At 42.1% G+C, this 142,270-nt stretch overlaps 7 protein-coding genes and 1 long non-coding RNA gene across 18 annotated transcripts; 2 read left to right on the forward strand and 6 right to left on the reverse strand.

The window, feature by feature from the left end:
- Window positions 1–1,783: 1,783 nt before the first annotated feature.
- LOC310840618 (glutathione S-transferase-like) lies at window positions 1,784–9,295 on the reverse strand. Its single transcript, XM_083730867.1, has 7 exons — window positions 9,142–9,295; window positions 7,093–7,199; window positions 6,218–6,269; window positions 5,391–5,523; window positions 3,830–3,971; window positions 3,260–3,391; window positions 1,784–2,071 (listed from the first exon to the last, which is right to left on the reverse strand). The coding sequence occupies exons 2-7, from the start codon at window positions 7,177–7,179 to the stop codon at window positions 1,949–1,951; spliced, it is 669 nt and encodes a 222-aa protein (XP_083586993.1). The 5' UTR covers window positions 7,180–7,199; window positions 9,142–9,295; the 3' UTR covers window positions 1,784–1,948.
- A 2,653-nt stretch (window positions 9,296–11,948) lies between these two features.
- On the reverse strand, window positions 11,949–24,400 carry LOC310840615 (glutathione S-transferase 3-like). Of its 3 annotated transcripts, none has more exons than XM_083730864.1 (7): window positions 24,298–24,400; window positions 18,145–18,251; window positions 17,878–17,929; window positions 15,404–15,536; window positions 14,094–14,235; window positions 13,189–13,320; window positions 11,949–12,252 (listed from the first exon to the last, which is right to left on the reverse strand). In XM_083730864.1, exons 2-7 carry the CDS (start codon window positions 18,229–18,231, stop codon window positions 12,127–12,129), a joined length of 672 nt encoding a protein of 223 aa, XP_083586990.1. In that variant the 5' UTR covers window positions 18,232–18,251; window positions 24,298–24,400; the 3' UTR covers window positions 11,949–12,126. The 3 variants fall into 3 exon arrangements, with proteins under 3 accessions (XP_083586990.1, XP_083586988.1, XP_083586989.1); XM_083730862.1 differs by having other exon boundaries at window positions 24,224–24,369; XM_083730863.1 differs by lacking the exon at window positions 24,298–24,400 and adding an exon at window positions 20,614–22,126.
- Window positions 24,401–26,658: 2,258 nt separating this feature from the next.
- On the reverse strand, window positions 26,659–35,936 carry LOC310840603 (glutathione S-transferase A4-like). The gene is made up of 7 exons (XM_083730843.1): window positions 35,812–35,936; window positions 33,899–34,006; window positions 32,529–32,580; window positions 32,067–32,199; window positions 29,035–29,176; window positions 28,208–28,339; window positions 26,659–27,064 (listed from the first exon to the last, which is right to left on the reverse strand). Exons 1-7 carry the CDS (start codon window positions 35,857–35,859, stop codon window positions 26,939–26,941), a joined length of 741 nt encoding a protein of 246 aa, XP_083586969.1. The 5' UTR covers window positions 35,860–35,936; the 3' UTR covers window positions 26,659–26,938.
- Window positions 35,937–39,871: 3,935 nt separating this feature from the next.
- On the reverse strand, window positions 39,872–52,179 carry LOC310840608 (glutathione S-transferase 3-like). Its single transcript, XM_083730849.1, has 7 exons — window positions 52,098–52,179; window positions 46,227–46,333; window positions 44,203–44,254; window positions 43,266–43,398; window positions 41,928–42,069; window positions 41,594–41,725; window positions 39,872–40,085 (listed from the first exon to the last, which is right to left on the reverse strand). Exons 2-7 carry the CDS (start codon window positions 46,311–46,313, stop codon window positions 39,939–39,941), a joined length of 693 nt encoding a protein of 230 aa, XP_083586975.1. The 5' UTR covers window positions 46,314–46,333; window positions 52,098–52,179; the 3' UTR covers window positions 39,872–39,938.
- A 1,956-nt stretch (window positions 52,180–54,135) lies between these two features.
- Window positions 54,136–81,018, reverse strand: CILK1 (ciliogenesis associated kinase 1). 4 transcript variants are annotated; one of them, XR_014561918.1, is made up of 15 exons: window positions 80,744–80,975; window positions 74,487–74,753; window positions 71,824–71,878; window positions 71,351–71,472; window positions 70,262–70,341; window positions 68,234–68,366; window positions 66,714–66,885; window positions 65,674–65,841; window positions 63,924–64,226; window positions 62,801–62,988; window positions 62,532–62,674; window positions 61,670–61,798; window positions 60,296–60,421; window positions 55,107–58,470; window positions 54,136–55,018 (listed from the first exon to the last, which is right to left on the reverse strand). XR_014561918.1 is itself a non-coding variant. In XM_083730352.1 (14 exons), exons 2-14 carry the CDS (start codon window positions 74,585–74,587, stop codon window positions 58,316–58,318), a joined length of 1,875 nt encoding a protein of 624 aa, XP_083586478.1. In that variant the 5' UTR covers window positions 74,588–74,753; window positions 80,744–81,018; the 3' UTR covers window positions 54,136–58,315. The 4 variants fall into 4 exon arrangements, 2 of the variants coding, with proteins under 2 accessions (XP_083586478.1, XP_083586477.1); XR_014561919.1 differs by lacking the exon at window positions 80,744–80,975 and adding an exon at window positions 78,761–79,522; XM_083730352.1 differs by having other exon boundaries at window positions 54,136–58,470; window positions 80,744–81,018.
- A 141-nt stretch (window positions 81,019–81,159) lies between these two features.
- FBXO9 (F-box protein 9) lies at window positions 81,160–104,587 on the forward strand. Of its 6 annotated transcripts, none has more exons than XM_083730577.1 (13): window positions 81,160–81,642; window positions 83,797–83,874; window positions 85,015–85,173; window positions 86,423–86,480; window positions 94,016–94,115; window positions 96,427–96,557; window positions 97,392–97,506; window positions 99,320–99,438; window positions 99,891–99,981; window positions 100,698–100,793; window positions 101,070–101,163; window positions 102,396–102,550; window positions 103,448–104,587. In XM_083730577.1, exons 1-13 carry the CDS (start codon window positions 81,640–81,642, stop codon window positions 103,554–103,556), a joined length of 1,308 nt encoding a protein of 435 aa, XP_083586703.1. In that variant the 5' UTR covers window positions 81,160–81,639; the 3' UTR covers window positions 103,557–104,587. The 6 variants fall into 6 exon arrangements, 5 of the variants coding, with proteins under 5 accessions (XP_083586703.1, XP_083586707.1, XP_083586704.1 ...); XM_083730578.1 differs by having other exon boundaries at window positions 81,219–81,616; XM_083730579.1 differs by lacking the exon at window positions 81,160–81,642 and adding an exon at window positions 83,090–83,144.
- On the forward strand, window positions 88,735–90,798 carry LOC310840705. The gene is made up of 2 exons (XR_014562020.1): window positions 88,735–89,631; window positions 90,452–90,798. It is a non-coding gene; the product is annotated as an uncharacterized lncRNA (long non-coding RNA).
- A 22,214-nt stretch (window positions 104,588–126,801) lies between the features above and the next one.
- GCM1 (glial cells missing transcription factor 1) lies at window positions 126,802–141,215 on the reverse strand. Its single transcript, XM_083730576.1, has 5 exons — window positions 140,614–141,215; window positions 136,234–136,486; window positions 134,538–134,650; window positions 132,607–132,726; window positions 126,802–127,632 (listed from the first exon to the last, which is right to left on the reverse strand). The coding sequence occupies exons 1-5, from the start codon at window positions 140,713–140,715 to the stop codon at window positions 126,898–126,900; spliced, it is 1,323 nt and encodes a 440-aa protein (XP_083586702.1). The 5' UTR covers window positions 140,716–141,215; the 3' UTR covers window positions 126,802–126,897.
- Between the last annotated feature and the right edge of the window lie 1,055 nt (window positions 141,216–142,270).

Raw genomic sequence — 142,270 nt, forward strand, 5'->3', positions numbered from 1 at the left:
AAGTTTGGCCTCATTGAGGGGCAGTATTTCAAGATGAGTAGGAAAATGAGAATACGCCTAAACATTTTTTTTGGGGGGGGGGAGCACTGCTTAAGGCCACCAGAAACCTATCAAAACCATGAATTTATAGAGAAGTGTGTAAAAATAGTTTTTCCCATGGCTGTCATCTTATAACCCTTGTCATGGAGTACTATCCATTTTTTATTGTTGCTATTATAATAATTGATTCCCCCACAATCTTCTAAACAGCCATCTCAAGGCAATTTACACATAAGATTATTATAAATAGTTAAAAACACATATACAGTACCTCAAATGCATTTAGGACTAAAAAAAAGGTAAATGCTCACGGTTAGAAAAAAAAGAGGCCTGTTTATCCAGATGGGAAATCCTGTCAGTAAAAAGAAATGCGCAGATAGAGAGCACTTGTCTGGTTTTGACAGGAATGCTATTTCACAGCACAGAGACAGCCACACTCAAAACCCCACTCCAAGTTATTGTAGAGGCAGCTTATGAGATCCTTGCAAGAGAAACTGCCCCGTGGACTGCAGTGATCTCTTGGGTGTACAGTGGTACCTCGGGTTAAGTACTTGATTCATTCCGGAGGTCCGTTCTTAACCTGAAACTGTTTTTAACCTGAAGCACCACTTTAGCTAATGGGACCTCCTGCTGCCACTGCACCACCACTGCCACACGATTTCTGTTCTTATCCTGAAGCAAAGTTTTTAACCCGAGGTAATATTTCTGGGTTAGCGGCGTCTGTAACCTGAAGCGTATGTAACCTGAAGCGTATGTAACCCGAGGTACCACTGTATAAGCAATAAGGCAGTCTCTCAAGTCACCTGGTCTTGAACTGCATAGGGCCTTATATGCTCTGAAGGACATTCCCTTCCGCTGGGGGATTTCAAATTTATTTTTTAGGGCAAGAGGGGGAAATGGCAGGTCTGCTTGCCCTTCTCAGTGGCTCCTTCTGTGTTGCTGAGGAGAGGGAAACTTCCAGAAACAGTGGGTGCTCCCCATGGCAGTGGAGTCCCTTATGTCCATTAGCAAGCAATCCCTGCCACTTGCCCCCTCCAGTGTCTCCTCTTTTGCCTCTTGGTTGCCAACTCTCTCCCTGCCCCCCACCCAAATCATTGTTTTTGTGGCTTCAATAGATGTTTGATCAGGCAAAGCTGCCTCACAACTGCACAATCCAATGTATGGGAGAAGGAAGCCCAACCGTATTAAATGTGGGAAAAGGGTGGCAGCCTCTTTGGGTAGGGGTCACTTCGTTAATTCCTGCTTGTTACGTATTCATTTGGGTTAGTGTTTAGCTGCCAAATTGTCAAATTTGGTTTCGTTTATGCAAAGCACCAGGGACGCGGGTGGCACAGTGGGTTAAACCGCAGAGCCTAGGACTAGAAGGTCGGTGGTTCAAATCCCCGTTACGGGGTGAGCTTCCTTTGCTCGGTCCCTGCTCCTTCAAACCTAGCAGTTCGAAAGCACGTCAAAGTGCAAGTAGATAAATAGGTACCGCTCCGGTGGGAAGGTAAACGGCGTTTCCGTGCGCTGCTCTGGTTCACCAGAAGCAGCTTAGTCATGCTGGCCACATGACCCGGAAGCTGTACGCCAGCTCCCTCAGCCAGTAAAGCGAGATGAGCGTTGCAACCCCAGAGTCGGCCACGACTGGACCTAATGGTCAGGGGTCCCTTTACCTTTACCTTTATGCAAAGCACCAGCAGGAACTAGTGGTGCTTGGACAGACATGTTATTGGCTACTCAAGAAAACCATTGCACAGAAGTATAAAAGCTGTAGAATGTTTTATTACATTTCAGTGTTGCGCCACACAATATTACCATCTTTTACTCTTGTTGTTCTCACTGTAGCTTCATGAATTTACACCCCAGTTTGTGCCCGGTGTAGTTGTAGCTACCTTCCATGAGGTGAAATTATTTTGCTTTCTTTAGTTTATCCGTAGAAAATCTTCATGATCCCTGGCACATCCTTAACTTCCATTGGTGGTTTTCTTGGACTCCCGGGCTGCAGAAATTTCTTAACTGTAGGGATGCTGCTGATTCTTACTTTAAAAGCCTGAAAAGAGAAACAGCAAAACATTTAGGAGATAAAAGGAGAAGTCTTATAGCAAAAATGGAGATGATTCCTGAAGAATCATCTCGCACCGTAATGGTAGTACAACTTGATTATCAATACTGAAAATATTTATGAGAAACTTTATTATCTACAAAACACAGTTATTTCAAGGTTGCTCCTTTGAAGATGGAAGCCACTATTTGCAGGCTTGTGGGTTGCTTTTAAGAGTCCACAGTTAATTCACAAATGGCTTATCCATGAATATGGGGCCTTATTTGTGTGATGGAAACCCAAGTCACGTTTCAGAGACGATGGTGTTTTAGATATGCAAAGGGGGATAAAAGCTCTATACTAGAGCTCGGCTTATGCTTCAGTAAGCATACTGAGCTCTCATCTGTGTGGCCTGCCACTTTCCTTTATATGGAAGCTGAAGATATCCAGAAAGGGGTGCAAGTATAGATCTACTAGTTCGGTTGAATTAATGGCACCATACTTATGCGCTCCAGAGCTGCTCTTCCCATCAAACTACTAGTTTAGGATGTGTGCCTGTTGCCATGTGATGCTACATGCTCAATCACCAAAACACATGTGCACACATATACACTATATGCGTACAGACATTTTTAAATCCTGGGAACCTGAACAATCTATCTGCTGTATACCAGCAAAGGTCCCCAGAGAATTACAGTGCTGTACTAAGTATACCTTGGAAAATGGAATATGGATTCTCACTTTGGGGTGGTTTGATTCGAATGGCAATTGCAATTAGCAGACATATTGTTCCCTATGGTGTGTCGCTGCTTCCAACCCCCTAGCTATTCTGCTACTCTTGTATGGATAGTGTGCTCTAGCACAGAGGTGGGGAAGCTATGACCTTTCCCTTATGGACGGCCTACATTTCCCATCAGTCCCAGCCAGCATGGCCAGTGATCGGGGTGGATGGGAGCTGCAGTGCAGCAAGATCCGGAGGGTTTCACAGCTAATGAGAACTTGCAAGAGCCAGGGAACCTGTACCGACTTAGGCAAGTTTTTAATGTTTGATGTTTTATCATTTTTTAATGTTCTGTTGGGAGCCAGCCAGATGGGCGGGGTCTGTATAAATCAATCAATCAATCAATCAATCAATACAACAACAACACCTGTTCATCCTCTGTCTTTTATAATAAGTTGTGAAATTGTGTTGCTTACCTTTAAAAGAGGGAATTGGGAGAGAATATCAGCCTTCAGCTCTTCTGCCATTAAAATGGCTTCAAGCAGTTGAATATCTGCTTTGCTGAGCTGATTTCCAACCAGGAAATTTTGCCTGTGATCTTTGAGGACCTACAGAGTGGGAAATGTTTTAAGAGTACTTCAGGTACATAAACAAAATGGAGAATATATTTGGGCAACTTTTGAAAACCACTCACCCAGATAATATTGCATCATGACATGAAGAGGATTTGGATCGGTACTGAGGTAAGGAGTGCCAAAAAACCCCCACTTCATCTGAAAAGCCACTGCACCAAAAATGAGAAGCTGGGGTATTAACACTCTGTGTGCTATGCTTACTCTTCTCTCACACCACTAAAATATTTCCTTTTAGCTCAGGACATGGTCTAAAATGTACTGTTGCCGTTTGGAAAAATGAAGAATTAAGAAAACGATTTCTGGCAGACCAGACAGTCCTGTCAACATTGCCAGCTGCCAACTACAGTTGAGCATAGGTGACTCTGTTCTCTCAAAAGGGGTTGTAAGTTCCGTTCCTTCTTTGCCTCATACCTTTTCAAAGACTGGGAAGTATCTGGTGGTGGCTTTTTCGACAATGTTTGCAAACTCCTTCTCCCTCGTGTCAGCTGGCTTGATGGGAAGCATCAGCATCAGTTCATACAGATCCATAGTACCTTCACAATACATATCAATCCTGAGGGAAAGAAAATGTTGCTGTGACTGGATCGCCAGGGACCATGAGATTTGGTGTGGTACATTGAAAATCGCGGACACCAATAAAGCTCGTGCGTCAATAGTGGGAAAGTGTTTCTCCCTCTCAGATAATAATAACATCAGGAATAATATTTTTGGATATAGAAAGACGGCAGCGAGGAACTTGAACCTCAATTTGCTTATTTCCTCCTCATACCTGATTCATGTTTCTTTCATGTCATTTCTTTTCAGATGAGAAGCTTGAGGTGTGTGTGGGGGGGGGGGTCTTTTCAAAGTGATTTTTAAGCTGCTCCAGGAATGTTTTTTGGCTGAAGGGTGTGCTTTAAAAAACAACTCAAATACAGTAACTCAATAATAAAATCATACAGATATCCCTGTGTGCTAGACCTGTTGCCCCTCTGTAGCAGGGATAGAGAAGGTGTTTACCTCCAGAAGTTTTCTTTGGTCCCTACTTCCATCACCCCTGACCTTAGCCATGCTGGCTGGGGCTAATGGAAGCAGGAGTAAAACCACAAATGTAGGACAGAGTGGGATTGTGAAAATTAGCCGCACAGATCTAGAGTCTTGTGGCAACTAATTCCTATTTGTATGGGGCTTTCCATGCCAAAGCCTCTTTTACCTTGCTCTCTGAGGAAAGCCCTTTAAACTATACTCTTTTCAGAAAACAACACACATGGGCACTGGACAAATGGAAATAATAATAATAATAATAATAATAATAATAATAATAATAATATAACTGTAAGACAAACAGAACCAACACAAGAAGGAGAGTGGGAAATTGTGTCATCTCAGTAGAAAAACAGGGACAATGCTTCTATATTTTGGAGAAGGTATATTTCTTCTTTTGAAAGAGCCCTTTTCACTCTCAATGTCTCTCAGTCTCAGCCTCTCTTACACCTTAATAAAAGTGCTTTCTGGGTAATACCATTTGTCTGATAGAAAAAACACATTGGCAGGAAGTGCCCCTATTTTCATGGGAATAAATATGCACAATGAACAAAAAACTGTATGATTTGCTGATCAATCATAGAGACCTTCTTCAGTTACACTTTTTTTTAAGCAAATAATATTAAAAATCAGAATTATATAAGTGGAAAGGGGGGGGAGGTGTATTGACATCCAGTGATCCAATCTATTGAGATTAAATGAATGTCTAGGGAATGAACTTTGGAGAAACCACCTTGATTTCAAATGAACCAGTCCACGTGAACTAGTTGGGAAACTGAGAGGTGATATTAGCTCACATTGCTCAATCTTGAACTTTTTTTGTTTTAGTTGGCAGTCACAGGGAGTTGAAATGTGCTGACTCATAGCTTGTCAGCAGATTATATCACAGACTAGAGATTTCTTCTTGGATCATGCATTAATAACAAAACTTATAGAAATGTTACAGTACAATGCTCGCTGCTTCACATCCTTCCCATAGAGATTGTATTTGGTTGCAATGTAGTTGAGAATAGCTCGCGTCTGCACCATCTTCATCCCATCAATTTCCACCATGGGCACTTGCTGAAAGAGCAGGACTCCATCTTTTCAAAGGAAGATGAAAAGTGTCAGTTCATTCTCCCACTTAATTACAAGGACATGTGAATTTTCAGGAACATCTGACATGCTTTGAATCTGAGTATTTAGGTACTTCTCCATTGTTCCTTTCTGATCATAAAGTTTGCCTCTGCTTTTTTTTTGTATAGTGAAGAATGCTTTTGCAGAAATGTGCTAAACCTGTACAGCAAACACGCAATGGAAAACTAGTTTTGTGTGTATATGCTAAATCTGCTCTCTAGCTAAAAACAAGCAAACTGCCCTGCAAAATGCAGTGTTGAATATCATGTGTTGAAGGTTGCTGTCTATTGCTAGGAAACACTCTTCTCTTTCAAAGGACAGAGTTAAAGGCAATACAACCAGATAACAACTGTGAATTCACACATATTCTTGCCGAAAATCGTGCACAGGTAACTGAGATTAAGGGCACAATGAAGAACTGGAGAACTTTCAAAACACCTATGATTAAGACTAGAAGATAGTCCCACTGAACTCTATGTGGCCCACATGTGAGGAGGCACATGTAGAATTGCAGTGACTCTTCAGAGTAGCTTGTCTATTCTTCATATTGTACAGGGAATCCCTCTAGACTATAAACTTGCTCTTTTAACTTCCGTGTAATCTTGGTGTCTGTGTGATTATCCTCTAAAGTATCCTGAGATATTCAGATGTCATACTCACTCTTCCTTAACTTTTCCAGATCTTCGTTTGACTCAATAAATTGTTCTTCAAACTAGAAAATAAAAGAGGCAGAAGATTTCAAGGGTCTCATGAAATAATTTCAGCTGCCATAAATGGCCCAGAGTTTTTCAAGCACTGGAGGAAATTTCATGGAAACCCCCTAAGTAATCTCCTCTTCTGTTGTCAATTTTTTGGGAAAGCAATACAAGACAGGAAAGTGCCACAAAGCAAGGGAGGGGATTATAAGGGCTGGGACAATATTAATTCCACTGCTAATGTCATTGATGGTTGAAGTGGGGATATGATATTAAAAGTGGTGTGAGTCTGAAAGCAGTTCATGCCCTGAAGCAGGGAAGTCACAAAAGTGGATGTCTTGGTGTGAAAGCAAGGCCAGCCCAGGACTTTTCTCTGTCTGAGACAGAACAGCAAATGGTTCCCCAATTTGTTTTGTCACATGATGCAGAAAATCCCTGTCCCTGACAAGAAAGGTGCAACAATAGTAAATGAAAACACTGTAAATGCGACAATTTGCTACCCTTCCAGGATAATTAAAATCAGTCACCTGAGGCAGGTGCCTCACTCTGCCATATGGTAGGACTGGACCCAACTGCCTGAAATGGATTCCTAGTCTGCATACCTTCAAAGCACTTTGAAAGCACATGACTTCTCCCAAGGAATCCTGGGAGATCTGGTTTATCCCCACAGAGCTACCATTCCCAGCACCCTCATTTATGTATGCACATAACAGCCTTGAACAAGCTACATTTCCCCACATTCTTTTTCTTGTGGGGCCAGAGAGGGATGTCCTTCAAATATGCAGTTATATTTACAGCCTTAAATAAATGGTGGGTTTTAGATAAATTCTGAAGACAAACCTCGACCCCAGCTGCAGCCAACAGCCACCTTATGGTTTCCATCCGGCCTCTTCCATTGATGTAGTAAAGCTTTGGTTTCCCAGCCATTTTTCTAAGTGCTTACTTTTCTGTTGTGATAACAGAGAGATAGAGAGATGGTGTTTAGTAGAGAAACAACCACCGCTAGAGAAGGACAACTTTTCAAAATGCTGGTTGGTGATTGCTTGTAGCAGGATTTCAGATTAAAGAAGAAGATGATGAAGAGGAGGAGGAGGAGGAGTTTGGATTTGATATCCCACTTTATCACTACCCGAAGAGTCTCAAAGCGGCTAACACTCTCCTTTCCCTTCCTCCCCCACAACAAACCCTCTGTGAGGTGAGTGGGGCTGAGAGACTTCAGAGAAGTGTGACTGGCCCAAGGTCACCCAGCAGCTGCATGTGGAGGAGCGGAGACCCGAACCCGGTTCACCAGATTACGAGTCTATCGCTCTTAACCACTACACCACACTGGCTCTCTTGTCTAACGGCTTCTTGTCTGTTTTTTTTTTTAAAAAAAAAAACAAACCAGTTTCATAATCATGATGCACAAGCAGATATGGCATATCATAGTACAGATAAAATTGAAAATGAGTTTTTAAAAATAATGAATGTTTAACCCTCATTAGATGGCCATGGTCCTTGTTCACAAAGGCACGAAATAGTAAATTCCCCACTCATTCCTGTGCTGTTGCCATTGTCACTATCTTCCTTGTATCTCCTAAAACAGCTCTGGAAACCTGCCTCTCCAGCATGGCTAGCTATCGGGGATGATGGGATTTTATAGTGATGGATCACATCTGGAGCCCACCTCCATCCTAAAACTATTTCAGATTTCCTCACAGAGACACTCCCTTCTCTCAGCCAATTTGCCCCAGTCTCCACCATCTGTAAATTGCCAATTTAACGAAAAGCAAAAGATTTGGCTTGCCTTCCTTGTCCCCTCTTCTTGAGGTTCTGAATCTTGTTTGGCCCTTGCCTTTGTATCCACTTCACGGCACCATTTGGACAACAGCAGGTGCTGAGGAATGGACCCATAAAACTCACCCTTTAGCTACTTAGGTGGCAATTCACGCTAGAACTTTGCAAAGCAATAAGCCAAAGTCAGCCTTCCCTGTTGGAGAGCTGAATTCACAGGGTGCTGGCATAGGAACCTCGCTCCCCAAAATTTAATGGATCTATTTCTCTGGAAAACTACATGGTACATTGTTTTCACTAATATATGCATTTATATGCACACTTTGTGCATTTTTATGCACTATTTGTCTGGAGGTATTTGTCAAGTATTTGCAAATCTCAAATGAGAGCTATGTTTCAGGTGGCATATTATTTCAGAAAATGCAAATTTGGCATGTTAAAATGCAAACTGAACCAAATTTCTCTCCATTTCCTGAAATCAAGAATAAGAAATCAAGATAACAAACTTTTTATAAAAGAATGGAAATGGTTTATTGAATATTTGCAGATAAATTGCAAACAGATATAAACACTGGCAGGATTATTGTAATAACCTGCAGTTTCATAAGAGTACAGTATATATTTAAAGTAGATAATTAAATGAGCAAATTAAATGAATTTGGATATGCAGAAGATATTAAAAAATAAATTTAAGGAACTGCAGAAAGAGGGGAAAGGAAGACAGACTTTGAAATGTTAAAATGATTGTAAAATTAATGAATATTTGAAAAGTATAATTTTTTTAAAAAAAGAATCAAATTTCTCTCCCATCTCTACCCAACACTCCCTTGAGGTGCCACCAAGACCCTCAACCCACCGCTATTTGATTTTTAGAGTTCTGCCACTGTCCAGCTCCTGCCTTTGGTCTATCCAGACAGAAAAGCTTCTTTCACAAGATTACAGATCTCCAGAAAATCCTACCACCACATTTTAATGTTCTGTTGGGAGCCACCCACAGTGGCTGGGTAAAAGCAGAACATCTTTGGGCAGAGGTGAGGTCTTTGGGAATTGTCCCTGCACCACTCCTCTGTCAAGGGTGTCACTCTTGAGCTATGACTCTCCAAAGGAATTGCCTACCTTTGACTACTAACCTGCTGGAAGTCCTGCTGGGCAAGTGATACTTCTTATGAGACAGAGCAAAGGCTGAACTTGTGTGCATCAAGTTTATAAAAAGCTCAGAAGCTCCACCTTCCAGCTCTGCCTTTTGTGAGACTTTTCACCTAGGGTCAAATCACTTGCACAAAGTTAATCCACAATGGGAAAGGTTCTCTCGCAGGTACATAACATGATGCAACTCAGTTTAGTGTAAATCTGTGCAGCTGCATTGAGGGCAAACGTTAATGTCCTTATCACTGGGCAGGAGGCCACCGCAATCTTTGGCTGCAGCTGCTGGCTAGGAAACATGGACAAAGGTCATCTACAAAGGACTTCCCTGCTGGTGGCACTCACCTTTTGAGGGGTTTGGGGTATTTAGATGGCTGTGATTAATTTACACTGGTGTGCAAAACAGTGAGAACTGCTTTTGGTCAAGGAGTCTGTACACCTTTGTCAGCTGCTTCTCTTTGAAGAGTAAATTCTTATTGAAAGGCTTTTTTTCCATAAGGTGAAATACATTCCATATCACAATATCCACAAAACCAAACATTGGTACTAGAGTGAAGGGAATATGAAATATCATAGCCTGATAGGAGTCTGGTAGAATAAGCAAGTTTCACATAGCGTGAACTTCTTTTGACATATAGGATAGGGTTTTAGAGTAAAACACCAAGGTCCAGCTCCGAGGGCCTTCTAGCAGTTCCCTCACTGCAAGAAGTGAGGTTACAGGGAACCAGGCAGAGGGCCTTCTCGGTAGTGGTGCCTGCCCTGTGGAATGCCCTCCCATCAGATGTCAAGGAAATAAACAACTATCTGACTTTTAGAAGACATCTGAAGGCACCCCTGTTTAGGGAAGCTTTTAATGTTTGATGGTTTATCGTGTTTTTAATATTCTGTTGGGAGCTGCCCAGAGTGTCTGGGGAAACCCAGCCAGATGGGTGGGGAATGAATGAATGAATAAATAAATAAATAAATAAATATTATTATTCAGAAGCCAGAAATGTTTCTACATGATATTAGACCAGAGTAGATTATTCCCATCTAATACAGTGGTACCTCAAGTTACAAATGCCTCAGGTTACAAACGCTTCAGGTTACAAATTCTGCTAACCTGGAAGAGTTACCTCGAGTTGAGAACTTTGTCCCAGGATGAGAACGGAACTCATGTGCCGGCGGCACAGTGGCAGCAAGAGGCCTCATTAGTGAAAGCACGCCTCTAGTTAAGAACAGTTTCAGGTTAAGAACGGACCTCCAGAACTAATTAAGTTCATAACTAGAGGTACCACTGTACTGGGATTTATCCATCTAACCCATTTCAAAAATTCTGAAGACTCACTTACTTCCTCCTCCATTATCCACTCTTCTATATATCTATATGGACATGTGACTACTTTTTATCTACAGCTTTCTCTAAAACAAAAAAGGTGCTATACTCACTTGTGATGGAGAGCTAGTAGAATAGTAGAAACCTATAAAACATCTCTTAAAGTGAGATTAATATCATTAGTAGTGAAAAGGGAACTGTCGTCTGTCACAATATGACAGGGTGCCATGCCAACTTGAATAAAATATGGGGGGGAGTAGGTAAGCCCCACCCCGCATAATTGATCACAATATGTGGCACATGCACACCATCTGAATGGCAATGCTCATAAGCTTTGTGGGGGCCCGGTCCCCTCAAATATTTTAGGGGGGGCAAAGGGACCTGGGACCCTAGGAATTGGCCTATATGGTTTTGTTCCTTCTGGACCTTAAAAGCTCTCGCTATCATTTTAGAGCATTTCTTTCCAAGCTCATAATGTACACTGTTACTTTTTGCATGGAGGTGCTTATATATTCAGCATCTAGTGCTTAGAAGCTCACTGTGCTTACACAATAAATTGGCATAAAGTTTTCAGTTCAGTCCTTGTGTCTGCTGAGGCCAATATGTCTTTTACCATCTCAGTTTGTAATGTTGATTTCTGCTTCTTCAAAATGATGGACTTTAGGCAATGTCTTCTCAATACTGCTTTCATAGCATCCCAGATTATGGCCTGTTCCTAATTTCTGTATGTGTTAAGAGAGTTATTGGGAGGCACCAAAAGAAGTGTCTTGATGCTCCCTCTCACAGTGTTGAAATCAACGATGACTGAAGCATGGTCTGATTCATGTATGTGGATTATCAGATTGTTATTTTATCAGACAGGGATTTGAAAGAACTACACGATCTATTCCGAAATATTGTGGCTCAAGGATTAGAAAGAATAATCTCTTAGGGTCAGATTATAGAGCCACCATGCATCTAATAAACCATTGCCACAGAGTACTGCTGGTAGGAATGTTGAAGACCGCTGTTTACTGGGACCAAACATACTACTATCCACTTGAGGGTACATAACTTCATTGACGTTCCCTCTCTTGATGAGACAACCCACCTTAAATTTGTCCAACTCTTTAAACTCCTTTTGGCCATTGTTTGGAAACTATATTGAACCCAGCGTGTGACTCTGTCCTTCTGTTGAGCCTTGGATAAAAAATATAGTGTCCTTACATCATATGTTACAAAAATAAGCATTTTTTAGCTAACCATACTGCCTGTTCCATTAGCTTTGGAGGAGCCATGTGAACAGTGTTGTTTTACAGTCCATTACGTGTGTGTGTTTGATTATGGATTGTGGGTTTTTTTAAAAAAATATTATTATTGTAAGTCACTCTGGTTAATAAGAATGCATTAGATGGGAGGTTATAAATATGTGAATGAAAGAATGCATAAATAGCCTTGTCATTTTGCAGTATGAAAGAAAATACACTCTTGTTGAATATTTTAATGCAAGCACTTTACACACTTTAAATCAACATCTGCTCAACATCCCATGTTGCCACTTTTGCTTTTCATGGCAGGTAACAATCATTTCATTTAAAGATCCCTTGGTTTTCAGCATTCATGGTGACTCTGGCAAGCAGCCTTAAAATCTGATGCAATGTTTTTTAGTCACTTGTGAGAATCTTCAGCACAGTTGCGACATATGCATCGTCAGGGGGTGGTTTCCTTTGGCTTCCAGGCTGCAGGAACCTCTTTATGGTGGGAAGATTGCTCACCTTTGCTTTGAAAGCCTAGGGCAAAAATCAAACAAACAAAAATCAAAACAAAACGAAGAAGTGTTTATATATATATATAGCATCAGAATAGCTCGTAGTGTATAGACTAACATCCTTCTAAAGGATATTTGACAATACAACCTGAAGTAAGGAATTATGCCAATATACGTTAACCAACCACCAGAGAGACTTGTCCTGCACATAAAAAGCTAATATCTGATCCACACAGTCTGATTGCTGCTTCCCCCTGAATGGATCCCACTTTGTGGCGCTAACATTTAAATGTGGCAAACAGGTTCACTCCTATTATATGGAAAACAGATGCTGGAATCAGCTGCATAGGTGGAAGCCTCTGGGCATTGCTGGAGCTATGTGGGGATTTCCCTAGGGTATATCTTTTTGAGTAGCTGTTTTTCCTCAATCCCCAACTTCCCGTTTATTGTAAGGATGGGGGAGAAATTTGGTTCGATTTGCATTTTACGAAGAAAGTGTATGATTCACATTTCGTGAAACAGGAAACTGAAACACAGCTATCCTTCAACATTTGCACTTCCCTGCATTTTGTTCTCCAGTTAACCTTTTCCACAAAAATGTATATTAGGAGAAAGGGCACAAAAATATCCTATAAGTGAAAATGACTTCCCCCAAACGATTCATATTAGGGGAAATTACTTGCAAAGGTTAGGCTAAATTGGATACAATAATTGGTTCCCCTGTCTGAAATCATAGAGAAATGGCCATTCAGTGTAGAGAATACTGAGCTGGGTGTACCTGACTTCCTATAAGGCAGCTTTTTGGAATCAATTGCCCAGAAAGGGAATCATTATAGTCCCTTAACTATAGCTTAACCTTAACTGAATTCTATGCACCTCAATCCAGAGGTCTGAACAAACACATTCTGAAACATAACGAGAGCAGAATTCTGCACGATGAACTCTACCAACAGTTTACCTGCAGTTGAGGGAAGGATTCAAGAACCTCCGCTTTCTTCTCCTCTACCATTAAGATTGCCTCAAGCAGCTGTACGTCTGCCCAGCTGAGGCAATTGCCAACGAGAAACTCTTTTCCAGCCTGTTTCAGGGCCTAGAAAACAACAATAAAGAATGTGCTGGTTTGGGTAAAATGTACTCTCTTACCTTAAAATGTACTTTTAACTCTGCTGAGAAATGTTGGGACAGTGTGAGACATTTTGGGGACTTAAATTTAAATGTCATATAAGCCACATAAGATGATAACCACTCTGATCACTTTTAATAAACTAACACTGAGAGGGCCCAGCACACATTGTGTGTGTGTGACATTGTGCGTGCAATGCATGTTGTTCATGACATCACAACGTCTGGAGGAGGCCGAATGCTCCGGAGGAGCTGGCCGCTGAAGCTACGATGCATGCTGGGTCCCCTCAACATCGGCCCCTTTCCAAAAAATATTGAGGGGGCTCAAAACTCATCAGCCCCCTAGAGTTGGTCACCTGGCCCCCAGGAATCTTTGGGAGAAGGCATGACTGTTTAAAGTTGCACAATGCTGCCTTAATTGCATAGCACAGATGAAGCCTCACTCTATATTCAAAGAAGTCTCAGGACATAGTAAAACCTGTCTGATATCTTCAAAGAGCTACAAAAAATATGACCTGTGCCATTAGTCCAAGTCATCATTCCCCAATGAAGAACCTTCCAGATATTGTTTGGCTACAGCTCCCAACATCTTTGACCATTGGTGATGATGGCAGAGGCTGATGGGAATTGTAGTCCAAAGTTTCTGGAGGACACTGAGATGGCGCAGGATGATCCCAAGTAGCTCATCTTTGGGTTCCCAATCCCTGATGTAGCTACAAATAGGAATCTTTGGTGCCATACCTTTTCATAGACTGGAAAGTACCTGGTAGTGGCCTTCTCAAGGATGGAAGCAAGCTGCTTCTCCTTTTGCTCAGGTGGAGAAAAGGGATACATCAGAATCATCCCCATCAGGTCCATGGTTCCTTCCACATACATGTCAATGCTGTGAGGACAAGGCAGGCATGGGTAAAGAAAATTCATCTGTTAAATTGAACTTATTGGGAAAATAGGAACATAAAAATGGGAGGTGGGTCTAGCTCATGTGGCCTGTCGATCTATCCTCATGTATTATTTCAATGCTTAGGGGTTATCTGAACCACCTTAGAGAGAACTGGATGTTTCTAGGCAGAATTACCGTATTTTTCACTCTATAAGATGCACTTTCCCCCTCCTAAAAAGTAAGGGGAAATGTGTGTGCGTCTTATGGAGCGAATGCAGGCTGCGCAGCTGCCGCTGCACTCAGGAGGCTTTGTGTTGCTTTTGCTGAAGCCAGGAGAGCAAGAGGGATCACTGCTTTCGCTGTGCAGCGATCCCTCTTGCTGTTCTGACTTTGCTTCGCTGGAGAGGCGCTGCGCAGCTTTCCCTCTCTGTTTCTGTTTCTCCTCCCGCTTTGTTGGAGAGGCACTGTGCAGAGAGGGAGAGAATATATTTTTTCTTGTTCTCTTCCTCTAAAACTAGGTACGTCTTATGGTCGGGCGCATCTTATAGAGCGAAAAACACGGTAGCTGAGCCTGGGAGTGCTACTTTAGGAGGAGGAGAACTGCACAAATAGCTGCCTAGGGACTTGTTACCAGCTGATGAAAAGACTCTTCGCTTCCTGTGTGTATGTAGATATGTAAATAATGCCATTATTTACAAAGGCACCATCAGTCTCCAGGGTTCTCCCTCTGTCATCTAAAAGGAAGCCAAAACTCTAAATACTACTCGTTGACATGCTAAAGTAAAATCACATAATTGTAGGTTGTTTGGGTTGTTGAAGAAGAAGAAGAAGAAGAAGAAGAAGAAGAAGAAGAAGAAGAAGAAGAAGAAGAAGTGCCCTTTTGCCCATTGATTTCAGTGGATCTATCCTGAGTGTGATCAACATTGGACATCACCCATAATATGTAACATGCAGGACAAACACATGCACACATATATGGGTTGGGCATTAGAACAAGTGAGACACCAAACCAGCAGCCCAAATCTTCAATAATATCTTTTCCCTGGCCTTTCACAGATTTTATTCTCTTTCCTAGGCAATGCAAATTTGTGAGCATGTGTAAATACTGTTAATACCACTAGAGTCTTTTAATGCAGCTATCAAGTACAGTATGATGAATCATGATAAATACTATGCTCTTTCTTTCAGGTCCTTCCCATGGAGGTTATATTTCCCCGCGATGTAGTTGAGGATGGCCTTGGTCTGGACCAGCTTCAGCCCATCCATCTCGACCAGAGGGACTTGATCAAACAGCAAGTATCCATCTTTAGGAAAACAAAGAAAAAAGCCAAAACAAAGTAATTGATCGGTCCAAAATGGTTATTCTGTGAGATTAAAGAAATGTGGCAAGATTCTGCCACAGTAAAGCACTTTCAGAGCTAGCATTTGGCCTCACTTTCTGCCAGAATGCAAACAGCCAAGCGAAATTTTGATCAAGTAGCCAATCTACTATCATTTTGCAACACGTCTCATACTCTGAATGCGTGGGCACCTTCCAAATAGACTGGAGGGTCTTTCGGTGTCAGAGCAGAAAAGCTAGCTTCTCCCTGCTATTATGACCAATGAGTCCAACATTTGACACATTGAATAAGCTCTCCTATCTTTCCCAGGTGCCATCAAGCTCACAACTTAGATAGAAAACCACAACAAATTCTTTACATGGTTTGCAAGGATGGGAAAAATCAGCTCGGCATAGACACAAAGTGCTGTGCAAGGACCACAGCATTAGTTCTGCAGAGAAACCAACCCCTTTTGGCTCCTCCTTTCCCTGATGTGTTTCTCCCTCCCTCAAGCTGGCTTCTATAAGTAACGCAATGGTGTTTGTTTTTGCTTATTTTCCTTTTCTCTGCCCAACACCTTTTCCTTTTGAGTCATGTCTTTTAGACTGTTAGCCTGAGAGCAGGAACTGTCTTGTTTCTGGGAAGCTTTTTGGCTAAAAAGCAGGGTAACAATGCTTAAAATAATTAAAAGTCTTAGGTAAAAATAAATAAAGGTAAAGGAGCCCTGAATGATCAAGTCCAGTCAAAAGTAACTATGGGGTGGCAGTGTTCACCTTGCTTTCAGGCCAACGGAGCCGGCGTTTGTCCACAGACAGCTTTCCAGGTCATGTGGCCAGCAGGACTAAACTGTTTCTGGTGCAACGGAACACCGTGACAGAAACCAGAGCGCACAGAAACGCTGTTTACCTTCCTGTTGCAGAGGTACCTATTTATCTACTTGCACTGGTGTGCTTTAAAACTGCTAGGTTGGCCGGAGCTTGAACAGAGCAATGGGAGCTCACCCTGTCACGGGGATTCGAATTGCCGACCTTCTGATCGGCAAGCCCAAGAAAACATTGCTGAGTAGTAAACTTTATATCCCAGGTCCTATTTTAAATATGATTCAAACCTCCAGCCTCCCATGGGTTCTGAGAATCTGGACAGATTTCTACATGCTCAGGTCATTTTAATGTCAGACCCTGGGGCCATTTTATAATCTCCCACCCCCATAGAATACACCACGCAAAATAAAAGGAAATAAATAAACTAATTGTTCGAAGGATAGCCTGTCCTATAACCCAGGTACTCAAGCCCATCTATAATTGACTTCAAGGAGGAAATTGTATGTTGTAGCCTATATTATATAACATGCAATAAAATGAGAAAGATATTTTGCACTGAGGAATGTTACACATTTGGGGGAAAATATGAATTATGTTTTTCCCCATTCAGATCTCCAATAATGCATGTTGTATTTGCCATCTACATGACACACTCATGGCACACATTTGGGCATCTTTTGTTTTATTGTGTGGGGCAGAAAGGCAGGATAGAAATATTTTAAAATATATTCCTATCAATATAGATTTTACATTTACATTTTATATGTGGGAAATTCAGAGGGTGAAGGGGCAAAAGCATGATTTGTGCTTTATGTGCCAAAACACCCTTGGCTGGAGCAAAAGAGATTTTACTTCTTTTGCTGCGTATTGCATGCAGGCCTTCCACTTTTGTCTCTGGTAAACATTTTATGGTTTCAGAAATATCCATGGGTAGAAAAAAGGCTGCTCACTCGTCTGGGCTTACACCCCATTGAATTTAGTGGGGTTCCCCTCTTAATAGGCATACCGTATTTTTCGCCCTATAGGACGCACTTTTTCCCCTCCAAAAATGAAGGGGAAATCTGTGTGCGTCCTATGGGGCAAATGCAGGCTTTCGCTGAAGCCTCGAGAGCGAGAGGGGTTGTGCGCACCGACCCCTCTCGCTCTCCAGGCTTCAGGAAGCTATCAGCAAGCCTGGGGAGCCTGTGAGAGTTCCCGCAGGGCTCCCTAGGCTGCGGATAGCAGCCTGCTGCCCGGAGTGCGGGGCGCGCTGAAGCAGAGCGCTCCACGCTTCAGGCAGATATCCACAGCCTAGGGAGCCTGCTGCCCTTGTTTTTCTCCTCTAAAAACTACAGTAGGTGTGTTTTTAAAAGCTCAGGCTTCCCCTGCCCCAGCCCCATGGCTGGGGGGGGAATATTTTTTTTTCTTTATTCCCCCCCCCAAAAAAAAACCCTAGGTGCGTCCTCTGGGCCGGTGCGTCCTATAGGGCGAAAAATACGGTATATAGGTTTGTACCATGAGTTTACCTTTGATTAACTTCAAATACTGTTCTCTTGTTTTCAAAAACGTTTCTTCAAACTGGAAAAAAAGACAGGAAAACAGATCCAGTTATTTCCATTCCTGTATCATGCCAATTCTTTTTATTGCATAAAGTGACTACGTGGCTCTTCTGTAGAGACAGAAATAGCTAAGAGTGAGAGCTGTGAATTGGGAAATCTCCCGTTCAAAGCTCTGAGCACACAATTGTGCAAATTTGTGGTGCAAGGGGAGTTTTCCAAACAGAAGCAACCAACCTCCACTCCAGCTGCTGCTAAGAGCCACCTGATGGATTCCATTCTTCCTCTGCCTTCAAAGTACGTCAGTTTTGGTTTCCCAGACATATTTCTAAGCTGGTGGTTTCCTGATGAGTGCCATTTAATGGGGAGAAGAAAAGGTTTAATTAAATATAAACCAGCAATTGTGTACGCAACCATTCAGTTACAATTTTGCAGAACAGCTCAATTAGGTGGAGCAAAATGAAGAGAATATGTATTATGAATTATATTAAATGTTACCAAAAAATGAAGAGAATATGTATTATGAAAGGCTGAGCATTATTGTGGTTACAACAGGAAAAGGATCTAGAAGGATTGTCTGATTTCCAAAGACTGCAGTCCCAAGCATGCTTAAGGGGCGAACAAGCTCTCCAGTGAACACAGTTGAACTCACACCTGAGTTAAAACATGCTTAGGCTCGTGCTGATTTCCAGGCATACGGAATGATACAATTCCTGGATGTCAGCCTGGAGGCAAAAGTCAGTGTCTACACAATTTCTAGTTTTCTCATCCCCTTCAGCACATAAACATGCTGTGCGTGCCTCCCATTATTCCCACCCAGCCTTCCCCCTCTACTCAGTCAAGGCACATGAGCAAGCTCTTGTTCGTTAGCAGGGTGGATTGGATTATAATAGGCATGCTGAGGCCTCCAGTTCCTCAATGGTGTGGCTTACTGAGTGCATAGAAAGGTAAAAGGAGCACTGACCATTAGGTCCAGTCATGACCGACTCTGGGGTTGCGGCTCTCATCTCACTTTATTGGCCGAGGGAGCCGGCATACAGCTTCCAGGTCATGTGGCCAGCATGCCTAAGCCACTTCTGGCAAACCAGAGCAACGCACAGAAACGCCGTTTACCTTCCTGCCGGAGCGGTACCTATTTATCTACTTGCACTTTGACGTGCTTTTGAACTGCTAGGTTGGCAGGAGCAGGGACTGAGCAACGGGAGCTCACCCCGTCACAGGGATTGGAACTGCCAACCTTCTGATCGGCAAGTCCTAGGCTCTGTGGTTTAACCCACAGTGCCACTCGCATCCCTTACTGAGTGCATAGCTACCCACAAAACTCACCACAATATAATAGGTACGTTAGGATGGAACTTGGGCTCCATTCAAGCAGCTCTTTCTTCCATTGTCCCAACATTTCCTTACCTGATAATGTCCATGTTTTATGTGATCTTCCATAGGGTGTAAAAGCCACTTCTTAAAAACTAGCATAATCTAGCTGATGATCAGTGCTCATTTCCATGTCAATTACTTCCAGGGAAAAAACAGCAACCCAAAATTTCGCATGATGAAATTTGGGGCAGCATTCTAGCATACATTTTCCCTCCACCATTTAAAATTTAGCACACATGGTGATATATCAATCAAAACGCCACAGTTACACAATGCAACAGGTAATGCAGTAAAAAGGGAACCTTAGAATCTAGGATAGCAGTGCTAGCATTATAGTCAGGAAAACAAATGCAGTAATCCCGCAATCTGAATGTGCCCCTGCTTGAGTCTCCATCCTCCTAAATCCAGTTCATTGAAGAATGGTTCAACAAGCCATTGTTTACTGGCTCAATAATGAGCAATGTGCATGTTCAATGTGCATTCACTCCTCTTTTCACATGTCCAGCTTCAGTGCTTACATCCTAGCTAGTTAAACCACATTTGCCATGAGGTCTGAACTGGGAAACTGCTTTAATTTCTGTTTGCAAAACACAATATGAAACCAGGATAGTTTCTCAGCTCAAGATCATTATGTCTGACTGAGCCAGGTCATCCAGCTTTTCGTGGCAATACCTGACACCAAGGGGGTGCAGGAAGGTAGAGAAGCAGTGTTGTAGTTGCTATGAAGTAACTCAACCCAAGCCGAGTTATGGGTATTAGTGTTCAAAGGTTTAAAGCAAACACTCAAATTTCAATTGTTGTCAAAAAATGGATGGATTGGACGGTGCTATAAGATCAGTGTTCTGTAAACAATGCATAGCTCAAAAGCTCTTTTTCAGCCTTGGCAGCGTATATTTTAAGACTGGGATGAAATCCACAGCACATCAGAGATGTTGAATATAATCGCAAGGGGGGGGGGAGTAAATAACTTTCTGGAAACTTGGGACTTGTTAAGATCCAGATCCTGTATGCTGGCTGCAAAAATTGCACATGTAAATATGTAAAGTATTTGTTTCATTCTAATTAATAAGGTGATCTAATTATTTCACCTGAAATAAATACCTCCCCTTTAGCTGTTTTCACAAGCTGATGCCTTCATGGCAGATTATGAGATGCAGAGGTTAGCAATTGGACCAGGATGGGTGATGGGAGGACAATTAAATTTTCCAGCTGGAGACAACTGAAAGGGGGAAAGGGTATTGCCTTGAGGGTTATTATCAGGGATCATTCGCCTACAGCAGGAAAGTGCTGGTCCACATTTTAAAAATTCCAAAATCCATCTTAGTACAATACCTTTATTAGGCCAACCAAAATGTCACAAAATAGCGTGCAAAAATTCTTGTTCTCTGGAACCCTTTATCTGCCTAGTTGGCCAACTAAGTAGGGCGAAGTGAAGAAAGAACAATTGCCCAATAGTTTGGCTCTGCATGCCTGCATCTGTTAAGGAGCCTTCAGATGGAAGGTGGGAGAAGGTAACAGATATTCAAGTGATGCTCTGTCAGGAGCCATGCAGGTTCCAGGTTTGCACAAGACCTATCGGGACGGAGAAACACACAGGGCTCATCCACACTTCTGCTTCTCCTGTGCCTAGAAAAGATGGGTCGGAGCGGTTTTCTCCTCCTTTCCCAGGGAAAACCCTCTCTTTGGCTCTAAACTGGGAAAAATGGGAGTCTACAGAAAACCAAAAGTGCCATTTGCTTACATTGAGCTCTGAAGAGCAGTTTTCCCTATGGGAGGAGCAGGGAGCAGCAGGAGGGACAAATACGCTCCACTTCCCAGTGGGGAAGAGTTGCGGTGGACCGCATGGCCACCCACTGCCCACCGGGGACGGGGGACTTTGTCCCCCATTGCCTGGGGGATTCCGGCCACATCAAAGCCCGGCCAGCCAACCTGCTGTCCAGGGGGGGCATGGTAGGGGCTGTTTAAACGGAGGGGTGAGCCAGAGGACTTCCTCTTTGGCTCACTTCCTCAATCACCCGCCCTCCCTCCCTATTTTGCAGGTTACGCAATGGCCTTGCTATGGACTTTGGTTGGTCGCCTTGGTTGTCTGAGGGGCCTGGTAGGGATTTTTCCACTTGGCAAATTGGCACTGGCCACTTGGTTTTCACCTACTTCGTAGCAATCATCACAACTTTGTTAGGGTTGCAGTTAGGCATTGTTTGACCTTGTGTGGGGGAGGGGGTGTGTGGCCATCACCTGCCCCTCCATGCTTAAGGGTACTCTGTTAATGGAACCCAGGGGGTGTTGATCTAGTCTGAAGCCCGGCTGGGGGCTAGGGCCTTGACACAACCCCGACGGAAATACCAGGGGGAGCTTGAGTGGGTTAGCATCGACAGGGCTCCCCCTACTGGTGGCTTACCCTTACTGGACTTCCTGCACAATGGGCAGGAGTCAGGTATGGTCAGGTCCAATCAATGCCTAAGCCAATACTGCTCACATTCTGTAATTTCAATAAAGTTGTGGCCCAAAATTTGCCCAATACATAAACCTAATATCCGTGTCCTTGTGTGAGTTATTTCCAATGATGGGGTGGCTGCGGGGTCTCGACACGCAAGGGGAAATGCGGATAAGTTGAACTCCCATCTCTGGAAATGCAAAACCCAAGCATCTCCCTCCAGGTCTGACTCTCTCCCATGCCCAATGGAGGTTCCCTGGTAGGTGAGAAAGAGGAATAAAGAGAAACGGGGAAGACTTTAGACCAGGGGTGTCAAACTCAAATTCATCGGGGGCCACATCAGCAGTTTGGCGCCGCTAGAGGGCAGATGTTCTCTGGCTTGTAGGCTGCCGCACATGCGCTGAAGAGGCGGCTTTCTTGTGTCAAAAAAAAAGCGAGAATAAAAGGTGAAGGCTGGTGGCCGCCGGCGGCTACACGAGCCACATGACGAGGTCTGGCGGGCCTTGTGTTTGACACCCGTGCTTTAGACCAGTGTTTTTCAACCACTGTTCCACGGCACACTAGTGTGCCGCAAGAGGTTGCCTGGTGTGCCGTGGGAAAAATTAAAAAATTCGAAAGATTTTTTTAAAAAGACAAATTTTCGCCCACTAGGCGGGCGCCGGACTGTGTCGACCCTATTTTCCATCCGTCCTGGGTGGGGATCAGATCGGATGAGAGCGGACAGGTGGTCAGCTCTCATCCGATTCCCCATAGAGAGCAGTGGGGCTCTGACATCTCCCTCTCCGCACACAGTGCGGAGACAGAGCTGTCATCCGCCGGCTCAGCGGGGGTCAGCGGATCGATCCCCGCTGAGCAGAGAACGGTCTGCAACATTTTTGTTTGCCATTAAAGAAAAAAAATATTAAACATTTTCTAATGGTGGTGTGCCTCGTGATTTTTTTCATGAAACAAGTGTGCCTTTGCCCAAAAAAGGTTGAAAAACACTGCTTTAGACTAACAAAGGTGGGGTTTGAGTAATTCTTCCAAAGAAATGAGAAGATGAGGCGTTTTGCATTGGTGTGGTTCAGTGGTGGCAGTTTCTCAATATAGAAACAGGAAAGTGATGCCATCACCACTTCATTTCACGCACACAGATTCTGCAGTCTACACTATTCAAGTTATTTGGTGTGTACAAGTTGTTTTGGTGTGAGGCAGATACCAGCAGCAAAGCACCTTGTTCATATTTTCATGCAAAAACAACCCTGCTAAAGAGGCACTCTTCTGGGTACACTGCCTATCAGGAATCATCTGTACTGTCGGATAGGCTATCATTTTAACTGCACATGTTCCACTCTTATATTATCTGCACTCAAGTTCAGGCAAAGCTTGTCTGAGACCCAAGGCAGGAGTCTTGTTAGAATGTACAGTAATGAACACAAAGAGAAAAGCAGCTGGTCCCTGGTGCTCCCTGCCCCAGCCATAGCCCCCCAATACCTGGGACATGTGTACCTTGCTGCTCTGTCCAGGCCTCTCTGTACCGAAGAGTATGCAGAAGAAAAGCAACATATTCTGGTTTGGGGGTTTTGTGTTTTGTTTTTTGCAATTTATATGGCCGTCAAATCAACAGGTGCTGTTGTATGCCTAAGCCAATCCTTAGCTTGAGGGATGTTTTGCAACAGATTAAAAGAAAAAATATGCATAATAAATAATATTTAAATGCAGTGTGTGCGCGCGCACACACACACACACACAATTTTTGTTAAAAAATGTTGTCTTGGAAGTAAGTGTCACTGGTATTTACTTCCAGGAAAGTGTGCTTAGGGAATCCCATTACAGAAATAAGCGCCCTTGAATAAGTGCCATTACAGAAATAAGTGCCAGGGCAGTATGCTCAGAGATTACAGGCTTTGCTTTGCCCCTTCAGATGATGGTCGTTCATTCCTCACTGGCTACCCCCCCCCCCCCCAAAATGTATTTGCTCTATTAAAACAAGAGGCCCAACAATCTTCCCCTTCCCTGCAGCAACATAGTATGCAGCAAATCCATGTGAAATCCCCATTTCTCACAGCAAGAGGGAACGCTCTTCAACCTGTTGCTGTGCTTCAAAGCAAAACATAGAATCATAGAACTGTAGAGTTCGAAGGGACCACGAGGGTCATCTAGTCCAACCCTCTGCAGTGCAGGAATCTTTTGCCGAACATGGGGGTCGAACCCATCATGACTCTGAGATTGCTTTCATCTAACTGAACATCAGCCACTCTTTATTATAGTATCCTTTAACCAACCCCACACTTTCACTTTTTGCCCTGGCTAATCCACCCCATGCTATATTCCCACTTTCCTTGCTTTCATCAATTAAAATACAGTTATTTATCCCCTCCTTCCTCATGCCAAAGGCAAAGTAAAATATTGCTGCACGCAGCTTTCTGGGGTGAATATTTAACCCAATATCCACACAGCAGCTAATTTAAAGCCTCTTAGACCCCGCTTAGCCTGTGAGCAAGTTCAACTGAACTCAATGGGGCTTACCTTTGGGTAGAACTGTATAGGACTGCACCTGTTAAGGCTGAAAAAGTTGCTTATTTCCAACTTCCAGTACTAACCTTTCGCAAAGCCGAACTTAGCTGATCTCTTTTTCCACACGCAGATAAATTGTGCCTTCAAAAGTCCTGCAGTCCAGGAAACTCCACCTACTTTGGGGGAGTCTCTTCCTCTCGTCTTACCACTCAGTTAAAAAACAAAACAAAAAACAGAAACTTGGGCTTGGTTAACATTACTAAAGTTTTGTGGGCATGCACGAATAAACGATGTTCTATCTGAAACTGCTGTATTTATTGTTTTTTAAAGGTAGATCAAAATGTACAGTTTCACGCATTCAAAGCAGGTGAGAAAGGGCCCATTATGCTTTGCATTTGAGAGAATCCTGTGTACAGAGCTGCACATTTTTCATGGATTTACAATGCATGATATCTGCATTCATCACATGATGATCAAAGGCTTCACACCTACCTGGGAGAAAAGCTGTAAAATGCATTGGGGCTTGCTTCATTCTGAGCAAACAGTCCTTGGGATTGGAGTCCACATGACCTCACTGAGCAAAACGGGTCTTAATGGGTCCATTAAGGTATGAATCTGCTACAATTCCAAAGGTACTGCACCACCACAACCACCAAACAGAATTAAACCCAGAGCAAAATAGGTATTTCCACCTCTGGTGAGTCAGGACCTAATGCAACTCCCTACCACACCATAGCTGCTCCCTACCATAGCTGCTCTATGCATCTCAGACTGACAGGGCCAGTGGCTTCCTGTCAGGTGTAAAAATGGTGCCATACACTTCCTGTCACGTCATGCATGAGGCAACCTTAATTTTCCATTTGCTTGAATTCCTGATAAGAGAATAGGAGGACCAGCTCCAGGTCTGAGGTGGACCAATGTAGGACGTGGGTGGCGCTGTGGTCCGAGCCTCTGAGCCTCTTGGGCTTGCCAATCCAAAGGTTGGCAGTTTGAATCCCTGCGACGGGGTGAGCTCCTGATGCTCTGTCCCAGCTCTTGCCAACCTAGCAGGTCAAAAGCATGTGAGTGCAAGTACAGTGGTACCTTGTTTTGCGACCGGGATCCGTTCCGGAGCCCCGGTCGCTAGCAGAAAAGGACGCAGGGTAAAGTGCTTGTCTACTCATGTACGCGGAGCGGTTTGTGCTTCTGAGCGAGTGACAAACCCAGAAGTAACCCATTCCAGTACTTCCGGGTTTGCTGTGGATGTTCACTGGAACAGACGCTAGACGAGGCAGATGTTCACAGAGGTATTACTGTAGATAAATAAGTACTACTATGGCGGGAAGGTAAACAACGTTTCTGTGCGCTCTGGCTTCAGTCACGGTGTTCCGTTGTGCCAGAAGTGGTTTAGTCATGCTGGCCACATGAGCTGGAAAGCATGTCCATGGGAAAACGCTGGCTCCCTCAACCTGAAAGTGAGATGAGCGCCACAACCCCATAGTTGCCTTTGACTGGACTTAACCATCCAGGGGTCCTTTACCTTTACCTATCATCAAGTCCTGGAGACGTTTCCAACAGCTGACAACTCTGGTTAATGCAGTCATCTGAACAGCCATTTTTAGTCTGCATTTTCAAGAGGATCAGCTTTACCTATGTGTGTGTATACAGTGGTACCTCGGGTTACAGACTATTCAGGTTACAGATGCTTCAGGTTACAGACTCGGCTAATCCAGAAATAATACCTTGGGTTAAGAACTTTGCTGCAGGATGAGAACAGAAATTGTGCGGCGGCGGTGCAACAGCAGCAGGAGGCCCCACTAGCTAAAGTGGTGCTTCAGGTTAAGAACAGTTTCAGGTTAAGAATGAACCTCCAGAACGAATTAAGTTCTTAACCCAAGGTACCACTGTACATAGTCTTTCTGGCAAGCCATGCTTGCTATCTCTCCTGATTCCTGCGGTACCTCACTTTCTGCCCTCTGGCTACTCCCACTGGAAAAGTAGATAGAGCTGAAGGAGGAAGTTGGGAGAGAAGTCCCCTTTCCCACTTCCTCTTTCAGCTCTATGTTCTTCTCAGGGTTTGGGTTGGCACGTGAGCAGCTGACCAGAAACTGGAGTGACCAAGAGAGTGGAAGGGAAAAGGAAGTGGATGACGGGGAGCAGAAAGTGGGGTGCTACAGAAATAAGGAGAAAGACTGCCAGTCATTCTATTCCCCTCTCCCCAAGGTGCCAATCTAAAATTTGAAAAGCACATATAGCTGAAAGAGGAAATGCCAAAGAACACCACTCTTCCAATATCCCCCTTCAGCTCTGTGTACTTGTTCAAGAGAGGGAAAGATAACTATCTCATGACAAAGAGGACCTGAGTATAATAGGTTTCATGAGCACCAGGGGAAATATTCAAGGGTGCCATTTTATACATCATGTTTGTGACCCCAGCCTAAATATTTAAACTGGATAAAAACACAGCATTTCTTATTATAACATCATTTTTATTGTTTTATTGTCAAATGCTATCTATCTTAATATATTGCCCCAATCTAGGTTTGTAATCGCACACCCCTACACCCAAATGCGGCCCGCTAAAGAGTTTTAGATTAGCATTTATCTCAAAACTTTATTTGTTAGCCAGAAGCCAACTGGATTATTATTTAAAAGCAGCCCACTAGCTTTAAGAAGCATTTGCAAAGCATTGTTAAAGACAGCTGCTTCCCAGATAGGAGTTAACACAGTGCAACATATGCCCAGTTTTCATTTCCTGTTGAAAACCCTGTTTGCTGTTGTTACAAATTTTTCATCGGGGGGAGGCTTCCTTGGGCTTCCAGGCTGAAGGAACTTCTTAATCGTAGGGACATCACACATTCTTGCTTTAAAAGCCTAAAATTGCAAATGTTGCAAATCATTCAGAGCAAGTAAATTAGGTCTGCAATCTAAAAATTACAGCGCTGAACAAATTTGAAGCCAGTGTAAGTGTCAGGCCTGAATCCTGTGAGTTTGCTGACTGCAGCCCCAATCAATGACTGTCAGTTCCTGAAGTCTCTTGGGGAAAACCACAACAGTAAAACCAATAATTCATACTTTCCAAACCAAAATGCTAACCGAAACACAGCTACCCCTTGGAAATAGGCCCTTCTCTGAATTTTGCAATGCAGTTCTGCAATGAAAAATATATATACAAAAATGTGTATATTAGGGGGAAATGTGCATAAAATGGGTAGCTCAAATGGAAAGCAAGAGATAAAGGTTTAGGATACAGTGGTACCTCAGGTTACATACGCTTCAGGTTTCATACGCTTCAGGTTACACACTCCGCTAACCCAGAAATAGTGCTTCAGGTTAAGAACTTTGCTTCAGGATGAGAACAGAAATTGTGCTCCGGCAGCATGACAGCAGCAGGAGGCCCCATTAGCTAAAGTGGTGCTTCAGGTTAAGAACAGTTTCAGGTTAAGAACGGACCTCCGGAACGAATTAAGTACTTAACCCGAGGTATCACTGTACTATGCTGCTGGGACTTGGGCCATCAACATAATATGAGATAGAAACTAGGGTTGCCATACGTCCAGAATTTTCCAGACATATCCGGGATATTGCTATCTCTAGCAGTGTCCAGGCAGAAATCAGCAAAAAATGTCTGGACAATCTGGACATATGGCTGCTCATGCAGGCAGTGCAATTTTTGGCTATTTTCCTTAAAAATAGCCCCCAAACAGCATTTATTTACTTTTATTTATTTTTTTGTGATTTTGCCATAAAAAGCTCAACAACTTTGGCCCGCCAAAATGATTTTTGTCTGGATTTTCACTGTTTGAAATATGGCAATCCTATGGAAACTCTAGCTTTCATTAGAATGGTGTTGTGTTGTATAACATACTTCCTTGTTCTCAGGAGTATCAGCATCTGACTAGCTATACGTGAGTTTGGAAAATGTCGAGGACACAATCAGTCAAATGCCTGTTCACTTCAGCTGAAGGTTTATATTACTGAGTACACGGTCATTGTTAATTCAGCTACTTCTTTTACCTGCAACAAAGGAAACTGTGAGAGAATGGTGGACTCCTTCTCTTCTGCCATTAATAGGGTCTCAATCAGTTGGACATCAGCCCAGGTCCACTGGTTGCCAAGAAGGAAAGGTTGCCCGTTCTCTTTTAAAACCTACGGGAGAAAAGTTCATTGCATGCATGTACATGGCAGTACGAAGCGAGGAGGTAGCTACAAGGCAAGAGGGCCTTTTCAGGGTGCCACTCATATCTAGAATGTTCTTCACACAGAGGGTCATCTAGTGGCCATGAATTGGTCATTAAGGCACCAGGCAAAGACCATTTTGTTCTTCCAGGACTTTTAGGGTTTATGCATTTACACCCCACTTTTTACTAAAGCACATGCTTCTGCCAAAACCTAACTAGCACCAAAATCTATGGCCTTTCACTTTCAACAAAATATGACATACCAGAACGTGGTGCCAGCATGTTACGTACAGTAAAGGTAAAGGTAAAGGGACCCCTGACCATTAGGTCCAGTCGTGACCGACTCTGGGGTTGTGGTGCTCATCTCGCTTTATTGGTCAAGGGAGCTGGCATACAGCTTCTGGGTCATGTGGCCAGCATGACTAAGCCGCTTCTGGCGAACCAGATCAGTGCACGGAAATGCCGTTTACCTTCCCACCAGAGCGATACCTATTTATCTACTTAAACTTTGATGTGCTTTCGAACTGCTAGGTTGGCAGAAGCAGGAACCGAGCAACGGGGGCTCACCCCATTAAGGGATTTGAACTGCTGACCTTCTGATCGGCAAGTCCTAGGCTCTGTGTTTAACCCACAGTGCCACCCGCGTCCCGTTACATACAGTACCTTCTCATAAACTGGGAAGTATCTTTTTGTGGCTCGTTCAATGATTAAACTAAGATTCTTCTCTTTTTCTCCAGGAGGTGATTTGTGGTGAACCCTGATCATTCCCATCAGATCGGTTGTTCCTTCCACGTACATATCAATTCTGGGGTTAAAGAGAGGCAATGTCATCCTAAATAAACTACAGGCTGCCCTGATCATTAGGCGTTGCTGAAGCTTAGCTTCCCATGTGTCTGGTTTCGGCTCCAGCACTTGATGGGATGCAAAAGCAAATGGTGGCGGAGAAGGGAGCAGGTGGAACTGAGCATCTGTGCATGCTGATCCCGCTAGTCCCAAGGCCACCATCTGAATGGTCAAGGATCAACACAGGGATCTGCACACTCAGTGCGGGGTTTACAGGCTAGCAGGTGTACTGAGGTGGCATTCCTATGTACCTGGACCAAGCCTCATAGGCCATAGAAGAATTTACTTCCAAGAAAACATGCATAGGCTTGAATTGGGGGGGGGGGGATATCTGCTCCTACCACATAAACACACCTCCTATTTAGGAACACCTTTACAGTATTGTCAATAAGTACTGGGTGCAACCTGCTTATAAAACTGCACTGTAAACCAAATCCTTCCCTATCTCTGTTTGTTCTGCCTTTCCTCCCACACCTTCTATGCCTTGCTTCAAGTGGTGTTTGTAATATTAACAATCACGCAGGGGTAAAATAAAACAAAGAACTTGATTAAAGCAAGCTTGCATTCAACGCCTAACTCTCTCTGACCCTCCAGCAGTTTTTGCTAAGACACTTCCTGGTAGCTGTTTCCTGAATCTGTGCTAAGTTTCTCTCCCTGACTGCTGTCCTCTTGCTTAGTTCCACATATAAATATTTATATAAATATAATCTATATAAATTAAATTTTCTGTTTTACATTTTAAAGTACTCATTTTTACATCCTTAAGATATCAATGACTTCCCGCCTTCTCCTTCCATAGCTCATTTTGCATATCATAAAGGTAAATGGACCCCTGACCATTAGGTCCAGTCATAGCTGACTCTGGGGTTGTGGCGCTCATCTCGCTTTATTGGCCGAGGGAGCCGGCGTACAGCTTCCGGGTCATGTGGCCAGCATGACTAAGCCGCTTCTGGCAAACCAGAGCAGTGCACGGAAATGCCGTTTACCTTCCCACCAGAGTGATACCTATTTATCTACTTACACTTTGACGTGCTTTCAAACTGCTAGGTTGGCAGAAGCAGGGACTGAGCAACGGGAGCTCACCCCATCGCAGGAATTCGAACTGCCGACATTCTGATTGGCAAGCCCTAGGCTCTGTGGTTTAACCCACAGTGCCACCTCTGCGTCCCTCCTAATCGTATTAGGGTGCTCCTAATAAGCACCCCTGAGGAATGCATGTGTATAAAACACATAAAACATGAAAGTTCAAAAATACTAAGAAAAATGCTAAAACACACCCTGGACAGCTCAGTTGGGTAGAGCGTGGTGCTGATAATGCCAAGGTTGCAGGTTCGATCCCTGTATGGGACAGCTACATATTAAAGCTGTAGCAGATGATCCATAGGGTCCCTTCCAAACCCTACAATTCTATGATTCTTCCAAAGTATTAATCCCTTTGCACAACAGCAGCCACTGCAGGAGTCAGAGAGGTACCACAGGCTATCGGGTTAACCCTTCATCTGCCAATCACTCCGCAGAGAGTATTGCTAAAAGGCTACTTTCAGTCAGGCCCTTTTCTCAACAAAAGGGCCAATTTATCAATGAAACCATACTCTATTCGAATAAAACATGAACCAAACAAATACACTGAGCAAGGCTGAGACCATGTTTAGCTTCTAGTTGACCTCAGAGACCCCTCCATCCACGTAGCAGGAAATTCTTCCTGAGCCTCCCGCCTGTGAAACTGGTTTAACAAGAAACTATCTAAGCAGACCTGTCAAAAAGGCAGATCTGTGTATGAGTGAAACTGGTCCTTGTCGATGGATTCTGGAGTCGAGGTATTCCCCATTTCAAAAGGGTGTCTCAGACAGGCCAGGGAGGGCTGTTAGCACGTATTGTCTGCCAATCAAGATGCCTGACTTGTAAATATGTCAGAGAAACATGAACTCTGAACAGGATCTGATTTACATAGAATTGTAGAGTGTAGAACCCATTTTTATGGCATCTGTATTACAATTTGGGGTGGTCTTTCTGTTACAATTTCTGAAGCTTTAAAAGGGTCTGCACATTCTGCTCTGGGCTCCTGACCTGACCTCCTTACGTGTGTGTGTGTGTGTGTGTGTGTGTGTGTGTGGTTGCAAGAGATATGCAATGAATAACAGCCAGCCTTGCTTCCTGTTACTAGGTTCCATCTCAGTTTTGTTTTCTCTGACCAACACTGGACCTTGACAGGAGTGGGGCTGTAAAATCCAACTCCAAATTTTCTTACATGATTGCTATAAATATGGAAGAAGTGTATATGCAAAACATATGCATATGCTTCTTCACAGCTGTTCCAAGACCTTTTTGCTACCTGAAGCTGAGCCCAGAGGGTATTCCCCCTTCTAAGTTATTGCTTTTGCTATTCAGTCACCAGTTCTTGCCTTCATTTCTCCTCAAGTGGGTGGCGCTGTGGGTTAAACCACAGAGCCTAGGGCTTGCCGATCAGAAAGTCGGCGGTTCGAATCCCTGTGATGGGGTGAGCTCCCGTTGCTCGGTCCCTGCTCCTGCAAACCTAGCAGTTGAAAGCACAAAGTGCAAGTAGATAAATAGGTACCGCTCCGACGGGAAGGTAAACGACGTTTCTGTGCACTGCTCTGGTTCAGCAGAAGCGGCTTAGTCATGCTGGCCACATGACCTGGAAGCTGTACGCCGGCTCCCTCGGCCAGTAAAGTGAGATGAGCGCTGCAACCCCAGAGTTGTCTGTGACTGGACCTAATGGTCAGGGGTCCCTTTACTTTTACCCTTTTTTGTTTTGTTATATTGGCAAAAGCAGGTGCTTAGGCCAGAAAAAACCTTGCATATTAATGTAATATGGCTTCTAAAAAGCATACTGTGCTCTCTCCTTCAGGTTTTTCCCATAGAGGTTGTGTTTTGCAGCAATGTAGTAGAGGATGGCTCGAGTCTGCACTAGCTTCATTCCGTCAATTTCAACCATGGGGACTTGTTGAAAGAGCAGAAATCCATCTGTTGAAAGAGAATCATCATGTCAGCCCTGGCAAATTCCTGTACTGCTTTGCATGGTGAACAATGGGAAAGGAACAATGGGAAAGGAAGCATTTAAAGAAAAAAGGGGGGGTTCATTGGTTGAACCTCTGCCCACCCATAGTGAGAGCAGAGATGCTTGTAACACCATTTCCAATGGTGAAGCAGAATCAAAGTAGCTGAGTTCTTGTTCACACACACCCTGCCCAAACACACTTGCATTAGAATTTCTTGGCACACACACACACACACACACACACACACACACAGCGCTCTGGATCTTGATGAAGTTATTAAATCTGTAGCCTTACCTTTTAATAACTTTTCATATTGCTCTCTTGTTTCCAAAAACTCTTCTTCAAACTGAAAAAGCGAGAGGACTAACATTTCATTTATTTATAATCAACCAAGAGCGCTGTAGCACGTTAACCAATAAATTTATTACAGCGTATGCCTTTATGGGTCTTAGCCTACTGCATCAGTGACCATCTAAGTGGACAATTTATATAACATGACAATAGAAAGAATGAAACTTTTAAATAGAGGTCCAAAGGCTAAGTAACATACGAACCAGCCATGGCTGTGTTACAAGACTATACAGAGCATTAATGGATTATTAGGGATCAGGGATATTGAGTGAATAAACATAATTGGTTGATATAGGACTTTAATTCATGTAGAAGCTAGATTAATCTTTTCCTAGTCCCTGGCATGCCAACTGTTGTTCTGTTAAGCGGTTCTGTTAATTTCAAACAAGAACACACACTTGTCTATCATGTTGAGAGCTCATTTCCATGTTATTGTATTCCAGAAAGAAAAAGTGTTTGCAGCCTGCTTAACCTGGAAAAGGTAAAGGTAAAGAGGGACGCGGGACGCGGGTGGGTTAAACCACAGTGCCTAGGACTTGACGATCAGAAGTTTGGCGGTTCAAATCCCCACGACGGGGTGAGCTCCCGTTTCTCGGTTCCTGCTCCTGCCAACCTAGCAGTTTGAAAGCACGTCAAAGTGCAAGTAGATAAATAGGTACCGCTCTGGCAGGAAGGTAAACGGCATTTCCGTGCGCTGCTCTGGCTTTCCAGAAGCAGCTTAGTCATGCTGGCCACATGACCTGGAAGCTGTACGCCAGCTGCCTCGGCCAATAAAGCGAGATGAGCGCTACAACCCAGAGTCGGCCACGACTGGACCTAATGGTCAGGAGTACCTTTACCTTTAGTAACCTGGAAAATGTGGGAGTAAGGTGAGGGAGTTGGAGGCAGCATCCCAGCATACAGTTCTTTCCTGATTTCCAAGTGGCCCTATAACCTGACAGCTTTAGTGACAATTTCAACATTACAGACCGGAGTGTGGGTTGTGGGATATGTGATATCCTCCTGTAACAAAAGGAAGCCTTGTGGCTGGCTTGGTTATGCTTTCCTTGGTTTTTGAAATAAAAAATATTGCATCGAAAGGAAATGTGTCCATGATGTTGGGTGACAGCCAAGGATCTTACTCCTATCATTGTGAAATAATGGGTTATGTACCTGTGGCCGCCCTGCCAAACCATCTAGATTAGAAACCCAGTCTCCTGCATGGTCCTAAGGATGCTCTAATTGTGGCAATGGTTCCCGTGGTCATCCTGCCATGACTTCCAACAATCAACTCATTTGCAGATTTTCGTCTGGAAGAAAACAAAGGCACATACCTCGACACCTGCAGCAGCTAACAGCCAGCGAATGGATTCCATTCTCCCTCTTCCATTGAAATAATAAAGCTTGGGTTTCCCAGCCATGGTATTCAGGTGCTGGGTATTCTGGAAGGAAAGAACGGAAAGATGGAAGTGTTTATGGGGAGGCTGAAAGCAATGCAAACAATATAGGTTTGGGGAAGAAAATTAATAAATGGTAGGATTTTTATTAGTTGGGATATGAAGGGAATATACCAGCTGCAGAGGAATTCCTGGGCTGGCCAATGCAAAAATGACCTGGCCAAGTGAGGGCCATTAAGAAACAATAGAGGGCCATTGAAAACCACTGGCAAGGCAAGAGAACTGTCTTTCCCCCCTGCCCTGAGGTGTGAACAGAGGGGATTTGGAAGGTGGGCCAGGTAACTGGGTGTAAGGTGACAGGAAAAGGGTGTTTTAGCAAGATCCATCTTGGGCGGGTGGGGTGGGGGGAGATGCCTTGGGCTCCAGTCCTGGCGCTGTGGTCTAAGCCACTGAGACTCTTGGGCTTGCCGATCACAAGGTCAGCAGTTTGAATCCCTACGATGGGGTGAGCTCCTGTTGCTGTGTCCCAGCTTCTGCCAACCTAGCAGTTTGAAAGCATACCAGCGCAAGTAGATAAATAGGTACTGCTGCAGCGGGAAGGTAAATGGCGTTTCCATGCTCTATGGTTTCCGTCACAGTGTCCCGTTGCACCAGAAGTGGTTTAGTCATGCTGGCCACATGACCCGGAAAGCTGTCTGCGGACAAATGCCGGCTCCCTTGGCCTGAAAGCGAGATGAGCTCCACAACCCCATAGTCGCCTTTGACCGGACCTAACCGTCTAGGGGTCCTTTACCTTTAACTTTACCATTTCTTAAAGCTACAACAGCCTCTGCCGTGTCTTCAATTCTCCTATGGAGCACAGACCTGGCTTGAGGTCCAAGTTCCCTAGAATCCTGTACACAGCTTGGCAGAGATTGGGGTGACTTATAACAATATTTTGCAGGAGGTACATTTTACAATATTCATCTCAAGTCTGGGAACTAAATGCAGATCTTTGTTTTCTTTGATAGGTTTTATTTATTATTCATGTCTTTATTGAAACACACTTGCCTTTTCATGCATAGGGCAGCTTATTATGAGTGATATGAAGTCACACAGAACCAACAATAAAACTGAAAAGCTCCACAACATAACAAAAGCTTTCAGCATCCAGCTGGTGGCCAACTCTCCAATGAGAGCATGACGACAGTAAAATCACAAATCCTAGAAAAGCATCACTCTGTGGCCAAATACCTTATGAAACAAGCTTTTTTAACATTGCTTTTGAAAGATCAGGAGACACAAATGTATACAGATTAACCTTCCTTAGAAGCTTGCTCTACCGGTTGATTCAGTTGTGATCTCTCCAACGAACATTTTTTTTATCACCTTGGGTGCCAAATTAATATGCAGCTGTAAATTCAACAATTGTTGAAGCCACAAAGCCTTAAAGTTGGCTTAAAATTAAGGTTCTGTTACAGGAATCCAAAAGAGCAGTATTGTATGTCTTAACTCCACCCAAACTCTGATTTAGCTGGCAAGCAGACAACTTCTGCCTTTGCCATGCTTTCTGCCAGTGTTCATGTGCCTCTGACAGTTGCCTGACAAGGAGAAAGGCAGCAGTGGAAGGTGAACCTTCTCTAAGCATGGAGGAAATGACCGCAAATGCTTCATTTGCTGAATGTTTGCTCTTGAGGCAAGTGGCATGCAAACTCATACAGACAGGCATTTCCTTTTTGCCTGTTAAACCGTTCTTCAGAAGACATAGATTAAATGCAACCATGCCAACATTTTTTATGATGGCTGTCCCTGATTTCTTTGTATAGCCTTAACTTAGTTATTAAAGACATGGATGTGCATCAGGAACTAACCTCGGAGCCTTTGGTGTGAGCGTCAGGCGGTTCTTCCTGTTGTGGCATGAAAAGCTTTGCCTAAAAGCAATTAAATCTTGGAACTCCTCCCACAGAGGTGACTTTCCCACTCAAACAGTAAAGATAACGTTCCAGCCTCTGTTTGAGTGAACCTAAAGCCACGTTCGCAAGCTCAACAAGGATTTGCAGTACTGGCTACTTTGTCACGTCTCGGTTCTAAAGTGTCTGTTTTCTGCCCCGGATTAATGATATTCTCTCTAACGTGCGCACAGGGGGTCAAAGATGATTTTTAATGTCACGTGTGAAAACACCCAGAACTTTCAAATCTGCGTGGATTTAAATATAAGTTAGTGTGTGTGATAAATTCCAGAGAGTTAACCATGTGAATCCTTTTTGGCAAATCCAGTTGAACAACTCTTGTTAACAACCTTGTTAATAAATAGTGTGGCATAAGCTGTTGTGGGCCAGCTTGTTTGTCAAAGTTGGATGTGGCCCATGAGAGCTTGTGCCAGGATATTATCGTCAATTTGTTCATCGACATCTTTGGCCAGAGAAGGAGGTCCCGACAGGCCCCACTGTTGACACCTAGACCATGGGTAGGCAAACTAAGGCCCGGGGGCCGAATCCGGCCCAATTGCCTTCTAAATCCGGCCAGCAGACAGTCCAGGAATCAGCATGTTTTTACATGAGTAGAATGTGTGCTTTTATTTAAAATGCATCTCTGGGTTATTTGTGGGGCTCAGGAATTTGTTCACCCCCCCAATATAATCTGGCCCCCCACAAAGGCTGAAAAAGTTTGCCGACCCCTGACCTAGACTCTGTCTCCCTTGCTTCCCCTTCCTAGCCCACCATTCTGAGCAGTGCCAGCTTTTAATTGCCTATACAGTGGTACCTCGGGTTAAGTACTTAATTTGTTCCGGAGGTCCGTTCTTAACCTGAAACTGTTCTTAACCTGAAGCACCACTTTAGCTAATGGGGCCTCCTGCTGCTGCCGTGCCACAGGAGCACGATTTCTGTTCTTATCCTGAAGCAAAGTTCTTAACTAGAGGTACTATTTCTGGGTTAGCGGAGTCTGTAACCTGAAGCGTCTGTAACCTGAAGGGTATGTAACCCGAGGTACCACTGTAATGCCCCATAATTTTGTTTTCTTTTTGCACTGTTATGCTGCGAACCGTCCTGAGATCTTTGGATGAAGGATGGTATATAAATTTAATAAATCATCATCATCATCCAGAATCACTTTTGGGGAGTCGTGTGCAACAAAATCGTTCTGTTGATGCTTTTAACTGGCAAGATTAGAAAACAAAGCAGTAGCCAGCAGGTGGCACTCGCAGCAAGCAATTGAATTTGATTCATTTCCTCTACCTGGCAGGTAGCTTCCACCTAGGAAAACTTATCAGAAATGTAGCTTCCAAAAAACAGCCTTATTAGCAAAAAAGGGTGTCTTCAGAAAACACACTTATTTAGTAATTTTTGCATTGTGAACTGAGCAGGAATTTGAGTTAGCAGACTATACTATCAGCTGTAGCCATAGCCTTTGAAACATAGCATTTTGGTAGTCTCCAATCGTCCACCAACTGTAACCTTAGCCAGTAATGTAATAGCCCTAATATCAGTCATTATCCAACTGAGGTTCAGCTTTGGTCTATAAATAGCCACTGGTGTGTTATCTGAAAGAAGGTTCTGAAAAAGCTACCCCAGACTGCCTTCTGTGGCCTCCGGCTTTTTTCAGCTACGTCAAGCTGGGGCTAGGGAATCATATGGTTGCTGTTTCGATCCCCATATGGGACAGCTGCATATTCCTGCATTGTAGGGGGTTGGACTAGATGATCCTCAGGGTCCCTTCCAACTCTACAATTCTGTTTCTGTAACTCTATTAAGTGAGAAAGCAGCAACAGCAACCACAATCATATGTGTGGGTAGACACATATAAAATTGCAGTATCAATAAAGGATCCAGAACAGGGTCGGATTTAGGTTTGATGAGGCCCTAAGCTACTGAAAGTAATGGGTCCAGCTGTCCTTTGTGAACAACAAATTGTTGCTGCTTTTGTGTTGAATATGTGCTATATGGTAATTTATGGACCTAATAGGTATCAAGCCATTTGCACATAACAAAATGTGTATTTTTTCAAAGTACCGTAATTGTTGAACTGAAATCTGGAACAGATTAAGTTTGAGAACCAAGGTACCACTGTATATAGAAATGAGCAAACCAGTGATATTTTAGGGAGCAGACTAGCAGGCGGGGCCCATTACTTGCATCATAAGTAACACTGTTGCTGTATGTAGATTTTATTTCTTTTTTTATCTTATATTTTGGAAATGTGTTGGGAATCTGAATATGTGCAGCTACTCACACAGAGTCAATTAGGGTTTGGCAGACAGCCAAGGCAATGTAAAGGAGTGTAATCTGCCTGGTGATACAGAGACATGGAAACAGCTCCATGATTGGTCAAGCTCTCTCAGGGAAATAATGATTAATGGCCTACTAAGTGGAATGTGTCAGTGTAGGAGTTGGAGGTTGAGAGTTGTGATCCATGTATGAGAGAGCTAGCTAAAGATCCGTGTTCCTGTAAATAGTCCACTGTATATAATAAACACCTAACTACAAGTTCCTGGTTCCTGCTTCGTCCAACCTGTCTGCAGCCAAGTTGCCAACTGCTTTCGTGAACTCTGTGTTTAGTTGCGAGACCTTAGCCAGAGCTATCAGAGTAGTCAGAAAGCTGCAAAACACCAATAGGTTTTGCCAATAAAATGTACATCCAGTTTTTTCTCCCTTTAATTTTTTTGGGACCCCCAAGAGAGTGGGACCGTAAACTATAGCTTGTTTAGCTTATACGTAAATCTGGCACTGATCCAGAAGCACAGCTTCCACACAATATTTACACAGTAAGGAAAAGCAAATGCTTCTTTACTCAGGAATCAAGGTAGTTTATTAGAGAGTTTTCCAGATTGTAGCAGCAATAGGAAGAAAAACACTACATAAATTGAATATACCAAATCCAATGTCAGCTTAGTATAATAACAGAATGCAAAAGTTGCAGGAGATAGATAAAATATATTGAAGGCTTAGTGTATTTTGATTTCACAGGAATTTGCAAATAAGTGTCACTTTGAATGTTTTCCTGCGTTTTGCATAACCTTGGCTGTCTGAGCTCAGAAATACCAGCAATGAAAGGCAGAAAGACTGAAACAGAATCTCTTTCGATTTTTTCCCCAGCTCTGCAGCAAACCCCTTCCATTTGCAGAACACACTGGTAGGCAGAAAAGGATTGTCCGAGCCTCCCTTCTGATAGTGTTTTTTATATCCGTCCCAGCTGAATAAAAATATTGCTTCACCCAGGGATACAGGATACACAAAATATATTTAATAAAGAAAGCTGCATTCCAAAAAGAGTAGGAATATTGATCAATATATCTACTATTAAAGAAGGCCTTTTATATGGCATTCTCCCTTTGCTACGTATGCTACTACTAGCAAGTACACAAGTAGTAGGGGTGTGCATGAGAAATTTTGGTTTGGTTTTGCTATCTGAATAGAAAAGGTGTTTATATAATTTATTTTTTGAAGCTTTTCATATTTAGTTAATTCAAAATCCGTTCATTTGTTTGTTGGGTTTCAGTTCAGAAGGAGACACACCCTGTCTTTTGCCATCTAACTTAACTGTTTGCTAGATTCCAGGGATACTGACGATCCCTCAAGTCTGATAACTAATCTTCCATGAATTTTCAATGAAGACCAGCCAGTCTTCTTCCAGCTTCTAGCCTGGAGTGGGGCAGCCAAATGGCTTCGAATTTACAGGCTATAGTACTATTCCACAAAGGCATCAGATCTGCCAGGATTCAAACAGGATCCTGCAGGACAATCCAACTTCTCGCCAAATCTCACGAGAGCATTCCCACCTTGCCTGCATATAGCTGAAATTGTGCAATTTAAATGCGTTTTAGATGTGGGCATATTGTTTTTTCTGTGTGGATTGAATGAATGCACATCCCCATTCTGTTTAGCAGCTATCAAGTTTCATATAGCAGTCTAGTCTCTAACACAATGCCATGAGTTTTACGACAGCCATTGTTATTAGGTATTAGTACTGGTGATTCTCTGGAGCTCAGCAGAAATGCTGCCTAAGGACTTGCAGACATATTGTGATACATCTGGAGGACCCTTCTCACGGTCTCCACGTATCTCTCGTCAGGCACAGGTTTCCTCTGGCTTCCTGGCTCCAAGAAATTCTTAATTGTGGGGATGTTGCTGATCCGTTCTTTAAAAGCCTGCAAACAAGTGGAAAGGAAGAAAAAAAACAAGAGCAAGCAGACTCAGAATCAAAGAACCTGAACTATAGCACTAAAAATGCCCATCACCTTAAAACCATTTGGTAGAGTCTATTAAAACTGATGGCCCAACAGGCCAATCAATCTCTAGAGCAGGCATCCCCAACCTGAGGCCCTCCAGATGTTTTGGCCTACAACTCCCATGATCCCTAGCTAACAGGACCAGTGGTCAGGGATGGTGGGAATTGTAGTCCAAAACATCTGGAGGGCTGGAGGTTGGGGATGCCTGCTCTAGAGCATAGGCTAAAAACCTTTAGAGCTGCAGGTGTCACCGGACTACAACTCCCATCATCCTTGTGCTGGCTGAGGCTGATGGGAGGTGGAATCATCTGCAAGGCCACATGTCCCCCAACCCATGATCTAGAGCAGGGTTTCCCAAACTTAGGTCTCTGGCTGTTTTGGGACTACAGTTCCCATCATCCTTGACCACTGGTCCTGCCAGCTAGGGATGATGGGAGTTGTAGTCCAAAAACAGCTGGAAACCCAAGTTTGGGAACCACTGAGCTAGAGTGCCACAGCTCTCTTTGCTACAGCTGTGTCAACAGCCTTTTTTTTAAAAAAAAAATGAAGTTTTAACATGCACATGCTTCCCATGTTCACTCTGGTTTGAATTAAGGAGAGTGGCTTCATGGACATCTAAGCATTTTTGCCAATTCATAATTCTTTAATAGGAGGCAACATTAAGCCACTCATCACGCAGAAATAGTGTGCATCATCATCATCATCATCACATTACCCTAAGGTCTAACTTAGTTTTCTAGAAGGGGTTTCGACAGAAGCCCATCTGCTTTCAGGTCTGGAACAGATGGGAAAGGAATTCTTTTAAAAAAGGAAGAAACAACATAACTCATATTCAGTGTTTGAAATTAGCCAGGAGCCAGGCACATTTTGCACCTGGTTTTCAACGACTTGCAACCAAGTGCCAGGATGGTGCCTGACATCTCCAGCTAGGGAATCACTGGATTTTGATTGTTTTCACACACTAATATCCCTTCCTGTATAATTCTATCAGTTATATTTTATCTGCACAATTGGAATGAATCTCAGGAACAAAAACACTTTTTCTGAGCAGGAACAGTGAACTTACCCCACCCCACTGCCCTGCTCACATGGAGATCCCTACATTATGAATGGCTGTGTCACCAATAAGAAAAAGAGGTCGGAATAGGCTGATATATATGTGGGCTGTCCCTGAATCAAGTGACTTTTCTTCTTTAAGTTCTCAAAGCTCTTCACCGAGGTCAGGGTTATTTATCATTTGAGCTAGCCAGATGCTTAATTGAGAACCAATCACAGTCAGTCCGTTTGAAAAATAAGACTTTAGAGCCCCAAAATAGCAACCAGACATTCCATTTTGGCAACTGCAACCTTGGTTTAAGGAGTCATTTGGTGCCGAGCTTATAGATCTGAATTTCTAACACCGCTCATATTGTGGTTGTTTGCCGTACCTGCAAGTGAGGAAAGTCTGCCAGAACACTGGAGGATTTTTCCTCCACCATCAGAATAGCTTCAAGCAGCTGGACGTCTGCCCAGCTGAACTGGTTGCCAACAAGGAAATCTTCTCCATGGCCCTTCAGCACCTGCAAGACACCAATGTTAGCCCAACGCCTAAGAACAGCTTCCCAAGCACACATAAGCATCTTTCTCATCACTATACCTGTCCTTTTCAAAAAAAAAAAAACACCACACATTTGTTCTTCCTGTGTTACATTTTACACATTAAATTTGTGAAGCGGCCCAGATCACAAGCCTATTTTATAACAGCAGGCTACTGAAACGCACCTTTTCATAAACAGGGAAATATCTTTGTGTTGCTTTTTTGACAATTGTAGCCAGTTGCTTCTCCTTGTCCTCAGGTGTTAAGAAAGGGTACATCATAATCAAGACCATTAGGTCCGTTGTTCCTTCTGCATACATGTCAATTCTAAAAAGACATATATTCACACATCTGTTAAGGCGCCCATCTTGTTTACAACATACACACACAAAACAGAATTTCAGCTTTTTCCTGCTGTGCAGAAAAGAGGCCGCCAACTACCCTGTGTCGACAAGACGTTGCAGTTCCAGCTGCTTGGTGATGGAGGATTTTCTCCATTTTGTTGCAAACCTCCAGATGTGCTGGGCTCCAACTCTCAACTAAGACAGCCAAAGGCCAGGGGTGATGGGAGTTGTTCCCCCAAAATATCTGGAGGGCACTACTTTGTAAACGGTCAGAATGAGAGGACAACTGGGTCTGCAGGCGACTGAGGCAGAAAGTGCTCACTCCTAGTTCACATGGAAAAGCTATGATTTTTTCCCCATCCTATCATTTGCTTTTCATGAAGACTAGCTAAAGAATCATCTGTCACCAACTGCTTTGCCACTTGTCCCATGCTTAGAAAGCACGGGTAAAAGTTTGCCCCTCTACTTTCCCTAGAAAAATCTGCTTTTCACTCGCTCTTTTCCATGGAGAATCTGACTGATGTTTGCTCCGATTCAGCAGTGAAGAGTGGGTTTCCCTGGAGGAAAGTGGCAGGATAAGTGGAATTGTGGAGGACAAGCCCTTTGACTCAGGTCACATTTCTACCATACATTTAAAACCATGCAATGCCACTTCAAACAGACATGGCTTCCCCCCCAAAGAATTCTGGGAGCAGTAGTTTGTTAAGGGCCCAGAGAGTTGTTAAGAGTTATTTATTTATTTATTTATTTATTTATTTATTTTTATTATTATTATTCTTAGTACCCTGCCCATCTGGCTGTGTTTCTCCAGCCAACAGATTAAAAACAGAATAAAATATCAAACATCAAAAACTTCCATAAATAGGGCTGCCCTTAGATATCTTCTAAAAGTCAGATAGTTGTTTATTTCCTTGACATCTGATGGGAGGGCGTTCCACAGGGCAGGCACCACCACCAAGAAGGCCCTCTGCCGATTGCCCTCACACAGCTACAATTCTCAGAGTTGGTTTAACTCTCAATCCCTCTTCACAGGCAACTCTGAGCAGGGGCTGATGGGATTTGTAGTCCACCCTATCTGAATGGCCCCAGAATGGAGTAGGTCTCAGAAGCCAGAAACAAGAGTGAAATACAGGACCCGAAGTATAATTTAAAGCTAGCTAAATGTTTCTGGTACTGTACAGTGCTCTCTCCTTCAGGTCCTTCCCGTAGAGGTTGTGCTTAGCTGCGATGTAGCTGAGGATAGCTCGGGTCTGAACCATCTTCATCCCATCCATTTCCACCAAGGGCACTTGCTGAAAGAGGAGGGATCCATCTTTTGAGAGGATAAAAAAAAGCAAAACAGCGAAAGGTCAAAATGTTCCTTCTAGAAATGAAAGTCAGTACAATCCCAAAGTCAGTACTGTATTGGTGCTCAGAAGGACTGCAGAGACCAAATGAGGAAATGGTTGGCTACAGGAAAGTGGAGACTATTATTCTACACGGGCTGGCTAAACAACACACACAAAAAACTATCTTGCAAGCTTGCAGTCAGCTAGGAACTTTGTTTTCAAGTCATGGAAACAGTGACCATTAAAACAGGTTTCAAGAGAACTATCGTATTTTTCTGTGTCTAACACGCCCCTGTGTATAACACAACACCTATTTTGGGGGATTCCAAATTAAGAAAATGGGGGCAGTGTCCTCTGTGGCTAGGTGTGCCTTCATGCATTCATAACTTTCAATACTGAACTTTCCTGAATAGCAAAGGAGGTGGAGCCGGGGGATGAGGAGATCAATTAAAATCAGCATCTCTCCCTTCTGCCACTAGACTGTGTTGCTTACATGAAATGCAAGAGTACAATTCTTCTCTGGCACTCAAAAGTCTTTTGCCTTCCCTTTGCTCCTATCCAAGAAGATGCCATATTTTTCTGTGTATAAGACGCCCCATGTATAAGACGCCCCCTATTTTTAGGGTATCCAATTTAAGAAAACGGGGGAGATTGCCCCGTGTATAAGACGACCCACAGTTTCCCACATAAATTAAAAGTAAAAAAAAAAAACCCTAGTCTTATACATGGGAAAGTATGGTACTTCATTTGTCTTGCCTGGTCAAATATTTTCAAAATGACCGAATTACCTTGAAGCAGCTTCTCGTATTGCTCTCTGGTCTCCAGAAATTCCTCTTCAAACTACCAGATGAGGAAAAGAAAAAGGACAAGTCCCCTCCTTGAGTTTGTTGCTTCTGAAAAGTCACAACTTAGCAATGAGCCTTTCATAACTTAACCAAACCATTTCTTATCAAGATGTGGGCATTTCCAGCACTGAATCAGGTTTCTAAAACCAGTGAAATGCAAGAAAGGAACAGCTGCTTTCTTCACTTCTGATAAGATTTTCCTTTCCTCCTACATCACTGTGATACCGAGTGGATTTCAACTGAATCACACAATGCAATAGCACGAGGACTAAAAAAACCCAAACACATGCAAAAACCACAAGCAGATACACAGAAAACTCATGTCCAGTTGCCTAAGTTTAAGTGCCTTGAAATCATATTTTTAGTTCTTCTCCCCTTGTACTGAAGTTGAGTATTTCTGATAAACTGTTTTGGATTACTGCTTTGTGCTGGGTAAAAGTTGAGTAAAATAGGAACACCCTAAGACAAAAAGCAACCTTTCATCATATTATGTTGGCACATCTAAGAAAGCACTACTTACTTGATTTTTAAATATATATATCCTGTCTTTCTGGCCTAACAGGGTCATCAAAGCAGCTTGTAATAAAAAATAAAAACCAGAATTAAGGTTTTTCATAAAACATCAAATCCTCCCTGTCTCTTTTGGGTGGTTCATAAGCTTTCAATAGAATTCAGAGGACTCTGAGACAGACTCCAACTAAGTGCTTCTGCTAATGCAAAGATTTCCACTTGCACAGCGAAACTTCTCTTTCCTCTCCTTTCACCCCACACTCCCCCCCAAATCTGCTCCAGAGGGTTGGAGGAACCCCCATAACAGATTTAGGGGGCAACTGGGGAGAGGCGACAGAGAGGAAATCCCATTCTGCAGTGAGAAGTCTTGGGACTAAAGGAAGCGCTTTTTTGGATACCACTCCAGATTTTTAAAGTCATGACTTGCCAACAATTTGTACATAACAGTAGAACATTTTTCTCTATTGGCTCTCAGCAGTACTGACATACTGATTCTAAATTCCTCTCCCCTGGGAGCAGCTGCCGAGACCACATAACACTAGTCTTGAAAGACCTACATTGGCTCCCTGTACGTTTCTAAGCACAATTCAAAGTGTTGGTGCTGACCTTTAAAGGCCTTGGCCCAGTAGACCTGAAGGAGCATTTCCAACCCCATCGTTCAGCCCAGACACTGAGGTCCAGTGCCGAGGGCATTGTGGTAGTTCCTTCCCTGCGAGAAGTGAGGTTACAGGGAAGCAGGCAGTGGCCGGTAGTGGCAGCGGCCCTGTGGAACACCCTCCCATCAGATGTCAAGGAAATAAACAACTATCTGACTTATAGAAGACATCTGAAGGCAGCTCTGTTTAGGGAAATTTTTAATGACTGATATTTTAATGTATTTTTAAACTTTTGTTGGAAGCTGCCCAGAGTGGCTGGGGAAACCCAGCCAGATGGGCAGCGTATAAATAATAAATTATTATTATTATTATAAATGACTGTGTGGCTTCAGAATATGCAGTTGCAAAATAAGTAAATTATGAAAATAATTTAAGTGTAGCAGGTTGCATATGCATTCATTCTTAACAATTCTGTATGCTATGCTGTGCTGGTGAAAGGAAGAGGCAAAAAATATTCCCATGGTATGAATGGGATATCCAAAAAGAAATGGAAGGGGGGAGCTTCGCAAGGCCAAAGGGTGGTTTATCCAACCCCAGGACAACTTTATCTGACTTGATGGCTTTATCATATATTCCATCAAGATATGGCAAAAAAAAAAAAAAGTTGCTTGCTTCAAAGTTTCAACACATCAAGAAACAAAATCTGTTTGTGCTGGAAGAAATAGGAATACCCCACTGATTCTCATCTCATTTGGCTACAGTATGTAATGTGCCCTATTAACTGCATCCCACATTGTACAAGGCATATCCCATAACCATGATAACATCTCTGTACAGAAGCTGGCAGACAAGGAAACAAACCTCCACCCCAGCTGCTGCTAACAGCCATCGTATTGACTCCATCTTGCCTCTTCCATCAAAGTAGTACAGTTTGGGCTTTCCAGACATGATTTCAGCTTTTTGATTGCCTGATGAAAAGAAACACAAAGGCATCATTCTTGGTGCACAGCCAACTTGCTTGAGCAAACACATTTCACCAAATAAAGATCTGAAACTAATCATCATTCGTTAAGCAATACATAGAGGTCATTAGGTCTCTTGGCACACCAAGATATAGTACAAAAGGCCATCGTTCGGCAAATGCAGTTTGTTATGGTTCGCTTATTGATACATTGCTAACACAGAGAGAGTACTTTCCACTCGTTTCCCTGGCATGTTAATAAAAACTGCCTAAAGAGTGTTGTTGTTGTTGTTGTTGTTTCCCTTTGTGCAAAAGGAAAAGTGGATGCAGAGGCAGATTAGCCCTAAGGGCAGATGGACCACCAAATTCAGAGCTTTTCTGTACTTTTTTCTTTTTCTTTTGTAAAACCTTTTATTGGCATCACATTCAACACCCAAAACAAATCAATACAGAATTACCATTGAATACTCTGGTTTCACCTCAAATCAAATAAATCTTTTCTGGACTTGCACTGGCAAGGCAGAAGGTGGGCAGGGCATTCCCCTCCTTAAGAAAAATCCGTTCCAATGGTCCCAATTGGAACAAATATTACGTATGTCAGTCCAATGGCCAGGTTACCTCCCTGCACTAATAGGGGACAAAAGTTAAGATACACTTTTGTGAAAAGTTCTTGTATTCTTCTGTCTCTTTTTGTTTCTCTTATTTTGCCCCTTTTTATTGTGTAGGTTGGCTTGTCTTCTATTGTATTGTGAAAAACTTTAACGAAACTTTATTTAAAAAGAAATAAAGGAAAGGAAAGGAAACAGCTATCAAGCCTGAACAGGTTACTAGAAGAACTCAAAAAGAAAGCTATTCTATTCTGCAACCCACAAGGCAAGAAGAGTGCACAATTAGCAATCCATTCAAGTCAAACTAGTTACATTTTTGGAAGTAGGAAAAGCACCCAGTCTGTTACTTTCTCTAGTCTTCAGCGGAAAGGATTCTGGGGAAATTATGTGTTGGCATGTAAACAATAGGCCACAGTTCTCAGTGTTGCTGCGTCCCTTAATAAGGAGGGGGGAAGCAATGGCTGAAAAACTGTGGAAGACAGCTGCATCATTGGAGAGAACAGCTACTTATTCGGCTAAGAGACATAAATAAAAAGACAGAAAGAAAACAAAACCACCCAGATTTCAGCTGCTCATTGATGATCCAAGAATGTGGGCGAAGGCTAGCCAACTGCAGTCTGCAAATTCAATCTATAGTGGTACCTCGGTTTAAGAACAGTCCTGTTTACGAACAATTCAGTTTATGATCCCCGCAAAACCGGAAGTAGTGTCCCGGTTTGCGAACTTTACCTCAGTCTAAGAACGGAAGCCGAACAGTGGAAGGGCACAGGCGGCAGGAGGCCTCATTAGGGAAAGTGCACCTGGGTTTAAGAACAGTTTTGGTTTAAGAATGGACTTACAGAATGGATTAAGTTCATAAACTGAGGTACCACTGTATTCTATTTTGTAGGCTCACACTGAGCATTGGAGAAATTATTTCAGATCCCACTTCTAACATGAAGATGGTGAATTGAGAAAACCTGGAATAAGAGCAAGTCCTTCACATTACAGCACCATTAGAACAGGAAAACGAAACAACGGCTATTTGTAGTGGGGTAGCTGGACCAATTATCCATTGAAGCCCCTTATGATGCAGAGTATTATTACTACTACTACTAGAAGTAGTAGTACTATTACTACTACTGCTGCATTTGAGTTAAAGAGTACATCTGACTGCAGCAATCGCACAGACACAACACAGATGGTTGTAGGTAAGAAAATAATAAAGTTGTAGGAAATAAATGCCTTGGATAGAAAAGGTTTCTAGTCTAACTAGTCTAGAGGAGGAGAAGGCAGCCATGTTTGCTCCTTTCTTCTCTCAGAGGATAATTCAAAAGGCATACCTTATTCTGAGGTCCAATAGAGAGGTGTGAGAAGGAACAACAAAGAGTCAGTCCAAACAACAAAGAGAAAGGTCATATAATAATACCCTAAGGATGTTGTCATGCTGCAGTTCAGGTGGCACTGCAAACTACAGTATAATGACAAATGAGGAGGAGGGAACTGGAGACAGAGGCAGGCAGGTGGGCAGCAAAGGGCAGAGTGAACCAGAGATGGGCAATATGTATCAACCTGTTTCTTATGCACAGAAAGCACACCTTGTCCCAGAACATCAAAGCATAATCTGTACAGGATCCTCTTAGACAACTGATCTGCTTCAGAATAAGATGGGAGTTCTTCATGCAAAAGTTATACATAAATGAAGTAGGTGGAATTAATTCTTGCAGATTCACGTTAGACAAAAGAAAGTCTTGCCTACGCAGCTTTATAGGGGAATAGTCTAGTGAGGGTTGGACTAGGATCAGAGAGACCTAGAGTTAAATCTCCCACTACCTTGGTTAAGTCACTCCCTCTCCACCTTCAAGGATTGTTGTGGGGATATAATGTGGCGGGACGACCACATACACTACCTTGTAACAAACAAATAATAAGAATAGGTCTATTAACAGTTATTAGCCCTGAAAGGTAAAGAACTGCCATGTTGCGTGCCAGTATTTCTCCGAACATCAGTTGCCAAGGGGCAAGAACAGAACGTGATTATTGCCTTGTGGGATTCCTGGAGTCTTCTGATTGGTCACTGTCAGAAAGAGGATGCTGGGCTAGATGGGCTTTGAGTAGGATCCACCAGGGATGCTCCTATGGGGTTTCAGGATCATACCACCTGGAATGCTGGTTGTGACTTAGGGCCATACTAGAAGATACATTAACTAGGTGTGTGCTCTTAAGTGCAGTTTATTACTTACACAAATGTCCAGTGGAGACCCACCAAATCTGGATTGGGACCATGGTAGAGAGTTAGTGGGCTTTAACAACTAGGGTCCCTGTCCCAATGCCACACATCAGAAATGTGAATAGTGAAGGAAAAAACCTCAAATTTACTTTGATTGAAGGTTTGTCTCCAATGCCACCTGGTGACATGGGGCATCTGATCAGGCAAAAGGTTAATTCCCTCCCCTCCCACCAAGCTACATATAAGGATTCTCCCACACTGACCATTGTTGTGTAGAAAAACCTTGCACTTGTGCACAGACATGGAGCTGAAGTCTTGCCACTTTCATCTGACTTTTAGGAATAAATGTTCAGTGACACAGATGAATTAGGGGGGGGAATGAGTGTTAATTGGAGAGAGAAACTTTCACAGAAAGGTTGGAGGAATGGGCGACAAGGAGGGAGAAATGAAACACTGAAATGAAAATGATTGCTAAACAAAGTATCCAATGATGAAACAAAACAAACAAAACCACTGTACTAAAGTTCATATTATACCAGTTTTGGAGAAAGCACCAGTGAAAAAAATATTACCCTTTCCTAGATATCTCATACCTTAGACACCTTGCCAACAACTATGGGACATAAAATCAGTACCACTGATTGTACTCTTATTTCCCCATTCTCAGTTCAAATTCTGGGGGTTTTTTAGAAGGGTCAGACTGAACAAACTGAACTCACCCACCTGGTAGATGCATAAAAGCAAAGGAACAGATTGTTCTTCGAATATAAAGATCTCAAGTGGGTTTTCACACACACAAAAACATGGTTTCGAAAGCCAACAATAGAAACAAGCAAGTGTTTGAAGGTTAACTAAGCCCCCACATTTGGCAATATTTACTGCTCCCTGAATATCATTAATTTGGCATCATGGTTGTCAGAAAAGACAAGGAGAAACAAAATGATAAGCAGTGGTATTTTTTTAATTGAACCAAATTATTTTGGTGTGAAGTCATTCTAGCAGATAACTGACTCTGAGAAGTGCAATTTGGGAGGCAGAGTTCTCCCTTTTCGTTCTACTGGACTTCTCAGCGGCTTTCAATACTACTGACCATGGTATTATTATGGGCTGTCCCTGAGATGGGACTTGGAGGGCTGGTGTTATGGGGGTGCCAGTCCTTTGTTCAGAAGAGGGGTCAGTTCTAAAAAGTAGTGCTGGGGGACTATTTTTTTTTTTAAAAAAATTGTAGTAGATAAAAAGGACATCCAAAACAATACACAATAAAGTCAAGTCAACTTGTACTCCAAGTGAAACATTAAGAGATAAATGCCAGAATGCCAGAACCACCAGCAAACAGAAGGCAGGGCACCAATAGAATGTTACAGATGGGGATCTAGCATCAGAAAAGACACAGATATGCTGCTAGCACTCCAATTCATTGAATCTACTTGATCCATTCAAATGCTGGAGGAAGAGTTAGATGGTGTACAGCATTTTTTACATACATAATAAAATCAAAGATAATTTGTCTCCTTTGCTTTGTCCTCAAACAACTCTAGTTTTTCTAAAAGGGCTCTCTCCTGTTCCAGGGTACTTTTGATCTACCCCTTGGAGTTCCTCAAAGCTCAATTTTGTCTCCCACGCTTTTCAGCATCCATGGGATATCATCCAGAGCAGATGGGTTATCTGTAGGAAACACAGCTCCTTTCCACCATGTAGAAAACCCTGGGATGCAGTTGAAGTCCTGACGGGAGATGGGTGGAAGCGAGCTAACATGCTGAAACCTACTTATTCAAGTATGGAGGGTTGGGAAAATCTGTTGAACTAGAGGGAATTGCGTTGTCCCTACAGGAATAATCGAATCATCAAATTGTAGAATTGGAAGGGACCACAAGGCTCATCTGGTTCAACCCCTTGCAAATGCAGGAATCTTGCGCCCAGATTTTACCCTGGGCAGTTTTTTTTTGGAGGGACACAATCCTCACAGCACCCGGAGAGCCCAGCTTTGCCCCCTGCCCTGTTGCGCCCTTCTCATGTGCGAGGGCAGCTTGAGAATGATGCAACAGGCATGCACCCTGCCATCCCCACTCCGTGCTTGGTTTGCAAGTTGCAAGTTGGTCAAAGCAAATTGCACATTTATTTATTTTACAAATGCAACACAAATAGGGGTTTTTAGTCTAATAAACCTTTCCTTGTGGTCCAGCGACACCTGGAGGGCGGCACGTTGGCTACCCCCATTGCAGGCGCCCCATACAGGTGAGAACAGTGGCGTAGCGTGGGTTGTCAGCACCCGGGGCAAGGCAAGTAATTTGCACCCCCTAACCCGTGGATTTGCGCCCCCTAACCCTAACCCCCAGATGTTGCGCCCGGTGCGGCCGGCCCCCCCTGCACCCCCCACGCTACGCCACTGGGTGAGAAGCCCTCTGGATCTTTTACAGAGCCTCCCACTCATGGGCAGCTGAAAGCAGGAGGGAAATAAAAGTGCATTCACTGCCTCTCTGACTTGGGGCTGCGGTATGCAGCCCCCCCCCCCGCTGCTTTAGCGCTGGATCGCGAAGTCTCAGTAACCAACCCATGTTAGCAACCCACTTCCAGCTGAGCGCTTTGATCTGGGCACATCAAAGGCTTCGAACTTCGAACGCTCAGTTCCCACCCGGACCTGCCCAGCCCCGGAATGGCTCTCCACGTTCCAAATCCGCAACGTAGCAAAGCAAATGCGCAAAGCCAAAGCAGCGCTGGGGCAAACTGCAGCTTAGCTTCCCTTCCTACGTTCACGGTGCCTTTCAAAGGCAACCCGATGGATGGGTGCAACAGGCCTGGTGGAGCTACTGCTGCTAACCACTCTCCATCACGATCATCATCGACGGGCAACTTTTTTGCGCCTCTCGTCCCGTGCCAACCCCCCTTGCAGCTCTTCACACGATGCACTCCTGCACACGTGCATGGCTGCTGCAACTGCGAACAAGGAACCCTACCTTCGGCGGTAGCTGCAAATGCTGAAGGCGCTCGCAGTCCAGGAGCAGGCAACGCCTCCCTCGCCGTTTTGTGCACAGCAGGCAAGGGGGCGTGGGCAAGACGAGAGGGCCCAGCCAGTAGCAAGATATTTAATTTGCATGTGGCTCAGTGCAACCTGGGAAGGAGGTCGAGGGCCAAAATAATCGGAATAATAAATAAAACCAACCTGATTTTGCAGAACGCTCTTTAATGTTCTCTTTCAGCGTTCGAGTAAGAATTTCACTTTTGCACAGCGAGACAAGCTGACCAGAGTCACTATGACTTGAGAGCAACAGGCTCCCGAGAGGTATATATAGACATTAGGTCTCTTTTCTCTCTGGATGTGAGGGCGATCTGGCTGCGACATCTGTCACCCCATTGATCGCCAGGGTTGATTCGGCTGATCTGGCTGGCTAGGCGGGTGTCCCCTTCCTCCCTCACCGCTCCATGTGCGTCCCTCCCGAAGCTGCGCGCTCGGTGGAAGAGGACGACCATCCCAGATAGAAGGAGTGTACCGTTCTTCGGTCAAGGGTATACGATAGCTGCGCTCCCCTGCTAGAACCTCCAAACAAGCTCAAGGTCCATTTGTAGGAGAACGTAGGGTAGTCAAGCTTCCAAGACTCCAGACACATCCAAGTAAGGCGCTGCATGTGGCAGTTTGCCATTCTTTTCACATCATAATGCCTTTTAAAAATTTATGCAGTGTATTATATTCAACTGTATGTTCTTGTATGTGTGGGAGGAGAAACACAAGCATTTTATGATGTTGGAAATCCAACATTACAGTACAACAATCCAACACAACACAGCATAAATATGCATAGATCTACCTGTATTTTTCCAAATAAATGTGTTAATAGAGTTATCTATAACGAGGGTTCTCTAGTGCAACCCCAGCCACACACACCCTGGGGATCTCAACTAAAGCACCCATGACAGGCGGCCAATCTCTGCTTTAAAAAAACTGAGGAATGAGAGTCCACAGAAGTCTTAGGGGTGGGACCATAGCTGTCAACCTTCCCTTTTTTGCGGGAAATTCCCTTATTCCAGCGCCGTTTCCCGCTGCTATCCCGGATTGTTAGATATCCCGTAGACTGTCCCCAGGACAGGTGAGGCTGCTGATCCCTTATTTTTGAGGCTGCTGGTCCCTTATTTTCAAATCTGAAAGCTGACAACTATGGGTGGGACTAGGGACTTTATTCTTCTCAGCCAAAGTCGCTGGGATGAGTTTTTTTCACAGATCTGTTCCCAACAGCCTACTTACTGAGGATTCATCCCAATTGCTTGGGGAGAGCTTATACTGAAGGGGCATCTCCACCCCCATCGTTCTACCCGGACACTGAGGTCCTCCTTTGAGGGCCTTCTGGCGGTTCCCTCACTGCGAGAAGTGAAGTTACAGGGAACTAGGCAGAAGGCCTTCTTGGTAGTGGTACCTGCCCTGTGGAACGCCCTCCCATCAAATGTCAAGGAAATAAACAACAATCCGACTTATAGAAGACAGCTGAAGGCAGCTCTGTTTAGGGAAGTATTTTTGATTGATGTTTTATCGTGTTTTTAATATTCTGTTGGGAGCCGCCCAGAGTGGCTGGGGAAATATATTATTATTATTATTATTATTATTATTATTATTATTATTATTATACTACAATGTCAGCTGCATGCTGAATGTAGAACATGACTGTGGTACAAGCTGGCGAGAGGTGAACTGGCCCTTGAGTGCTATCCTGATTATTATTTTATTATTTAATAGTCTCAATGGTGCCATTAAGAGTTGAACGTTGGCTAAATATTTGTGTCTTTTACTAGTTTCCGAATGTGTAAAGGTAGAAGAGGAAGGGCACTGAACACTAGAGGGCATAACCAGTGGTATTTTTTCTAGAAAAAGAACTCACCATGAACACCTCCCTCCTTCCCTTAGAATGGCACCCACCTGAGAGGTGCTACATTCAGCTGGAAAAAAGCACTGGGCACTACCAAATTTCACTGAATGCAGGGATTATTCAAAACTACTCAAAAACATGATTTTTTGAAACACTTTATTTCGGGAAGAAGCCTCTCGTGACACAAAAGGAAACAAGTATTTGTTTAAAAAACCCCACAAAAGACCCCTAAGTAGAAAACATGTTAGGTTTTCAATACCAAATTATACCCGTTGACTCACATTTAACTTTGTACTTATTCTCCATACATATTTTTCCTTGGCTACAAGACATGTTTCGTGTTTTTACTAAAGCATTCCTTGGCTGTAGTGATCCACAAACTGTGCTAGAGTCACCGTGTGAGTAGAATGGAGCTATTCAACACTGATACATTACTGACTAATCATCACAAATATAAACCAATAACTGGTTTTTATAAACCTCAACAACTTTATAAGCCAGTGTAGTGCTGTTGAATGTAGGAAACTGTACGTTTACTCTTTAAGCAGGTTTAGGATTGCAGCCTTAATCACTGAAGAAAAACAAATTTAAGGAGGTCGAGGTGCCCATTCATTTAAGTGCAGAAGATTTAAAACAAACCTGTAGTACAGAAATGGAACAGGTGAGTGTATCTTACTTCAGAATAAAGTGTCTTTCACGCTCTTCGCACCCACCAGCTACTCTATAGCATGCAAGACAAATGGTTCAAACATGAAGAGGCGTCACAAACATTGCTAAGTGAAAACATTTAACACGTGGCATATTTGGCAGAGATGTTGCTTTTGGTCAGATCTCGGGGTAAGAGATCTGGTTTTTATCATTTTTTGTGACACAAACCAAGGAGAAGTGGAAATAAGGCCATTTTATTGCTCTCCAGGGAATTATGTTGTCAATTCAAATTATAAGCGTAAGAATTCATGAAAATATACTTCAAGCAGAGGTGCTCCATATGAATTCAGTGACAGTTGTGTCACTGTAAACTGCTCCAGACTTATCTGTTAAACTTGCAGTACAATGTTATATGTGCTTACTCAGAAGTAAGATCCACTGAATTGGACCAGTGGTCCTTACTACCAGGTAATTTTGTACAGGACTGCAGAGTTAAGCAATCAGACAATAGTAAAGGTAAAGGGACCCCTGACTGTTAGGTCCAGTCGCGGACGACTTTGGGGTTGCAGTGCTCATTTCTGGGCTATTATCAATCATGATTCTTTCATTGCAATCCTTTACATGCCTGAACATCCTATACATGTACTGAACTGAAAAGGACTTTCAGGTAAGAGAGCCAACAGTATTACAGCCTAAGCAGTTATTGAAAAGTAAATGCCGGTGGGGTTCGCTCCTTAGTAACTGTGGTGAGAACTGCAGCTTAATGAGGAAAACATATTAGCAAAATTAAATATAAGCTAAACCATTTAATAATTAGTAACTCTAGTGTCCTCCTTTAAAAAAAAAGTTCTAAATGAAATAATCCTCCATTAAATACTGGCAATTTTGCTTTCCATTGGAGGGGATCCTCCACATATTTTTCTAAACAGTATAAAAGCAAAAGTATGTTTCTGTTTGTCCCAGTCCTTGAAGCAGGAACCAAAGAATATACAAATACCACAACAGAGGATTTACAAATACCATGTCAGTAGTAAATTGATTTAACAGGTTATAGTTATCTCATTGATAAATGAATTTTGAAAATTGCGTTGTCACTGCAGAATTAAAAATGGGTCAAATTTATCTTCTTCCAAATTCATCTGTCTCATATAGCAGCCACCGAGGACTGCAATGAAACAGAGCAAGGCTTTGTGTAGGCTCTGATAAGAAAGTATAACGAATTCTTGGTCCATTTTGTGCTTTACTACAAATAGGAAATACTGGTCAAATATAGCTCATGTATAGGAGAGAGGGAAATAGCTGCTAGTCTTGTGTTTCCATGGTTGCAGAAACCAAAACTACGTACAAACTTTCCCTCAATAACAAAGGGAATAGGGGAAATGAAACAGCTGGTGGGATAACCCCCAAATGCTGTTATTTTGGGGTAGGGAGATAGCAACTGTTCAGCTGAAGGCAAGTGATGAGTTCATATCCTATTACCATCTGGAGAAAAAAAATGCTGATTTCCCAAAAGTTATGGAGTTGGGATGTTGCCTGTGGCAGGTTAGAGCAGAGGTAGGCAACCTGGGAATGCATGTAACACCATCACTGACCACTGGCCATGCTGGCAGGGGTTGATGGGAACTGGAGTCCTGCCACATCTGAAGGGCTGTAGGTCTCACATCCATGCATTAAAAAACAATGCAGCTGTTACGCTTTTTAAAAAAACTGACAACACCTTTGTTGCCATCCTAGCTGTTTGATTGCCAACTCCACCCTAGATGTTTTCTGTGAGAGCTCTGCTTTCAATTTCCCTCTGCATTTCTGTTATCTGCCCACCTCTTTCACTGGCTGTGTGGAAATGCTTGAAGCAGAATTGTTTGTATTTTAGTGGAGTGGCCAGACACCACAATGCAAAAAGAAATGGGACTTTCCTTCAGCTTGTCAGCCGATCATCGGAATGGGAAGGTGTTGACACACAATTTTATCATGCCTACTTGCATCTCCTGCCCTCATGGATGATGGAGAAGGTGCAATGGCAGAATATGGCTCAAGACACAGCGTGATTCCTACCACAGGTTGGAAACAAAGATGTAGAAAAGATGCTCATTCTATACTCAAAAACTGCCTAGACAGAAACACCCATCTACTGGCTTTGGATAATTATTTCTCCCTGAGAGAGAGCCTTTTCTGTGAGCTGAGATCTTAATCCCCATTCCTCCCACCTCAATTTGAAAATTGATGTATCATTTCAGCTGAACACTTGCCAAGCAGGGCAGTCTCCTTAAAACTTTTTCAACTCTTTGTTTTCATTTAAAAACAATGCATAGGTTTGAATCTGCCATTTTCTATACCATGTTCTGCTGTATAGCTTCAATCTTTAAAATTCTGGCTTACTGACATCTGCTAAAATCTGGCCATTCCAGAACGGCTGGAACTCGATCCTAAAATTACAGTATATAAATATGCATGTCAACTCATTTCTTAATGTAAACCTCAAATTATATAAAGGATAAATTTTGTCAACCCTGTAAAAGAAGTCGCTAAGCTGTGTTTCCAAAAAAGGCAAGCCATAAAAATGAAATGTAGGCTGTGTGGAATATAAAAAATTTTTTTAACTTTGCTGCTGGTATTTATCTTAATACTCCATTTATATTACTCTATGAACCAGCTTTGTCATATTTAATATTGCTTTAAATATTATCCAAGGGCCTTGCTACTCTTGCAACCCATATTGCTTCCCACTGAAAGATGACTCCATCTGTAGATGGTTTAGTTTGCATTGTGGAAAGAGGCTAGAATGAAGAAGCATGTGGTCAAGTTAATTTCCTGCTGTCACAAGTCTTTCCCTTTTCCAGTTTACATAGTCAGCAGTGAGAAGCTTATCCTGGACCAAACCAATATGAGCTGTATGTAGGGAACAAATGAACACTGAAAAAATAGGCTGGATCTTTTCACCTGCCAAATTCATGTTTTATATGCAAGGATTTGGTTTTTCAGGTTTGTTCAGAACATACAAAACTCTTATCTGCAGCCTGAAGGAAAAGCTTTACTATTCTATCTTGCTGATCAACTAGCTGTAACAATTCTCAGTCACATGAAGAACAAGGAGTTCATGCCCCACTTGTTTTTATGATTTACTACAGCTAAGACGAGACCAGTAACACGACCGTGGCTGCTGAATTATGAAGCTGAAAGGCGGCTCTGGATACTAAGCTTAACAGGTTATTTTTCCAACGAACCAGGTTGAAAATTTAACTTTATAAAGTATTTGGTAAATGCCCTTATGTCTACCTGCACCATATTTATATTAAATACTGCTTCAATCTGCTACATTTATTCACTTATATAAAAAAGGCCAAAAAAAGGAAAAATAGTTTTCTTTAAAAAAGTTACAAGTTCATCATATAAAAATGCCAAATAAAGCAAGGGACCCACAATACTAAACCTGATATACAAATGTGTATTGGTTCTATGAAAATAATTGCCCAATCACATAATAAAAATGATAGAAAAAAGGTCCAAGGTTTGCTTTCAAATACATACAACTAAAAATAAACCCTCTTCGACGGTCTTGAAATTTCTTGGTCATACAAAAAAACGATCAACAGAATTGCCAGCGTATAAAATATTGCTGGAGACAGTCTTATCATTGGTCACTGTTCGTGGAACGTATACTGCAGCTCAAGAGTTCAATGGTGAGCGCCATATTTTGAAGACCAGTCAATTCGTCCATGGATTGGTTGAACTGGAGGTGGGTGGGGCAGCAGCCCTGGTGTGCTTTTCATAGGTATGTTAAACGATGGCCTCCCTATATGAGGTCTGACAGACTTCAGAGAAGTGTATTCTACAAAGGAAAAAGAGAGGAAGTGTGAAAGGAGAGAACGGATCAGGGGTTAAATTCAGATACAGAATCTGGTAACTTTGACCAAAGGATCCTTAGAGAATTTCAAATGGGAGGGGTGATTCAGAGCTCCTGTGCTCCCTTGCTCTGAGAAGTTAGGAGGCTGTCCAGAGTACTGTGAGAGATGTGGAGAATCAAGAAAAAATTGTGATTGCAGAAGGCTCCACTTGACCCTTCCATTAACGGAAAGCTTTTCTGGATCCAAACCATTGTCACCAAATCTGAATCTGAATGAATACAGTGGTACCTTGGTTTACAAACTTAATCCATTCCGGAAGTCCGTTCTTAAACCAAAGCATTCTTACTTGTGGGTTTGCAGCGTTCTTAATCCAAGTTGTTCATAAACTAAGCTGTTCTTAAACCAAGGTACCACTGTACACCAATTTGATAAGCAGAACTATTCTTTTTTTAAAAAAATAATATACTTTAACTAGCACGCAAAATCCAATCCACAACTTTCTAAGCAGATGCTTTTAAACTATCTTAGTTGAATGCTTCTGAAGAAGTCAACTAAGATACCGTAAGACCTGCTCTCTCACTTCACATATGAAAAATAAAACAGGACAAAGAGCTGCCTCACTGGAATAATAAGTTACGGTGTTTTTGAGCTACTGCTCTAGGTTCTGTCAAGGGCCAAAGAAAGGAGTATTTTAGGTTGTTTTTTTACTGAAATGGCTTATTTTCTGCTACCACTAGTTATGGGTAGGAACACAGAGCTTTGAGATGCTCTCAATTCCCTGCCTACATTGTTGAATCCTAAAGTTTAACCAAGTACTGTCTCTGCTAGAGGTAGCCAACATGGTGCCCTCTAGATTTTATTGGACTTCAGCTCCCATCTGCCCTAACCAGCATGGTCAATTATCAGGGATGATGGGAGTTATAGTCCAACATTGTTGCCATCACAAGGTCTAGAAATATGATTGCCAGGGGAAATAATAATAATAATAATAATAATAATAATAATAATAATAATAATAATAAAAAAAAGCCAAAATCCTTAGGACACTGAATGCTTGTGTGAGAGGTATACAACTGCAGAACAAACAGGGTCTGTAGTCCTAGAGGAAATTCAGTCTGCTGGTACTCGGACAAACAGTGGCTCTTTTGTATCAGTCATTTCAACTACTGAAAAAAGATTAGATTTGCAATATTAGCAACTACAGGCCCTGTCCCTTGGTTGCCATGGAACTTCACCTTCATCTGATCTCCCCTGCAGCTTTCTGTATATTCTCAAAATCAGCTCCAGAGTGTTGGAGGACTTTCTGGAGCAGATTTTTTTTTGGGGGGGGGGGAGGGAGCAGGAAGAGAAGAGGAAGGGGAAGTCCCAGTGTGTGAGTATCTGACTGGGTACTGCAAAACAAAACATGGGAAGCATCCCAGAAAGCATGCCTCTCTTTCTGGAGTTACTCTTTAATCTACAGTGGGAAAGCTGGTTCAACAATTGCCCCTCTTGCGCTTTGTATGCACACCATACATTTAAAGCATGACCCCAAAGAAGCATTGGGAACTGTAGTTTACCCTTCACAAAGCTACAATTCCCAGCAGCCTTCCCAAACTTCAGTTCCCAGCATTTTGGGGATATGTGTGTGTGTGTGCGCGCTTTCAATGTCGGGTGTGCATGCAGCCATGGTCATATGAACAAGATAAAGGCTGAAGCCCAGGCAGGTGCGGACTGCAGATAGTCACAGATGAAGCGCCCTCATTTTGCAGTGCAGTGGCATTCTTGCTGTGCTCCCCAGCACCATTTTGAGAAACAGAAAGAGCTTACGAGATGGGTCTGAAGATGATGCATCAATAATTGACGCTAACTGAACCCTCTGGCCAGCAGAGCCAACTTCTTTCTTCAGAAATGAAGGGATGTAAGCACCCCTTAGCCCACTGGCTCCTGTGTTGCCTGAAAGAAAATCGGAGGTCAATGCAGTAGGCCAGTACAAAATTTCACAAACAACCACTGTCAGGGAATTGCCACCAGAGCAAGAAACGGAGGCAGGGCTCCCGAGCAATGCCGGAGAGGGGACGAGCAGGGGGGAAGGATTTCAACGCAACACCCATAGAGCAGAGAGGGAGATGGAGGAATTGGTGACAGGGCTCCAAGACCCTTCCCCCGAATCTAGTGGAGAGAGCGCTGGGACGCCCCTGCCTTCCCCTTACTTGCGCAGACGCGTTCCGCGCAGAGAACATAGGCGGAGACTCGGGATCAAACAGCTTCTATGCTGGAAGAGATTTAAGAGACGCCCACTCTCGGATTCTGCAAGTGACTAACAGGTCACGGAGGGCGAGCTCCGACCCTAAGCATGGTTGGGCAAGCAAAATAACTGAACTGAAGTAAGGTTACGCATTACAACCACAAACAACCTTTATTTTTTCCTTAAAAAAATTAATCCAGTTATTTTCTTTCTTTCATTCATATATATATATATATATATATATATATATATATATATATATATGTATATTCCAGATAATAATCCAGCCAATGCTTAATCCAGTTATTGTCTTAAAGTCCCACCCCATGTGATGTGATAGCTTCCTTTTCTGTGATAAGATAGTACTGTCACCAGAAAGAGTTGAAACTGCGCCAGCACTGCGCCACACTTCTACTTGTCCTGTGCATAGAGTCCAAGTGGCTTTCTGCTTGACCCACACTTTCTAGGCACAGGTCCCAGCAGTTTCCATCTTGCTCTGCTCCAGAGAAAACATGGATTGCCATTTGCTCTCAATGAGCACTAAAGAGCGGTTTTCCCCAGGGGAAAGCAGTGGGAAGTGTGGATGAGCCCTAAGTGTCTGAATTGATTCTTCAGAGACTTTTATCTTTGAAAAAAAATCTGATATTTTATGTATATGATGTCATGATCTTCAGTGTAAAACCAGCAGGAATTTACTTTAATTTATGCAGAAGTATTAGGGAAGAAATGTCACTCAACTCAGCGGGACTTACTTCCAAGTAAATGTGCATGGATCAAAGCTGCGAATAAACTTAGGATCACAGCCACTTTACCCTGTTTTGTCTGTCTTATGCAGTAAATACCCAACAGCCAAGGATGTCAATACATCAAACACTGGATCACTATCACAAAATGCAGTCAGCAAACAGGTCAAAGTAGGTAGAACTAAAAAAGAAGACAATTTTTCTTTTCCTTACTGGAGTTCAGCCTGGTGATCCCTCCTGCCACCACCGATGTCTTTCCAGGTAAATTAGAACTGGGCCATGGATTGGACGGGATGAAATCTTTGCTTGAACTGGAGACTAAATTATTTCTTGTGCTTATTCCTAGAATAAGAAGTAAGATGCTGTAAAAATGTAGCAGGAATACATTTATTTATATACATATCTCGCTCGTCAGTTGCCCATTGATGACAAGCACTTTGGGGTTGTATTATACCTTGCTTTTGTATGTTAATTTCATAGATATTCCACACATTTAGGTTAAACATGCCTAAATGTGAAGAGCATTAGATTGTGGTTGCTGTCCACGTAGAATGTAAGTTGAGCATGTTCTAGTGAGAGACCAGAAAAGAACCAGCTGCAATACATGATGGGTTTGGATATTGGGAAACTCGGGGACAAACCTATGCTAGGCAATGAAACTCAGTATATTGCCTTGAGCAATTCACTAAGCCACAGTTCAGCTTACTTCACAGGACTAAAACAACTTGCAGGAAGGATTGTATATAAATGTAACATTATTTTACAACCAATCATAAACTCGAGACAGCTTGATCAACACCTAATCAACAGTCAGTAATAAAATAGTTTCCCAAACATTTTTTGTTGCTAAATATAAAGTTTGCAAAAATGCATTTTGTAGCAAATTTAAGGGAAATGGCTTAATGAAAACAAAACATATCTACTGGGATGTAACTCCCACTGAAGTCCCTGTAAGTGTGGTTAGGATTGCAGCTAATAAGCAGCAGGACGTCTGGGACTAGAGGTTACTCACTCACGTCAAAAGTGAGTTATCATATTTTACGAAGCGTCATAGTAAATATTTATTTTTACTAACCAGGTAAATACCTAGAATGTTTCAAGTAATGTTGTTTGGCTGCAGAAACTTGCAACGTTGGTGTGTCCTGCCGAAGATAGGAAGGGGCGCTGTTCCCAGTTCCTAAGCAAGCTGACGGCTTGAGATCCAGGATACTTTCAAATCTGAAACCCAAATCAACCAGCCATGTTTATACTGCAGGATACAGCAGTATGTATGATACAGTAGTATAGAAATACTTTTCTATACTTCTTATGGAAAAATAAAGAAAAATAAGGCCAGTAACTTGCCTACAAAGAGCTTCATCACTCTGCCCTTTGTTTTTAAGCTCCTTTCTGGCAAGTGAAGAGTTAACACCTCCATCTTCCAGGTCTTCCCAATCCTCAGAGTCTTTTAGTGTCCCGGGAATGTGACCCCATCTACGGCGGTTCTTTGGTTTAAGTTCCCCATTTGCCTTCTCTGTCCCAATGTCTGCTTTCTGACACCGCGGGAGGAAAATAAGAAAACAGAAAAAAAGCATGTGAAGATCAGAACTGCGGTATGAGCAAAATAAATATTGGAAGTGCTTCCAGTGGGCAGAGAATGGGCCTTTGGCAACAGGGCTGTGATTTTACTGCCAAAATCAGGTCCCACTGGCCACCACTCACTTTCATTTTCTCTTCTATGGTTTCTGCCAAATAAATAAATCCCCATTACAGTCGTACCTTGGAAGTCAAACGGAATCTGTTCTGGAAGTCCGTTCAACTTCCAAAACATTCGGAAATTAAAGCGTGGCTTCTGATTGGCTGCAGGAAGCTCCTGCAGCCAATTGAAAGCCATGGAAGCCTATGGCTTACTGCCTCACCATGGGCAGGAGAGACATAACTGCCTGCTCAGAGCAAGGTGTAGCATGTATCTTGAGAAGTTGGGTCTCCACGCGTCATCCAAATGGGAGACCTCCAACTTAACTTGATGGTTGTAGCATACTTCCTCCCCAAGAAGATCATGTATAACCATCAGTACCCAGATGTTCAAATGAGTAGAAGTTTGGATCCTTCCTAACAGGCATATTTCAATAAACATTCCCCATGTATCAGTACAGCCAAGGTCTGCCCCACCTGTCTGCTCTACACTAAGGAACTCTTGATTTCCGATTCACTGGAGACCAAGTCAAGAGTTTCCAAGACTAATGCAGAATAGATGGGAGAGGCTGCGGCATTCATGCAACATTATGTAGCCTCTGTGTTGAGAGCAACTGTGGAAAGATCAGCTCAACACGAACAAGCTCCTAGCATCCAGAAACAAAAAAGAAAAGTAGAAATCTGTTTTTGCATTTGCACTTAAAATCACACAGCCAATCCTATTTAAAATACAAGAGTGAGATAATGTCCACATTTTAGAATGGCAGACATCTCATCCAAGACTGTGTCTTACCTGCTGAGGAATCTTATTGTGAATTTCTGGCAAAGCCACCTGGCTAGGCTTGTCTTCTCTTAAATTGTCACTCACGGTGGTGTCTGTTTTGTAGGGGTATATCAGGGAGTGGGAGGGCTGGTTCTGCTGGAACGGTCTGAAGGAAAGACGAACTTGTGCTTTAGGAGGAGGCTGTGCTGGTGGAATGGGTTTCATGTGGACTTGTGCTTTATCAGGAAGGTCTCTCTGTTGCTTTCCCAGCTCCTGAGTAGAGCGAGAGGTGCCCAGTAATTGGCCAACCTGGAAGTAAGGATATCGAAGAGCCTAAAAGTCAAGGGAGAGAAATTTTTTAAACAAGGAGAGTCAAGCAAGCAGAAACAGGCAGTTTCTCAGTCCCAATATCTAGGGCTCTGTGCATGCCACAATACCACCTAAGGGCAAGGAAGACCCAAAATATGATAGCACATGCAAAATTCAACTTTCTAGTAGTTGCTGCTTTCATTTTTTATAAAAGTAGGTTTCTTAGTGCTACAAATATATGCCTGTTGAAATCTCAGAAGGGAAACGGGTTGGTCTTCCATGTTCTGCAACCCTCCTTCTCCCCCTCCACAACAAAACCAGATTTATGCAAAAATGGAAAGCAACTCATCCATGCCACAAACAATTTTGCAGTTTGCATAATGTGTTTAATCTGCACAATTTACAAATTATAGGCAAAATCTGGAATGTCTGGGTGCAAAATTTTAATTTTTTTAAAAAAATTATGGTGTTGTGCACAACCCTCCCCACACAGTCTGTATGCCCAGAGACTTCTCTCTGGCATAACTCATATTGGGCTACCTTTTTACCATGGCATTTGACACCTGAGAAATGTTTTTTTTTCAGGATGCACGCTATTCCAGTGACCACAATTTATTTTTAACAGTTTTTTAAATTGCTGTAACCTGCCCTGGGACCTTATGGTGAAGGGCAGGTAAGAAATCATAAACATAATAGACAACATCTCACTTTATTAGGGCCCTTTGATTAAACCAATTAGTAGTGCATGTTAATCAATTAGTGCCAGGCAGCCTTTATTCTCAAAGTATGAGTTTTGTTCTCACTGCTTTATTTCCACTGAAAACGAATAAAGGATCAGATAAAGCTGTCCGCCCTGCTGCAGTTTTTAAGAGGTGCTGATGTGAACACAAATCCAATTCCATGTGCTCCTTTTCTGAATAGCAAGGATGGGAATGCATAGAAGAAACAAAGCGAGGTATAGAGTTAGAAACTACAATAAGAAATAGAAGAAGAAGAAGAAGAGTTTGGATTTGATATCCCGCTTTATCACTACCCAAAGGAGTCTCAAAGTGGCTAACATTCTCCTTTCCCTTCCTCCCCCACAACAAACACTCTGTGAGGTAAGTGGGGCTGAGAGACTTCAAAGAAGTGTGACTGGCCCAAGGTCACCCAGCAGCTGCATGTGGAGGAGCGGAGACGCGAACCCGGTTCCCCAGATTACAAGACTACCGCTCTTAACCAATCACACCACACTGGCTGAGTGTCAGAGCTGTGTCAGCAGTGGGTGAAGAGACTTGAGACTTCCCTGAATCAGAAAAATATTCCACTGAGTTGGGACTGGAGGTGGGAAACAGTGGTCAGAACCAACAGCCTGCAACACATGTTTTGAACTCACTCCTCCATGTAACCTTTGAAAGTTCCTCTGTTCCTCTGAGTGAGCTGTCAGCAAGGCAGAGAGTTGTAAAGACATATTCATGAAAGAAGAGCAAACCTGGCTTGCCGTTGGCCGCTTTTTGGGGTCCCACTGCAACATGTCTCTCATGAGCTGTATTGACTCGCTGCTTGCGTTAGGGATGAGGGTCTTCAGGTTGTTTGGGACGCACTGAGGCCAGCGGAAATTCATGGTGCCGGCAAGCTGGTAGCCTTCGGGCCAGTCATTCTGAAAAGGACGGAAGCATGCCTGGTCAGGAAATGAATACCTGTGTAGCTGGTGCAGCCTTGCCCAAGATGCCACCCTCATGCACTCATAAGCAACGTTTCCAACATTGCATTAAGGTCTGGCTGACTAATGAACGGATCATGGGATAACTGAAGCAAGCGGATCAGCTCACACATTTGAAGGGGCAGGTAAGAGGCTGAAGTGATCCCAGAGAATCAAGAGCACGTGAGAAGACCAGGGACTCATGACTAGAAAGCTGGAGGGTGAAGTGAAGGCAATGACAGGGTAGAGTAAGGCAGTCCTAGGTTAGCCGATCACCGCCATATTTTGGCCAGGCCACTCAATAGGTAGACCGTTGTCAGGCATTTTGTTTCTGTTATTCTACTGCATTCATTCATTGTACCTTTATTGTATCTTTCTTTCTCATATCAATATGCACTATATGCTTGTACACCATTTAAGCAATGAGTGTTCTCTTTCGCAGCATCAAGGCACAGTAATGTCAGCCAGTTCCTGGCATAGAATTCTTATGGACAGCAATGCAACAATAAAGAATGACTCCAAGCATATGCAGAATGCTCTCCTAAAGTTTGAGCGGTCACAGCTTCCTCTCACGCATGCTGAATTCCACTGGAATTAATTCCAAGGCAGCACATTTTCTTCCCTTTGCTCCCCACCATCCCATACAATGTCTCCTTTCTAATACAAGTTGCTATTTTCTCTATCGAGACTGTATAAAACTGGAGACATCTTAGCAATCAGCTATCCAGTGTCAATAGCAGAAAAGAAGTAGAGTAGTAGCGGGGAAGGGAGAACAGAACATATTCAGAGTTATACTCCTTCATGTGCACTGAAGACAGGCTCACAGTTACCTTTTTTGGCGTCCCCAGGACTTGGCAAATCTTGAAAATAGTATCAATTTCGCTAGCTCCTGGGAAGAGTGGCCGGAGTGTGTAAACCTCTGCCATGATACAACCGACAGCCCAGATATCAATGGGAGAACTATAGTTAGTGGATCTCAAAAGCACTTCAGGAGCTCTGTACCTGTAAGCCAAAAGCGAGGGGGAAACACAGCGGGGTTCATTTACAAAATATGCCAAGAAGAACCTTACACCAGACTAGTACATTTGCACTGGACAGCAATTGCAAAAGGTCCCATTCTCTCTGCCAGCATGGAAACAAGAGCCTCTAAAATGCTTCCCAACCCAACCTCCCTCCCTGAGCATCGCTCAAGGTAAGAAGCTGAAGCAATTTTATTCAAGGGTTGCTTGTCCTGTCTAGGGCTTAGATCTTCCCCAATATATCCTCTGTCTTGCAGGGATAATTAACCCTTGAAGTTCTAAACTATAATCAAAGTGGTAAGGTGCTGAGCAATTGTTATTTATTTTATTTGTAAATCACCTAACGTAGGACATTCTCTAGGCCAGAGCTTTCCAAACTGTGTGTTGTGTAGGTGTGTCACATATGGGTGGTGCTGTGGTCTAAAACCCCATAGCCTCTTGGGCTTGCCAATCGGAAGGTTGGCAGTTTGAATCCGCACGACGGGCTGAGCTCCCGTTGCTCTGTCCCAGCCCCTGCGAACCTAGCAGTTCGAAAACATACCAGTCCAAGCAGATAAATAGGTATTGCTGTGGTGGGAAAGTAAATGGTGTTTCTGTGCACTCTGGTTTCCAACACAGTGTTCAGTTGTGCCAGAAGCAGTTTAGTCCTGCTGGCCACATGACCTGGAAAGCTGTCTATGGACAAATGCCGGCTCCCTCAGCCTGAAAAGCAAGATGAGCGCCACATCCCATAGTCGCCTTTGGCTAGACTTAACTGTCCAGGGGTCCTTTGCCTACCTTTTACCTTACCCCATGCTCCTCCCAGGGCTGGAAAGGGGTTAGTTTAACCTCCGTCTTGCTAGTATAACTGAATTGCTGCTGAGAATTGATGCACGTCTAAAAAATGTGTCACCAACATGAAAACTTACAATCAAGTTTTAAAGCGTCCAAAATTGTTAGAAACCACCGCCATCAAAATGTGAGCAATAAAACCAGTAACTTAAAACTTGAAATACCAGCTTCCAGGAGTGTGGGTGAATTTATCAGTAATCCAAATTGGCAGTAACATAAAGCATTAAACTCAAATTCCATTGAATGCCTGGCTAAAGAGGAAAGTCTTAACCTGGCACTGAAAAGTTGTTGGCGTCAGACGGCTCTTAATTATTGCCAAAATCACAATCATAGTGGGAATAGAAGTAATCTTTAACTCCACATACACAGCCATAGCCTACTCAGTGTAGACCCACTGACATTAATGGACCTAAATGAGTAATGTTCATTAATTTCATTTGATCTACTCTGAGCATGAGTAACGTGAACACAGTTTAAGGCATATAAGCTCAAGTGTTTACCATCTTGTGGATACGTAATCTGTGTAGGGAGGTCTGGATCTGATTTCCCGTGCAAGGCCAAAGTCTGCTATCTTCACAAGTTCCGGTCCCATGCAAAGGAGGTTTTCAGGTTTCAAGTCCCTATGGAAAAACCCTGTAGTTGTGAAAACAAACATTAGTCAGTCTGTTCTGCCGCCCACATTTTCATTTCATTGTGCATGTTTGTGTGGTTAGTTACCAGCAGGCTTGTCGACTGACCGGAAAAAAATATCTGGCTTTCCCACTCCTCTTCAAACAGTGGAAGAAAACTGCTGCAAGCAGTAGATGGAAGCTTTTTATGGCATGGTGATAAAGGGTGATAGTCAATGTTAGTCATACACAGAGCAAACCCATTGAAATTTAGAGACTTAAATTAATTGATTTCAGTGGGTCCACTCTGACTTATAGTTGGGGAATCACTCAAATGCTATAATTTGCTCATGTACACAGAGCAAAAGCAGTTAAAGGCAAAGAATGTCAGAGCCGGGGTGGGGAAAATAAAGATCTGGAAATCCTAATAATCAGTGGTTAATTTTGAGAAAGGGGTGCTACCCCTCAGGTGTGTTAGGATGGTTTGTTTCCTAATCCCAAAATGTGGCAGCTGGCAAAGGTGACTCAGTGTACTCTGCATATGCTATGAGGTTCTTTATTTTATTATTACTTAATCTTCCAGGGCGGATTCCTGGCACAGCAAACAGAATCTGAGGTTAGGTCCCTGTTCAAAAGACCTCCTGCTAGAAATTCATTAATAAAGCATTAAAAACTCTTCCATGCCACAGGAAAGGGTCAAACCAAGTGGCACAGTCCAAAAAGAGCTATCAAGGCATACTTGAATTGCTTTACAATCTAGTTAACACAACAGCAATTAATTATACAAAGCTGTTCTATCAAATCATCCACTTCGTTTTCACTTTATGAAACTGTTTCATGTTTCAGAAACTGCAGTGCATTGGAAGTTACAAGGAATAAGTTTATCCAGGAAATAACAAGCCCTCACTCCGGTTACATAATATCTGACCCCATCTCCTTTCATTGCCGCCATTATAACACTTTATTAAGAGAAGGTGCCAAGAGAGTAAATTGAGCTATTTTAAAACACAAAATGTTCTCCTTTAATACTGCTTTTTATTTTGAGGTGAACATCTGACCAGGTAAAATATCTTTTCTTTCTTTTTTAAAAAAGTGTGAAAGGTAATAATTTCTCTTTCACACTCACTAAACATGAAGAAAACAACGATAATTACACTTAGCATTACTATTGTGCAAATGTTCAAGACATTTCAAACATATCAGTAAACCATGCAACTGTATTATTACTAACAGTACTATTATTTATTGCATTTATCACTATACAAACAAGGGCCTCAAAGCGACTTAACAACACGATGCAATACAAGGTCAGTATTATTATTGCCAGAATTGCACAAAACTACTGTGGTCTGCGTTGGCTTCAGAGACGGCATCTGGCCACACAACTTTCTGTCTTCTTTTGCAGCAAAACAGTCTTGGCAGCTTTCCTTAAACCCTGTAGCTCCTGCCTCAGATGACATCCCATGATCAACCCATAATCCTCTAACAGGGGTAGGAGGTCAGTTTAACAATAGAACTGTTCATTCAAATAACCAGGCTTTACAGATACATTTTGTGCAGTTCAGTCTTATTGCATGTTTACCCAAAGGCAAGTCCTGTTGACTTCAGTGGGGGCTACACCCCAACAGTAAGGAGGTTTCCAGCTGCAGCCTTAATTAGGAATTGCAATAAATGGTATAATTCTACAATAAATACATTTTGTTTAATGAACATTAGCCTTTTTGGAACACACTGGAGAAGAGTGTGTTTTCAGCCTCACTCATACCACTCTCGACAAGTCATGTTTACCTTCCTGAACGCAAACAAAAAACCTTTAGTGCCTGCTCAAATATTTCTTAAGTATTTGTTAATATCACTTCCTACCATGCCATCAATACAGTCACAGATACTCATCCAACTTGGCCTTTAGTCAGGTCTTACCGTGTTTGTGTATGAATGCAAGCCCTTGAAGAATCTGATACATAATATTCCTGACAGTAGATTCGGGAAATAATTTGTTCCTGTAAGGTAAAAGTAGAGGAGGAGGATTTATGTTCACACAGGGGAGTTCTTAGCTGTACTTCTTTATTTACCGGAGATACAGTCGAAGGCTAGAATGGATACAGTTATACAAGCAGTAATAAGCATGCTTTTATATATCCCTTCTTGGAGGAGGACGTTTGGGGTGCCACAGGATAGTGCACAGAGCAGGAGATCTGCAGGCAGAGGTGTCTGCTCAAGAAGGAGGCATCCTCATTGCACCCATGGAAAGATCTGTGGTTCCTCCTCCAGCACCACTACTGCCATGGCAGAGAAGGCAAAAGAGAGCATGCCAGGAGTGGATATGGGTGGGCTCCACTGGATCTAATGGCCTGCCGTTCCTCTAACACACTCCCGGTTTGAGGAGAAAAGTACACCACACCTGGAACTAGCATATTTATTTTCTCTCCCATTGATAGCAATGGGAAGGGATTTTTGTTGTTGCAAATTGCAATGCTGATGGGGAACCGGAAAAGGAAAAGTGACCCATCATTGTCTTTAGTCTTAATCAGATCTGGAACCTTGTCTGCCTTTGATCCGTCCTCCTGTTCCTCCCCCCTTTCGGATTGCTCTGCTCAAAATTCTACTTCACAGCGCCAAGAGGCTCTTAGAAACAGCTTATAAAAGATTCTCACCATAAAACCACTCAAGTCTAGGAGTACCAGAACAAAATTACATGCTATACATGTGGTGCCAGGATTATTCAGGCAGCGTTCCCTGTCCCCATCCTTTGTCCTTCTAGGCATTATCACTGGATAATGGCCTACTTATCACCAGGTGCCAGTCAAGGACCTCCAAGACAAGAGAGTGGGAGCTGAGCAATCTCAGTTCAAAAACCTAATGATCATGCTTATAATGTTCTTGATGTGATTTCGCTACCATGAATTACGGTTGCATAGTTATAGTGCTTGGTGAATAGTAGTTCATGGTTTTGGTTAGTTATACTGGATGGTGGGGTATTTTTTTTTGGGGGGGGGGGGATCAACATACCTTTCTTTCATTAACTGATAAAGGTTCTCCTTCATGTATTCAAACACAAAGTACAGATTATCATTTTCTCTGATAACTTCTTTCAGTTTCACCACATTGGCATGGTTGAGTTTCTTCAAGGACTGGGAATGCAAGATAAGACAATTACAGACACTGTTGAAACAGGGCTTTAAGATAAGTGACAATGAATGCTTGTCCCAGAAACATAAATTGAGATACTGCTAAATTTAAGCGCCTGGCTGTTAAAAAGTGCTCAGACTCTTAGAGTCAGATATGACCAATGTTCCTCTGGCCTTGTAAAGATGAATGCTTTTGTAGTGGGCACATTGGCACAATCCGTTCTTCAGCCGAGAGGCACTCCAGTTCCCTGGAGGAATGTACAATGCTGCCCAAGACAGCATCTGACCATGGACTTTCAACCACAGCTCTACCCAAAGCTGAAGGAATCCAGTGCAAATTTCGGATTTACGCACCTTAACTTCTCGAAGATTCATACACTCTTCCCAGGAGTAGAATTTTCTCTTCATCCTGTGAAGCACAAAGTAAGGAAGTCAGTACAGTGGTACCTCAGGTTAATAACATAATTCGTTCCGGAGGTCCGTTCTTAACCTGAAACTGTTCTTAACCTGAGGTACCACTTTAGCTAATGGGGTCTCCTGTTGCCGCCGCGCTGCCGCCACACAATTTCTGTTCTCATCCTGAAGCAAAGTTCTTAACCTGAGGTACTATTTCTGGGTTAGCGGAGTCTGTAACCTGAAGCATCTGTAACCTGAAGCGTCTGTAACCCGAGGTACCACTGTATCACAATCTGATACTACTCATGTTCTAGGTCCCTGAAGGAATAAATGGAAGCTCACAGCACTCAGAGCTGTGCTTCTTTTATGGCTGGGATCCAACAACCACCCTAGTTCTGCATGCCCAACAAGGTATTTGGGCTTGTGCTTCTTGAACACTGCCACTGTCACATGGAAACACATTTACAATACTAAGAGGATTTTTAAAGCATATATGGTGGTGGTGGGAGGGGAAAAAAAATCCCACTGTGCACAGGTCTAAATGGTAGCTCTTTGGCACTCCACCCATATCCTAGGCCAGCACATTTGTTTTTGTTTGTTTTATTAATCTGTATTTTTGCTCCTTTTGGCTTTAAAGAGGTTTAAAAGTCAGCATGCAAACCTCTGATAAGATCATTGAGGCATAGCTCGCCACTCATGACTTTCAGAAGTAGAATTACGCAAAATGAGAACATGGTATTCTTCTTTGCATGTGATTAAGGTCAGCTTGCTGCATTTTTATAAAAACACACAACCCTATTTCTTAAAGTTTATTGTTGTCATTCCCCCCCCCCCCCAAATAAGCATTGTTTTATACCGCAATTTATATTGAGGTTTTCAGCGTAAGGGGATATCTTGAGGTCTCGGCTGTTTTATCTTCAGGGTAAAGGGTTTGATCTGATGATCCTGTCCATTCCACATTCTGGAGATCTGGAGATTTTGTCTAAAGTGTTTGTGTTTTCTTATATGATACTTTAGTTTTATAACATGTATACAAATATACTGTACCATCTCCTCAGCACTGCCCATCGCCAAATGCAACTACTGGATAAATTCATTTAATACAAGCACAATGTTCTCCTTATCCACAGATTTCCACTTTTAGCTGGAAAATAAGCCAAACACCCTTTAGCACAGAGTCTGGGAACCTGTGCCCCCCTCAATGTGGTTGGACTCCAGCATGACCAATGGTAAGAGATGGTGGTAATTCATCAACATCTTGAGGATCACAGGTTTCCCACTGCTGCTCAATCAAAATGAGACTTGAAAGAACAGCATCTTACTCAAACAACCCTGTGAAATGATGATCAGGCAATCCTTATGGTGATGTAAGTGCCACATACTCCCAAAGCCATAAATATAATCAGACCCCCCCCTCTCTCTCTAGTAGAAAAATGCCAGAGAAATTGCTGATTTGTGCTGAAACAAGGCATTCTGGCAGCAGTTCAAAAAATATTTCAAAGCAAACCTCAACCTAAACTACAGATACTAAACATATTCTAACTATATGATGCCTTCTACTAGTTCATGTGCAGTTGTTGACAATCTTCTACCCTAAAACAAACAAAAAAATAGCTGGATTGTGGCTAGCATTATATTTGGAACACGCCTGCAGTTCTAGTCATCTCTGCCCATCAAAACATGCATAGAGCCAGGACATTTTTAAAAAAGTACTTGTGATCCAACTAAAGCTGAGGATCAGGAAATTAAATAACATTTGGGCAAAAAGTATGTGACAAAACACTGAAACTAGCTCAATGTGAAGACAAAGCTTCCTGCTTGCACAGTACATTAATCTGCAGTGCATGAATTGTGGATGAATTTGATGCCAACCTTCCCAATACAAATGCATTGCTGCTATTTTTCTCTAGGCTATTCATCTGTTATTGTGGTTCTGAACAAGTACATTGTGAGATACTGCAAGCTGTACATAAACAATACATGCACAGACAACACATCCACATTGACATGGGAGTCAAAATCCCATCACAAGCCATCTGGTCCGCTGGACAGATGTGATTGTAACATACTGGTTGGTTACAGCCACGGCTTTCTATATTCTGTGCTAAATAAACTTGCACCTAGGCAACCAAATTCTGCACTGAAAAGCTGTATGTGGATAATTGAACATATTTTGCACAAAATATTCTGTAAAATTATCTTTTCCCATAATTTATTTCGTTGCAGTGAGATGAGAAGCTATTAAGGGTAGAGTAACTCCATCACAAAATTCCAGTAACTTCAGAAATTTCAACAGGCATGACCTAGCCACAAAAGGCTAGAAAGCAGAGATTCTCAAGAAGCTGCAGTTTAACTCAATACCAAGTCCTACAGGTCTGCTGAAGAGAAACAAACACAGATCCCTGGTTGTGGCCTATCAAACATGCTGATATTTGTACCACATCTCACTGCTTCGGATGCCCCCATCCAATGGATCAGGACCAGTTTCAAAGCCAGCAAAGTTGGATTCCACACTCTTCAAACACGTTGTCAACTTGTAGTCACCTACTGTTTAAGCTGCATGGTGTCTGCAAAGAGTTAATGTTGAAGTTGTACAAGAACAACATACATGAGCCTCTTACCTCTTAATGGCGATCAGCTCCCCTGATTCAATACTTCTTCCCAGGAGAACAGAACCGTAAGTCCCATCTCCCAGCTGTTTAATAGTTGTATATCTATTCATGATGGAGATCCTCCAGAATGCAAACTCATTTCAGTCCCTGGGATGCCGTTTTCCACAGCTGCATTTCCTCTCAGAGTGAAGTTTTTCCGGTGGCAGCACAAACACAAAGCATCTGGAACAGTGTGAATGTTGTCCGGGCTCATATTTTCAAGGACTGGCTTTGCGTCTGTAAAAATACAGGGAAATGCTAACCATTTTCCAAGCCCAAAATGTCTGGATATTCTCATTTCCCTGCAATGTGGCTCATAATTATTATCTGTGTTTTTCCTGGTCTGCCTGAAGACCCGGGATCAAATGAGGGTGTAGTGTGCTCTACTGATAAGATGGCCCACATGAACTACTTAATGCAATTTATACTAGCACCAGAAACTGACAAAATTATAGGCACAAAAATATGAACTGGAAGAATGAATTCAAGAGAAAGTTTGTTAATGACAAAGACTTAGTCCTGTCAATTCTGATAAAATCATGCACTTTAATTTATAATAATTTCTTATTGTCAAAATCATATTTAGATGGATAGACCAGACAGAGGCAAGACATAAATGGACAATGTTATCCCAGCATAACATAGACCACTGATTAATCTGATTCCAGAAGGTTTAGGATTATCAACAAGACCAGCTGCCCCTGTCTCAGATTCAGAAGAGAGATGAAAAAGAGACTCATTATTCCCTCTTGTCTACCATCTGTCAATCATTTTCTTTATGATTAGGTCAGCTTACTTACAGGAAGGCTAAATATAATCTTATCATATTCAAATGATACCTCCATAGTTGTTGTTGTTGTTTAAAAAAAAAAGTGCAGGGGGGGAGCACTTGGAAAATTCATGCACCACAGTGTTTGTTTTCCTGTAGCCACAAGGAACCCTATGTCAGCCTTCATTATTAAAAGATTAGCAATGGGTCGCTGACTCAGAGCACAGTAGATTTTCTTCTCAAACGTTTTGTAAGATGTTAATAAATTTTCAACATATTTATTTAGTTGCCACAATGAATATATTTTATTGAAGACAAACCTTCATCACGGGTCAAAGATCACAAGCAAATAAATCTTTTAATATATATTTTTTAATCCGAGTATTTTTGTTCCCTGCCCTTCATCTTTAAGGAGGAAGCTCTTTTAAAAAACACCCCACATTGTCATTTTTCTTTGGAAAGGAGCTTTTGTTATGAAACAGTGTGTTCAAAATGGTTCTTAATAGAGCTATCACTCACTGCTTTTTAATTCTGCTTTAGTTGATGAAACTGTGGAGCGTGGCCATTCTTATGTGATGTTTGTGCCTAATTGTGTGATATACCAAATTCATGACAAGAAGCTACAGACTGACTCTCTGCACAGTTGGAACCATCAGCAGGAAGGAGGTAGGGAAGGGGTTTAAAGTGTCTGCTGCGTGATAAGTGACCATCTGATTCTATGTACAGAGAACAAAAGTAATTCATAACCTCCCTGTGCTATCCAGGTGGGAATTCTTTTGGTCCAGCAATGCACACCTGGAGTTCTGCCACACACATGGATTCTCCAGTCTTAATTTTCCAAGAAAGCTTTTGTCATTTTAATGTAATGGACGCTGCTTCAGAAATGTCAAATAGCATATTGGCAAATGGAAATTAATCGTGTTAATGTCTAAAAGCACTCATTTTGAAAGCTGCAATGGAGACATTTTAGTATTTTAATTCTAACCCCACCCTGCAGCAAGAGCTGAGCATCAAGGTAGCAAGCAAAAGCAAAGTCAGTGGTGAGGATACAAAACGAACATTTCTTGTTTGTTGTAGAATGTGAAAACTATAGGACTCAATCCCTGGTCCTAGGTTTATTGATTTTCATGAAAATAAGACCTATTGTTCAAATGAGCCTTGAGCCTAGTTGCGCAAAACGAGTGTAAAATTTCTGCAGGTTTCAATGGGATCTCAGCCAAACCATTCTGAAGTTAACTGGTTTGCAAATCTGAAAGTGAAACCGGCTACATAAGGTAAAAGGCAAAGGAACCCAGGACTGTTAAGCCCAGTCAAAGGCGACTAAGGGGTGCACTGTTCATCTCGCTTGCAGGCCAAAGGAGCCGGCTTTTGTCCACAGACAGCTTTCCGGGTCATGTGGCCAACATGACTAAACTGTTTCTGGTGGAACAGGACACTGTGATGGAAGCCGGAGCACATGGAAGCACAATTTACCTTTCCGTCACAATGGTACCTATTTATCTACTTGCACTGGTATGCTTTCAAACTGCTAGGCTGGCAGAAGCTGGGACAGAGCAACAGGAGTTCATCACCACTGAGCAGATTTGAACTGCCGACCATCCGATCGGCAAGCCCAAGAGGCTCAGTGGTTTAGACCCCAGTGCCACCCGCATCCCTTGCTATATAGTATACTAGCAGTCTTGCATTCAACAGTTTTGAAACCAGAGGTTCAAAACAGCACAGTTTTGAAAAGTTCAGTCCACCAACATGCATGTCCAATTTTATCCAAACACAGGTGAAAGCCTGCTCCTTCATCTTAGGAACCATTATGCAAACCTTGGTTACAATAACTAAAGGTATTCAAATGCATAGCGATCTGGTAAACAATCAACTTTCCAAAATATATAATAGATAACCATGAGAAAGCTGAACTTTGCTGGCAATTCCCACAGTTAAGAGTCATGCAAATGAAAAACAAAACCAAGAGCTCAATCCCATCACAGACAATATGATTAATTTGCACTGGGGGGAAGTCAAGAGAAATGCAGAACGATACCTCCTGTTTGTTTTTCAAGTGACTCCTACCTGAAAACTAAGTACATAAATGAAAGTGACCACAAAGCAAAACACAGTACTCATAATTACAAGATACACAGACAGATAGGCAAAGAAGATGTTCTAGAGATATTCTTTAAAATAATGTTATTTGAGGTTACAGAGTCAGTTTTCCATAGTGAGTACAATGAGTTTCGTAGTGGAGAATGAATGGATGACATGGTCACATTCATGCCCCTACCCTGTCCCCAAAGGGCCAACAGACACCATCTGCTCAGTAAGGAAGAAGCAGCATGTGAGGGAGGCAGGCAAAGGCAACATTAAAAGCCTGCTCCAACCAGTCAGTCTCCTTCTCTTGCTTCTCCTCCCAATTGTACAGTAAATTGTAAACTACCTTAGGTGCCTTGGCAGAAAGGCAGCAATGCAATGAATAAAACAAAAATCTCAGTATTCACAGCAACAGCTAAATGTGAACAGTATATGGGCCATGGTAACTCATTACAAACCAAAAAGGCCTTCTCTTGTATAACCCACCCTCTAGACCTCTTAGAGATCATGCTTGAAATATGCAAGGAAAAAATGCCATTTAAAGGTTTTGAATTGATGCTTTCCCCTACATTACCTAATTAATAGTGAATATCTATTAAACTATGTAAATTTACAACTAAATATAGTATGATTTATGTACTGTAAATAGACAGCTTTGTATATTTTATTTGGTTTTTACTAAACTTAGAATATCTTACAGATGATACTGCCCAATATATAACTTTGCTGGTTGGTGACCTGTATTATTCAGATCATTTTTAAGGAAAACATTTTTTAAAAAACAAAACAGATTTTATTATTATTTAATCTGTTCTTTAAGAGAAAATTAGTGATTACATTATATAGTTGTTGCTTTTATATCAGTTTTTATTTTTTATCCACTGTTATCACAAAATAAGCATTTGTATTAAAATACTGCCAACAAATCACATTAAAAGGCTACAGTACAAACAAACATTTTTTTAAAAAAAACTATCAATGTCTCTACATGCTTTCGCACAGTAGATTATAGGCTAAATCAGAATATTCTTGCAAGTGGACAAGTTTTAGGCCTCTTCTTAAGATGTCAAAATATTAGCAAAAGTCGTCTTTTAACAATTCAAAATGTAAGCAACAAATGACTTTCTACTCTTATTTTACTCCTTAATCAGACATGGAGGGATGGCTAAGATCTCAGGAATTTGGACAATAAACAAAAACCTGAGGATTAAGCTGATTTTCCGAAGCCCCCAAAGCTGTCATGTCTGTGGGACTGACACACAAAATTTACATCAGTGCTCCAAAGGAAGTCTGTCAGCTTCACATGCACCCTTTAAAGAGAAGCAATTCCTGCAATTGCTGGAAATAAGGCTTCTGCAAGATTAAAAACTACAGTTGTATAGCCAATACAAACCCTGCTAGCGGAAGCCGTAGATTCTTCCATCAGAAGGAAACCAGAGCAGAGGCAGACTCATCGCACTCAGATGGGCAAGGGGAAGCTTTCCGCCCACCAAGAGAAAAACATACTGTACACACACAAAAGGAAAACGCGGCCACTGAGCAGGGACAACCAAGAGCTTTCCCTGGTAAAAGCAACTCAGCAGCTCCCCCGTATGGAATCAGTTAGGCAAGCACAACTTTTGTCCTATTTCCTGGAAAAGCAGCAAGTTCAATGCATGCAAGCCTAAGATGAGCAAAGCTTGGCCCCTGGACATGTTTTCAAACATGCAGCAACAACTGGGAACGGTGAACATGTCAACGTATCAGCCAACACAGCAGGCTCTGAGGGAACAGTGGTAGGATCGGTCAGCATTGCGCAGGAAGGCTTGAGCTTTGATACATATCATTGTAGAAGCTAAGCACAACATAAACAGTGTTTGTTTATATATCACTATGCACAACACTGGTGCCATCAATGTGTATGACTTCTTCATAGAGCATGGAAAAATGATAGGCCCATGCCCCAAAGAATAACCTGAAATTCAACACAGGAGAAGTAATAAAAATGAGGAAGATGAAGAACAAGGGATGAGCAGGCATTCAGTTCAGTCTTGTCTTGTTAGGCAGAGTACTTTAGGCCTAGTATCAGCAAAGGATGAAGGCTAGACAGTGCAATTCTATGCTTACTTGGAACTAAACCCCACTGCATCCAACCAGACATAATTATATTTAGCACTGCAGCCCAAGAGAGTTTTTTCCTATTCCCTACCTACGGTGGTTCAAATCCCCGCGGCGGGGTGCACGCCCGTCGTTCGGTCCCAGCGCCTGCCAACCTAGCAGTTCGAAAGCACCCCCGGGTGCAAGTAGATAAATAGGGACCGCTTACCAGCGGGAAGGTAAACGATGTTTCCGTGTGCTGCGCTGGCTTGCCAGATGCAGCTTGTCACGCTGGCCACGTGACCCAGAAGTGTCTGCAGACAGCGCTGGCCCCCGGCCTCTAGAGTGAGATGAGCGCACAACCCTAGAGTCTGTCAAGACTGGCCCGTACGGGCAGGGGTACCTTTACCTTTTACCTACAATGTTAACAGGCCAAGGAAACGGCCGCCTACACAATGGGTGGACAATCTAAACCTAACAGCATTGCTTATGAGGATTGCTGGAAGCAAACAGCAGAAAGCGATGGGGAAAAACTTGAGACGGAAACCGAAAGATGGATGCAAAACTCTTTTGTCAAGAGAGGGAGAAGTTCAGCTTATCAGTCTCTCTGTGAATGTAGTCCAAAAGCTAAAAAAAGGAATATATATTTGGATCTCTCTGTCTTCCCAGATGCTGTATCCAAACCTGTCGCCGGCTCCTCATGCAGCCAGCCCGCTTTCCCCTTAGTTGCACCCAGTGCTTTTTTTCTGGGGGGACGCATACCCCTAAACAGGGCTGAATTTCAGTTTGATGAGGCCCTAAGCTACTGAAGGTAATGGGGCCCTTTATATGTCCAGCTGTCCTTTGTCAACAACCAATTGTCACTGTTTTTTGTGTTGAATATTTGCTATATGGTAATTTATGGACCTAATAGGTCCATACACTACACAAAACACTTTTGCTGTATGTAGGTTTTATTTCATTTTTTTATCTTATATTTTGGAAATGTACATCCACTTTTCTTTTAGCTTTCATTTTTTTTGGGGCCCCCCAAAAGAATGGGGCCCTAAGCTATAGCTTGTTTAGCTTATACGTAAATCCGGCACAGCACCTTAAACATTTGGTGAATCCAAGTTTGGCCTCATTGAGGGGCAGTATTTCAACATGAGTAGGAAAATGAGTATACCCCCAAACATTTTTTTTTTGCGGGGGGGAAGCACTGGTTGCACCTCTATAGAAAACGGGAGTAGCTCGGGTGGTGGGAAGGCAATTTGAGACTGGCAAACACTTGTCGCTTAGGCTGCCCTCTTTCGCCACTTACCAGGCAAGGAAGTGCTACCGAGGCCCGTGGGATTTGCTTGTGGAACACCATGCTTAGGTCACGCACATTACTCAGTTTAAGGGGAGAGCCAAAGGCCTGAAACCACACAAAGTCCAGATGGTTGGTTTGGTTTACAACTTGACACCCCCCCAACACCTCTGTGTGCTTAAACGGCCCTCAGCTACCGCGAACTACAATCCCCATCGCACACCACGGAGCGACGTTTCTGAAAGCCTCATCCCAGCCAATCAACGCCCAGCTGAATGCTTAAAGAACGCTTTCGCAGCTCCCGGCATACACTGCGCCGCCTACACTTCCCGGCAGGCAGCGCAGGGTAACGGAAGACCAAAAAAAACAACCGTTAGCGCATTGCCTTCTGGGTACAGTAGGTCCCTCCTCTTCGCCACACCCACCCGCTCTGGTTCTCCGCCCCGAGTGGGAGGAGGGGAAAGGTTTGCGCGCGTGCGCACAGCGGCGTCCCATCTGGCACCGCGCGCCTCGTCTGCTCCGCGGCTCAGTTGGCGACACTCGCTCGCGCGCTTGCCTGCCTGCCTGCGACCTGCTCTCGCTCTCTCTCTCTCCTTGAGAAAATGGCTGCCGTACGCCGTGCTCGCAGTGACTCCCGCTGCGTGGTCCGCTTCTCCGACCGAGAACTCTACTAAAATTCCCTTCCCGACTTGTTTAACCGCTCGTAAGAGGAGGGGGTGAAGAAAACTTAAAAACCAGACATTATTCAAGGCACAAGAGACGGGGCCCGCGGCTGCCGGTCGTCACCGACGCTCGCGAAGAACCAGCCGAAGAGGCCGCTCGCGCCTTGAAACAGCCACAGCGCCCGCAGCCGCGCGAGAACGACCGTTGGACGGGCGGCCTGGGGTAGGAACTGCCTCGGCCTCAGCATGGTAAGGGAGGGGGGCGTTGGCGGCGCGTGACGGGGGCGGGGCACGTCGGGGCGGAACGCGCCTCCCTCCTCCCTGCCCTCCTTTTCGTCCCGTGCGCAGACCCTCCCAGGTGTCAGGGGCCGTTCCGGATTTGCAGAAGCCATCCCGGTTTCTGATTTGATCCCGGGATTCTGACTTGATCCAGCTTTTCCTTACGGCATCCCTGCTGTCATCGGGAGACATGTTGGAGGGGAAATTCTTAAGTTCTCCCCAGTGATCCATCATGTTTGAAGTCCAGGGCAGATGATACGAGCACCGAGATGCAAAATTAAGCATATGACCGCTGTTATTTTGAGTGTGTGCATGTGCATATATATGAATGTGCACATATGTGTATATGAATATGCGCGTATATGAATATGCGTGTGTATGCATATGCGTATATGAATATGTAAAATTACTGTATATACTTAAATACATGCATACATACAGGCAGCAGCCTTGAACACCCAGGTCTTTGGAGAAGACTTCATCACTGCCAACAGCAGCTTCTATTCCTGAGTGGCCTATGGCGAGAGGAGGCGACTAACCAAAATAAAAAATATAATAAATAAATAATAAATATACAAGAGCTACTGATGCCATCCATCCAGTGAGGCCCACAGAACTCGAGGAAGATTTTATATGAAACAATAGTGGAAACATTAGCATTAAGATATTTTTAGAATGTTTGAGCCACTTTGAAAGCACTTTGGTCCCAAACTTTGAATCTGTTCATTGGATGAGTCTAGTTGAAGCTATCTATGATTTTCATTAACACCTGATAATGAGTTAATAGGTTTGTATACAGTATATGTATTGAGCACTCAGAACCTGGGTGTCATGCATTTATATCCCAAGTAGCAAGAATGTCATTTGCTGAGCTGGGTGTGGTGCTGCACATCAGTTTTGCCAGTATGAACCTGCTTTTGAGCAGGTTGCAATTAAGATTTTTCTGAGTTTTAGGATCCCACAGTGAAGGAAAACTCAATCCAGGTAATATTCCTGTCAAGAACTAGTGTGAAAATAACTCCTCTTCCCACTGTCTTGATTCTGTGCTTTCTTGTGAGTGTGGCTGAAGGTTTCTGTGAAAGGAAGTAAGAGATTTTCATGAGAGGTAGTGGGAGGATTTTTTATTTTTCCACCTTCAGCTCTTTGTTGCAGCTGCTACACTAATTCCATATACACAGTCTATTTTCATGTGCATTTGTCCAGGCCCTGATGGTCTTGATACTGTTGAGGCTTAGTGTTGCTGTTTTTTAAATGGATGAATGACTTCATTTTGGTTTATATATTATATATATTTTTTATTGTTTCAAACTGCCCTATGTTTTCATCTGGAGCAAATGGCGTATAAGACTGGAACAAATAAAATACATCATTACTTCATGCATGGTCTGATAAGGTTCTGTATTTGCATGCAGGATTGTACGTCAAGTTACTGTGACTCCGGTGTTTGTTCATCACTGCTTTATACAAATGAGGTGAATACAAAATTCTTTACCTAGAATGCCACATAGTTAAATTTACGCTCGAAAAGTTCCTGTTTCAGAGCTTAGCTATAGATGTCTTAGTTTTAATAGTAAATAATAGTATTTGTCCACTTACCTTTTCTTCCAAAAGATAGCTTATCTTAAGAAACACATCTTTAAATGTTTTTTAAACATTTTTGGTTGTCTTCTGCAAGGCTGTGTAAATGGTTTTATGTATCCTGTTTTATGTTTTTATTTATCTGTTGCATGAAGAGATATCATTTTAAAAATAGCTACGGGGTTATCTTTCAGAAGACAGGCCAAACATTGAGCACAGTCTAAAGTTAGTAAACGATCCCATTAATAAACTGTAGCCAATTAATATTCATCTCATTAGTATGAAGCAGTGATGAACAAACCCCAGAGTTGCAATGACATAGAATCCTGCATGCAAGTACTTATTATTATTATTTGATTTATAATATTTAATAATTTCAGAGGGTATACTTTGAGTATGAATAGTGGCTCATCTATAACATCTGCTTAAAAATTCTGTATGATTTTAGATTAGGTGTTTTGTAGGATAAGAACAAATTATGGGACAATACAAATTTCATTAAAAATGTGACTTTAAGTACTAATTTCATGTGATTTATTCTCTCAGGCAGAAGGTGAAGAAGATTGTCACTCTGACATGGTAAGAGCAGATGACAATGAAAGGTCTGGGGAAGCAAATCTTCAGGTATGTCTGCTATTGTATTTTAGGGCATGGACTCATCTGCATAATTTAGTTATTTGGTCTGTGTATTTTTTGCCCTTTCGTTGGTATACTTGTCCCAATCTGCACTTTAGAGCCAATGTATATGAATGCTTTGAACAGATAGGCAATTTGATAACGTGCCTCGTTTGTTTCTTTGAACTGAAAAGTTTTAAGGATTTTATTGTGCTATAATAGATAAGTAATTCCAGAGGCAGTAGAAGTAAGTTCTATCTGTGGATAAGAAATACTTTACAATCTGAGGGAGTGCATTAATTCATACAAAATGCTGTAATTCCTGGCTTCTTTCTAACTTCCAAGCTTTAAAATACTGACATAGTGTATATTGGTCACTCTTTGAAGAATGAGCTATAGTAAGCTCTTTCTGCAAATAGACTTTTCCTTTTCCTTTAGGGTATTATCTTTTTGTGTAGATTGGGACATCTTAGCATCTTATTGTGACACCTGCCACATACTTATCCGAAGGATTTGAAGAATGTTGCAACTCTTAGTTTTCTTACAATAAATAGGAAATGGGACAGCTTATAATTTAGCAGCAATAATGATTGAGGAATTCACTTCATTTTTCAGCAAGTTAAATGATCCAGCGCAATTACTTTCACCAAATGAAAATACCCCAAAATAGTTCTTCACCATATTTACTCAGAAACTGGCTTAGAAAATAGTAGAAATTCATTGGTGATTAGGACCTTGCAATCTTGTTCAGAAAGCACTTGCTGAGATGGCTTAACTATATAATAAACAGTTTGTTTAGATGATTGTCAGAACCCATTTATTGGCATTCCATGTTTTTGTGATGTTTCAGTAGCACTGGGTTTGACAAGATGTACCAGAATCTATTTTGCTTGTTTCCAAACTTGCAAATTTGTCCTGGAAAGGCCCACAGCAAAGTGATTCTTTCTCACTAAAATTAGTAGCTATGAATACACTAAAATTCAGCAGCAAAATGTCAGTTACTGACTGGAATAAATAATACCTTCAGATTTTTTTAAAAAAGTAAAATACCAAGAATCATTTGCTTCATTACATGGAAGAAATTATCTAAATATCTTGCACTTGTAGACACGTCTACCCAAATATTGGATTTAGTTTCTGGATTTCTAGGCAGAGCTCCAGATGTTCAGAGCACAATGGATGTTTGAACTTACCCCAGGGGTGAGCTCTACGGGTTTGGAGGTTCGATCCTGCAGAACGTCGGCAAGAGGGCCTTCAGTAAAGGCTGTAGATACCAAAGGAAAGCTGGAACTAGCAAAAGAGGAAAAGGTAAAGAACTTGAGCTTCTTATCTTCAGTGAGCTAATGGAATGCAATCTCTACGGGCTAAGCACTTAAAAAGCATGGGCTACTTTTTCTACTTCTGTTCTTACCGCTGTGCCATCTCTCCCTACTTTCTCATTCTGTTTCATCTTCTGAATTAACAGAATATGGACGTATTACCCTTAAAGCTGGGAAATACAGAAAGATGCTTTAAAATATTTATTTGGAAGATGTTGCTCAGAGTTCCTAAAATGCTTGTCTGGATCCAAGTTCAATGAAGAAAAGGGACTAGCCATGTTTATTGTAGATAAATTAGTAAAATGATGGGGACATACTTTTATTAGGATAGATAAATTAGCAAGATAAAAATGACAAAAATCCTACTAATTTAACTTGCATGTGTAAATAGGAAGAATTCATAACAGAAGGAAGATGCATGTCAAAACCAAAAATGCTGAAGAACTTGATTCACCTCAATCACTTTTTTATAGTAAGCTAGACAGTTTTTCTTCTGAAGGAAAGTGGAATGACAATAACTATCTCCCTTTCCCATTTCTTTTTTGCTGTGTCTTTTTCATTCAATGTTCTAGGAAATTTTGGAGCAAATTTTATTTATCAAAAATAACACAATATGTTGGAAAAACTTGCTATTTCACTGATTTGTGTGTTCTGTTCTTAATTGCAAGACTTGGCAGAAATATTGCAGCTGTAATGTGCTCTGACGACTGTGCTTTCTCTCACAACTGTCTTAGACTTCACTTTTGGAAATCATCCCGCAGGTGCTTTCTTGCTTAATATGTCACCGATTTTTGCTCTAGGTGTAGAATCTACAAGGAGTTACTGTTTTTTCCAGCAGATGCTAGTCACCATGATAGTATCAAATCATAATTTGATCTTACTCTTGGAAAAACTGCTGTAAAGATCCACAATGGCACATCCTCTTGTGGTCATTGTATTGAGATATTTTCAGATGAGTGGAATTACTGCCAGTTTCAGAACTACTGTAGATGGACAATTTAATTGTAAAACTGCAAAACTAGTAGAAGTAAAATGGTATTGCGAGGTGCTGAAAGTTTAAGGTTAAGAAAATGACATATCACAAACACAATCCATTTAGTTGGACAAGAAAAACTTCACTTCTGTGTGTCTTAATTTTATATTTAATGCTGATAAAACTTGCCATATATTATGATTGAGTAGTAATTTTATTTGCCTTGCTGGCAAGAGACTCAAACAATTCACTAATTTTTGTACAGGCAAGAGAACTGTTCCTGAAAGCAGTGGAACAAGAACAAAATGGGGCTCTTTATGAAGGTAATCTAATGTTTGTGTTTTAATCTTTATACAGTAAATTTCTGGATCTTAACTGTTGCATATGAACTGAATTCATAGGCTGCTGTGGGTGAAAACTACTATTTGTATAGTAATTGTTGGGAGGAAAGAATTGTGAACACAGCTGAGAGCTAGGCAGTTTTGTTTTCTCATCTGCTGATTAAGAATCCTGTTGCAAAAGTGAAGGACCACTAACTACAGTTCAGATGACATGGGGCCTCTGGTGCCTTGGCTAGAATATTGATTTTGACTTGGGTGAACCATGTTAAATGTCCTGCTCAGTCATAAATTTAATTAGGTAGCCTTAGGGTGAAGGAAGAGATGTCTCAGTACCCTACCTCACAGGGATGTTGTGAGGATTAATAAAAGATTCTAAAGCCCTTTTCTTTTTAAGAACTTCTAAACTTAACTGACAATTTCATTTTGAAGTATGTATTGGAATATATAGAACTTGTTGCTACATTTTTCTATTAGCACTGCACGTGTGAATTGACAAGTACTCCTTGGCAGAAAATTATTACCGTATTTTTCGCTCTATAACACGCACCTGACCATAACACACACGTAGTTTTTAGAGGAGGAAAACAAGAAAAAAATATTCTAAACGAAACAGTGGATGTATGATTTTTGTGGTTCATGCTGTGGCCACAGACATGATCTGACGGTGAGTTTGGGGTAGCCCAAAGCAAAAATCCTGAGGATCCATGTGGATCCATGCTTTGTAACCACGTTTTTGCGCCATTGCAGCCCCATGAAACAGTGGGTGCATGTGTGTTTTTTGGTGCAGGCTGTAGCCATGGATATGCTATGTGATCTGATGGTGAACTTGGGGTGACCCAGTGCAAAATCCTGAGGATCCATGTGGATCCGTGCTTTGTAACCACATTTTAAGTGGGAAGGAAAAGCATTCAAGGGACAAGGAGCACGCGTGAGGTGCATGGAGAAGGATGCTGCTAATGATGCAGGAGAGGGGTTTAAGGGGAGAAGGAACACGCGTGGGGTGTGTGGAGAAGGATGCGGCTAATAATGCAGGCGAGGGGTCTATGGGGAGAAGGAACACGCATGGGGTGTGTGGAGAAGAATGCTGCTAATGATGCAGGAGAGGGGTTTAAGGGAAGAAGGAGCTTGGTGGGGTGTGTGGAAAAGGAGCTTTTCGGCGGGGAGGGAAAGAGCACTGTTGCTTTAAAGTAGCCAACCGGACAGCAGCTACTTACAGCAGTGTAAGCAGCTCCTTTCCTCTCCCGCTTTGCTCCTTCTCTCCCTCTTTGCTGCTTTACACAGCTAATGGTGAATCCCCTGCAACCCAAGTCCTGCTCAGCGGATCAGCTGAGACGCTGGGAGAATCGTAATTTCCCCCTCTCCCTCATCCCATGCCCTCCTGTCCCCAGCAGCCTTTTAAAAAACTTTTTTACTGGTTTTCACTGCGCTCGTGGCTCAGAGCCCTCCTGTGCCCTGCCGTCCCTCTGCAGCCTCATTGCTCCGTTTAGAGAGCGGACCTTTGCTAGCTGAGGCTGCAGCAGCTGTTGCTGGCTACAAGGCGCTTTTTCCAGCTCGCTATGGCTCCTGTCTGTCCCTCCTCCCGTGTAAGCGGCTGCTGCCTGCTTTGCTGCCATAGCTCTCCTTCCCTCCCTCCTCCTTGGCTCCTCCCCCTCCTCCTGGCTGTAAAGGAAGCAATGCTAGAGCCGCGCAAAGCGGGATAGAAGCCCTGCAAGCCGTTCCCGCTTTGCTTGACTGATGGCAGCTGTGGCTCCGGTCGAGTGCATTCGCTTCGTAACACGCACAGGCATTTTCCCTTACTTTCTAGGAGCAAAAAAGTGCGTGTTTTGGAGCGAAAATTACGGTACTTTTCAGGAGCCTAGTTCCTTTATTTGGGAAGGATTCAAAATCCAAGAATGTCTCACCTGTGGTGTGCTAACATGCCACCATGATATAAAGTACAGTGGTACCTTGGGTTACAAACACCTCGGGTTACAAACACTTTGGGTTACAGACTCTGCTACCCTGGTAGTAGTACCTCAGGTTAAGAACTTCTCAGGATGGGAACAGAAATTGTGTGGCGGTGGCAGCAGGAGGCCCCATTAGCTAAAGTAGTACTTCAGGTTAAGAATGGTTTCAGGTTAAGAACAGACCTCTGGAACGAATTAAGTTCGTAACCAGAGGTACCACTGTACTGAATTTGGTTATATTTAGAAACCCAGCATCTGTCGGTGGCAGATGGGTGCCATTGACACTCTTCTACATGCAAATTCACCCTTGAGTCTTGATATCCAATTGGCACAACTTAATATATACACCCGTGGGAAAGCTTCCTCTGCAGAAGGGATACTGTGCTAAAAAGTCACATAAATATTGGCCTGTGTCTAAATGGCTTTACTGATCACAATGTGATTAGGTACCTTCTAAACATATTGTTATGCAGCTTTTGTCATCTTCATTTTTGAATGCTCTTAGGAGGACGTTTTGGTAAAAACTCTCAAGGAAATTCTACTGTTTCATACAGGAAATTATTACATGCTGCCGGTGCCTGAAAACAGCTTCTCGGGGGTCTTTAAAAAGGCTAAAACTAGTGAAATTTAAAGCTGTTAAATCCCATTTTTTTGCTGGAAAAAAGTCAAAGTGATATCTAATTTGACTTGAATAAGATTTCTCTTAAGGATCCCTCTCTTCACTTTTATTGCTCAGTGTGAAACAGATTTTTACCAGCATTCTAATTTGAGAAGTAGTCTTGACATATAGAATAGGCAGCAGTGGGCAGTCTTTTAGGATCTTGCTAAATTTAACCTGAACAAAATAGCATACTATTCTATTTGTTGAAGGTAGTTCTTGTCTCTGGTTTTCTGAGGCTTCGATATTAAAAAACGGAAATTAGCTCCTGTCCCAGTTTCCATGCTTATTAAAGCCTATTTTTAAAAACGAACCTTAAAATGGTTGCTTCACTTTGAAACATGCTGCTTGTGTGAATTGCTGTAGCAAGTTATGCTTTTATATAAAAATGTTCGTACTCAAGAATGACTTCTAATGATCCTAATATTGATATTCCTGTCAAAGAACAACATTAGGCTACAACTCTATGCCCACTTAAGTGTGAATAAAAGTCTTAAAGTTCTACTGTGTCCAGAGTAAATATACAGTGGTGCCCCGCAAGATAAACGCCTCGCAAGACGAAAAACCCGCTAAACGAAAGGGTTTTCTGTTTTGGAGGCGCTTCGCAAAACGAATTTCCCTATGGGCTTGCTTCGCAAGAAGAAAGCCCATAGGGAAATCTCCGGGGACCTCTTTTAAATGCTAGCGGTGGGGAGCAAAGCCTTCCCCCCCCCTCCAGCCTTCAGAAGAGGTCCAGGAAGGCCGGCGGGGGCCGAAAGGCTTTGCTCCCCACCGCCAGCATTTTAAAAGCAGTCCGGGATAGCAGGGAAGCGCTTTTGAAGGCAGGCGGGGGGGGAGCAAAGACCTTTGCCCCCCGCCCGCCTTCAGAAGAGGTCCTGGACCTCTTCTGAAGGCCGGCGGGGGGCAAAAGTCTTTGCTCCCCCCTGCCTGCCTTCCCGGGAGAGCGGAGAAACGCAGTGCGTTTCTCCGCTGTCCCGGAGGGCTTTTGAAGGCAGGCAGGGGGCAAAAGTCTTTGTCCCCCCTGCCTGCCTTCCCGGGGGCTTTTAAATCGCCCCGGGACAGCAGAGAATTCCTCCGCTGTCCCGGGGCGATTTTAAAATGCTGTCTCCGCTGTCCTGGGAAGGCAGGCGGGGGGGGAAGCAAAGACTTTCGCCCCCCGCCGGCCTTCAGAAGAGGTTGGGGGACAGACTGTCCCCGGACCTGGTCTGAAGGCGGTTTCCATAGGAACGCATTAATTGATTTTTAATGCATTCCTATGGGAAACCGTGCTTCGCAAGACGAAAAACTCGCAAGACGAAAAGGCTTGCGGAACGAATTAATTTCGTCTTGCGAGGCACCACTGTACATAGAGTTGCACTGTTTGTATACTCTTTAAAATACAATAGAATATTGTCTTTGTGCAGTTGGGATGCTGCACTTATATGTAATATTGCTAGGACAGGATAGTTTTAGCCATATACCACATTTTAAAAATAAAGCAGCTTGCCCCATATAATAGAATTTTATCCAGTTTCGGTGATGTGCTAAGACTGTATTAGGCTGTGCTGCATTTGCCGCATAAGACTTTGCAACTTCACCTATTTCAACCTCATCTATTTTGGTTTCTACACTCCAGGCTGCTAGGTTAGTTCACCTGAGTCATGTTGGTTCTGTGATGTTAACCCTTCTTTTCTTTTAAATAAAAAACTTTATAAAATTCGTGTGTTTGAATAACTTGGTATTTCTGCAAAACGAGACAGAATGATGATTAGAGAAAGTGCATTTATTACTAGAAGATGCACTGGAACAAATGTACTATTCTATAAAAAAGAGATTGATGAAATGCATCTATACCATAAACATATGGTAGAGTGCCAGTCCTTACAGTACAGTCTCAACACAGAAGGTTACTGGAAGGGAAGCATAATCTTTTAAGAGATGCTCACAAAATTAATCTCTTTAATTGCTGCAACTCTGGTGATATCCATAGTGCCCTTTTGTAGGACACTCCATGTGTGATGACTTGCACACTATATCCCCTTTCATGTATCATATAGCCTCTTTCATGTTATAACAACTTTCATGTAGGGGCCATTGCATGCCAGTAGGCCTTTATAAGCCAGCGTGGTTAGAGTGTTGAGAGACCTGGGTTCAAACCTCCACTCATCCATGAAGTTCACTGGGTTCCCTTGGGCCAGTCACAGTCTCACATCCTAACATACCTCATAGGGATGTTGTGAGACTAAAATGGAGAGGAGAACCTTGCAACCCAAGTTCCTTGGATAAGAGGTGGGCTATATATGTAGTAGACAGTACACTACTCTGCCCTAACTTGATTCCGAATGTGCCCATTTCAAATGAATGGTCTTAGATTCAAAATGGACTTGGACATGGCTAAACTGAAAAAGGTCATTTGTGAACTTTCCCCTTATAAAAATCACTGCTGCTGTTACCATTTAAAATAAATGAATACAATACCAGTCCTAGCATTTACTAAATGACATGTTTAAAAAAGTAATATATTTTATAAAAGTTACTCACAATAAATGAAGCTAGACCTTAAGATGCTGTATTACTCAGTAAGAATAATATGAGAAAGATGCTAATGGAGCTACCATTGTAAGACTGGGATCCTAACTGATTGATCAAGAAATAAATTACCTTGAAATCAATGGGATTTGATATCATAGAATCTAGTGCAACCCCCTGCAATGCAGGAATATGCAGCTTTCCCATATAGGGACCAACCCTCCATCTTGGCCCTATCAGCACCATGCTTTAACCAATAAAGCATAGTTATAATCTAGCTGCATTTGATCCATTCCCTTCATTCAAACAGAAGGTTAACTGCGAATAAGAGTACATAATTTTCACTGACATGTTGAAACATCCACTATACTTTTTATAGTCAGTAAGGCCCCATCTGCCTATAGATTTAAAGTCATATTACATTATTCTAAACAGTGATAATGTTCCCCAAAGAATGTTGGGAGCTGTAGTTAAGGGCACTTATGAGTTGCTAGGAAACCCTTATTCCCTTCAAAGAGCTAGTTTCCAGAGTAATTTAGGAATCAGTCCCTCTTCCCATGACTGTTTAAAGTGGTGTGATGCTGCTTTAAATGTATAGTGCAGATTATTATTGAATTTATGCCCTAGTCTTTCCACGGACCCAAGGCTGCAAAGAAATACGCCATTTAAAAACAAATGAATGCACTACAAAACAGATTAAAACATTCCAAAAACAAGTACAATTTTTTAAAAAAACTGAAATCGGTTGCAGTGAAAAACATTCAAAAAGCAGTTAAAACAGTCTTCCGTTCAGTAACTACCATTGAAAAGGATGCCTTAATGGGTCAGTGCCAACTGGCCAGCCCACCAAGATGTCACAGGCTATATATGATGAAATTTATAAAGACTAACCTGTGTTCTCCAGATGATGGACACCTGACTCCCATCAGCCGCAGCTAGAATGATCAGTGGCCTGGAATGATGGGAGTTGTAGTTCACTAGCTTCTGGAGCGCCATAGGTTCTCTGTCCCTGTTCTCACTGGTGGCTCCCAAGTGCTGCTTTGAGGATAGTCACAAAAGAGATAGTAACCAACTTGTGTTGAAGAACTGGTGGATTTATACAGGTTTCATGAAACACTATTATCTGATATGAGCAAAAATAGGCCTTGTGGTAAAAGACGCTTTCAGTGTCTGTATGCTGATGACACCCAGGCCTGCCTCTGTACCCTAGAATCTTCACCCCATCCAAGCACTGCTTATGTATAGATTCTATACACTGGCCATGGACATATTGCATACCTGCAACTTCTAAGGGGGAAGGCCAACTTATCTGCCCATCTTGTAATGCATTTCTCTGCATAAACCATGTTTCACTTGTTTTGCTTGTTTTCCAAAGACTTAGTTGTTTTTGCAAAGCTGCTACTGCTGTGTTACAAACTCTCTCCAAACTTCTTGAGTTTGAAAAGTGGCTTGTCATGCTGTTTGGGGACTGTTGTTTAAGACATACAAGTCCAAATCCCTCCTCAACCTGCAGGACTAGTTACATGGTTCTTTGGGTCTTTCCCATTGATGTCAGTTAAAAATGATAGCTGAACATGCACTAGTGCATTGACTAATAGTGTGAGGTAGTCTTCCCTAGGAAGATACAATTGCCAGGGGAATTATTTCTCCTCTCTGGTCTCCCATTTCACCTTATTCCAGATCTTGACTGGACCAGAAAAAATAAGGCCACATTGCCTATTCCTGACTGATAGAAGGCGACATGCTGACATTTTAATCTTTGGTTGATTGTGACTACTTTCATATGCCCTTGGACAGTTTTAATGATTCAGGGGTTCAGCTTTAATGTCCTTGTTGGTGTAAGAAGTGTATACAATGGTACCTTGGTTTTTGAAGAGCTTAGTTCATGAACAGCTTGCAACTCGAACACTGCAAACCTGGAAGTAGGTGTTCCAGTTTGCAAACTTTGCCTCAGAAGTTGAACATCCGCCTCGGCTTCCGATTGGCTGCAGGACGCTCCTGCAGCCAATCGGAAGCCACTTCTTGATTTCCAAACGTTTCAGAATTTGAATGGATTTCCCGGAATGTGTTCTGTTTGAAAACTGTATGCATTTATTTAGTGCATGGGAATAGACCGTCCCCAATATGTGTTTGTATTACACACTGCTTATTTCATGGTAACCATTCATGATAATGAACTTGGATTCATGCATTTATTTTACAGAAATAAATATTGATCTTGGTCAACCTCTCCTACTGCCTCCTGGTATTTTATGAGTGCTCGGGAGGAGGGCGACCCTTTGGAGCAGTTTTTCAGCATTGTTAGATACAACCTTCTGAGAAATGTGCTAATAAGCATGCTTTTCATGCATATGCTCAGTAAAGTAAGTGCAGTTCATTTAAGTATACATGACTTTTATTTTTAGCTATTAAGTTCTATCGTCTGGCTATGCAACTGGTCCCAGATATTGAGTTTAAGATCACCTACACCCGATCTCCAGATGGTGACAGTATTGGGAAAAGCTAGTAAGTATAATATATTTATTATTTTGAAAGCTTAAGATGCTGATGAGGGAATATGCCAAATAGCTGCAATTCTAAACACTTAAACCCTAGTCCTATGCAGTGAGATATGCCTAAGTGCTCTGAAATCAGTAGGTTAAAATACACCTAACTGCAGAGGTTTAAGTTGTTACTAGAGAGGATTTCTTATCAAACTCAGTAAGACATTTATATGTCTGAGTAAACATGTGCAAAATCACTCTCTAAAGTTGCAAGTCTATGCACAGTTGCTGCTACCAAGTGCCATTGAAATAAATATACAGTGGTTCCTTGGGTTACATACGCTTCAGGTTACAGACTCCGCTAACCCAGAAATAGTACCTCAGCTTAAGAACTTTGCTTCGGGATGAGAACAGAAATTGTGCTCCAGCGGTGTGGCAGCAGCAGGAGGCCCTATTAGCTAAAGTGGTGCTTCAGGTTAAGAACTGACTTCCGGAACGAAGTACTTAACCCGAGGCACCACTGTAATTTAGCAGTGCTGTGTTTTGGACACAATTGGATCATTTTAATCCTTCATGCTAAAGGATCTCCAAAGGTGTCATATAATGTATCTTTAAATAAAAGTTGCTGTACAGTAATTAAATATCCAACTCATATTGCCTGCAAATATTTTGAGTGTTGTACTATATCTAGATCATACTCTGAAGCAAATATGATCCTATGATCCTAAGACACAAGTTGCACTTGGTTCAATAGGACTTAATAGATTTGGCTTGTGAGTAAACTCTGTTAAAGTCACTGGAAGCAGCCTCTGAAAAAATGTGCACGTCATATTGTTATTAAACTTACAAATATATTTTTCATACAAATACAACAGCCATCACCCACATTTGCACATTGTGATAAACCAAGGTTTATCAGCAAGAGCCTGAGGCTCCTTATGGCTTGTGCCCATCACAAAAATACCATTGTTTATTGTAATACATGAACAGGGTCATAGTCTTTTTTTTCTTTTCTTTTTCAATGCCAAGAGATATAAATTAACTGAAAATCTGGTGTGTGTGTTTTTAGCCTTCATTAATACTGGTTTTCTCTCAGATGGTAAAAGGTTAGGTTTAGATCTCATTTATTGCTCATCTGAAGTATTCTGCAAGTTTGCTGTGCACTATGCACACTTACCTTAGATCAAAGTTTATTTTTATTTTTGCTTTATTTATTAAATTTGGTAGTCACTTTATTTTGCTCAAGGCAACTTATAACCAAACAAACAACAAATTCACATAGTTACATTGAAACAAAAATTAGAAGCCAAATGATAAGTTGAGAGTCCAAGAGGGCATAGAATTCACAAAGAGTTTGTATTTATCATTCTTACATGTTTTCTGTGATTTATCTAGGATTCAAACTGCACCTGACACATAGACATGTGTGCTATAATCCAGTGACTCTTTAATAAAATCAGAAAAAGCACGTCAGGATAGTTGCATTACAGAAGCAGGAGTGGTAGTTTATATGTTCTTTGCGTGCTTTTTCCTGATCTAACTGAAATATCTCTTCCTATCCCCAATTTCTAAATACATGTTTACGTGCATCTGTCAATTAAGGGCAAGAAAACTTCTTGAAAGGGAGCAATCTTGAACAAAGAAATGGCAGGATAATCCTCTCCCTGTTTTCTGATCTCAGTTGCTCTTCTGGAAGCATTTTGTCTGATTTTTCCAAGAGCTGTACTGATAAAGATTACGTGCCTCAGTTTTTTAATGTCCACGGCCGTGACTTTCCACACATTTCATTTGTAAGCCTAGTCTGTACAAGGAATGCATATTTGTTATTTTATATGCGAGAAATCGTGTTTAAGTTTGCACAGTACAACCCTGTGTTTGTTTACTCAAACATAAATTTCACTGAGTTTGATGCAGCTTAATCCCAAATAAGTATGCAATCTTAAGAGTGAACCCTTAGCTTTATCTTCTTGGAAGCATGTTTCACTGAGCTCAATTGTACTTATATCAAAGTAGATATGTGTAGGTTTGACTTGTATCATAATAATTTCCAGAACTAAGAGCCTGTCTGGAAATTTACTTACAAAAATATAGAATAGTATTGGTGAAAAACCCTCATTTAAATTGACAAGTATGAATATTGGTGACAGAAACCAATAAAGGTTGTTTCTAGAACATGATGTAAATAGGAAAGAACATTGCCTTCAGGAACAATGCTGCAATTCTAGATATACACACGCATGGAAGTAAATTAATTGAAATTAATAGGTTCAGCATAAACATGGTTAAGGGGCTGTTGTATGATAATCTAATCTCTTTATGCTTTCTTCTTCTAGCATTGAAGATAATGAGAATGATAGCAAGGTGGCTGACCTTCTATCCTACTTTCAACAGCAATTTACTCTTCAGGAATCATCCATCAAACTGTGTCAGCCTGAGCTTGATATGAATCAGACTCATATCTCAGGTAAGGGAAGTTTTCATATGGAAATAGTGTGCACAGTAAAAAGGTGGACATGGGTTTTCATTTGAGCCTGGTAAACCTCTGTCTGAACTGTCCTTCGTTGTTGTTATAATTTGGAATGCTATAGGCTTAACACTATAATTTCCATGTTAAAAATACATACTTAGTGTTGAAAATGTGTAATAAAAATAGGGACATGCAGGGATTATTATTATTATTTTGTTTACAGTTATTTTTAATCCTACCTTTTGTTTTTGCATTTAATTTCATAGGCTTCCTGACCCAAGTGAATGGAGGCCTATTTGTAAAGGCCATGATCTGCTGCTTGTTAGTAGTTGCTGTAAGAACTTACACTGCCATCTTCTTCTTGCTGGTTTTAAGAATCATATCCCTTTAAATAACACTCTAAAGACTTCTTGCTTGGTTGTATTCTTGATAGTTACTTATTCTTTCTCCTTGTATGCTGGTGATAGCATGTGATGTATCCAACACAGTTGTCATCAGAAGAAGAGAGTTGACAATATATATGCTGAAATTCTTTGTTGCAGGTGATAGAGGGCTGCATGCTTCATGTAAACATTTTGTTGACATGCAGAATCAGTACTTTAACTTGCTTAGTGATATAAGCAGTCTCTGGAGAAACAGCTGTTTGGAACTAACACACTATGCTTAATGTAGCTAAAGATAGTAATGATATCTTTATTAAAATAGTAAAATTCTAAATAAACAGTGAATAATTCTTAGACACATCCAAAGAACCACTTATTTTGGAAGTAGCTATCTAAAATAGGCTGGGAGTAATTATATATAATTACTATTCATCTGTTTTTTCCAAAGTGTTGCCAATGGAGCTGATGATGTATATTTTTCGATGGGTGGTTTCCAGTGATCTGGACCTGAGGTCTTTAGAGCAGTTATCATTGGTCTGCAGAGGCTTCTACATTTGTGCCAGGTACAAACACAACTTTCATTTAAGAAACCTGTCATAGTTTGGTAGTCTGGATTAAATCGGGGTTGGGTATTTGGTTAAAAATATTTGGTAAAATGACTGGCCAAAGGATCAAGTATTTTTAAAGCATGTGTTTATTTTATAGTGTCACTTCCCTCACACAAAAATGAATTACAGGACAGTATACCTAGAAATGGAAAATTACAGAAACATTTTAACCTTACTAGAACAACAAATAAGATATTTTAATCATAAACAGAGTTTATACTTGTGTTAAATACAAAAACAAACTAAAAACTTACTGTGAAACCATGAAATTTACTTCTTTAAAAATGGTAATAATTTGTGCTTGTAATTGTGCTTGATTCATGGAATAGTTCTTTTTGACTTTTATCTTGGAATAAAAATAGAGGAGGGGGTTATTGATTTGTGTTTTCTTGTTGTTGTTTTTGTTATATATTTTGTGCTTTTATGTTGTGAACCGCCCTGGGATTTGTGGATGAGAGGCACTATACAAATTTATTATTATTATTATTATTATTATTATTATTATTATTATTATTAAAAATAAAGTAAAATAACAGCAACTATGAAAAACAAAAGCCATGTTATAAAGGTAGTTTTGCTAAGTATAGAGCAGATCAGTTCCTTGTCACATCCAGCTTTCTGCTTCCTGCAACAAACGAAATGAGAGTAATGGCGGGTCCTAGATTGCCACATATTTGAGAGGTCTGAAGTTATAGGACATGGCCAGCAGGAGAAACTGTGCTGCTATGCTTGCCTCCGTATGAAGTAACAGGGATCACTCTGTTGCCTGCTTCCTCTGTGGTGTGTTACCCTGCTGCCTTCTACCCTGAAGTTCTCCATCCTTCCTTTTGTCCATGGGATTCAGATCATTCCCATTTAAAAGCTCTAGCACTTCTCACCCCCACCCCATCAGCAGTGAGCCAAATGACTCCCAATGACAACAGTAGCAGCTGCCTATTCTGACAGCCCAACCAACTAGCAAGAACGTGAACAGAACAACCTTTGATTTACAAGGGGGGCGGGGAGAGAGTCAGGCCGGCCGGCCAATCAGTCTGTGGTTTATTTAAATTATTCACAGATTTGTTTTATGTATTTGGGGGGCAAACAGGGGATGGAGATAAATAGTGGAAATCTTGCCTGTCCTTGCAATGCCTCCTTTGGGGGTAGGGATGAGGAGGATCAAAAAAAGGTGGACCACTTCACTGCTTATGGCAGAGATGCTTCTTGTGACCATTAGCAACTTTAGCGGATTTCTGTCTCCAGCATGAACTTGGCTGCTGGCATTCTTGTTATTTCTTCTGGAGTGTTCAAGCATGGTTGGCTCTCCTGCTTTGCGGGTCTAAAGACCTAAGGTGCATCTGGGGCTGTCCCATTCTGTCTCCGATCTAGCTCCCATTCTGGATTGTGCTGCATGGTCCCCAGTACTCATGAATCTTACTGCTTCTCAGATTTCAACTCTTCCCCCACTTCTCAAAAAACCCCACACTGCTGCTCTTTTACCTCCAAGCAGGCGAAACGTCCTCATCACTGCACAATCCTATGCAAGTTTACTCAGAAGTAAGTCCCACAGTGTTCTTTGAGGCTTATTCCTGGGTAATGTGTGTAGGGTTCATTTTTCCAAACTTTAGTCTAAGTTTTGTTACTGTGGGGAAAATACAGGTCTATAAATTTAAACTGTAGCATAAATGCCATTCATAAATAGTCTCTTCACATCACAGCCAAATACATTCTTCTCTGTATTTTCAATTTCCTTTTTTTTCCCTTATGTGTTTTCTATTTTTTTTACTAGGGACCCTGAAATCTGGCGTCAGGCTTGTTTGAAGGTTTGGGGCAGGACCTGTAACAAATTGGTTCCTTATACCTCATGGAGGGAAATGTTTTTGGAAAGACCTAGAGTTCGATTTGATGGTAAGGCAATCATTAACCAAGAAAAGCAGCACTTAAGACAATTGCAGCAGCATTTTCTTTCTTATTTAAATATATCTCAATGTAATATGTTAACTGGTCGGTTGCTGATATGTGAAGTGTTTGAGTGTTAGTTCGCCCAGGGGTTGAATGACTGGTAAAACTGAAGTGGTTGAGTTGGTGGGACTATATCCCATGCTTGATGCATTGACCTCATGCCACTAGATTGACTACAACTGTGTTGCAGTGGATAGGACTGCAGCATGTAAATTAATAAGAGAAAGATGAAGATCACTGTGAGAGATCCAATGGATTTCAAAGAGGTTTTTAGATGGAATAATATAATTGAAAGTTTAAAAAATTATCACTTTATAAGCATGAATCATTTAAGAACTCAGTGGGTCATTGTTCACAAATTTATTGATATATCTCTTTTTTTACTTCCTATTCCATAGGTGTATACATCAGCAAGACAACATACATACGTCAAGGAGAACAGTCTCTTGATGGCTTCTATAGGGCATGGCACCAAGTGGACTATTACAGGTACAACTACTTCTTCGTGCAGTGCAGCTTGGTTATTCTTAATAGTGATAACTGCAGCAGATAAGACCCTAACTTGACAAATAATGCTCATGTATAATTTCGTAAGGATTAAGGTTTTAATTTCTAAATCATAGTTCTATTTTCAGTTGGAAACCACTGCAAATCACTTGGACTCAGTATTTCACATTGTGAACCCTTCCATGTTTCACAAACTATGAGCATACAGAGCATTAACTGCTCTTGGATATGACACCCCAGTGCTAACTCTTCACACTGATATTCCTACTTGTGCTGCTGGTATAGCTCCAGTAGCACCATTGAATCTCTGTGATTGTGAAATTATGGGGACCTATGCTGTTCTGTTGCATTCTCTCACCAAGATTCAAAACACTGTGTGGTGAGCCTCTTTCTGGTCTCAAGACTCCCACATCCCCAAATATGGGACATTTGGGAGCAGTCTGTCGTTACATAAGAAACTATTTGAAATAGTTCTGGTGGTCAGAACTAAATAGTCAGGCAAGTTCTGGTGGTACTGCGCTGACATTTGTATGCAGGTACAAGCCCCTTGCAGCATAATCACCTGTTTTCAAGTAGGAAAAATGTAAACATATATGGGAACTTGGTTTAAGTTGTATTTCTTTGTTTTGTTTTCAAGTTTATGTGATTTTACAGAAGGAGAATCATCCTTCCCGGGTTAATGTTGCTTAATTTTGTAGGTACATGAGATTCTTCCCAGATGGCCAAGTAATGATGCTAACAACTCCGGAAGAACCTCAGTCTATTGTTCCTCGTTTACGAACTAAAAACACAAGGTGTGTTGAGTTTATGTATCACAGAATTTTATTCGTCATGCATTGAAAGGATTGGCACCTCGTCTTTTAAGTAAGGGGGATGTCAGGATTTAAAGTAAGGTGTGAGCACTAAAATACTGTACCATTAACATTCAGGAGCAAACTAAAATACAAATTAAGTGGCTTGAGAGTTGCAGCCCCAGGTTGTCACTTAAAGAGAGGAAAGCAGTATCTGTGAAGTATTGTCAGCTCTTTGAGAAGTATATTTTAATGGAGTCTTTTCCTTCTAAACCTTAGAACGGATGCAATCCTGCTTGGCCATTATCGCCTTTCCCAGGATACGGACAATCAAACCAAAGTATTTGCTGTAATGACAAAGAAGAAGGAAGAGGTACATATGAAACCAAATGCTAGAGGACTGAGACATTGGTTAAGATAGCAAGAAAGCAGTAAATGCTTTCTTGAACACAATTTCTTAATAGAAAAGAAGCTATCAGCCTTGTTCCCAGCGTTGCTTGGAAATTCCAAGACACACAAAAAAATCAGTTCACTTTTGATAGAATCGGCCTGCCATTTTGATTCAAAATGTTGTCAAACTTTATCCAAACATAGACAAAAACCTGCTTCTTAATCTCAAGAACAATTATGTGAAATTTGGTTACAATATCTTAAGAAGTATCAAGATGCATAGAGAACAGATAGACAAATAACTTTTCAAAATAAATAGAAGATACATACACCACCAAAGTACTTCCACAAAGGCCCTCAATTTCCTTTTTAAAACCCATAAGTATAGTTTTTTTGTTTTGTTATTGCTATGCTAAGCTGCCTTCTGGTATCACCTAATTACCAATTACTTAAAATGCTGTTTAAATGTAGACAGAGTTAACAACAATTTGTAATCTCTTTTGAAGGAGATAAATGAAGGGGGTTGGGCAAATACAGGGTTTCTGCTCATGCCTTTGGATTATGCCTCATTTGTGATCTCTCTGTTGCTGCTGCTGCTCTGAACCAAATAATTAATGACTGTTAGCTGCGGGTTTAGGGGGAGGAATGTGAGCTTATGGGCAAGAAATAGTAGAACATCAGAATTTTAGTGGGCAGGGAGAGAGAGAAAGTGGACAAGGATCAGTTGAAGCAAGGGATAGAAATTCAGGTGGAGGTAAGACTTTACGGGAGGTAAGCTGAGGGCAGCAGAGGTGCTGAGAAGGACCTAGTTTCGTCTGTTTGTCTTCCTCCAGTAATTTTTTTGCAGGCCTCCACTGCTATGTTTTTAATAAGAGCTTTCTACTGTAAGTCTGGTTTTTAGATATTTTGATCTTTATAAGCCGTTTAAATATAAATAGCATCCATTTTTCTGTAAAATAAACTCAAACTGCTTAGGTGATGATTTTTCACCCAGAAAGCCGCCTGTTACTTACAGTTTCTCAGTTCTGACCATCCTGTTGTGATTGTTTTATGATAATGATAGGTTATCATATATAGAACCTATGTATTTTCACAAATGGAAATATACAGGCAGTGTCATTTATTCGGCAGCCTTAACTCTGATTTTCAGCTTTGGCAACTATCTTTACTGTTACATTTTCTCGACAGCACTATATTGTTTCTGTTTCCATGTAGAAACCAATTGACTACCACAAGTACAGATATTTCTGTCGTGTCCCTGTGCAAGAAACCGACCACAGCTTTCATGTAGGGCTACAGCTGTGTTCCAGTGGCCGCCAGAGATTCAACAAACTTGTTTGGATTCATCACTCTTGTCACATTACTTACAAGTAAGTTTTTGGATAAAAAGGGGAGAGGAAAGAATACTGTTTGGTTGGGATTAATAACAGAGAGTAGTCAGTTCTTCTGTCCCACTCCTCATGTTTGGTGCCTGGAGGAGGTGAGGATGCAGTGCCCCTCCATCAGCCTCTACCAGTAGGGAAGAGTGGTGATGGTGGGGGCTTTGCCATGGTGGTGGCCCCTAGGGATGGTCCTGAAGCAGTTTGTGGGACAGGGGGAGGAATTGCTAAAAATTGCCTTTACGCCCATTCCACTGATGGATGCATTAGCGAAAGAAAAACAATTGGATTTCCTCCACTACAAGAATTCGTAAATAGATGAGGATTGGTACAGTCAACTCAGTCCTTAAGATAGATGGGGAAGATGCTTTGCTTGTGTTGTCCTGCATTAATTAATCCATGGTTCAGGCATGCACAACAGGGTCATCTTGGTAGTGGCACGTGGTTTTGGAGATGCCATTCCCTTGAAGATAAATTTGTTCTCACTATATACTGTATTCAGATGTCAACTGAAGATATGTTTGCTTCCCCAGGCTTTTACAAATCGAGATTGGATTATTTTAATACTTAACAGTTGAAGGGTTTTGTTTTGTTTTTAAATTTTAATGGTTCAAATAATTATTTGCTTTATGAGGTGGCATTACTCAGCACCGCGTGAGATTACTAGAATTCTCATTCTATCCCCCCCCCCCCCCCGGCATTTACAAGGTGTTGGCCCACATGGCTTTCAGATCCATTTTTGCAGCCATAAGCTGCAGCCATAAGTTACAGAAACTAATAAAATGAAATGAAATCTTGAGATTTGGGGGAAGCTGAATTTTGTCTTCAGTACCATTTTCTGCAATATCGCAGCACCGGTCTAATGTGTTTCTGTAATATCTTTTATAGGTCTACTGGTGAAACAGCAGTCTCTTCTTTTGACATCGACAAGATGTACACCCCTTTGTTCTTTGCACGAGTGAAGAGCTTTACTGCATTTTCAGAAAGACCTCTCTAAGAAGGTCACATCTCTTACTCTTGCATGAAAAATTACAGCAAACAACACTTAAGTTATAAATGTGTGTATATATATACATACATATATATATATATATATATATGAATTTTATTTTAAAAATGGGGGATCTTTTTGAAAGATATATACTGGAAATAATTTGATTTAGGGTGGCAGGGTTATTTTATTGGTTCTGAAGTCAAGTTTACACATTATTTTAAACTTGTTTATGTTGTGAAAAGACTTTGATAACATAAAAGGCATTTTTGCCATGTCATTTTATGAGCAAATTTATAAGCTGTTCTCTTTCCAGCGTAAGGCTTCATCTGCCTATGCACCTTAAGTTCAGGAATTGTTCTAAACCTACTGCTGTACATAAGACATGGTGTGCGTGCATTGGGGGAAGGCTCAAAATGTGAAGAAATTGTCCTACATCTGTGTGTGGCCTACACAAATGTAAAATAAATGTTTACTTTGAAATACATGTATTTGGGTTGCCTTTCAAGAAGAGACATTGACTTTGCTGTAAGCTGAAGCCTTACAAAAAAATTAAGCAAGGGAAGCAAAGTCGGAAGTTCAGCTTCAGTTGTTGCTATCTGTTTTGGCATCACGTTGTTTCAACAACTAGTAGTTGTTGCATTGCAAGGGGTAGATGATGAGCGAGAAGTCACTTTGGGGAACTGGCTGCCTCTCTCTTCTTCTTGATCCAGGAAAGGATTTCAAGAAAGCAATTTGGAGCACTGAACTTGAAAGTGCATTGTTTGAATTATGTTATGCAAATGAGAATAGGGCTGTACTCAAGTATGTTTGTCTTTTCTTTGTTTAACTCTTCACCTAACTGCTAAGAATACTGCACATCCCTTGGGTGTTTTGCCACACTAAACTGATTTTTTTGCTTTTGGGGACTCCTACAGATGTTCAGGTACTGTGTGCTGCTTCTCCTGCGTATGTACTTTGGGAGTTGAATGCAACTGCTGTATGACGCTTATCATAAATATGTACTTACAAACATAAAACTAAAGTTTCTAAATGTTTTTCTTCTCCCAGTTTGTGTTACATTTATTTATTTACAATCGAGCACATCCCTTTAAAATGCCGATTTATATTATTTGTCGTAGGTTTGACCCAGGAACTTCAGAACAATATGCTTGTTTTCGCTATCATTTTATCCACACAGCATCCCTATGAAGTAAGTTAGACAAGAAGGTTGTTTTATTGAAGGCCACCCAGTGATCTTCATTGTTGAGTCAAGATTTGAACTCAAGTCTCTGTAGTCTATATAGTGTTTCTATTCAGTACACCAGACGGGCTTTTTAAAATAAAACAAATTGCTAGTTTATAGGACAAAGCATGGGGCTATGGTTCATAGCTACGAGGCAAAATCTCAAAATATTTTATAGAGTAAAATTAAATGCATTCTTTATTAACCTTTTTGGGGGGGTCACAGCCTAAACTTGGAGACAATGGCTTGGGTCCACAGATGTCTTTCAGAAGTGACCTGCTGCATTGTCCCTTTGTCTCATCATGTATCATTCCAGAGGACAAGCTTTTTGGAGGTCCAAGGAAGGGGCTGTAGGACAAAAGAGCTCCATTGCATAGAGGTTCCACTAACCTATCTGAGCATCCAACCTAGTGGCTGGGATCTAAAGAACTATCTAGGTGTGGTAGATTTCCTCCCCTTAGCTGGAGCTCTTACAAATAGCTTATGAAGTCCTGCTGCTGTTTTCAAAAGTGCTTTGCCATACTTTTGTGGAAGACGTTTTAGAAGTATAAGTCCAAAGTCCCTCGGGATACAGTAGGTCTGCTTACTTCTGGATTCTAGCAGTATTTTGAATTCAGTTGCTAGAGTTGTAAGGTCCAATTATATGACTGCAAATACAGGTTGTTTACTTTAAACATAAATTGCCAGTGCACTTTTGAACTCTTGAGTAAATTGACACAACTTATATTCACACATCTGCAATCTCCGTTCAAGGAGAAGTGCTCAGGGTCAGTTTTTTTTAACCCATCCACACATTCAAACCAAGCAGACAGAAGTATTTGCTCAGATTGAAAAAAAAATGTCACTATTTTTTTAACCATGTTCTGCTCTCTTGGTTGTTAATTTAGAACCATTTTCATGACAAAGGGAAATGTATCCCTATTAATTCTCCTTGACTTCTCAGTTGCTTTCAATACTATCGACTATGGGACCCTTCTGGAGCGACTGCAAGTTTCAGGCAGTGGCACCACTCAGAGGTGGCTCTGCTCCTCCTTGGATGGACGTTTCCAGAAGGTGATGCCTTTCGGCCATGTGAAGCCTTTAATGTGGGTTCCTCGGGGTTCGATTTTATCACCTGTGCTGTTTTAACACCTACATAAAACCACTGAGTGAGGTTATCTAGAAGTTTGGAGTACGTTGTCAGCAATATGTTGATGACACAAAGTTCTACTTCTCCTTTACATCTGCAGGTGAGGCAGTGGATGTGCTGGACCATTGTCTTGCCTCAATCATGGATTGGATGAGAGCCAACCAACTCAAGCTTAGTCCGTATAAAGCTGAGGCACTGTGGTTCCCTAGACTGAATGGATAGGAGGTTGCCTCTTCATGGGGTTACACTTACTCTGAAGGAGCAGGTATGCAGCTTGTGGGTATTGCTGCATCCTTTGCTGTCATTTGAAGTTCAGGTGGCCTCAGTGACATGGAGTGCCTTTCACCAGCTTCAGTTGGTGGTCCTGCTACGCCCTTGTCTGGACAGGGATAGCCTAACTTCTGTCGTTTATGCTCTGGTAACCTCTAGGTTAGATCACTGCAATGTGTTGTACATAGGGCTGCCTCTGAAGACTGGAAATTCCAGCTGGTGCAGAATTCTGTGCCAGGTTGCTCACCAGAACAAGGAAGTTTAAACATGCTACACCAATCCTGGTCAAACTGGCAATCAAAGTGAAATCAAATCAGTTCTACACAGTGAAAAAGGGCTATGCTGTGTTATAAAAACATACCTGTTGTAAAGAAGAAATTTGAAGCACTTGAGTTGTACAAATGTATTCATTTAAAGTGGAGGGTTTGAATTGAGGGGGGGGTCTGTGCATGAGTGGAACAGACTTCTGCTCATGTAATGGGACAACCCCCTTTTCCTCCCCCTGCCACTCCCTAAAAGGTAAAGATACCCCTGCCCGTACGGGCCAGTCGTGTCCGACTCTAGGGTGTGTGCCCATCTCACTTAAGAGGCCGGGGGCCAGCACTGTCCGGAGACACTTCCGGGTCACGTGGCCAGCCTGACGAAGCTGCTCTGGCGAGCTAGCACAGCACACGGAAACGCCATTTACCTTCCCACTAGTAAACGGTCCCTATTTATCTACTTGCACTTGGGGGTGCTTTCGAACTGCTAGGTGGGCAGGAGCTGGGACCGAAAGATTCGAACCGCTGACCATGCGATCTGCAAGTCCTAGGCACTGAGGTTTTACCCACAGTGCCACTCCCTACATGTCCCCAAAACTGGCAAGTTGGGGCATTTTCTAGAGCAGATTTTGTAAGAAAGGATGGAGAAGGAAGTCCTGTCTGTTCATACATTGGACTTCACCCTAAAAGTAAACATGGCATTTAAAAGTAGGCTCTCTTAACATTCAATAATAACAGTAGTGGCACTCATCTGTTTTCATTGCATAAGCTGAAGAACTTGAAAAAGCAAGCAAGTAGACCAGTCTTTGAAAATGGATCATAATAGGATAGAATGTGTATTTATCATTTAATAGTGTTTTCTAGCACGTTGCCCTTGGGAGAAGTCTGGTTCTCTTTGATGATAAAGTAACACATTGTGCAATACCTTATCTGGAGGAAATAAACCAATAAATGCTGTGCTGTAGAATTTATTGTTGCGTTGAGAATGCAGCCACAGGGCTATTAACTATGCCCTGATTAAGCTTTTTATCATGGGAAATTGCCCTGGAAAATTGTGATTTATTTTTATGGATGTATATTTGCTAGGTTGCAAAAAAGAACAACTTCAAGCTATAATTAAAAAGGGGTCCTTGTAAGCTGCACATAATGTGGAACATACTAGGCTTACTTGAAAATTCTAGGGCGCTGTTCATCAATTAGTTTTGATAGCAGGCCATGGTGACAAGGGAATAGGAAGTCCGAGCTCCACACTTCCATTGTTTGGATGGACCTATGGTAACCATCATTACTCCAGGGTTTTCCCTTCCACACCCTCCTTTTACTTTGATAGGACCAGTTGACCACCTGACTAAGAGGCCGCCAGTTCCTGATCCTTGTTTTAGACTTGAGGCAGATAAAGTCTGCCAGAAAGGATTTTGGTATATCCATCAGAGACAAGGTATCATTACTGAATGACGGAAGAGCTACTGGGTAAAAAAATGAATGAAGGGTCTATGAAGAGAACTAAGAAGTTTCATTTATAACCATGGACTCAGCTACATTAGTAAAGAAACAAAGATATGCATGCACTATAAACATGCAACGCCAGATGGTGCCAGAGAGCAGAAAAAATATACACATTTTCCTATAGGGTTTTTTATTTAATTTTGTTATAACAATTTAATTTCTGACATATTTATAGAGGGTTTTCCTGTTGTGTGTAGATCCTCCCTATGCCATAGACCAGAAAAAGCAAAGCTTTTTCACAAAGTTTTGGCTTTGTAAAGATTCCAACCTTAAGATGTGCTTTTACTGATGAAGAATCTACCTCCAACATTCACTGTATAAAAGGTTGTGGTCCCTATGTGAAAAGGAACAGCTTCCAAGATCAGCCACTGTATCCCTGCCATGACAAGTGGATTGTAGAACAACACAAAATATGACAAGTGCTGCCCCCAAGACAGCAGTGACACTACACTGATAATGGTGTAGCCAGTGTTGCATAATGGTTAGTGTTGGACCGGGAATCCAGGGTTCGAATCCCCACTCAGCCATGAAGTTCACCAGTTGACCTTGGGCCATTCGCCATTAGCTGTGTGCTTCCTTCATCCTGCGGTATGAACCGAAAATAGTTTTATTCAGAGGTAAAGGTAAAGGGATCCCTGACCATTAGGTCCAGTCGTGACCGACTCTGGGGTTGTGGTGCTCATCTCGCTTTATTGGCCGAGGGAGCCGGCGTACAGCTTCTGGGTCATGTGGCCAGCATGACTAAGCCGCTTCTGGCGAACCAGAGCAGTGCACGGAAACGGCGTTTACTTTCCCGCCGGAGCGGCGCCAGAGCGCCGTTGCGGGGATTCGGGGTGAGCTCCCGTTGCTTGGTCCAAGATCCTGCCAACCTAGCAGTTCAAAACCATGTCAAAGTGCAGAGTTAAATGTGGTTAAAAAAGTAAAATACCTAGGGGTAAACATAACAGCCAAGAATCTGAGTTTATTTAAGGATAATTATGAAAAGTGTTGGTCAGAAATTAAAAGGGATTTAAAAAGTTGGTCAAGATTGAAACTTTCCTTGTTGGGCCGAATTGCTGCTATAAAGATGAATGTATTGCCAAAGATGCTGTTTTTGTTTCAGACCTTACAGATTGTGGACAAAATGGAGTGTTTCGGGAGGTGGCAAAAAGATATCTCCAAATTTGTCTGGCAGGGCAAAAAGCCCAGAATTAAGTTTAAAATTTTAACTGACGCTAAAGAAAGGGGGGGGTTTGCCCTGCCAGACCTAAGGTTGTATTATGAATCAGCAGCTTTCTGCTGGTTGAAAGACTGGCTGCTTCTTGAAAACACTGATGTTTTAGATTTGGAAGGATTTAACAACGCTTTCGGATGGCATGCATATCTGTGGTATGACAAGGTTAAAATTCATAAGTCTTTCAAGAACCATATTGTTAGGAAAGCAGTGTTTAATGTCTGGACAAAATATAAAGACTTATTAGAAAACAAGACCCCAAGGTGGTTATCACCCATGGAAGCTAAGGCTCTGAAAAGACCCAATATGGAGGCCAAATGGTCGAAGTATTGGGAAATACTAGAAAAAGATGGAGATAATTGGAGGTTGCAGAGTTTGGAGAAACTAAAAGATAAAGTGCGAGACTGGCTACATTATGCTCAGATTAAAGAGGTTTTTAAATTGGATAAAAAGATAGGATTCCAGGTGGAAAAATCGAAGTTGGAAACAGAACTGTTAGAACCTAAGACCAAGGTACTCTCAAGAATGTACAACTTGCTGTTAAAATGGAATACACAGGATGAAACGGTTAAATCAGCTATGATAAAATGGGCACAGGATATTGGGTATAATATCATGTTTGCTGACTGGGAAAGATTATGGACCACCGGTGTGAAGTTCACGGCATGTAATGCCTTGAAAGAGAATATTATGAAAATGATATATAGGTGGTACATGACCCCAGTCAAGCTTGCAAAAATATATCACCTGTCTGACAATAAGTGTTGGAAATGTAAGGAAACTGAAGGAACGTTCTTTCACCTCTGGTGGACCTGCCCTAGGGTTAAGGCTCTCTGGGAAATGATATACAATGAGCTGAAAAAGGTATTTAAGTATACCTTCCCTAAGAAACCAGAGGCCTTTCTTTTGGGCATTGTTGGCCAGAGGGTGTTAAAGAAGGACCGAACATTTTTTATGTATGCAACAACAGCAGCAAGGATACTTGTCGCCAAATACTGGAAAACTCAAGATCTGCCCACGCTGGAAGAATGGCAGATGCAACTGATGGACTATATGGAACTAGCAGAAATGACCGGCAGAATCCGAGACCTGGGAGAGGAAGCAGTGGAAGAGGATTGGAAGAAATTTAAGGACTATTTACAAAAACATTGCAAACTGTATGAGTGCTAAGAAGGATGCGAGATTGAAAATAACACAGCACCATTAACCTAGTTGAAAAGAATATGAGAATGAGTGAATGTTAAGAGAAAGATAAATTTTGAATAAATATCATGCCTAAATTAGGGACTTAAGACAGATAAAAGTATTCAAAGTTAGGGACACAATATTGGAAATTTACAGAATAAGAATTGAAACAAGGTGATAAATTGCTGGTTAAAGTTGTATAAATTTGGAACACAGGAGCGAGAGATGTGAGGAAGTCCAAAAAGTGAAGAAAGTATAGTTCCTATAAGATGTTAATTTTACCTTTTCTTTTCCTGTTTTGTTTTCTGTTTTTTCTGTTATCTTTTCTATTGTATTAATAAAATCTTTAATAATTTTTTTTTTAAAAAAAGCATGTCAAAGTGCAAGTAGATTCAGCGTTACATGGGGCAAAAAGAGAGAATTTTCTGAGGAAAAACTAGATTTTCATCTCACTCCCAATCCACAAATATTTGGCAAGTGCCCCATTTAGGTAGGCAATTTTTGCTAAGTCCTTCTTAACATTTCGTGGGCGACGTTAAAAGGAACCTTAAAAAGAGTTATGGGCGGGGGGAGCCAACAGGATGTTTTCCAGAAGCTGTAGACTACAATTCCCATCATCCCTGACCATTGCCTATGCTGTCTGGGGCTAGTAGGAATTGTAGTTCCAGACATCAGGAAGGCACCACACTGTTGGCTGCTCCTGCAACAGAGGATATGTTTTTAAAAACAAACCCCACTTATTAGGGAAATAAAACAAGAAACTTAAAATAGAATGTCGTCAAAAGGAAAATGCAAGATAAGGAAGATTTAAATTGTTTTCTGAAAGAGGGCAGAGAGGAGGCTGATGGAAATATAAAGGAAAAGAGTATAAGGAGCTACAATAGAGAGAGCACCCCAAAGGAGAAATAGCACAAGGAAATGGAAATTTAGAGAGAGAGATAACAGACAGAATGCGGAGGAAGAATAGTGAACAAGCATGTGGCAAAATCAGAGAGAGGCTTCATCATTCAAAGAAGTTTGAGTAAGAGTCAGCAGATAAAGGTGATGGAAAGAAACGAGGTGTAGGATGATTAAAGAGTGAAAAGGAAATAAACAGAAAAACTCAGAATAGAGGCCATGCATATGAACAGAGAGACTGGAAGACTAGCAAGCAAAACATGGGCACCCACCCTTACAGAAACAGTGAAAGATGCGTTTGGGTGTCATAGAGGAGCTGTTTTGTCTTTATTGAAGGTTGAGTCTCTTTTAACCTGTTAAAAAAATGAAATACTTCTTCCTTGCCACTAGGTGGCAGTTGATGATTTGGATATCATGTTTATTGGCTCACTGGAAATGGAAGAGTTATTTTGTCTCTGGTGGCCGACATCGATATTTAACGTGGAATTGCCTCCTTGGCTCAGTCACATCAAACAGCATCCATACACAACCACCACCCAGTCATTGTCCTTTATTTTCCCTGTGGGTCTTTTCTTAGGCTGCAGAAAGCGTAACCTTCCCCCCCCCCCCAGAAGAAAGGAAGATCAATGCCATTTCCATAGGTGTAAATGACACAAGTGAATAGTGGGGAACGTTTTTCAAAACCCCAGCACAAAAGGGATTTTGGATAGCTCTGCAAATCATGATTGTGTGTGTGAAATTAGCAGAAAATTATTGTTTTGATTGTTGGACGGGCATGATATTTTAAATCTATCAAGGGGGCGAAGGAAGCAGCAACAGTCTTGACAGGTCAGAATCAGAGTCAAGCATTTACGAAGCAGCTATACTGCAAAGACGCTAAGTTGATTTGTATTGTTGTGCTTCTGCCATGGGGGTGGGGGTGGGGGACATGCTGAAAAAGTAATGGAGGTGGCAATCCTATCCACAAATACCTGGATGTGATCCTTATTGAACTGACTTCTGACTACATGAACTGACTAGTCACACGTAGTCACAGTGAGTCATTTGGCTTAAAATGGGACTTTATGGAAAGGTACCTAAAATCATGTGGACGCGGGTGGCACTGTGGGTTAAAGCCTCAGTGCCTAGGGCTTGCCGATCGAAAGGTTGGTGGTTCAAATCCCCGCGGCGGGGTGCGCTCCCGTTGCTCGGTCCCAGCGCCTGCCAACCTAGCAGTTCGAAAGCACCCCCAGGTGCAAGTAGATAAATAGGGACCACTCACTGGCGGGAAGGTAAACGGCGTTTCCATGTGCTGCGCTGGCTCACCAGATGCAGCTTTGTCACGCTGGCCACATGACCCGGAAGTGTCTCCGGACAGCGGTGGCCCCTGGCCTCTTAAGTGAGATGGGCGCACAACCCCAGAGTCTGTCAAGACTGGCTCATACGGGCAGGGGTACCTTTACCTTTACCTTTACCTAAAATCATGAGTAGTGGGGACTAAACAGAGAATCTTGTCCTTTGTCCTTCTGGAAAATATGAAGACACAGCTGTTAGGCAAATTAATTGACAGCATTGGTTTCTGCTCTAAACTCACCGTGAAGCACTCTTACTTGGGTCCTACTGAAATAGACTCAGGGTGTTGTTTTGTCTAGCGCTCAGTGTCGTGAAGAGCAAACCCTGAAAATAAGACTAAGATTGCCACGTTTTTTTCCTGGCAGAACCACCTGCATTTAACAGCTGCATCAAAGGTAAAAATTCAGCAGGTGCTGCTTTCCTCAGCAGAAATACACAGAAGACGACAAACTTTTTCTTCTTCTTCTTCTTCCTCTTCCTCTCTATTTTTGTGAGTCATCCATTGAGTTGTTCAAGAGCCTTGAGGCTAGATACCAGGTTATTGGTGCTAATTAATCACAAAGGAGAAAAAGTGTACAATGAACTACATATGAAAGATATGTCCATCCCACCAATTACCACACCTGTGTATATCATATTAACTTAAATGTGAATCTGCTGGCCTCCTCTTCCTTTCTGATTGTATCTACAAGCACTTCTTGAAACAGCATGCATTGACCCAATATATATACTAGTTTCTTGGCCCTGGTCCCACATTTTCTTTTAATCTTTGTTGAGACTGAGAGTCCCATTCATCAGAAGCGATCATGCCTGATTCTTTGGGAATTTCTAAGCAAATTATTATCATGGAGCAAATATAAATGGGGGTAAAGGGACCCCTGACGATTAGGTCCAGTCGTGACCGACTCTCGGGTTGCGGCGCTCATCTTGCTTTATTGGCCGAGGGAGCTGGCGTACAGCTTCCAGGTCATGTGGCCAGCATGACTAAACCACTTCTGGTGAACTAGAGCAGCGCATGGAAACGCCATGCTTTCAAACTGCTAGGTTGGCAGGAGCAGGGACCGAGCAACAGGAGCTCACCCCGTCACGGGGATTCGAACCACCGACCTTCTAATCGGCAAGTCCTAGGCTCTGTGGGAAATAAAGCCGCAATCCTTTTTTTAATCAGGAAGAGTGGATAAGGACTATGGAACCATTGTCACTAGCTATGTGTAATAACAGCAAACGATTTATGGGTACGCTGTCAGTTTCCAGATATGCTCCTCTTTTGTACTCAATATTCAAGAAGATTTGATGCATATATCACTTGATGCTTTTCATTCAGTTTTTCATTAAAAGGCAAGATACTGGAAGGAACTTGACCTGCCATTGAATTGTCCTTTGTCCAGTTGTGTCTGGATTTGCCATGCAGCTATTCCTCATCAATCTAGTCGTGGCTATCTTCCCTTTCAACACCTTCTCTCCATTCATTACTAAGTGCATGAGATTACATCAACTGACCTTGTCTCCTCACTTCTGTGAGGTCAGCAGAAGATTGACAGAAGTATTTTGTACCACACACCAGGGATGGAAGGATCTGCCGGTGGCTGTTCTCATTTTTCCAACTTTAAATTCAGTTCTCCATATTTCTGAAACAGTTTGTTTTTAAATCCTCATGAGAATCCTTCAGCTTTTTAGAGAAAGTTTCTCCTAGTGAGCACATTTTAATATGCAATTTTAATGAACATATTTTTTTTTGCAAGCCATTTCTCCCAATACCATGCATTTGTGCATGTTATCTTTTACGTATAAGGCATACCTTCCCCCTAATATATGTATTTGTGTATACAGTGGTACCTTGGTTCTCAAACTTAATCTGTTCCGGAATTCCATTCCCAAACCAAAGCGGTCCAAAACCAAGGCGCACTTTCCCATAGAAAGTAAAGCAAAATGGATTAATCCATTCCAGACTTTTAAAAACAATCCCTGAAACAGCAATTTAACATGAATTTTGCTATCTAACGAGATCATTGATTCATAAAATGAAAGCAATAAACAATGTGCTGCAGTCACACAATCCATCCATCAGTAACTGAACTAGGTTCCACACAGTCACACACAAAAAAGAGCCACAAAATCAAAAACACAAAATAAATAGCAAAAACAGACAGACCTCAGCATAACACTCAAATCGGAAGCGTAACACTCAAAACGGAGTACGTTCGGTTTCTGAAAAAAGTTTGTAAACCGGAACACTTACTTCTGTGTTTGCATTGTTTGGGTTCCAAGTTGTTTGAGTACCAATGCGTTTGAGAACCAAGGTACCACTGTACTTTGGTTGGTTGGAGAATTGTATTGGAAAATTCAGATTTGTGCGAATTTCAAAGGTTGGATGTGTTTCAGTTCTCCTATTGCTTCAGAAATTGTGGATTTGACATATTCAGCTTTAAATGTAAGCTGAACTGAATTTCTTCCCTATTTGCACGGCACACACAAATTGTGACAGAGCAGTTGGACACCACCCAGAGGACAGGGAGGAGAACCAGTGGGCACAGCCTTGTTTACCTTCTGCAAGTTTGAGGTGTGTGGAAGGAGATGAAAGGGGCTATTGTTTCCCTGAAGCTACAGAGGTACATTGGTTCTATACCAGTTTAACTGTTGCTACTTCCTCCAAAGAATCATAGTCATTGACGTTTGGTGGCTGTGATGATATAATAATATACCTTTAAGTATTGGTGCTCACTAATAATTCTGTTGGCTAGAAAGGCAGTATATCATTTTCATAACTAAGATTAAATTAATAATACCATGCGCGCACACAAACACACACATACTGAGTGACTGTCTTCACCCAGTCATCTAAGTCCACTACCCAAGTTGGCAATCACAGTTTGTTTTATGATGGGTGAAGTGGTCTGTATTTGTCCTCAGATGGACAATCAGATAACCAAGATCTTAGAGAAAACTGGTAGTGCCGAGGCAAGACCAAACAGAGAAGCTAGCTCAATCCTGATAGCTCTGTTTTTTCACAGTAGAAATGCAGGCACCCATATGCATATTAGTGCATTACTAAATCTACAGAAGCTTCTTCCTGAAGCCGCCATAGTTTTGACAGTCTCCATCTTGACATGCGTTCTTGTAAAAGACTTCTTGTAGCATTTTAGACCCAGGGCAGACTAGAATCCTTGATCACTTACTGGAACAGAAAAAGACAACGCTCTAGAGCTTCACATGTAACTATTACTAATTTTTGACTGTAATGGCCTAATAATTTATATTATATTATATTATTATATTATATTATATTATATTATATTATATATATTATATTATATTATAATATTCATACATACCCCACCCATCTGGCTGCATTTCCTCGGCCACTCTGTGCAGCTCCCAACATAATAATAATAATAATAATAATAATAATAATAATAATAATAAAGTGATAAAATATCAAACATTAAAAACTTCTCTAAATAGGGCTGCCATCAGATGTCTTCTAAAAGTCAAATACAGTGGTACCTTGGGTTACATACGCTTCAGGTTACAGACTCTGCTAACCCAGAAATATTACCTTGGATTCAGAACTTTACTTCAGGATGAGAACAGAAATCATGCTCCAGCGATGCGGCGGCAGTGGGAGGCCCCATTAGCTAAAGTGGTGCTTCAGGTTAAGAAGAGTTTCAGGTTAAGAACAGACCTGCGGAACGAATTAAGTACTTAACCCGAGGTACCACTGTAGCTATTTATTTCCTTGACATCTGATGGGAAGGCGCCACTACCGAGAAGGCCCTCTGCCTGCTTCCCTGTAATTTCACTTCTCACAGTGAGGAAACTGTCAGAAGCCCTTCAGAGCCGGACCTCAGTGTCTGGGCTGAACGATGGGGGTGGAGACGCTTCTTCAGGTATACTGGGCCAAGGCTGTTTAGGGCTTTAAAGGTCTTTAAAGGTCAGCACCAACACTTTGAATTGTGCCCGGAATCGTACATAGCCTCTGAAGATTTTTTTAATATTGCAAAGCATCTCTTTTTGTGCTGTATCTGGATCTCAGAGGATTTAATTCCCTACTGTATCATCTCATCTGCCCAGATCTAAACCTCTGCCAGGAACTCTGATAGATCAGTTTGCATCATCAAAGCACTACTAGTGACTTGAAGAATATTCCTGAACATAGATGAAAAGGGCCTTTGGGAAACAATTTTTTTTTACAAAACTCTGCAACATTTGTCCCTGCCTCTCCACGATGCTGGCTTCCTCAGGAACCATCAACTTCAGCTGAAGTGAGGACATCTCCTGCTTAGTCCTAGCTAGGTTCAGCTTTTAGCCCTTCTTCCAAAGTTAACTATGGGAAGAATAATAGGTTAAAACCTTTCTGCCTCCAACCCTGATTTCATCAACAGTAATATATAATAAAATAGAGTTGCTATCCTTGGTTTCTGATAAGTCCAAATGGAAAACATATCAAATAAAATAAAAAAACCCCAAACTACTTTCTTCTTGTGTGTAGGATTGTCTTCTAAAGACTAATCTAGTTGAACCTGAAAAGCTAAAGAAAATATGATGACAAAGATGAATGCATGTCTGGGTATGTAACAAGACAGGGACAATCTCAATCTGGTTTTTCCTCTTTGTTTTGAAGGGATGCTAATTAAAAGAGCTTTTATGAGTGAAAGATCACCAACTAGATAATAAATGTAAATGCATATGATTAACATGCTTCTTGGGTGTAAAAATTTCCTCCTCAGGGCAGATTTTTTATGTTTCTCTGATTGGGATCTTGAAGTTGAGAAAAACTGGCATTTTAACTTATTCCAAGTTAAGAATCCATTTGTTGCTGAAGTGCAGTTCTGCCAAGAACACTCATCCCCAGTGTCTCTCTGGACGACACTCATAGATCCCATTGGTTCTAATAGGACAGTTTTTTACCTTTTTATGTACATTTGATGCACATTCCTCTCCCTTCAAAGAATTCTGGACACCGTAGTTTGTGAAGGGTTACTGGAAATCATAACTCTGTGAGGAGTAAACTACAGTACCCAGAATTCTTTGAGGGAAAGAATGTGCTGCAAACATGCTTTAAAGGTATGGTGCATATTCAGTCATCAGTGTATACTTAAATCTCTCACTAAAATTAATTGAACCTAAAAATGCTGACCTTTGGCAGGATTGTGCCCAATATTTCTTGATAAGGAAGATAATAAATTCTTTGATAAGCAGGTGACAAGCACCTCCTGTAAAGGAGGTGACTCCTTTACAGATGGTATTCTTTGGAATGCAAATGATTAAGCAGAGTTAATTTATTGAACTTTAGATTACTCACGACACATCCAGTTTAGGTACAGCTGTCAACTCCGAAAGTATATTCAGTAATGGTTACAAGGGCTTTCTTATCCAATGAATGTTACAATGCAGATCCATTTAGATATGTGAAAATTTTGCCTTTGACCTCAGTGGACACTGGCATGAAGCATGTCTACATATATACAGATTCTGAGCTTTATACAATCTGGTAGACAAAAATGTATCTGGGTAGCTTCTTACATGAGAAGCCTGACATCATTAATGAAAATACTGTCAATTTAGAGTTAAGTCAAGCAGTTAATTAAGCAAACTCCTTTAATTTGTTGATTGGTCTAATGCTTCTAATCATGCTATTACTAATTGTATTAATTACTTTCTGTACAAAAGCTAGCAGTTCAATGTGTAGCATGTGTCAAGTTCTTCTGTTAATCTTGCTATTATGGTCTGACATCACATCTGGGATATGAAGAACACCATCTTAATTGGAAACATTTTGGAAAAATCAATAGCATGGTAATACAGGGAAGGTAGGATGATAATAAAGATTAATGGAGCTGAACACTCAGCATCTATTTGTCAGAACCTGTGAGCTGTGGAGTTGACATGCATCCATCTGGCATTCTTAGCAATGGCATAAGAGATCATAATACTGGTTTAATGTCACGAGAGATTAGTCAGGAAATTGACATATCATTTCTTCCATTGTGAATCCCAAACATGGTGTCTTTCTCAAGATGGAGGTGGAACAGCCAGCCTTAGTTGTCTTTGCTCAGCTATCCTGTCAGCCACTTTTTCTCTTGAGTGCCAGGAACAGCATTTGGCTATGTAGTACATATGGCAGCCAATGTTTGGTAAGTTGGTCAAGAACAGAAAGTTACCGGCTGTAAATACAAATGATTTTATGTCCTCGCTAATTTCTGTTTACGATGGGTTGTCCTCAGGGAAAGAGTGCATTGTGTAAGGTTGCGTTTCACAACGAAGAATAATCCCCTTATAGCGTGCAATGGATGTAATAAATATGCTGGTTGGGGGAAAGGTGCGACTGGTTATGACAACACAATCCAGACATATAAATGAAGCCTTTTGATAGATATATTGCGAAGCATTTTTAAGCTATGGGTCCTGCACAAGGGTGCCTTAAATGACGAGCTTTTCCTTTTGCAGTGGGGCGTACAATAATGGTTATGTACATTCAGTCCAGAAACAGTGGGACCCCTCCCTATAAGTGAGGACAACTTGACCTACAGGGAGGGGCAGACCTTGGTAATATTCTGCCCTGTGCAAGACCAACATTTGACACCCTCCCTGCAGTCATCTCAGTGCTGGCTTACACAGGGCTTTGGGAAGGTGGTATAGGCTCTGGCAGGGTCTTAAAGCCTTCCTACCTCCTTCCCAAAGCCTGGTAAGCACTTGCCTGGCTTTGGCAAGGAGAAGGAGGATGCTAGGACCCTGCCAGAACCCTCCTGCCTCCTTCTCGAAGCTGGATATGCACTCTGAGAAGGCACCCTCCTCAGCTGCTCACCTTGCACGGCCGCACGGCTTGCACTGCTCTAAATCTGCCTGTGCTCCAGCGGTATCAGCTATGACCTGCAATTATGGTTAATCTAATGGCTCCTCCAAACAGCTGGTTTATTGAACATTCATCCCGGTTTGCTTACACACTTCTGCAGAGGTTAGAATATGCCCAGTGCTTACAGGGTATTCCTTCTTATTTGTCTGCATTCACCCTGAATTGCTTGCAGGATCAGTAGCATAGCAAGACTGGGGCAGGTGGGGGGGCTGCACTGGGTGCCACAGGGCATTCTGGGGGGCTGCTGGGCGGCATTGGAGCTGCAGGGCAGCATGGGAGTTGATTGGCGGTACTGGCACTTCAGGGCTGCAGAACCACTGTCCGTTGCTCCCAAAAATTTCAGCAGCAACTTTTGTTGATTTCGTAAAAGAAGCTCAACAGCTTTGGGGGTATCTCCTTTAAAAAGCTCAACAGCATTGGGGTATCTCCTAAAGAAAGCTCAACAACTTTGACAGATCTTCTTTAAAAAAGCTCTGCCCCAGAGGCTGCTGTGCAGGGTGTTTTTTCTTCTATTTTATTGCAGCCTTGGACCCACGTACCTATGGGACTGCCTCTCCTGGTATGCCCCACGAAGGAAGAAGAAGAAGAAGAAGAAGAAGAAGAAGAAGAAGAAGAAGAAGAAGAAGAAGAAGAAGAAGAAGAAGAGGAGTAGTAGTAGTAGTAGTAGTTTGGATTTGATATCCCACCTTTCACTCCCTTTAAGGAGTCTCAAAGCGGCTCACATTCTCCTTTCCCTTCCTCCCCCACAACAAACACTCTGTGAGGTGAGTGGGGCTGAGAGACTTCAAAGAAGTGTGACTAGCCCAAGGTCACCCAGCAGCTGCATGTGGAGGAGCGGAGACGCGAACCTGGTTCCCCAGATTACGAGACTACCGCTCTTAACCGCTACACCATACTGGCTCTTAAGGTCCACAAATGACAACATTCTGGAGGTCCCAAGTCACAAGGTGGTTAGGTTGGTCTAAACTAGGGCCAGAGCCTTTTCAGTACTAGCCCCGACTTGGTAGAATGCTCTGTCACAAGAGACTAGGGCCTTGCGGGACTTGACATCTTTCCACACGGCCTGCAAGACAGAGCTGTTCCTCCTGGCCTTTGGTTTGGACTCAGTCTGACCCTTATGTTTCCCTCCCCTTATGGTTTTGACTTTTAAAATGAGGCTGCATTTTAAATTGCATTTTAACCTGTATTTTAAATTGTTTTTTTCTTTTTCTTTTTTTTCTAATTATGTTTTTACTGAAATTTTATTGGTGTTAGCCACCCTGAGCCTGGCTCTGGCCGGGGAGGGCGGTGTATAAATAAAATTTACTTACTTTACTACTAGTAGTAGGGTGACAGAGTGCTTTAAATTGTACTAGGGTGACAGAGGAAATTTAAATTTTTAATATATGCCCTTGAATCCCTCCTGAAAAACAGCGACAGCCTGAAGGCACTAGCAGTAGGTAGAGCTGTGTTGCTCTCCCTTCTTTCTAATGTCGTGTGTTGATGTTGGTCACCAAGAGGGGCAGGGGGAGCTCATTGTGGTGTGGGCGCAGTGGCAGGAGCGTTGGATTGGCTCTACCACTGGGCCCACACTGCATCAAGCCCCAGACCCTTTCCCCTCCCTCGTCTCTCTCAGGAAACAGAGGGACGTGTGGCATTGGGCAGATTGGAGGGCAGCACAGCCGCACCCGCACAGCCCCGCTGGCCACCACTGTCTGGAGGCACCCTAAGAATAGTAATTACCACTAAATAGTGTTCTTTCAGTGTTTCAAGGGCTGCACATTTGTTATGGCAGCAATCCTGCAACAACCATATAAAGTGGGCCAATATGACTTATCTCCATGTTACGAAAGAAGTCCTGAGGCTAAGATATTGTGGCTCACCTAAGGCCTCCCGGTGAATTTGTGCCAGCAGCCAGGCACCACTTCGCTCACAGCTCATACCTTTGCCCGCTACGGGTCATCCGTGTGAAAAGCTGAAGGAACATCTTGTCCTAAAAAATCCTTAACTATTTTCCATGTCACCCTGACCATCCAGCTGAGAATCTTCAACTGGCCCTTATACAAGTTGTCCTACACAAAAGCACCCACACAATCTCTCTGTCCTGACTATGCATTCTTCTGTCATCGGTACAGTCAAATGGAATCAGATACCTGCATACCACACTTCCATTTTTTTGGTTGTCGTCTTGTAGCCTTTGGCCTTTTGGTGACCTGAGTATTACCACCAGCTCAAATTTCACAGGTCCCATGGCAGTTGTGGGAATGTGATAACTGCCTGACAGGAAATGTCTAAGCAGTGCCATGTGGGAAATGGTTGACTGAACCCCACTCTTTGGACAAAGAAACCTTCTGCTAACTATTGTCATTCATGTCTTGGTGGCCTCTAGATTAGATTAATTTAATGAGCTCTAAGTGGGCCTGGGGTTAAAAACAATCCAGAACTTTGGTTCAGAATTGGCTCACTCAACTACGGACGGGTCTAACTTGGCGCGGTGATATTACACCCATTCTAAAGTAAATGCTTTGACTCCCAATTTGTTTCAAGGCCCAGTTTTGCTGCTTTACACCCTTAGTGCAAGGTGACTCCAGCTTTATGGAATTGGCTTCCAATCAAACAAGCACCTAATATTTTAGCTTGTAGGAGGTTGTTGAACACTTGTTTTTGTTTGTTTTTTTAAAATGGGCTTTCCCTGAAGAGTGTATACTAGGTAGAGTTTTGTAATTTGATGCTTCTAAATCATGTTTTTAGATTATGTATTTTTATTTTTAATAGATAACGTTGGGCTTTTAATTATATATCTATATCTATATCTATAAAGGTAAAGGTAAAGGGACCCCTGACCATTAGGTCCAGTCGTGACCGACTCTGGGGTTGCGGCGCTCATCTCGCTTTACTGGCCGAGGGAGCTGGCGTACAGCTTCCGGGTCATGTGGCCAGCATGACTAAGCCGCTTCTGGCAAACCAGAGCAGCGCATGGAAACACCGTTTACCTTCCCGCCAGAGCGGTACCTATTCATCTACTTGCACTTTGACGTGCTTTCGAACTGCTAGGTTGGCAGGAGCAGAGACCGAGATTCAAACCGCCGACCTTCTGATCGGCAAGTCCTAGGCTCTGTGGTTTAACCCACAGCGCCACCCGCGTCCCTCTATCTATATCTATATCTATATCTATATCTATATCTATATCTATATCTATATCTATATCTATATCTATATCTATATCTATATCTATCTATATCATCTATATCTATATCCATATATCTGTTCAGCACCACTTCAGAAGCATTCATTGGGAAGTGGTTTCTAAATCCTTAAAAAAAGAAAGAAATGAAATGCCCCTTTCCCCTTAGAGACTTAAAATAAATGGACTTTATAGCAACTTGGCCTCTAATGCAGCAGGAGCAAGCAACTACTCTTTGAGGCACGGCCCTCAACCATCAGTTTTGCTCCATCATATTTCAACACCAGTTCCTTGAATGTCGCTTCTTGGACTCTCCCTGAATAGATCATGATTTAAGTATGGCAGCCAGCAGAAATGGGAAGCTGCTTTATGGGTGACTTGTTTTAAGACGGCGAGAAGGAACTGAATGTCACAGCATTCTCTCCACTCACAAACCAACATTTGGAGTCCTGCTGCCACCAACAGTTGAGGTGGAACGTAGCCCTTGAGGCTAGTGGAGATGGACAGCCTTATCCTCCATGAATTTGTGGACTCCTCTTTGAAAGCCATCCAAGTTGGTGGCCATTTTGTGGGATAGAATTTTGTAGTTTAATCGTGGACTGTGTGGAGCAGTCCTTTCTTCTGACAGTGGGAAAGAGAGCATGGACATCAAGATTAGTTGTCACTGATAGTCTTGAGTTCGTCAGCTCAAAAGATTATATCCCAAATAAATCAGCAGCACTACCCTGGACTCATAGGAGCCAACTTCTAGGGGCTGAGGGGTCTTTGGCTCCCCCTGTAAAATATTAGAGGGGGTTGGGCTCCCCCAATTAATGGACATTGCCTTTCAAATGGTGTGTGCGCACTGCCTCATTTGGTCAGGGCTTAACTGTCCACCCCCCATGTGTTATTCAAATTGGCATCCCTGCTTGGACTGACATTTACTGTTACTTTGCATTCCTTTTATCTGAATCTGTTGCTCTACCTCCTATTCTTCAGTTAACTCACAAACACCCATGTCTTTGAAAAGAGATGAATGAGGTAGATAAACTGGAGTAATAAGACCAGGGAAATATAACCCTACTTCTTAAAATACAGGGAGAGACTCTCGGACCTTTCCTAGCCGTGCACAAGAAAAATGGCAGCAGCTATAACTTGTTCATGCAGTAATATGACAAGCCAAGCCATACCTGTCTTCTTCAAAGGGGCTGGGACCTGTTACCTCACACTACTTTGCTCTTTTCCCTCTGAGATGGTGCTCTCATAATATTTTGGACTGCCACCTCCCATCATCCCTGACCATTGCCCATGCTGGCCAGGACTGATGGGAGTTGTAGTCCAACAACATTGAGAAGGCCTCCCATTGGCTAGCCTGCAATGTAGGAAAGGGCAGAAATATCACTATGTTGCACCTATTAAATTTCACTAAGCACCGAGTTCTGCAAAGCTTCTTTTTCACACCACTTCCTTTCAGTCATTTTCAGTTTTCAGAAAAGTGTATTGAGTGACCTGATCAGCTTTGTGAGTATCGACTCATATTACTACTGTCTTTTATTAATTTGATCCAACTATGTGGTGGCAAAGAACTCTAAAGGGCAGTTGTCCTTCTTCAAAACTATGCTTACTGTGTTGCATGCTGATTTTCAGTGTGTGCTTTCTCATTGTGGAGTTAAGTGGGAGACTGAATAGTTTTCCTTATTCCTGTTACAAACCATCTGTGATAACATTTAGACTTCTCATATCTCACTCTCATTTAAATGCCAGCTTTTGGAGCTCAAAGTCGCGCAGTGTTCTCCAGCTTCTTTATGCCACACAACAGCCCTATGAAGTGGGTTAGGACAAGAGAGAGACTGACTGGCCAAAGGTCATCCAGTTCGTTTCATGGCTGAGCAAAGATTTGAATCCTGGTCTTCCAGGTCATAGTCTACACCCCACTGATGTTTCCTCTTGTGCTGTGTCTCAGTGCAGATGAAGGTCATCAAAGATGTGTCCTTGGTAGCTGTTGAACTATGTTCAGTATTCATTATTTGAAATATCATTTGCTGGGGTGGGGTGGGGTCCTATCTCTTCCCCAACAAATCCCCAATACCTTGGTTTTTGAACAGCTTAGTTTTCAAATGTTTTGGCTCCTGGACCCTGCAAATGCAGAAGTGACTGTTCCGGTTTGTGAACGATTTGTGGAAGCCGAATGCCCACATTCCATGGCTTCTGATTGCCTGCAGGAGCTTCCTGCAGCCAAACAGAAGCAGCAGTTCGGTTTTTGAATATTTCAGAAGTCGAATGGACTTCTGGAACGGATTCCATCCAACTTCCAAGGTACAACTGCATTAGTTTTCTTACCAGTAGTGTCAATGCATAGAGTATTAGATGTACTGCTGGATAAGTGTTTGATGGTTCTTGCATTTGTTTAATAACCAATAAAAATCAGTTATAAAAAGGTGTTTTTAATTTGTTTATTCAATTTAATTATTGTGAGTGGTATCCAACATTCATGTTCTGGTAGCGCAAGAGGTTTTAACATTTTTGGATCCACACAGTTGCAAACGTTTTCATGTGTGGTGGTGTTTGCGAGGGACGTATTCGTAGACTTCACAGAACAGAGTAAAATTCATAAAATGTGAGGTTATCTGAAGCTGAGGCATAAGTTGACGGACTAACCTACATTTCCCTCTGCTGACCTATAGCTAGGAAAGCCACTGTCACACTGTGAGGCACCTGTTGAGATTGTGAAACCAATTACAGGCTTGCAAATTGCTGTGTAAATTTTGAAACATCCCATAAATCCAACTTAGCCGGCTCCTGCCAATGTCACTAAATGCCACTCTTGCTGCTGACAACGTGGTTCCCATAGTAACAAGGTGTTTTGGGAGGGAGGCAAAGGGGATCTAAGAAGGCAGAGACCAGCGAACAAAAGGCAAATTGTAGTTGACTGAGCCCAATTGAGAACAGCCAAATAATAGCACCCTGTGAGGTACTATAAAGTAGTTTACTGCTGCAAGGTCTGAAACATTCTCATCCCAGACTTGTATTAATAAAATTTTATAGCGCGAGCACACCTCAGTTTATTTGAAAATAGGTACGGTTCTGGAAACTGGGGAAGTCTGAATGTCTTTCGGATTTGATATATGTAGCATTTCCAAACCCTCAGAAGCGATCCCTCACAGAGCTACAACTCCCGGCATCTTGAACAAACAACAGTTCTCAGGATTATTTGGGGGAAGTCGTGTGCATTAAATGTGCATTTAACGGATGTATCAGTGGTATGGGCAATGCCCTCAATGTAGTCTTGTTCTAACAAAGGGGCTAAACAAGCCAAAACTGGAAGGAAATTTCAGCTAGAAGAGACAGCTTCTGATGACGGGGAAGGAGAAACTTCTGGTGGCAAAAATAAAAGAATAGATCTCCCATACAGAGGGATCTGTGGCCTCTTAAAATCAGGGGCTGCAATCCTATACAGTGGCACGTCAGGTTACATACGCTTCAGGTTACATATGCTTCAGGTTACAGACTCCGCTAACCTAGAAATAGTGCTTCAGGTTAAGAACTTTGCTTCAGGATGAGAACAGAAATTGTGCTCCGGCGGCATGGCAGCAGCAGGAGGCCCCATTAGCTGAAGTGGTGCTTCAGGTTAAGAAGAGTTTCAGGTTAAGAACGGGCCTGCGGAACAAATTAAGTACTTAACCCGAGGTACCACTGTACTCACTGTCCTGGCCATAAATCTCTTTGGACTGAAGTATGGGACTAACATCTCAGTAGACACGTCTAGGCATTCACTCCATATATTCAAACTGATTTAAGGTCATATTGCGTTTGTTAGCACAGCGTAGTTGTGCTTTCTGTGCATATTATTGAGAAGCAAGAATATCTATTTTAGTAAAGTGTGTTGCCAGGTCAGCACTTTTAAGATCACCGCTCAGGTCAAAATAAGGACAATTGTACTGGTTTACATGGCTCTGTTTACGAGCTGCAGTCGGCATTTTTCAGTAGCTGACCCAATGCGCTGAAACCATGCAAAACATTGCACCCAAGAGAGGAATGTAAGCGAGGGACTTCACTGGTCCTTCCCTCCAGTACATGAACCACTGAAAAGGACCCGAAGAGCCAATGTATACAGAAGACCAACTCTCTATGAGTGTGTTATGCATCTTATAACATGAATGTGCCTATGCACTGCTGTACAACCTTTGGAGAAAAGGTTTCCTCTTTAGGAAAGGGAACCTATTCTCTGATGTGACAAAAAAGCATAAGTAACCACCCGAGGTTCAGGATAGCAGACAATCCGTGGCACTGCCAAGAGATACATAGGAGGTGAGCGACAACGGAAAGGTGTCAGTGTCATCGCAAAGGGAAGAAGTTAAAAAACATCTCATTGTTGCAGTGGTCCAGATTTGTGTATTTCCTTTCTTCTTCAAAGTGCCACTCGTTTCCTTTCAGGGGCAAGGAGCTCTGGTAATAGTGATGGGCAGCGTCTGCAATGGGGCAGGGCTCCTCTGGAGAGATCGGGCAGCAGGGGGAAGGAGCGTGGTTGCTGTTATAATGCAGGTGTGGCTTTCCTTCATACATGCCTTCTCCTCCGAATGTACCTATGTTAGATCTGAAGGACTGGTAGCCAACTTTTGCCATCGGGTCCCACTTGGTTGGAGCATGCTGGATGCCTGCATCAACCGCACTTATGGAAGCCAGGGTTTCGCAATGCAGACCCGCCAGGGCTGTCGGAGAGCCGCTGCAGTATTTCTCTGCCAATGGGTTTCTTCCCAGGCCCACGGTCTTATTCCAAGTTTGTTGCTCTCTGTATTCAGCATATGCAAATACTGAGGGTTCAGCTGGGCCTCTGTAGCTATATTCTCTGCTTCTGATCTGTTTGCACCTGTCCAGGTATTTGCTGCAGTCTACGTCTGGAGTGTGCTCTATTAGATAAGAGGATTTTCTTGAACTGTACCCTTTGGCAAGAGACAAGCAATCGTTCAACACCTGCTCTTGTCCCAAGAAGGTACTTTGTGACATAAGGTCTTCCTGTTTGGAGACTATTAATGGCAAAGTGTCCTGGTTTGGCTTCTCACCTGTCAGGGACTTAAGAGAGAAAAATGCATCATAATATCATGTAGCCAAACAAAAAGCCCTCTTAATTTCTCAGATTGATACTATTGAACTAGAAGGCTGCAGCTAAAGGACTTTAGCTGGGTTGTTCAACTCTGTAAGTGAAATTCATCCACCTTGTTTTCCCTTTTTGCCTCCCTAAGGTTGCCAGGTCACATAGTCCCAGGATGTTCTACTCCTTTAGGCAAAGTAGAAAATGGCGTCCCCCTGCTACTTCCTTCTCTACCCGCACTCTTCCACCTCCACCTGAGGCGACCAGAGGCAGCCCAGGGAAACCCTGGTGCACTGAAGGTGGTGGGGGAGAAAAAGGGAGAGCAGCAAATGGAATTGGGGAGGTGGCGGCAGAGGAGACAGGTGACAAATGCAGGAGGTAGCACGCTGTGTGCTCCTCAGAGGCCTGGATCTGTGACCCCTCACAGCTGTCCTTAACCTGCCACCTGTGACAACTGCCTCACCGAGCCTCAGGGGTGGGCCAGTCCTGTTCCTGTGTCCTTATGCTTTTCTTTTTTGCAGACCTTATGGTTCTCAATCTTGCAAACAGTACACAACTCCTCCTATCTCTTAGGACAAGGATGGGGTACCTGAGCAAAGTAGGCAGTAGCTCTCCTGATGACAAGAGTCCCATCAACCCCAGTCAATATAGCTAACAGTCAGGGATAATGTAATTCAACAACATCTGGAGGACCACTAGTTCCTCACCCCGTCTTCATCTATGGGAATTTTGCTCCACTTGTACTTAAAGGTAAAGGGTAAAGGGACCCCTGACCATTAGGTCCAGTTGTGACTGACTCTGGGGTTGCGGCGCTCATCTCACTTTATTGGCCGAGGGAGCCGGCGTACAGCTTCCCAGTCATGTAGCCAGCATGACTGAGCTGCTTCTGGCAAACCAGAGCAGTGCATGGAAACGCCATTTACCTTCCCGCCAGAGCGGTACCTATTTATCTACTTACACTTTGACGTGCTTTCGAACTGGCAGGAACAGGGACCGAGCACTGGGAGCTCACCCCTTTGCGGGAATTCGAACCACCGACCTTCTGATCAGCAAGCCCTAGGCTCTGTGGTTTAGACCACAGCGCCACCTACGTCCCTTCTACTTAGCCCCTCTTTTATTTAATTCCATGTCTCTACTGACTATTTTTTTCCTCAGGCCACTGCCTACTTTGCTCAACTGTCACTTAGTAGCTGGGAGAGTTGACCAGTTCTTCTAGCACTCTGTTTTCTCTTCAACCAAACCAGGCAGCCCCTTCTCACTTTTAACACAGTTATGTTTATCCAGCATCACCTCTCTGTTTTATTAGTTCTACCTTGCCTTCAATCCCTTTCCTTACGCTTCATTCTCATTTATCTTTCCTTCAATTCCCCCCCCCCCCAGTTCCTTTCATTCAGTTTCCTTTCCTCTAGGCTCTTCCTTTGTTATCTTCCCTACAGCGGTACTTGTTCATGCTCTGTGTGAGAGTTTTTTATCCCAGCCAAACTGACAACTCTCCCCTCCCTCATAGAAACTAGACTGAAAACGATTTACTTCTTTGAACAACTGGATATTTTGAACCATCACACAAGTTCAGCTTCACTGCCGTAGGCACAAATAATAGAGACAGGTAGGAGCACCAATCAAATGGGCAAAGTGCTCCAGTTCAGGGTTCTGCCAGCCAGCCAACCCCTCTTACAGAATACTCCATTGAATCCCCTCTCCTCCCTCCCCCCACTAGATAGCATTCTCTGGCTAGTGACTGAGAAAGCTCAGACCTTACTAGATCTTTTTTCTGAAGGTTTTTGGGGTTTCTGAAAACCTTGGAGTTCTCCTAAGCCTGCTGATGCTCCCTCCTCATGTGTGTGTGTGGGGGGGGGGGACAAATCAGCACTCACCCCCAAAACATTGCTAATAGAGGGAATTATATAGTAAATACGATGCAGAGTCACCACAAATTCTACAGTGCTGCTCATAGCGCCAACAGCACTTCTTTCATGAACTGGAAAATTGCCATGTTGTGATTTTCCAGTTTGCAGAAGAAAGGGGGCAATCTTTTTTTTATGAATTAGTCACTCCGATGTTACACTACTCGTGTGGGTAAATCACTTGCATGAACAGCTGCTTTTACAAAAGCTGGCTGCCAGTGTATTGTCACAAGTGACCCAGAGATTCCTGGTCTGTTCCTTCCGCTCCAGCAGCTATGCAATGTAACCCAGAGAAACCCAGGGAGCCAAATAGCTCTCTAATCTAAAAAGGATTGCACCCCCTCATCAGAACATATATTTTACAACTGCATAAATCAAAGTTATTTTGCCTGCACGTGAATTGACCTAGATGTATGAAAAGAGACAAACGTTTCACTGCGGCTAGAAACCTGTGTCTGGATTAGGTATGGTCAAGCCTATCAATTTCAGTCTTTCTCATTTTTCTCATTTTTCTCATTTTTCACATCTTTCACATCTTCAGTTCTCCACATTTCAAGGCAGTCTGCAAAGGCATAGCGTTTGCCTATATGGTTTGAACAACACCAGTCATTTACTAAACACCTCTCTTGGGCCCAGAACAACGAATATGCTTTGAACACCACAGCTGTAGGATTATAACTGGGGGGAGTTTAATCCTCCACCCCCCCCCAAAAAAACCCCACATTGGGCCACTGATAAGAGACTTGCAGCTATTATTATTATTATTATTATTATTATTATTATTATTATTATTATTCCATATCAATGTATTTTGATAATTAGTAGTAAATTACCGCTTGCAGAAATAAGACATAGCAAAACACGCTTCTGCTGTATGGGGACTTTGTGAAGACATTTTGCTAGTGGCAAATTCTTTAGAGCCCATCCCTTTCTAAGTTAAAAAGTAATGTGACACTCCAAGGAAAATGTTGAAAATCCATCTAATTTTAGCCTGTTCTCTTTTTTTTAGGTCATGGAACATACCAGGGTAGTCTCCTTCCTTGTGCATAATTTAGGGGTGATTTCCCCCACTCCCTTTCCTAAGTTGCTCCACATCGGAAGTCAGTATTCTCTCACTGTGGCAGCATTTACTGGTAGATGTCAGAGAGATCACTCAACTTGCTGCAGGTGCATTAAAGTGCAGTAAAATCCCATTGAAATTAACATAAATATAGATCAACGGGACTGAAGTTAGGTAAAATAATTAAAAACCTGCAGGCAACATATCATTATTGATACAGATATCTGTTTGTCAAGGCATTTGCTATGCAGAAACATTTTCCTCCCTTCTCCTCCTGACCGTCTGTCACAGGTCTAAGGAAAGACTTTGGTAGGTTGGAAATGATGCACCACGCCTAAGCATGTGTCCCTGAAAAGCCAAGTAGGCTTAGTTAGACGCTTAGTTACAGTAGGTCAGCCTTCCCCAAGCTGGTGCCCACTGTATGTTGTTGGAGTCTAGATCCCCCAATCAACATCATCAATGGTCAGGGATGATGGAAGTGGTGGGGTCGCGCCATATCTTTAAAGCACTCTTACACCACCGAAACAGTCGTGGCTGCAGTTTAAGGGTGCTGCCTCCTACACATACAATTCCCAGCACATGTAACAAACTACAGTTCCCAAGATTCTCCATTCCTGTTAAAAGTTGTCCAAGAGTGATGTGGAGGTGACCACCAAAATCTGGAGGGCCACAGCTTTCCCCGCCCCTACTGTATTTCTTCTCTGTTTACCCAATCCCTTCTCTTCCTCCGTTGTTTCTCCAGTGTCTGAATTTAGAGTGTAAGCCCCTTGGGGCAGGGAACTGTCATCCTCTGCTCTGTCAAGCACTGTACACACCATGGTTCACAGTTCTCACACTGTTTGTACTCATATAAGACCCCCAAAAGTGAAGTACTGTATTTTTCTGTGTATAACATGACCCCATGTATCAGACAATCCCTATTTTTGGGAGCCCTCAACAGTTGTTGAGCTTATTTTGTAAGTTCATTGAGCTGTTGAGCAGTTTTTTGACGATCCCCCACTCTGGCTGATGGAACTGGTGCCGTAATATACCACATACTGGGACTCACCAACAACTCTTCCTAAGCTGGGAAGAGCGGGTAAGCAGCCTCCTCTCCAACATTTCCCTGCTACCGCCGCAGCACCAGCCCTCGCTTATTTAGCATATTAACCCGTGTATAAGACAAACCTCAATTTATCACAAAAAAATCAGGAAAAAAGGTCGTTTTATACATGGAAAATACAGTAATAATGAAATCTGAAGACAGACTGAAAATACAGATATATGCAGAATACTGGCTTTTAATAAATTATTATTATTATTATTATTAGGAAGAAGCCAGAAATGTTTCTGCATGATATTAGACCAGAGTAGATTATTCCCATCTAATGCAGTGGTACCTCGAGTTAAAAACACCTCAGGTTACAAACACTTCAGGTTACAAACTCTGCTAACCTGGAAGAGTTACCTCGAGTTGAGAACTTTGCCCCAGGATGAGAAAGGAAATCGTGTGCCGGCGGTGCAGCAGCAGCAAGAGGCCCCATTAGCGAAAGCATGCCTCTAGTTAAGAACAGTTTTGGGTTAAGAACGGACCTCCAGAATGAATTAAGTTTGTAACTGGAGGTACCACTGTACAGAATAAAACCCAGTATCCCAACATATATCCATATCTTCAACACCTTTCCTGTGTGACCAAGAAACACAACCCAGGAAAGGGCTATGAAGAGTCACCAGGGGTAGAGAGCCTCCACTCTACCCCATGGTATCCCCAAATTAATATTTTCCATATGATTGAATGGTTGCTATTCACTTAGATGAGAGAATAGTACACCACTGCAGTTGGAAGTCCACTGCTACAGAGAGGGAGAAACCTGCCTAGCCCTCATTGATAGAGATCCCTCAGTTGATACACCGCGTAGTGCAGGGGTTCTTGCAGTTCTCATTACCCTCCTTCAAGCCACCTGCCATAATGGCGGACATTTTGCTGCTAGTTAAAAAAAACAAGCGTTTACCTCAGCATCTCTGCTCCGTTTAAGTCTCGGAGAACTTGGGGCGTGTGCTTTTTGTATCGATCGTCTCGCTTCGGCTTCCGATTTTGTTTCCGGCCTTGGATGATCGTGAGCCCCCTTTGACTTTATAACAGCAAGTGAAGAAGGCATAGGGGCATTAAACCACAAGGCAGTTTTCAACACAATGCTCGCAAGACAAGGGGTGTAAAATCCAAAATGGCTTGCCTTTTCTCGTTGGATGTATAGCATAGCATAGGCTTTCTTCAGGCAACTCATTATATTTTAGATTAAAGTTTCAATTTAAATGGAAGTGGGTTGCTGAATTTGCTGAAATGGCAAAACCATCTCAAAAGATCCATGTATAGAATAGGTTATTCCTCAGGGGAAATCTGGCTTCATCGACTAGTCAAAATTGGTGATTTTATCCTGATACTGGTCATTGACCACAATAAAAGAACTTTATACTTAGTCAAAATTAAGAGCATGGTCACCTATAAAGGCACAGGAATGATAATCTGAGTTTTCTGTTTCTTACTCCTATTTTCCCTGAAAGGTTATGTGACTGAATTCTGACATAAATTTTTGAAATTCTATCTCGGAGGAAAATGCAACCATGATTTCCATGATGATTCCCATGTGAATGTTTAGTTGTCTTCTACATTCATATACCAAGGCTCCTATCAATAGCTCATTTTTGCCTATTTGTGGCTGCAGTGCTCTGCATGTCATGGTGTTGACCTCTAAAGCCCTAAAGAACCTCGGCCCTGTGTACCTAAAGGAGCATCTCCACCTCCATTGTTCAGCTTGGACAGTGAGGTCCAGCTCAAAGGGCTATCTGACATTTCCTTCATTGTGAGAAATGAAGTTGCAGGGAACCAGGCAGAGGGCATTCTCAGTAGTCATGCCCATGCTATGGAACACCCTCCTGTCAGCTGTCAAGGACATAAACAATTATTTGACCTTCCATAGATATCTGAAGGCAGCCCTGTACAGTTGTACCTTGGTTTTCAAACAGCTTAATTCTTGAACGTTTTGGCTCCCAAATGCCACAAACCCAGAAGCAACTGTTCTGGTTCATGAACTATTTTTGGAAGCCAAATGTCCGACTGGGCTTCTGCGGTTTCCGATTGGCTGCAGGAGCTTCCAGCAGCCAATCAGAACCTGCACTTTGGTTTTCCAAATGTTTTGGAAGTCGAACGAACTTCTGGAATGGATTGCGTTTGACTTCCAAGGTACAACTGTATTGAAAAGCTTTTAATGTTTGATATTTTGTTATGTTTTCTTATATTCTGCTGGAAGCTGCCCAGCAACTGGGGCAACACAGTCAGATCGGTGGGATACAAAATAATAATAATAATACTAATAATACTAATAGTGGTTGTTGTTATTTTATTTATTTAAGAGTAAACGCCATTGAACCCAGTGGGGCTTACTTCTGAGTAAATGTGTAAGTAATGGAATTGTGACATGTGCTATGGACTTGACCATCTGGTTCAAAAAACTGAGGCAGATGTTTTCCTGGATTCAGCTGAGAATGTTTGATGTGCCTACAATTTTCATGTTTCTCTTTCTTAGTTCCTTTGCAGTTGGTATGGTTTAAAATGGTTGTTTTTATGCAATGCTATTTTCCTAGAGGTGTCGGAACTCATCCTGAACACCTCCCTCGTTTTCTTAGAATGGCAATGGCGCCTACCTAAGAGGTGCTGGAACTGAGTTCCAGAGAGTTCCAGCTGGAAAAAAGGCTTGTTTTTATGTATAAGCATGGCCAACTGGTTAACTTTTGCGGATCCCCTTACCTGAGGTGTCATACCTCACTAACAATTTAAATACTCTCTTTGGCTCAGTGTGAAACATTTCCTGGTTTGCTCATCTTCCAAGCACAGTTCAGCTATAACAGCAGGCTTGCCTTGAATAAATCAGATACTGTTACCAACCTGAAAAAATATGAATGGTCCTTCATGTCTCCAGAAGTTTGTTACAGGGTATCCACCATGACCTCGGCAGGGAATAAGCTTCAAGGGCCCATAGCAGTTGGGACACGATTTTCCTGAAACAAGTGCACCATTAAATATTTTATTTTGAATGAACTTAGTTTTAAGATTATGTCATGTTAGAAGTTCATTGTGTAGGGTACAATATACTCTTTTCATAATGGGTTATTGACAGCAGATGTCTCTGCTTGTAGGAAAGGTGTAAAGGTAAAGGTAAAGGGACCCCTGACCATTAGGTCCAGTCATGGCCGACTCTGGGGTTGCGGCGCTCGTCTCGCTTTATTGGCTGAGGGAGCCGGCGTACAGCTTCCGGGTCATGTGGCCAGCATGACTAAGCTGCTTCTGGCGAACCAGAGCAGCGCATGGAAACACTGTTTACCTTCCTGCCGGAGCGGTACCTATTTATTTACTTGCACTTTGATGTGCTTTCGAACTGCTAGGTTGGCAGGAGCAGGGACCAAACAATGGACGCTCACCCCATCACGGGGATTTGAACTGCCGACCTTCTGATTGGCAAGTCCTAGGCTCTGTGGTTTAACCCACAGCGCCACCCGCGTTCCAATAAATGCAATGGGACTTATGTCCAGGTAAAATATATTTGGAAAGTGAAATGTGCTGTAGGCACAAATGAAACCCAAAACCCAAACTTGTCTAAGGCTGTGAACCTATGTCCCCTTACCTGGAAGTAAGTCCCATTGAACTCAATAGAACATATTTCTGTGTAGAAATTAGATTGTGCTGTAGGATTCTCAGCTTCAAATTGCAGTATAATATCTTGATCAACCTTACTTACCTCTACTTGAAATAAAGTCCCATTTGATTTTATTGAGATTTTCTGAGTGTGCTTATTACCTTAGACTATAAGCTCTTATGTTTGTTATTACACCATCAAAAAAATATACATGTTCACTTAGCCTGAATAATTTTGGTATTCCTCAGTAAAGGACCAATATATGATCCTTATAATTGGATATAGATACAATATTATCCTTAGTGGAACTAATTCACTTTCTGCCCCAAATAAATTGCATTCTTTTGGGAAAGTTTCCATGAATATTCTCTCCCCAAAACTTCATCAAATAATTAAGACTTCCAGAAATTAATTTATCTTCTATGAGTGTCACAATCTTTCTTTCATGATTGTCCTAATTTTTGTCCTAATCTTTACCTTCCAAGTACAAATTCTATTCTGTACACACCTGCAGATCTGTTTTACTGAATTACATGGGGCTCATGTTCAAGTAAGAATACTCAGGATCAGCTTGTAAACTAGGCTCACTTACTTTAAAGTAAACTCAGTGTACTTTTTTTAAAAAAAATGCACATATATTATATAAGGGGAAAGTGTACTTTTAAAAATGCATCCATTTGTGAAAGAAAATCACTTGCAAAATGTGTTTATTAGGCGAAATGTGAACTGGAAAAAAGAGAAAGGGGGGGGGAGGCCATATCCATCCATCCCTACAATTATATGTACTTCACGATGTAATACTTCCAAAGTGTGGCTGGAGATGTACTAGTCTAATGCAAGTCAGGTTCTGAACCAGGATTACCCAGTGGATGTTTTTTTGTGGCAGCGGAAACCCAAATTGAACTGCAAGAAGTCTAATGTAAGCCCTTTTCAAAGAAGCATACTTACTCTGCTGTTTTTGCCTGGCCTTGTCACATATAGCCGGCCTCAGATACATCTTTCCCCCATCTGAAGTTGAGCAATCATTGCTGCAGACCACGACTCCGAGGCAGGACTTTTTTAAGATGCGCGAGTTGTGATTGTTGGTGTTCCTCATTGCCCAGCTACTTAGGTGCCTCTGAGCATTTTTGTCATCAGAGCTATAGATGCATTTTACATAGGAATCTGGCCATTCCTGAAACCAATCTGTTTGTTTCACGTCCTGTAAGGAACCCAAAGAATGTGATGTTTCAAAGCTAGGAAACAAGTCCCCGCCACACGACCTAAATTCAAAGACAATGAATCAAGTCTGCAACACAGAGCTGCCTTATTTGTTTGCATTGATTAAGTCTACTTTACATTTATTGCAGAAACAATAATCTGCTCCTCTCTGCCCTAGCAAATATATTAACCTGGCTGAATATTCTTCTATATTTCATGGTAGATTCCACATGGCTGTCCATGACCCTTATTCATTTACAGTGGTACCTTGTTTCTCAAAAGCCTTGGTTCCGAAAAACCAAAAACCTGGAAGTAAGTGTTACAGTTTCAAGCGTTTTTCAGAGGCCAAACATCCAATGTGGCTGTTGGCTATTGCCTGCACCAATCAGAAGCAGCGCCTTGGTTTTCAAACATTTTGGAAGTCAAACGGACTTCCGGAACGTATTGAGTTTGGCACTTTTGTTTTTGCTATTTACCGGTATTTTGCGTTTTTGTTTTTGAGGCTTTTTTGGTTAATTTGTTTTTGTGACTGTGTGGAACCTAGTTCAGCTACTGATTGATTGATTGTGTGACTGCGGAAATGGATAAAAGCCCCCCATCCAAACAATGACTATCATCAGTGCAGGTATGAAAAATATTTATTTTTAATTTTTATCATCTACAATACTGTCTTATTTATTTTATAGTACAGTTCGATTACTGCTTTCATTTTATGGCTCAGTGGTCTCGATAGTAAAATTCATGCTAAATTGCTGTTTTAGGGGTTGTTTTTAAAAGTCTGGAACAGACTAATCCGTTTTGCATTACTTTCTATTGGAAAGCGCACCTTGGTTTTGGAACGCTTTGGTTTTGGAACAGACTTCTGGAACGGATTAAGTTTGAGAACCAAGATACCACTGTAATTAATTTGGAAATATTTCTAAACTGCTCAATGAAACCGCTCTTGAAGAGATGTGCATAATAATATTGTAGACGAAACACTGAAACCCACAAAACTATAAAGAAAACAATTACACATAAAATAATTATCATGCAAAGACAGACACAGTAAGTTAAACTTTTCAAACGAAGGTAGGTCACTAAATTATATGTCTGGGTAGACTTGCTGAAATTAGAAAAAAGCCTCAGAAGATGTCTAAAATAACATAGGGGGTCTCTGCCTAATGTCAATAAAACTTTATAAACATTCAGGGCTGATGAATGGCTGAAGGTACATATCATTTTAATTAGAACAGCATGAAGGATGATAACTGAGGCAGATAAGGGCTGCATATACACTCTGCCTTGAAAGCATAATTCTTTCCATCAAAGAATTCAGGGCACTGTAGTTTGTTGAGGGTTGCTGGGAATTGTAACTCTGTGAGGGGTAAACTACAGTGCCCAGAATTCTTTGAGGAAAAGAATGTGCTTCGATATCAATTCTTGCTGTTTGGATATGCACATTTGCATAACACTCAACAATTTGTGCCAATGAAGCAAAAGCCTAATTCCAGAACATCAAAGATGTCTCTTGGGACAAAACTGATGGTTTTCCTCCAATAGGAATGTGCTATAGCTGATCATATTCTAAAGGAGAGCAGTCACACTCTATCTTCAAAGTACTGTAGAGCAGGAGAACGCAGGCAGATATGGAGAGCAACAATGCTTGTTGTTTGCTTGTGGATATTTGCATATTGTTCATGATTTGTGCTGAAGGTTACATATATAACATCAGAGATATCTCCTTGGGACAAATGTGCATTCTTATGAATGGGCTGAACTGATCACATCACAGAGGGGACTGGTCATTCATTCCCCATTCATATCTGAGTGTTTGACTTTTGGAAGATTTTTTTTTGATAGAAAAAAGAGAGAAAGAAATAGCATGCAAGTTCTGGTGGCTTTTATCCCTTTCAAGATCACCTGCATAAAAATTACAAATTACTTTTTCAATTTACTTTACCCCAGTTCCACTGGTGTACTAGAACTATTTTTAAACATGGAATTCTTTTAAAATATTTGTATTGTTTTTATATGTGGAAGTGTTTTCAATTTTTTATGCTTTTCTATTTTATAATTTCATTTTTTATTGTTACCACTCAACCTGGGACCGTATGATAAAGAGTGGGTATGAAATCTAATCAAATAAAGAAATAAATTCAGGGAAAATGATCAAGCACTATATCTGTTCTGGCAACTTTTGACACAGAAACTCTTAGAAAAATATAGATAGATGTATATCCATTCACGGTACTGTGGCTTGCTAGTGGTTGGATCTCAGATATTGTCAACCATTATCTAACCACAAGTTGACATCATGAAAATTTATGGTTTCTGTGACATGGATGGTTGTAAACATGAATGAAACACTCCAGCTTGCATGTGCTACAGCTGATTGGGATCTACCATAAATATGAGAATTTTGCATAGAAACCACAAGATGCCTTTGGAGGCAACACTCATTACTCTCACAGCAAAGATATTGTTTGAACAAAGTCTACTTATAGAGCTAGGATTGTTTTCTATACTAGGCATGATCCAACCAAATCCTATAGGTTTTAACATCCCAATGGGTTTTTCACTTTCTTCACTCTCCTTAACTTTTTATTTCACAGGACTTAATTTCTTTTCGCATTGGAATGAGTGTGATGCAAAGGCTCTGAACTTTTGCAAAGTCCAGAGGTCCCAGAACTAAGACCCTCACAACGTATTTGTCAATAACACCTATCAAATTCCTGTTGCAACTTCAGCTTAAGTTACCCTGTTAACATTTAGCTCTAATTACAGTCTAATAATGCTATAATATATGTTTTATTTGACAATGTTTAGAAATTGAAGACGTATTTTAAAAATATTTCAGTTTTGAGCAGTTATGAGTGCATTTTCATGCGCCTCCATGAGGCTTGCACAATGCCCAGAAGTCCCTGGTGGCATGCAGTCAAAGAAGGGAACACAATATATGTGCCGAATGACCAACCTTTGCTGGGAATCTCATTCAAGCTACCGCCAAACCCATTTTGACCAAATGAATTCAACTCAGTTGCAGCCACCCTATAGCAGAACAATCTCCCTACCAAAATCCATTAGGACCTGTTGCTCTTTCATTTTAGGTAACAGGCAAAAATTTGAATCTTCAAAAACTTTTGATGAATCTTTCCTTTTCTAGCCTTTTTGTTTAAAGCACAGTTTGCCTTTTGACTGTTTCCAGAAATCATCATTGTTGACAATTGTCATAGTAACATGGGTTGTTTTTTTTTTATTACTGTTGTAATAAGTAAAAGTGGGTGGCATACTGGGTGGCATGCAACTACATTTTACTCACTCAGAGTAGACCCATGAAAACTAGTTACAGATAGGTAGCCGTGTTGGTCTGCCATAGTCAAAACAAAAAAAATTCCTTCCAGTAGCACCTTAAAGACCAACTAAGTCAGTTCTTGGTATGAGCTTTCGTGTGCATGCACACTTCTTCAGATACACATGAAAACTAATTCACACAACTAAGCTAGGGCTATCCATTTCAATGGGTTTACTCTGAGTAAAACTTAGTTGATTACCACCCATGACTTTTAAACATTGAATTGCTGTTGTTTCACTTTGTTTGTCACATTGAATTTCTTTTTTGAGATGGATATACCGTAGTCTTTTTTTAAAAATTCTCAGGTTTTATGTTTTTTTTTTGTTTCATCACCCTTTTGGCTGTGGATTTTTAAAAATGTACACCACCTGGAGTTACAAATAATTTAGCGGTATGCAAATGACTTAAAGAAATAAATAATATAGTAAAGAAAGAAAAACAGTAAGTAATATTGTTATCATCTAGTCCAACTGCCTGAATTTGCAGCTGTCCCACACAGGGATTGAACTTGCAACCTTGGCATTATCAGCACCATGCTAAAACCAACTGAGCTATCCAGGCTGAGCTAATGCTGCTGAACTTCTGACTTGAGTTTCAAGAGTTTTCAACTGCAAGGGAATTATAAAGCACAATGGCAGCAAAGAGGTATTATCTGTTGTGCATACACTGATGGAATTATGCAAATGAATGATCAAGTAAGCAAATCAATAATATATTATAATATAATGACAGAATATGATGGTTTTTAGAGTAGCTGCAATTTCTACAATACTCTTGGAATTCTATATACCTACCTTGGGGAGCTTGATGTCATTGATGTCCCAGCTGACCATTTCACCACTTTGAGAACCCAAGGCTTCCTGTTCCATGCTGACATCCTCTGCAGCTCTCAGCATTTCAAAATCCCTTCCCTAGACTCAGCAACAGCAGTCTCAACTGCCAGCCTTTGAAGCTGACTGTCTGGCAGCCACTCGACTCGCAAGTGTTTAGAACCAGGAAGCTGTTTCCTGAAGCCAAATGATAGGCTGCTCAAGCACCATTAAAGATAAAAATCTGTATTCTTTTGCTAGAAAAACTTGTTCCATCCAAAGTTTTGCAAGCGGCAACAATAATGGAAAGTATAGCTTCGAGACAAGAGTGTGGCCTTCTGGAGATGTCTGTAGCAGAGCTAAAGCAAAGCCCCCCCCCAATGCAACTCCTTGTTCTCGTTCTGAAATTTATGGAGCCAAAGCACACCTGTTTCGTTCTAGTTAAACTTTCACATTGTAGTCAAGAGAAAGACACTATAACACTATAAAAGGACACTTGTTGTTCTTCTCTGTGCTAGAAATATACCATAAGAATTTAAACAACAGAAAATACAGTTATTTACTCATTCCCTCTGGGTGGAAGAAAATGTTTCAAATGCTGGGATGTTTCACAGCCTAGCCTCAATGTCCCAAAAGAAAATTGCAACAAAGCCTACAGTCCTGACCCCATTTACCTGGAGATAAGCCCCACCGAGTTCAATATGATTGTTGTTATTATTACTCATTGATTTATTAATGATATTCTATGCAATCATTCCAAAGCAATTTGCATATAAGATAATTACAAACAGTTAAAAACACAAATACAGCAAATATAAAGGTAAAGGGACCCCTGACCATTAGATCCAGTCGTGACCTACTCTGGGGTTGCGGCGCTCATCTCGCTTTATTGGCCGGGGGAGCCAGCGTACAGCTTCCGGGTCATGTGGCCAGCATGACTAAGCCGCTTCTGGCAAACCAGAGCAGCGCACGGAAACGCCGTTTACCTTCCCGCAGGAGTGGTTCCTATTTATCTACTTGCACTTTGACGTGCTTTCGAACTGCTAGGTTGGCAGGAGCAGGGACTGAGCAACGGGAGCTCACCCCATCACGGGGATTTGAACCACCGACCTTCTGATCGGCAAGTCCTAGGCTCAGTGGTTTAGACCACAGCGCCACCCACGTCCCGTACAGCAAATATACTTAAGACTAAAAACCTAACATGTAGAAACTTGTGGTAAAGTCCCGTTTACCCAGCTGGGAAAAACCTGTCGGAACGACAACAAAAAAGTCTTCAGTTGCTTCAGGAAAGTTCAAATAATGAGCATCTGTCGTATCGTGATGGGAATGCTATTCCACCGAACAACAGCAGACACAGTAAAAGCCCTGAGCGGCTTTGAATCTTTTAGGGAAAACTGTCCTGCATATTGCAGCAATCTACTGGGTGCATGAGAGACAGGGCAATAACTTGGTCCCAAGCTGTAAAAGGCTTGCAATATTAGTCCCAAAATATTCAACTTGGCTTGGTAAGAGAGTGGCAGCCCAGGTGAATCCTGCAAGCATTGTGTTATATGCTGCTGGTAGTAAGCTCACTGTATGTTCTGCACCAGCATGTTCCAGACCAACAGCAAGGGTAGCCCTGCAACTGCACTGTATGTTCCAG

The sequence above is a fragment of the Podarcis gaigeae genome (assembly GCF_964106915.1).
Source record: "Podarcis gaigeae genome assembly, chromosome: 3".
Classification (NCBI taxonomy): Eukaryota; Metazoa; Chordata; class Lepidosauria; order Squamata; family Lacertidae; genus Podarcis; species Podarcis gaigeae.

Coding starts and splice junctions, on each gene's coding strand:
- GCM1 (XM_083730576.1), bottom strand. CDS start 140,715: ATGCTGAGAGCTGCAGAGGATGTCAGCATGGAACAGGAAGCCTTGGGT. Junction 134,651..136,233: donor GGCCAGGCAAAAACAGCAGA/GTAAGTATGCTT, acceptor CACTTGTTTCAG/GAAAATCGTGTCCCAACTGC. Junction 127,633..132,606: donor AACGGAGCAGAGATGCTGAG/GTAAACGCTTGT, acceptor TTCTCTCTTAAG/TCCCTGACAGGTGAGAAGCC.
- FBXO9 (XM_083730577.1), top strand. Junction 85,174..86,422: donor AACTAGCAAAAGAGGAAAAG/GTAAAGAACTTG, acceptor ATTTTTGTACAG/GCAAGAGAACTGTTCCTGAA. Junction 86,481..94,015: donor AAATGGGGCTCTTTATGAAG/GTAATCTAATGT, acceptor TTTTATTTTTAG/CTATTAAGTTCTATCGTCTG.
- LOC310840603 (XM_083730843.1), bottom strand. CDS start 35,859: ATGCCACAACAGGAAGAACCGCCTGACGCTCACACCAAAGGCTCCGAG. Junction 32,200..32,528: donor ATATGAAAAGTTATTAAAAG/GTAAGGCTACAG, acceptor CTCTTTCAACAG/ATGGATTTCTGCTCTTTCAA. Junction 28,340..29,034: donor ACTTCCCAGTTTATGAGAAG/GTACTGTATGTA, acceptor TTTCTCCCGTAG/GTTTTAAAAGAGAACGGGCA.
- LOC310840618 (XM_083730867.1), bottom strand. CDS start 7,179: ATGGCTGGGAAACCAAAGCTTTACTACATCAATGGAAGAGGCCGGATG. Junction 3,972..5,390: donor GATGTGAAGCAGCGAGCATT/GTACTGTAACAT, acceptor TCTTTCCCTCAG/GATTGATATGTATTGTGAAG. Junction 2,072..3,259: donor CCCAATTCCCTCTTTTAAAG/GTAAGCAACACA, acceptor TTCTCTTTTCAG/GCTTTTAAAGTAAGAATCAG.
- LOC310840615 (XM_083730864.1), bottom strand. CDS start 18,231: ATGTCTGGGAAACCAAAACTGACGTACTTTGAAGGCAGAGGAAGAATG. Junction 17,930..18,144: donor TAGCAGCAGCTGGAGTGGAG/GTTGGTTGCTTC, acceptor CTTTTTTTCCAG/TTTGAAGAAACGTTTTTGAA. Junction 12,253..13,188: donor AATCCTTCCCTCAACTGCAG/GTAAACTGTTGG, acceptor TTTTTGCCCTAG/GCTTTCAAAGCAAAGGTGAG.
- CILK1 (XM_083730352.1), bottom strand. CDS start 74,587: ATGAATAGATATACAACTATTAAACAGCTGGGAGATGGGACTTACGGT. Junction 64,227..65,673: donor AGCGGCCAACGGCAAGCCAG/GTTTGCTCTTCT, acceptor CTTGACTTTTAG/GCTCTTCGATATCCTTACTT. Junction 62,989..63,923: donor ACAATAAGATTCCTCAGCAG/GTAAGACACAGT, acceptor CCGCGGTGTCAG/AAAGCAGACATTGGGACAGA.
- LOC310840608 (XM_083730849.1), bottom strand. CDS start 46,313: ATGTCTGGAAAGCCCAAACTGTACTACTTTGATGGAAGAGGCAAGATG. Junction 43,399..44,202: donor ATACGAGAAGCTGCTTCAAG/GTAATTCGGTCA, acceptor TCCTCTCAAAAG/ATGGATCCCTCCTCTTTCAG. Junction 40,086..41,593: donor CAGACTTTCCTCACTTGCAG/GTACGGCAAACA, acceptor ACTTGTTTGCAG/GCTTTTAAAGAACGGATCAG.